Genomic DNA, 131,160 nt, shown 5'->3' with positions numbered 1-131,160 from the left:
TTTTATGGCATGTCCCACTTCTTAGATTTGTGTGTTTTCTTCTTTATAGTATTAGTACCTTGACTCTCTGTCCTCCAGTATTTGCTGTAAGCAAAGCTTGAAAACTTAATTAGTTTGTGGGTTTGGGTAGAAATCGTCCCTGAGTTGTTGTGTTCTTCATACTGAACCATGTTAGGATGCAGGGTCACTGTCTATAAGTGATACTAAATTAGATTGTTTGATTCATTTGTTGCCTACCAGATCTCATATTGTAAAAGTACTTTTTTTTATTCAGTTGTGCTCATTCTTTTTGATACTCTATATACTCCTTGCTACATCCCTGATAGTTACTCTTGTTCATAGCCAGTCTCCTTTAAAAAATAGCCACTGTCAACTTTCACACCATTCACTGCTGCAATCTCTCTTTCCACCTCCAATGGCTATAGTGTCAATGGTTTTTTAACCCTGAAATCCAATGGATTAGTCATTTCTTATGTATTTGATCTCTTTGCATTTCTTCCTTTTCTAAGTCACTATTCCCATGGTTTCTGCTTTTGCCTAGTTTCTGCCCCTCTTTGTTCAGGGCTGCCTACAGGGCAGATATTTTTTTGCAAGGCCTTTGTCTATATAACAATCTGATTTTAAAATGGATTACAGAATTCATGGGCCCATGTAAGTAGAGTGTTTCATCAATAAAGATTTAGAATAATGGATAGAGAAAGAGTATATGTTTATTGCTCAGTCAGTGCATGTGAAGATTCTTTGTAGTATATAGACCCCATCTCTTCATCTTCTTTATTGCCAGGTGCGCCATTCCTGGCTAATTTCATATCTCCCACTGCAATGAAAGAATGGTAGTGCAGTTATTCACAATGCTATGACCCTTGAGAAAGTGTTTGTATTGAACTATATGGGTCTTGCCTCTATAGTTCCCCAATACCATCTATTTAATGCTGATTACGTCATTACTCATAATGTTGCATCCGTTGTGTCACTGAATACTGGCTTCCAGTGACTACCAGAGGTCTTTACTGTGCCTCATTGATGATTACCAAAAATACACACCTCACCCAGAATATGCAGGAAAATGAATAATAATTCATTTTCTGGTCATATTTGTCATTTGGACTTCCATAATGTAAACACAGAATACATATTCTAACCATGTCTTCTCTTGAACTTTTAAGGCTGTAATTACCACATTCCTAGGCTGTGATCTCTTGATCACACCCAGGAATAATAGGCAAGAGGCCCAGGGGTAGACCAAGAAGAGTGGTTTCATTTGTGCAAGGAACGTCCATTCCTTCATCAGCATGGCTTAAGTCCAGACCTGGAGAGCATAGTGTCATTATCAACTGAAACAAGAGAGGACACTGATTAGAAGGGATGATTGGCATTGTGGAGCAACAGTCTTAAAAGGCCTCGGATGAGAAGGGCCTGGCCTGGCACAAGGTGCAGAACCTGCAAAGGGATAAGGTGATCTCCCTAGTGCAGTGGCAGGAGGTAAACAGGGTAAAGAACAACTGCCACCAGCCTCACAAGCCTGGGGTCTACAGAACAGAGACAGCACCAGTTGAAACAGATAAGACCCCATGCATGCGTGCATGCGTGCACGTGCGCGTGCGCACACACACACACACACACACACACACCTCTCAATCCCAAGGGTCATTGGTGACATTTAGTAGCCCAGAACCTGTATTTCATTTGTCCCAATAGGAATCACCTAAACAAAGCACCATTCTTGCAGCCCAGTCACATACTATCATGGGAAAGAAATACTGCTCAGTCAGCAGGAATGGGCTTCTGTTCAGACCCAGGGCAGTTCCATAGGTATAATAAGACCTAGAGCTCTTCTGGGCATGTGCTGCACACCCAGCCTGAGTTAGAGGATCGGAGCATACCTCAAAGGGAGAAATGGTACCTATGCCAGGCACCAAAGTGAAACTTAGAAAATTTTAAGAGGTACGTCCTGCAACGAGATCTCATGTGGGACCAGATCTGGGCTCAGGGTGCCTTGCTTGTTAGTCCCAGAAATGGAGAACTTAGAAAATCTTGAGGAATGCTCTCTAAAGTATCAATCACCCTGAAGCATGGGTGCTGGGGTAGGATCCCTGTTTACTGGAGTCTCAGAAATATTGTCTGATCATCTCCCCTAAAAAAGTCTTTTTGCCTTTTTATTTGCCTACACTTTAAAAGATGGTGCCTGTTAGTGTTCTTTTATTGGCACTTCTGCATGTACTCTGTGGTTGAATTCATCCACTTACCTACAGTTATCACCCATAGGGTGTTTAATCTGAAGTCTGTCTATCTAGACTTTCTCCTGAGATCACACTAATATGTTAGTGTTTTTGTTACTCAGTTCAAAATGTTTAATACTTTCCATGTGGTTTCTTTGACCTATGAGTTATTTACAAATGTGTTTCTTAGTTTTTAAGCATAAGGCTTTTATTTTAGTTATCTCTATGAATGACTTCTACCTAAATTACATTGTGGTCAGAAGACTTACACTATATTATTTCAGTCCTTTGAAATTTGTTAAGAGTTGTTTTGTGGCCTCATGTATGGTCAGTTTTTTGGTTTTTTTGTTTGTTTTTTTAAGAATTTATTTACTTGACAGATCACAAGCAGGCAGAGAGGCAGGCAGAGAGAGAGAGAGGGAAGCAGGCTCCCCGCTGAGCAGAGAGCCCAATGCGGGGCTCGATCCCAGAGCCCTGAGATCATGACCCGAGCCGAAGGCAGAGGCTTAAACCACTGAGCCACCCAGGTGCCTCTGTATCGTCAGTTTTTGTGAAGGTTCCATGTATGGTTGAGAAGAACATGTATTGTGCAGTTATTGGATACAGTATTTTGTGTCTATATATTAGATATGTTAATCATGTTCAAATTATTTGCACTGATTTTTCCCCATTCTATCAATTATTGAAGGAGGTATTTTTATTTTTAATTTTTTTTAAGATTTTATTCATTTGACACAGAGATCACAACTAGGCAGAGAGAGAGGGAGAAGCAGGCTCCCGGCTGAGCAGAGAGCCTGATGCGGGGCTCAATCCCAGGACGCTGAGACCATGACCTGAGCTGAAGGCAGAGGGTTAACCCTCTGAGCCACTCATGTGCCCCAAAGGAGGTATTTTTAAATCTCCCTCTATGATTGTGAATGTTTTCTGCATTTTAGCCAGGTTTTGGTTTTTGTTTCTTTTTGAGACTGCATTTTTAGGCACAAATTCAATTCTGTATCTTCCTGATAGATTGAAAAGTCCATCTTGGAAAGCTCATCTCATCATCATGAATGCTTTTTTTTTTTTTTTTTAAGTAAGCCTTAGGGGCACCTGGGTGGCTTAGTCATTGGACGTCTGCCTTCGGCTCAGGTGGTGATGCAGGGATCGAGCCCTGCATCAGGCAGGAAGCTTGGTTATCCCTCTCCTACTCCCTCTGTTTGTGTTCCCTCTCTCACTGTGTCTCTGTCAAATAAAGTCTATAAAATAAATAATCTCTACAGCCAACATGGGACTTGAACCCACTGCCCCAAAGATCACCAGTTGCATGCTCTTTGGACAGCCAGCCAGGCACCCCACCATGAATGCTTTTATGGGCTAATAACTTGTTATAACTATACTACATTAGCTTTGTTTTGGTTAGTATTTGCAAGAGGTTGGGGGTTTTGTTTGTTTTGTTTTCCATTTCTTTTTTGATCTTTCAGTATCTTTATGTCTTCGATGTGTTTCCTATAAAACTCCTGGTTGGATTTGTGCTGTTGTCCAATCTGAGAATCTTTGTCCTCTAACTGAACATTTAGTCCATTAGCAATGTAACTAAAATATGTTTGGGTTTATCTTCTTTCATACTTCCTGTGCTGGTTCATTGTTTGTTTCCTTCTCCTTTCTTTTCTGGTTGTTGTGGGGTTTTTGTTGTTGTTGTTGTTTTGTTTTGTTTTTTTTATCATTCCTGTTTTTCCCCTAGGTTTGGAAATTAAATGCTATTTCTTTCTGGTTTTACACTAGGAATTATACCATGCACCCTTAGTTTATCAAAGTATAAAGTATATCAAAGTATATCAAAGTATAAAGCTAATCAGTGCTTATAATCCTTTCCCAAAGACCTTAAGTCATTTTCAATCCATTTACCCTTCTCTTAAATTTTTCATGAATTTGAATTCATTTTTTACTCTATCAGGTACTAACTTCTACAGTTCTTTATTTGTGTTTTGTTTTTGGGTTTACCTATATATTTACCTTTCTCTTTGCTCTTTATCTTATATCTTGCACTGTCACTCTTCTTTGGTCTGAAATCTATCCCTCAGAATTTCTTTAGTTGAAATTCTGTTGGTGGAAAACTTCAGTTTGTGTTTATTTGCTTGCTTGCTAAAGCCATTTTCACACACTCATACTAGGTTGAGTTTAGTGATATCCAAGATAGCTAGAAAAGAGATCCAAAAATGAATGGCTGGAGAAGCATTTTCCCACTCTGGAGATCTAAATATGAGGTACGTGTGTTTGGCAAAATAGTCCTATTTTTGCAGGTCTTAACCAGGTTATATATATCAGGATTTGCAGTTTGGCTGTACCAGATGAAGAGATTAAGAAAGCATTTGAATAGATATTAATGTGAACAAACTGAATAGATATGATAAAGTTAACTGGATTCAACAAATGCCTTTGACAGTGTGTTCCAACTCTCCTTGAAGTTGATCCAGTTCCTCTAACATTAGACCTGTAATAGCAGCCAATCAACCTGAACTCTACAATATCTGCTGTAGTTGAATTAGGTTTCTTTTTTTTTAAATTCATGTGATATTTTTATTTTTTTTAATTATGTTGTTAGCCAGCATTAGTTTTTGATGTAGTGTTAAACAATTCATTAGTTGCATGTAATTCCCAGTGCTCATCACAACAGGTGTCCTTAATACTCAATTCATATGTTGAAACCTAATCCCTAATGTGATGGTATTTGGAGGTGGGGATTTGGGGAAGTGATGAGGTCAGGAGAGTAGAGACCTCATAAATGGAATTAGCAATCTTATAAAAGAGATCACAGAGAACTCCTTCACTCCTGTCATGCTGCAGTAAAAAGACAGCAGGTCTATGAACCAGGAAACAGCCTCACCAGACATTGTATCTCCAGGCATCTACAGGCACTTCCCAGCCTCCAGAACTGTGAGAAATAAATTTCTGGTGTTGAGGCACCTGGCTGGCTCGGTTGCCAGATCATGTGACTCTTGATCTTGGGGTTGTGGGTTCGAGCCCCATGTTAGCTGCAGAGATTACTTAAAAATAAAATCTTTAATTCTTGATGTTTATACACCAGTCTGTGGTATTTTGTTAAAGTGGCCTGAAAAGACTAAGACTGTATCTCTTAGAGGCCTGCTAGTTGGCTAACTTTTTATTTCATGGTAGTATCATTTATTATATGCCAAACACTGTGGCACATTACTTGAATTATTCATTTAATCTTCAGAATAGCATGTAATGGGTGGTATTGGCTCAGTTTTAGAGGAGAGAAAACTGAGGCACAGGGATAAAACAACTTGTTCAAGGTCATAATCAGTATATGGTAGAGCTAGAGTTTAAACAGGAGTTTTATCTATAAAACCATGCTCTTCCCACAAGTGCTCAGGTCTACCCCAATATCAGTTCTCTGCTTGCTCCTTTGTAATAAAACTCATGTTTTACTAAGGGAGCAGTATGCTCTGTTGAAAGACTGTGTCTCAGCCTTCCTTGTAGGCCAAGTTCTGGACAGAGAGCTATAAATAGAAGTGTTGCGTGGAACTTCCAAGAAGTCTCCATGGAATGAAGAGATCAAGCCCTTCTTCCTTCTTTCCCATTGCTGGCACAAGGACATGAAGATGAAGGCTTTAGCAACCATCTTGCACTATACGTTGTCTTAAAATTAGAGGCCAGAGTTGAGAGATACTCCACTGACAACACCATGAAACCACAGTACTAGTCCCAGGCTGCTGATCTTTAGACTCCTTTCACATGAGAAAAGGAAACCCTGTCTTCTTTATTCTTTCTTTCTTATTTTAATTATATATAGCCAAGTAATCCTTACCAAGGTGCCACCTGTATGAGTATTCCACGTACATTTTGCCTTTCCCAGTTTTCTAAAGCTACCCGATTCTGTTCTCCGTGACCCATTAATTAGTAAAAATAGCTGTCTGTGGCTCTAGGATGTTAGCATTAACTCTTTAAAAAAAAGAAAAAGAAAGAAAGAAAAGAAAAGGTACCTGGGGGGCTCAGTTGGTTAAGTATCTGCCTTCAGTTCAGGTCATGATCCCAGGGTCCTGGGATTAGGGGCCCGCATTGGGCTACCTGCTCAGCAGAGTCTGCGTCTCCTTCTTCCTCTGTCACTCCCTCTGGTTGTATGCACTCTCTCTCTGTGTGTCAAATAAATAAAATCTTAAAAAAAAAAAAATCCCCAAGTGAAGAGAACTAACATTTGTATGCCTTCTACGTGTTATCTCACATTCTGTCTCACTTATACACCTAGGTGCCCAGAGACCCTGCATTCCCTCCTACTCTTTTTTATGAAGCGTCTTGTGATAACTCAAAGTCAGTTCTTCCCCTTGTGCACTCAGGGACATCACTCCAGGTGTTAACTCTCCTGTATCATGAATCATTCCATGATCATTTCCATCAGCACTTATACATCATGCTTTAAAAATAAAATTTTTTGGCCTCACATTCCTCAACACCTCTTATCAGCAAAAACTCCTTAAAAGTTTATTCCATAGTCACTCTCCTTTTCCTCTATTCTATTTCTCTTGAACTCATGCACGGCATTCTTTCATCCCCATCACTCCACTAAAATAATAGTGTCACCGATGAATTTCATGTTACTCAATCCGTGGTCATCTCTTACTCTTCATCTTTCTAATTGATCAGCAGCATTTGACACAGTTGATCACAGCTCCTCGGAATATTTTCAGAACTCTACTATTCATTTTCTTCCTATTTTACTGGTCATACATTTTGTCTCCCTTTCTGGTTCTTTCCTATCCCTAACTAAATGTTGGAGTGCCCCAGGGTTCAGTCCTAAGGTATCTTCACTTACACTAACTTCTTTGATGATGCCAGTTTAAGGCCTTTTATTCTATCTCCGTGTTACTGACTCCCAAATTTCTATCTCCAGCCTAATCTCTCCCCAAATCTCAGGCACATATCTCCAACTACCACCTTAAGATCTCTTATTTGGATATCTAATAGACATCTCAAACTCAGCACATGCTGAACCAAAAACTCCTGCTTCACCCTACCCACCCAAACTGCTCCTCCTGCAGTGTTTTTCATATGAACAAATGTCAATGAAACACTACCAGCTGCTTCAGCCAAAAACTTTACAGTCCTGCTTGACTCCTCTTTCTTTACATTTAAACCATAAGCAAGACCTGTAGGCTCGAACTTTAAAATTCATACAGAATCCATTTTTAAGTATTTTTAAAAACTATTTAAAACTTTGTAGACTAGGTGGCCCAGTCAGTTGAGGCTCAGACTCTTGGTTTTAGCTGAGGTCATGATCTCAGGGTTGTGAGGTCAAGCTCATATGGAAATATTTCTAGATGAAGATATATAATGTATGGGCCCTGCCTCAAAATAATACAGAATGGAGAAAATGAGTGGGAATATAGAAGAGACAAGATTGACCATGAGCTGATGATTGTTGAAGGTGGGTGATGTGTATATACATGGAGGTTCATTATACGCTTCTACTTTATGTTTGATATTTTCTATAATAAAAATTTACGTAGTTCTTATCACCGCCAAAAAAATTGTTATCCATGTATTTAAGTATTAACTAGACTTATTGTGGCATTCATTTCACAATGTATACATATATCAAATAATATGTTGTATACCTGAAACTAATGTTATATGTCAGTTATACCTCAATTAAAGAAAACAGCCAAATAGAATATAACCAGAATATGAACCTTCCCACAATCTCCATACCTACTCCTATGGTCCAGGTCACCTTCTTTTACCTGATTTATACCAGTTATCTTCCAAGTAGTTTTCCTTGCTTCTGTCTTTACCCTTTTATAAGCTACTGTTAACACAGCAGCACTGTGGTCCTGTTAAAATATAAGTCAAATCACTATTCTACTCAGCCTTCGGAGGGCTGCTATGATCCATATCACACTCCCCTCAAACCTCATCTCCCCTTGGCCCTCACTCATTCGTTGTGTTTTAGCCATACTGGAATTCTCTCACCTTGAGGCCTTTATACATTCTGTTCCCTCTACCTACAACACTTGCACCAAAATAAACACACCATTCCCTCTTCCTAAGCTCTATTTTCAAATGACATTATTGATGAGGCCTCTCCTTAACCACTTTGTATAAAAGAGTGACCCTCCACCATTACTGCTTCTCTCCTTTGCCCTGGTTTATTCTCTTCACGGTAATTATCACCATTTGATATTACTATATATTTCTTTATTTTCTATTCTTTTCGTGCTATAATTTCCATTAAAGTAAGCTTTTTATTTTGTTCACTGCTCTAGTTTCAGTGACTAGAACACTTCTTGGCACATAGCAGGTGCTTGTAAAATGATTGAAGACCGGCATGGAGATGCTCATTTTATAGTGAGGAAAACAAGATAAAAAGAGGCTAAGTAACTTGCTCCGAGTAATACAGATACTTTGACCTAAAGCTTTTGTATTTTTCATTCCTTTTGTTTGGAATGCTTCCTATGTTCAAACCGGGGTCTTAACCTTTGTCTTCCATCCAAACTTGTATACTTTCTACTTCAGCTGCAGAAAGTACTTCACAAGCTTAACATGAGGATTAAATGTGAATATGAGCATCACTAAACTTTGTAGAATGTAAGACCACATATAGTTCTTGCGGTTTCATCTCTAAGATCAAAGTCACACTAGCCTGTTTCTTTAAGCTTATTTTTATCTAGATGTGAAAATATAACTATTTTCTAGGAAACCGGAATAAATTCCAAGTATGAAAATTTAGATAGGGTGTCTTATGTTAATAACATTTGGTTTCCTGCAAGTAAGTAAAGGAAATAAGATATTTCAGTTATAGAAATATTCAGAGGTGAGCACCTGGCCAAAAGCACAGACACATGACTGGTTTAAACATAGCTCCCAGTTTCATCTCTCGGCTGCAGATGTGTTTTGGGGGTATATAGATAGTTTATATGAGGTCTAGTCTGCCTGTTAGCAGATGTGGAATAATTGAGTCAACTAAGGATAGTTACCCCCATAAAATACATACATACGTATTTTAAAATCTTATTCAAGTTTGCAGTTATCCCATTTAATGGAAAAAAACAGTGTTCAAGGTGAAATCATTTGTCCAAATTTCCTTAGTGGGGAAAAGACAAAATGGAATGAAAACACATAATAGTCAAAGTTTCTCCACTAGCTAATAGTATTTGCCTCTCAAGCAAGCTTTGCAGCTTACGGCATAGTAGGTCATATTAGAATGATGGGAGATTGTCATATCTGACTGGTTTTAACCTACAAAAACAAATTTCATGCAATTTAAATTAATATTAATAACAGAACACTTAAAATCACAGCATGTATATTTGGGAGAGAAATTCAACAAAACATCTTTTTAATGAAGGTGCTAAAATAGTAAAAATAAGAGTCTCATAGCAACTGTAGAAAAGCTGTAATTAGAGAATAACATAAAATTATGGTAAGTGATTTTGTAAAGCCCAATACTTTATAAACACTAAAGGGTAATGTCAAGTAAGGCTATATAGATAGCCTATGTTCAGAACACTTGTCAGGGAGCCCAAAATCAGGTTTGATTCTTCTATCATCCTCTTAACTCTACCATGTTCCATGACTCATAATCTAAGGCGCTCATTTCTCAAGTGCATATCCCAACACAGAGGATGAGAGGAAAGGATTGGAGAGGAGATGAATTTCAAGAAAAAGAACAAGTCTATGACTCCTGCCGTACAGGTGGGAGACAGATTCCTGTACCTGCCCTATAGCATATGCTAGTAAATTGTGAATAAATGAATGGGTGAATGAACAAATGCCTTATTGGTCATGAGTAAGTAGTTTCATTCCTAATCGTGAAAGATAAGATCTTAAGTGATGTCTCTAAAGAATATAGAACAATATAATGTGTTTTAGATGACGGGACCTTAAAGATATCTAATCTGCTGTGTATTTTGTAGTTGAGAAAATTAAGGCTTGAAATTAAATGATTAGCCCAAAGTCACACAGCTTGTCCATGTCAGAACTGGGACTAGAATTTGTCTTCTCCTTCTCAGTGTAATACTCCTTCCACTACATCTTCAGATAAAGCATCTTTCTCACCATTAGAAATAATGAGCATGTAACTTTCACATTCTGAATATAGCAGAGTAGTCTTATTTAGTATTATAATCAGAAGGCCTTAAAATTATTTAATCTAGTCCCTTGTTTTACAAAGGAGAAATTTTATGGTGCAAAATGTTAAATGACTCGTCCAAGTTTAGCCAATTAGAGAATAAACAAACTCAGGTGCCCAAATTCAGAGCACATTCCACCTCATGCTAAAGGACATTCATGTACTTAAAGCTTATTTGCTTCTATGTACTTTGATAGCATATGATACTCCACATGTGGGCAACAGGAAATGTTTATTTATATACAAGTACATGAGAAAGCAATTTCCATTCATCTTTTTAAAAAAACTTTACAAATAAAAAGTTATTAATACATTCATCCTTTGCACACAAAATACATTCTTTTTACTTTTACTCTCAGTATGAATTATCTCTTAATTAAAACTTAAGCTACAATGGACAGGTGGTTTGGTGATTTGACAATCTTTTTTTCAAGATGGAAAAATCCCCCCTGGGGCAAATAATACAATATGTGTTAATAAAAATAATTAATAAAAAAAGATGGAAAAATCCAAACTTTAAAGACAGTCAGTATGTAAAGGAAAGTATATATTAAAAGTGCTCCTTCATTGAATCCTAGAAGATGGAATGAGTACTTTCCAACATGGTTTGTAGCTATCCCTTGAAATAATGCAGAGGACTTTAGAAATTCTCTATGCGATGACAACTCAATTTCAACAAGACTGAAGCAGTCTTCATGAAATTGATTATCATATATAGATGGTAGGTTCATAGAAAGATTCCTACGGACATATTGAGATGTTAGCCATTATTCAGGGGTCTCCTAATTGACCAATCGACCTAAGATTGTAAATTGCATTCTCCAAGTGGGATTTTAAGAGGTTCTGCTTAAGTGAACACAAGGGATTTGTTAGACTAATCGCTTTTAAGAGAGATGTGAAAGTATACAAATGTCCATAGCAGCATTATTTATAACAACCCCCAAATAGAAACAACCCAAGTGTTCATCAACCGATGAATGGACAAGTTAATTGTGGAATATACATACAATGGAATATATTTAGCCATAAAAAGAATATTGATTTGTGGTACAACATAAAACTGAAAACATTATGCTAAGTGAAAGAAGTCAGACACAAAAAAACCCCATATATTGTATAATTATATAAAGTGTCCAAGATAGGCAAATCCATAGAAACAGAAAGTAGGTTAGTGGTTACCAGATGCTGGGGGAGGAGGGTGGAGACGTAATTGCTAATGAGTACAGAGTTTCTTTTTGGGATACTGAAAATGTTCTAGAGTTAGATTGTGGTGAGTGTTGTTCAACTTTTTAAAAATACTAAAAACACCAAATTGAACACATTAAAGGGGTGAATTATGTCTTTATTCTAAAAAGAGGGATGCAACTTCATTAAAGACTTTTTTTGTTCACATTTCTGTTTCTGATCCCACCTTTTTAATGCAGATTGAAGTTTTCATATAATCACCTTTTATAGAAGGTTTTCAGCTAAGTGCACTCAAGTCATTATGGGCTTATATTCCTAACAGGCTTTTTGTTAAACAAACTAAATACATGAACACATAGGACAATACAGTGTACTATATATTAACATTTAAAACCAAGTATTACGCCTGTATTGAAGCAGATAGTTAAGATTTTATATACTGGTGTATTCAGATATTACTGAGAGCCTATGCTTAAAACCAGCCAGATATTAATAACTGAGTTTGTAAGATTTGATGATTAACATGTTTGTTAAAACTATGTGTATGTTAAACGTCCATGTTTTAAAGGAAAGAGATAGGAAAGGGGGGAAATTCAAGGGTTCTCTAAGTCTTTATAAAACAGCTTCTCTAAATATTTTAACTAGCTGCTGAGAAGACTTCCAGAATGATATATTTTGCATTTTATTTCATCCCTACACTAAAAGTCATGCATTAAAGTATTGTAACAATATATGTGGGGCACAACTTTTTCCCTTTAGATGATCAGAAATCTCTTCTTAATCCTTTATTATTTGAAATTTTAAGCAGAGTTTTTTTTGGAGGGGGTGTGTGTGTGTTGCTGAAAACAGCAACTTTACTCACACACTTACATTTATGTAAGTGTATTTACATAAATACATTTATGTAGCTCCCTTACATATCATCAAAGGAGCTCCAACCATCTGGTATGTCTAGAGGACACTTCAGTGAGCAGAAATTAGAAGCCAGCATTCCAGTCATTTGAAATTTTCCACAAAACGGACATGAAAGCCCCAACACGCCTTAAAGGAATAAGAGGATTAAAAAATGTTTTAAATCAATTGACATTCAATGTCAAATAGCCTACAAGAAAGTTCCACTAGCATTCTGCAATTGTATAGAATGAGAGAGTATTTCTAATGATTACATTCCAGAAAGCAATACGTTTAGCAGCTGTTTTTCAGAGGGCTTATCAAGTTTTGCTATTGTTATTTAATCCAGGCATAACTGTATAACCTTAAACAAAGCTGTGGACCATTCAACTAACTAAGGATAAATTACCCTAACAGACCAGATTCTTTTGTTATTCTGTACATGAGTTTTTGCTTTATTAGGCATTTGGTACTCCAATTTTTATTTCAGAATACAGTGCACATGTAGAAAGGGAAAGAAACCCTGCTAAATTTGGGTGTTGGTAATTATGTCCATCAAATATACGTCATCTATGAAATGAAATTCTAAAAGCAGATGACAAAACTAGGATTCATGACTCTATTTTTGCCAAGAGGAGAAAACAAGAACCACACAACCAGAATAATTCTTCAGAAGCACACTTTGTTATCAAGTATATAAGGAAGAAAAATAAATGGATAATTGAAGAGTTAATCAACAGTGAAATTATGATCTAAATCTGATACTAATAAGAAACTTAAGAATTTATAAATACCTAGCCTGACACTACCCAAGAGAATAATGATTATCACCATAATGAGCTTTTTCTGGCTGTCATTAAAGGGAAAAAAATGAGGCAAAGGGCAATAATAAATGGAAAACATGGTCCCTTACGAAGATAGGATCAACCCATTTTTCTTCCAATGGAGAATGGGCTCAAGAAGAAAGAGGTTCAAATTGCACTGTGAGGTATTTCAGTAATAAAGTTAAGTTTCCTGATAATGAGGAGTTTGCAACCCTGGAATTGTCCATTGGTAAAGAGTGTAAGATTACCTTTCCTGAAATATGTAAAGAAATAAAGAGACTCTTGGGTGACAGTAATGCCCAAAGGCAGAAAGATGGAGCAAATAAGTGACTTCTTTTTAAGGCCCTTTCAGAAATGGTGCTCTTTTCTTCGAAGTTGAAAGGGATTCTTTGTTTTGACCTAAGGATCTATATTGTATCAGACCATCCAAAGTCTGCCCTTAAGTAAAGAGAAAAGAACTAATGTTTGACTGCATACTGCCTACTGAGCACTGTCCTAACTTTCAATTTATCTTACCTAATTTCCACAATAATCCTGACAGGTATTATGAGTCTGTCTCATAGATGAGGAAACTGATCCTCAAGAGATTGTGCTTTGCATAAAGATACAGGTAATTCATGGCAGTACTATGACTCCTCATATCTAACCTGGTGTTCCCCCTCACACACCTCCCCCCTTCACACACTCCTTGAAGTGTTAAAGTTATAACCCATCAAGGATTCCATTAGGAACTAGAACACAACATCTCCAAAAATTCTGCTCTAATTCAGTGGAAATTAAGAATTTGTCTCATGTACCTAAGTAACTCAATTAAAGAGGTAGCGAGCTTTTGTGCTCTAACCTCTTATTTAAAGGAGTCAAAGAAAGTCTTACCCAAACTCAAGTGTTTCTCACCATACTGATGCAAGACCAATGACTTATAAAGACTAACGAAAACCCATCTATCAGCCTAACAGGGATGCAACTTATTTTGCAGGTGGAATCATTTGGTCATGGGCTTTATTAGTAAGTGTTGCTTATAGCTGTCTCTGATTTCTGAAAACTCATGTTTTGTTACTTTTTCTACTGAAGAAATTTGGCCTTCATTCTATTAAAATAATTTGCAGATCATGTTTTTTCAAGAGAATCAACCCAACTAACCAAATGTCATTTGAGATTCTTCCAAGACAGATCTTAAGATCTCCTTTATGCCATGAACACACCAGCCCATCTCTATTGGAAGCCGCAAAACTTCATATAAGTCTATTTATGGGATCTTTAACTGAAGATTCTGTTCTGCAAAAAAGGCCTGGTCTGAAATCCTGGATACCAGTTATTCACTAAACTGAGCATGGCCTATGTTTGCCACATGACAAAAACATAATTTCCATGATTCTACATAACTGCTATTAAAACAATACTTTTTAGCTCAAGAACCAGTTTGTGATTTCAACTGGACATCAGTGAGTGGACTGATGAAGCAGTCCCAGCCTAGGGCATAATGACAAGCCAGTCTCTTAGCCAAACAACATGTAACCAATCTCCTTCCAGGAAGACTGGCAGAAAAGCAGTCTTTAAAAAAAAAAAAAATCATTAGCTGTAAGTTAACAGATACTTAACTGAACATGTTATGAGAGGCAAAGTGCTACAACGTAAATTAATAGGTCATCTAGTCGAACCTCCAACCAATGCTAAGATCCTTTCCTCATCATCTAGCATCTGCTTGATGCATACTGTCACCTAAGGCAGCTCCTTCCATGGTGACCCACCTTTTTGAGAGAGTTCTCCCTGACTTAGATCCCAAATCTGTGGCCCTATGGCCTCAGTGGACCTCATTCCATCCCTTTGAACCAAAGTCTTGCTCTAATTCACTAATTGTATCCCTCTCTCTTTCCCAGGCTAAATCTCCCCCAAATCCTTCAAATATTCTTCAAATGTCATAAATTTTAAATTCTTCACCATCTTTATTATGCTTCAGTTTCTTTTTAATTTCAAAGTATAGTTCCCAGAGATGACTATAACCTTCCAACATCATAGGCTTAGGAAAGAAGATGAAGTGTCATCTCTCTTGTTCCAAGATTACTATATTAATTAGCTGTTTGAAGATAGGATAATTTCTTAATTCAGTATGATTTCTACCTAGTGTGATAAATGTAAGGGAAGGCAGCTTTCCTTTTAAACAAATACACTCATGGGACAGAAATGAAATTTGAAAAGAAGAAAAGAGAGCACATCCCCCTCTTATCCCAAAATTAGTGCTCAACCAGATTGCTTGTGTGGAGTAATGTTTGTCTGAACCAGGAGATACACATCTTATTCACTGTCTTTGAATTTCTAGCTAAGTCTCAAAAGTATTATAGTTGCTTTAAAATGCATCTGTCAGCACCGTGGTTGGGGAAAGTAAGTAACCAGTTGCAGTTGGAAAAAAAAAAAAAAAAATCCAGAGACAACAAAGGGCAAACCCTAAAAGAGCTAATGGGGCACTATTCCCTAAAGAACAGAAGGCTATGAAATGTACAGAGTTCTGCAGGCTTAAGAAATAGAAAACGTATATTTTTAGAGCCATTGTTTTGATATGTGGGGAACAAAATGAAAGTTTTTTTCTGGTTGTGAGATATTTTATGTGGCTTAGTTTATAAAAAAAGATGTTTTCATTTAGAAGAGCAATTCAAAATCACTTGCAACTGTTATCTATTCAAGATGATTCATTAACTGAAATTTGATGCTGAATCTGGAAGAATTTTGGAATAGCCGAGAAGTTAAATGAGGCAAATCATTGACCTTACACTGGAACTCACCAGTGTCCTCCAAAGGTATGCAGTCATGAATAGACCCACTCCTCTGTTAAATTCTGCCTCCTCTCTCCAACAAATCTAAGTTGCTTAATATAAATAATCCTAAACCAAATATATTATATTGACCAGTGGTTTTTACCCTTTTTCAGAAACTGACACATTACCAAATCAATCCCTTTGACTTTCATTTCTAGTTACACTTGCCACTTTACTCAGGAAGAGATGGTAACATGAAACGATTAGAAAAGACAGGGAAAGAAAGACCAGGAACCCTAAAGGCCTAATCTAATCTGCGGAAAGGCCAATTGGCTCTGCATAATCAAAATTAAATATTAATACAACAGGAATAATAAAAACATAAAAAGCCTTATATAGGTAAAGGAAAAAGCACGAAATCCTATGAGGATACAGACTACCCAAAGCCATAATAAAATATCATTAATGTCAGTGAGCTATATGATTTCACAGGTTCTCCCACGCCTGATTCTAGGACATAAATATGATGCGTTTTCATTGGAAAGGGAAAAGTTTTGCCGAATATTTTGTAACTTTATTAAAAGAAAAAAATGGAAGCAGACACAGACTCTGATAGTGTGAGGCAGATCGAGCCAAGCTGAATTATAAGAAAGCAATTCTCTTTTTCATCCACCATGAAGTAAGATTTCATTTTTATTTAAGAAGGGTCATCTTAGCAAATGTTGCCATGGCAATAACCACCAGTAAGCAAACCAATGAGTTTAGTTTCCGGTCTAGGTTAAGAAGACCACATTTAATCAGTATCCTTTCTCAAGTTCAATTAGAGAAATTTCTATGTAACTGGCCAACCTCAACTTGGCACTAAGTCATTTATTCAACTAATATTTATTGAGCACCAACAATATGGTCAGGGATTGTTCTGAAACTAGAGATGTACCAGTGAACCATAAGCCATTGCCATAAGGCCTAATCTGGAATTCACACAACTAAGGCAGGGAGAAAAGTTCTAAATTCCTATGTATCTCTACCTATGGGCCATGGATGGGTGACTGTACATTATGGAAAGGCTGCAAGGAGTAACAGAAAAGGAAGGAGCCAAGAGCAGAACTTTCTAATCCCCTTATGAGTATGACCAAGGGTAGACTGAAGCAGCTGAGCCCTAGGGAAAAGGAGTTTCAGAGTGCAAGAGTAATCCTAGAAGCCGTTGTTCTACAACTAAATTTGTCTAACCTAATAGTCTGTCTGCGTTCACAAAGCAGTTTTAGTTTCAACACACTTGCTGCTGTGGAGATAGAGTTCAGTTATGATTTGGGAATTGGATTTTTGCCCTAAAGACAAGACAATAAATCTAAACCTTTAGACATTTCCTCACAGTTTTAAAAAGAGAAGTTACTCTGCCCACCTTGATCAACTTGTTTTCTGAGTACTTTCATAGTTGCTGGCTTGTGCTCGCTTCGGCAGCACATATACATAGTTGCTGGCTTAGCAGAGAAACGGGGAGGGAAAAGCAACGATTATTAGAAATTATTTTGGTTGGTATTTATTAAAATGACTTTTCTTTCCTGGAGAAACAGATTCAGTGTGAAAGCAATTCAAACTTCTGGGATCTCTTTCTCTCACCCATAGGAGAGGATCAGAACAAACACAGTGAAGCCAACCAAAAGTATCAATCCCTTATACAATATGTATAATCTGTATACGAGAGATGAGTCAGTTTGAAATCCGCTAGAGGAATACTGTTAATGCTTTATCAATATCGTGTCTCTGTGCACCTCATTTCTCTCAAATTAAACAGCTTTCAAACATCAACATATCAGGACCGAGATTGCCACCATCTACAACAACAGAAATTGCATATCCTGCCCTTATTCCATTATTCATCCCTCAGCGATGCCAAGTGGCAAGCTACAGAAACATCTGACGGCATCAACAGCATACAGGTTTAATTATTTCCCCAATTTGCATTTATATCAGTGAACAAACTGGAAGGCATCAAAGTATGGCACTAAAGAAATTAGTAACAAATATCCAGCAGCACATCTTCCATCTTGAGTCATGTTTTAAAATTGGCTAATTAAAGGCATATACACCTCCGTTTGAATTGGAGATGTGCAGTAACACATGCATGTAAAGGGAGGGAGTTAAAAAAAAGAATGGGGATATCAGGAGAGAAAGGAAAAGAAAAATAGGAAAGAATGTATGGTCGTGAGTCTGAGAGTAACTTTACAACATGAAGGAGGCAACTAATGACAGCTCCGCCTGCTTCCACAAGCAGAATTTTTCTAAGGTTACTGAAGATACAAAAATGGTTCATGAGACTTTTCCTCTGTTGCTATTGTCACTTAACATACTAAAAACATGTACAAAATTCTAAGCCTTGGTCTGTCCAAGATGGATAGTACCAGGAAGTAAAAGATGTCACCTGCTTATCAAGGACTGTGCTCTGCTTAGAACTCTGCATCGCAGTCCATTAATCCACAGTATTTTGGTCAGATCAGGTCTGTTTTCTTGTATTACTCATGATGTCTTAGAGCTAGTCTTTTACATTAGAATATCACCAGCCATTTTTTTTTCTCAATTTTCTAATGTTTTCATTTACTTAAAGGTCTAGAAAGATGAGAGAATAGAAGAAGAAAATGGTAGAGATTTAGAGGGGAAAGAACATGAAAATATTTTATTTTCCAACAAATCCACCCTAGAGAAGGTAGTAATGAGACTTTGAGAAAGAGTGCTGATTCATGGACTTCCCTTTTTTTTTTTTTTATTTCAATGTAATACATTAAGGACATCGATGTACTAAATTGTTTGGTCTGTGAAAGAGCGGATTCATTAGCACCAAAAGGAGTCATGGAGCTTATATATAATATTAAACCAATGATTGTTAACTGTTGGTCATGGGAAAAGGTTTCATTTCATTTTTACATCCCAAAGTTCTTGAAAGTGCCTGTGGACAAGAGAAGTAACACTTTTCAAAGTCTCCATGGAGTCATCAACACACACCACAGAGGCAGTACTTGGCCTTCCCAGTTTTGGTTTATCTGGTAGACAAGAAAACCAGGGCCCCCAGAAGCCCTAAAGCACAGCCCCTACATGCACCCACTGACGTGCAGGAGGGATCTCCCTACAGTACATTTCCCCCAGGGCTGTGTTCAGGAATGCGCTTTTACTTGCTTTTTTTTTTTTTTTTTTTTTTTTAAAGAACAAAAGCAACATGCTCTGCAGATCACGGAGCGCCTAGTGCAATTTTCTCCTTGCTCCAACTCCTGACTGCAAAAGGGTGAAACCGTTATATGTTCTGCTAATGCTGGCCTGTGGACAAAGCCTTCGGCCTGCCATGCTCTGTAAGCTCTGGATCCCACGGGAGTCAGAAGGTCTGAGAGCAGGAGCCACAGTCATCACCAGATCTCCCCCAGCAATTTGGGGCCCATCGGGGCAGCTGCTGATTCCTCTTGCTTCTCCTTGCCTCAGCCTTTAGTTGAAATTACAACAAGTCAAATAGCTGATGCTTTTCCCTTCTCCGGGTAAGGGCGAGGATACATTGTTTACAAGTGTGTTCTGCCTGGCTTCACTGATGAGGCGGCACGCTAAGTCAAGGAAGAGTTTCTCCACGTTATCGGATTCCTTGGCTGAGGTCTCCAGGTAATACATGTCCTGAGCTTCTGAGAATTCTTCAGCTCTCTGCTGGGAGACCTCTCTCCTTTCAGCCAGATCAATCTTGTTGCCTGGAACAGGGATAAATCAAAGAAGGAAACATCACTGGACTTTTTACAGACTCGGAAGCATCAAAATTCTATTTCATATCTGAAGTCAAATCAGATAGATGGGCAAATAAAGCAAAGCAAATGTGGCTGTGATTACTGCAATGTGTAAGATATCAATGCCATTTGTAATGGCAAAGACCTGGACACAACCCAGATGCCCCTCAGTTGCGCACTGGCTTGAATGAAATTTGGTCCATCTATCTGCACAATGAAGTTCTTTGCCTCTGTAAAAAGCAGTGAGGAATGTCTGCATACTGCCATGGAATGAGACACAAGGGTATACTGTTAAGCGAATAAAGCCAACTAGATGCTGACCTGCAATGAAGCCATATTTTCTGTCCTGTATCCACCTAAGTGAACATCATGCCAAGGGTAGCCTATCATAGTCTTGTGAGTCAGAGCATTTGGTGGAGCCTAATAGACAACCCCTCTGGGCACTACAGAATTCACCACACACACACACACACACACACACACACACACACACTCTAGGTCTGTCCACTGAAAAGCCTAAAAGCAATGACCACCCACTAATAAGGAAGAATCCTAACAATTTGGTTGTGGCCTCTAAATATAGCTTCACATTAATAATAATCAGTGCTTCTTGAAGAAATGGGTAATTCCTGGTCTGGGGCAGGAAATGCACAAGTTGTGCCTGGAATGCTTACACCAGAGAGGTGTAAGCCAAAAGGTCGTATCTAAGGAACTCAGGAGACCATGTGAAGCAGCTCCACTCAGAGCTGGAACAGTTGGACCCTCAATGATAAGAACTGCAAGGGCCTAGAAAATGTTGAATATACTTAAATCTATAATAATAATCAAAATAGAAACAAATTTTAGTAGTTAACTTCTTGAAAATACTAGGGAAAGAACTCATTATTTTAAAAAGTGGGAAATTTTAAAAAGGGGAATCAAGCATTTTTCTTGGCTGTACTATGAGAACTGTACCTCAGAATATCAACTGGGAAGTAGATTCGCTAAAAAGAAAAACACAAACTGCATCTGACCAGGCCTCTAAATTTACCTACAACTCTCTAAGAAATACAGGTAATGGAGGAACTTGTCAAAGTATACTACAGTGGTCTGAAATAACAAAATTCAGACTTGAAAACTCTGAAGGATAAACATGTGATTTAACAAATAAATTCCAGGGGAGAAAAAAACGGAGGGATAACCTACAGGCAAAAAGAGAATTAAAAGACACAAAAATCAATGAGAACATATGAGCCTTTAGATCTTTGATGTGAACAAATTTTTTTAAAATGTCTGAGTCAATCAAGGAACTCAACATTGTCTAAACTTTTGATGCTATTAAGAACTTAATTTTTTTTAGGTGTGAAAATGGATTTGTGCTTAGGTTCTCTTTCTTTAAAAATCCTATTTTGAAGTTATACACTGAATTATTGAAAAATGAATTAATACAGCATCTGGGATTTGCTTCAAAATAATCTGAAGGCAAGAGGAGACAACATAAAGGGGGAGCAGATTAAATACGACTGGCCATGAGTTGATGATTGTCAAAGCTGAGAGATGTGTACATGTGGGTTCCTGATACCGTTTCTTCTACTTTTGCTTGTGTTTGAAATTTTTCGTAATAAAAAGGCTTTTTTTTTTTTTTAAAGCCAGTGCCTCTTTCATACTGAATGGACTAATTATCTCCCATCAAATCTCCATTTAACTTCCTTAGACAGAATCCCAAGGAATATGCTTTGACTCAAGTTCTGAAGGGCTTTTTGTGGAATCGAAAGAAAGCCCAAGTCCTGAGATGGGTGCTTTCAAGCGCTTCATGACAAACATTCTCCAGTGTGCAAGAGGATTTTCAGGAGTGGGCACAGAGCACTAGCTCATAGAGAGGCAGATACTTAACCCAGCCGCCTGAAAGAAAAGTCCAGCAACTTATTACAAAGCAGCACATTGCAGTTGGACAGATACAAGGTTTGGAGTTGATCTTAACATGCTATGCAACCTTGGGCAAAGAACTTCAACTCTCTGGGCCACGGTTTCTTCATGCGTAAATTAGGAATCATTACATATAAATTTCCTAACATGATTCCTGGCACATGAGTGCTAGCTATAATGCTTACTGTTTAAGTGTTTACTTAGCTTACTGTTAACCATAATTTGTGTCTTAACAATGCTGAGATTCTCTACCTGGATTTCCAAATTCAAGTCTTGCTAGAATATACAGCAATATTCCTTTTTAGGAAGAAAACAGCCATATATTATTAACATTTTTCATCACCGGGAGAAGAGTTTTTAACAACCCAATCCATGTCACTACAATCCCATTGTTAATGGGCATATTTGTCACCACAGAAACTCATGGGTTGTTTTCTGTTTTTCTGCCGTACTAAACAGAGGTTCTACCCTCCCACAAAATGAAACAAACTGCAGAATTTCCCTTAATGGATTCTCCCTGAAGTTAGAATTTCTCAAGTCAGCACAAATATAAGAAGAGAGAAAAAAAAAAAAAGTCCATTTCTTTAGGCAATAAGCAATTACTTTAAGAATAAATTCTTTATTAACTTCTGAGATAAGGTTTACATCTAGATCAGCAGTTTCCAGGATTTTGTAACTAGATTTTTTGGGTAATGCTTAGCAGTCCACATAACTTCCATGACAGCCCACCTTCTTTTTTTTTTTTTTTTTTGATTTATATATTTATTTAGAGTATTTATTTTAATTTAAATTCAATTAATTAACGTATAATACATTACTGGTCTCAGAGATAGAGGTCAGTGATTCATCAGCCTTATAAAGCACCCAGTGCTCATTACATCATGTGCCCTCCTTAATGTCCATCACCCAGTGATCCCATCCCCCATCTCCTTCCCCTCCAGCAACCTTCAATTTGTTTCCTATGATTAAGAGTCTCTTATAGTTTGTCTCCCTCTTGGTTTTGTTTTATTTTTTCTTCTCTTCACCTACAACTCTCTGTTTTGTTTCTTAAATTCCACGTATTAGTGAGATCATATGATGATTTTCTTTCTCTTATTGACTTATTTTGCTTAACCTAATACCCTCTAATTCCATCCATGTCATCGCAAATGACAAGATTGCATTTTTTGATGGGCAGCCCACCTTCTTGCCTAGAGCCTTCATTGACAGAAAAATCAATCAGCAATATTTTCAACTTTACTTTTCTAAACCATCTCCTTGGGATATGACCTATTTCATTTTCTCCTCAATTTCAGAAGAACTGAATGTTGACTGCATGAATTATATAGCTGTAGACTACGTTAGTGGAAGATAGCAAGGCATAAGCATTATGTGATTATAAATTCTCTGATGGCCACAAATCAATTTCCCTCCTCATTAGTCCTTACTTACCCACTAGCACAGTGATGACCTTGTTGCTGGCATATTGTTCTATCTCCCGCAGCCACTCAGGAAGGCAACGGAAGGATTCCTCACAGGTTATGTCATAGGTGAGGATCAAGGCATTGGCGCTTCGGTAGTAACTCTGGGTAATGGACCGAAATCTTTCTTGACCTGCTGTGTCCCAGATCTGAAGCTGTAAAGGGGTAAGAGAAAGAACGGGTTGGAGAAGCAGAAAAGAGAGCAGTGCCTTGCTTTAGTTTAGAAATGGAAACACCTCACTCAATTTCATGGTTATTTTCTGCCCTAAGAAACAAACCAACAAAAAAATAAAAAACCAAACAAACCCCAAAAACAAAACACCACTTTTTTTTTTTTTTTTTTTAAATAATGTGGTAGGGGGGCGCCTGGGTGGCTCAGTGGGTTAAGCCTCTGCCTTTGGCTCAAGTCTTGATCCCAGGGTCCTGGGATCGAGCCCCGCATCGGGCTCTCTACTCAGCAGGGAGCCTGCTTCCTCCTCTCTCTCTGCCTGCCTTTCTGCCTACTTGTGATCTCTGTCTGTCAAATAAATAAATAAAATCTTTAAAAAAAAAAAAATAATGTGGCAGGTATATCTGGTTAGGGAGAGGGGCTTACTTTGTTTTTTGGGGTTTTTTTTCCCCTTTATTATGTTACCTAAGAATTTCTTTCATTCTTTAATTAAAATAAAACTTATTGTGAGGTGCCTGGGTGGCTCAGTCGGTTACGTGTCTGCCTTTGGCTCAGGTCATGATCCCAGGGTGCTGGGATCCAGTCCATCGGGCTCTCAGCTGGGAGCCTGCTTCTCCCTCTCCCGCTCACCTCCTCCCCAGTTGTGCTCTTTCTCTCTCTTGCTCACTCTCAATCTCAAATAAATAAATAAAATCTTTAAAAAAAAAAGTTATTGAGCATTTAGTATGCATCAAGCTCTAAGCATTTTACATGTAACATACTCAGTAAAGTAGGTACTATTACTCCACTTCTCACATGAGGACACTGAGGCACAGAGAGATTAATTAAGTTGCTCAGTGTCTCACAGCCAGTATGTCCCAGAGCCAGTTTAACAAGGCGATTGTGGTCCCAGAGTTCATGCTCATAGCTACAGTAATGCATTACAAACATCGGGATAGAGAGCAGGCGGTGTTCTGTGACTGCTGGCACCTCAGGCAGGAACTGGAGTGGAAGAACATCCGACCTCAACCACCTTTTCCAGATCAAAACTCAAAGGACTCTAGTAAGATATTATCTTTGTTAATGAAAATGGGAACGATGCCATGGCAGATAAAATAATTCCCCTCCACCATTTTTAAGCTCTGAGACTGTGGGCAAGTCACTTGATCTCCAGGTTTCAAGGGTTTCTTTTCTTTCTTTCTTTTTTTTTTTTTTAAGATTTTATTTATTTATTTGACCGATCACAAGTGGGCAGAGAGGCAGGCAGGGGGCAGTGGGGCTGGGGAACAGGCTGCCAACTGAGCAGAGAGCCTGATGCAGGGCTTGATCCCAGGACCCTGAGATCATGACCTGAGCCGAAGGCAGAGGCTTAACCCACTGAGCCACCCAGGCATGCCAGGGCTTTCTTTATAAAAAAGATGTTAGTAATATCCAAGCCTACTGGAAGTTTGCATTTTTCTGAAGTCACCTACCAGTTATAAGACCTAACAACTAATGGTTCTAATAATAAAGAAGAAAATAAAAAACATTTCTCCCCAGATATCCCTGCACAGAGTAGAAGACTACAAAGAGAGCCGTACTCCAGAGCCTTCTGAGTGCAGGACAATGCAGAAGGCCTTGAGAAATAACATCAAGAGTAAGAATGTTCCCTTCTAAACTGCATAAACTTCATGTCACAAAATGGATTCACCTCCATTAAGAGAATATCATTTCTTCAAGGAAAACCTTCTGGAACATTCAAATCGGGCCAGGTTCCTCATCCCCACCTCCCAACCCCCCCCCGCCATAGTCTCTTCTGCAACCACCCTGTAATTCTCCCTCGTAGCACCTGACACACTTGAATAGTTTATTTGTAATAATATGTTTGGTAACTGTCTTTTTCACTAGACTGAGAGTTTCCTGAAGGGGAAATGGTCCATTTTATTCACAGAATCCCCCACTCCAAATAAAGTGCCTGCCTGGCAGACAGTAAATGTTCACATATGTATTGCGGGTCTCATTTAATCTTTACAACAACCCAGGGAGGTAGGCGGGTTTATGCCTCTCCTCCATCTACTCACTGGCTACCCACAAGGCTGGGACTCGGACTCCAGGTTTTCTATGCCCAGTTGAGGATGCATCCCACCACCATGCTGCCTTTGCCCCCAAAGACTGATTTTGCTATACATCTGCATCCAAAGAGGATGAGTTAGTTGGTGTCACCCTCTGTTCATACCAGTGTAGCTGGGAAGACTAATGAGGGACCAGTGGTCCCTAGCCCCGAGCAGTGGCACAAGGCTCTCCTTTGATCTAAAGTTGCAGCTGCTCCTTATGATGTACATGAAAGTCTGTGTGTGCTGAAGGCAACCATACAGATGTTACGGCTTTGGCTGGGACAAAAGCTATTTCTCTGCTCTGCTTTCAACCTAGGGACATGGTTCCCTTCTGCCAGGATGTGTCTTTAGGACAACAGACTATTGTTTTCATACCACAATGAGCCTTGAAAAACACTTGTCATTGAATTTAATACTGTCAATCATCAGAAATCACTATGTTCTCATGATTGGCACATCTTGAGAACAGCTCTGAGGGTTAAAACCACTGAATTATTTTCTAGAAGATTGATTGTATGGCCTTGCCAAGATGGAGGCTGCTTTCTCCTAGGGGGCTGCCTGTTTCTAGCCTCACGGTTGAGTCTTAAGAATATCATGTTCTACTGCCTTTATCATTCCATTTGGTTTCACTATTTTCTCTGCAACTCATTCACTCATTTTCAGCACTTGTATGTCATTAATGTATGTAGAGTGCTAGGCACAGGGAGGGTAACTAGAGGAATATAACACAATTCCTGACCTCAAAGAGCTCACCATCTGCAGGGAGATCAAATATAGTAAACTAACCATAATAAAAAAGGAGATATTCTTCTACTGAAGAGTCGCCATCAGGAGAGAGTGTCTCCTAGGTTTTAATCTCATGCTGGTCAGTATGTTCTCAATACTGCAGCCATGGGCTTTCTAACCGTCCTCATCTCCGGCAGGGGTGACACTGTTCGCCTACACTCTTAGCACCATTAACTTCTCTCTCCTATCTCACTGTTGCAATCCCACACTGCAGTCCCATGTGCACTTGAGTGCCTCTGTGCCAGAGGGAGGACTTGGAGGGCAAGGGCTGCCTCTTATTGAACCTTATACCCCAGTGCCTTCCTAACAGAGTACATGGTACATGGTGGACACATGTGAATAATGGCTAGCTGCATGAAAAAAGGATGGCGGAAGGACTGGCTAATTCTGCTTAAATGACTGGTAGGATATTAAAGAGGATTTCACAGATAAAATGTTTGAGCTAGGGGACAATGAGTTCCTAGAGGGCAAAACTACGTTACCTAACACAGTGCTTTGCATGCATCATCTACTCTACTGCAGGAGGGATAGATGGATGAATGGAAGGACAGATGGTCAAATGAGTAAATATATGTGCACATGTTCAAGACGTTCTTTTTTTTTTTTAAGATTTTATTTATTTATTTGACAGAGATCACAAGTAGGCAGAGAAGCAGGCAGAGAGAGGGGAGGAAGCAGGCTCCCCACTGAGCAGAGAGCCCGATGCGGGGCTCGATCCCAGGACCCTGGGATCACAACCTGAGCCGAAAGCAGAGGCTTTAACCCACTGAGCCACCCAAGCGCCCCATGTTCAAGACGTTCTTATCTATGCAATATATACCTGCTTACAAAGACAGCCAGCAAGTCTTCTCTTTATAAGTACTCTCCTGAGGTTACAGTGTTGTAGCCTCAGCTTAAAGTTTTACTTGTTTCTTGTTTGATAGACTTCTAAAAAAATGGATAGGAGAAAATTCTACATCTCTTTTAATCGCATTGTCTACTCAAGGTCATTTCAAAAGGCAGACCACGTTAAGAGAAGGGCCTCAACTTTTGCCTTTACTGACTTGGAACTAAGGCTTCACTGCCACAAGAATGTTTCTAATACCTTCGATTCCCTACCTTCAATCCTGGAAGCCATCTGCAAAGGAACAGAACTGAAGACAGGAGGCCAAGGTGGGGAGATGAGAAGTCAGGAGAGAGGCCTGGGGTATGGGGCTGCCTTGGCTTTCACCAGGCAGGTGATCCTGTGGGATCACCTCTGTGATCACCTGTGAGTCCTCTGTGGGACTCCAAGAAACCCAGCAAACTACTTGCAAAAAGACACTTAAAATATCACTGAGAAGAGGGATTCAGTAAACATTAAAGAACCAGGACAACAATGAGACAACAACTGCATCCCTAGTGAAGCTTGGGCAGCCTAGCCTCATCCACAGAAAGACTAAAGACATTGCTCCTCACGCGTCCACGTGCTAATGAGGCCCTTGGATTAATGGAGTTGAGGAGGGTCATTCTAGATCTTGGTTCCACATAAATGGCTAGAAAGAAACTCTAGCAAATTAATTAGGACTCACTAATTTAGGAGATTAACCAACTCTTACTTTTAAAGGTGAAGGTCCAGAGACCTAAAAAGAGGTGAGATGATGGGAACTGTGCTGTGGACGGGGAGAGGAGTGAGACACAAACCTCGTTCCTGAGGAGCCTGGGGTCTCATGGTAGCATTGGAGGTTATGAAAAGATGGATTTTTAGCTGAGTGTAATACGTGCTTAACAATGAGGTTATAGTTTGCAGAAAATGGCAGAAAAGAAAAATAAGCCTGTTCTTTAACAGTGGGGACCGTTTCTTATTCACCCCTATTCATTCCCAGGGCCTGGCACATGGGAGGCATTAACATTTGTGGTCAAAGGAATGAACTCACACAGATATGTATATGACCAGGAAACCTTCTGGAAGTAAAATGCCTGCAACATTAGTTATCTTTACTCAACAGCTAGGGGTGGCAATCACCTCCAACCTGCTGCGAGGATGGTTACAAGTAGCTCTTCCTGCCAATGCTTCCTGGATGCACACTATGGTCTCCTTCCTACCCCCACTCCCTAGCTCATTCTCCCCACCTGAATGCATGATTTTTCTGAGCTTTCTGGTTGGCCCTGACGTGGATTTTACACCCTGCTTTGTTTTCCAGGGCCCCTAGCTCTCCATTCACTATTGTATTCGGTGTGGATGTCTCTGCAGAAGGAACCACTTTGAAGAGTCAGGGCTGGAAGAGACAGTGGGAGTGCTTCTGTCCCCCACTTGGGAGCCTCCCTACACACTTCTCTGTGTGTCTCTGAAATGTGGCAAGAGCATGTTGTAGCCTCTCTGCCCTTCCCCGTGGCATGTGAAGGCAGGACTGCAGGTACTGGGTTTGGGAGAAGGGTACAAAAGACGTGGTTTTAAAGCCTTGGGGTGCTTAGGTTGGGATCTAGTTGGAAAACTGATGCCACAGTTTTCATTGTGCTGCTGATGCCAGGGACACTGCTTTTTGCCCTGCGACTCAGCTCTGAAAGATCTGACCATGGAATTTCACTAACTCTGAGAGGCAGGTAGAGCACAGAGCCAAGGATAACCTCTCTCCCCTCCTTCCAAGTAACTCAGTCCTAGTCCATATTTCTTCCCATCACCTTCCTCCTGTCCTTGCTTCAGAGTGACAGGTCTACTGTGCCTTCATCCTCTTCTCTCCTGGCAGGGGAGATCCCAGGGAGGAAGAGGATGAGCTAGCTCACAAAAGTGGTTCAGATCCTGCCTACCTCCCTTCCTAACTGTGCAGCCATGGATAGGTAAGTAGCTGAATCTCTCTGAAATCTGTAAAAGGAAGATAACTTACCATTTACCTCACAGGGGTTATAGTGAGGACTAAGTTAAATAGGACAGCTCATATAAAAGCACCTAGCAGTGAGACGGACATAAGGTGCTCAATAAACACTATCTCCCTTCTCCCATTACCAGACATACCATGGTTCTTACAGGTACCAGAGGCCATGGGGGGAAAGAGAGAGATCATGGATCCTTCCTGGATCCCTCCTTTACGGTCCCTCCTTTGTCACCAATAGCATGGTATGGTATGGTGGGAGACACAATAATTCCCATAGGTGATTCATACGACCAAATGACCCAGAACAAATGTGGGAATCAGTAGGATCTCTCGTGGGGCTACTGTTCTTAAGAGGTAGCACTGCTTATTGGCCCAACTCAGGAGTTCCCAATTTTTGGGATTTGTTCCTTGTTTTTATATAACCTCTGACATGACAGGAGACAGGACCAACTTGCCTTAGACCTTATCTCTGTCTTCCCATCTTTTTTTTTTTTTAATATTTTATTTATTTATTTGACACAGAGAGAGAGATACAGCAAGACAGGGAACACAAGCAGGGGGAGAGAGAGAGGGAGAAGCAGGCTTCCCACTGAGCAGGGAGCCAGATGTGGGGCTCACTCCCAGAACTCTGGGATCATGACCTGAGCTCATTGCAGATGCTTAACATCTGAGCCACCCAGGCGCCCCTGTCTTCCCATCTTTAAATGCAACATCTACAAAGGAATAGAAGAACTCTGTTTGGAAATAAGTCACTGTGGCTGAATATATTATTTTCAATGTGGGTTTCAATTAGGAGATTTAATAAGTGTTTTGATAACACTACTTCTTCTCAGGAAATGAAAGCCTTATTGAACACTAAGCATCTTACCTTGACTTTTTCACCATTAATCTCCACCGTCTTAATCATAAAATCAACTCCAATCGTGGCTCCTTGTCCTGGGGGGAAAAGACCCTGAAGAGGACATAAAGGAAAATAATTAAGCAAATCTTTCAATTAAATGAAATTCTCTCCCCTCTCCTCCCTCACCACGCATCACCACCAGCCCCTTCCTTTGGCTGAGTTGAGAACTCTGGTTTGTGTCATGGGAGCCATGTTGAATTTAATTTTGTAGGTATGCTTTGAGGGGAGAAGGAAGGAGGGAGAAAGTTGGAGAGAGGAATGCTAAAAGAAGAAAGAGAGTGAAATGGGGAGGAAGACAGAGAGGGGGAAAGGAGAAAACTGGGAAGGGGCAAGGGAGCCCCATTCCAAAACTGAAACAGAACTCAGACACAAGAATAAGAGCATGAAGCCATAGGGATGAGATCAGGATTGTTAGAAGAGGAGCAAAATGGACAGGTACTCCCAGAGAGGTAAATCCTAGAAGATTAAAACTGGTTATCAGCCTAAGGCATGAACCACTGACATGAACAAACAAACAAGAACAAGCTACAGGAAACATGAATGAGACAGTGAAGCTTTTGAATTTTCGTCTGCTCTGAGGGTGAGAACTACTTCCCTCAGTGCAATGTAGCACACATGTAATTACATGAAACTGCGGCCCTTGACACTGGGAAAATCATGGAAGAAAATAAAATCATTCAGGGAGAGAGTAGGAACAGTACTAAACCAGGAGTCTGGAGGAGCTCTGTGTGTGGCCTCAAATTCAATGGGCATTCCAAAACAAAACAAAACAAAACAAAAGGCTCTACCTCAGACTGGCAGCTGAACTAGAAAGATAGGATTTTAGCAAAATTACATGTACAATGTATGTTGCTGGTATATAATTTTTCCTGCAGGCTTAGGCAGGGACTTGGGAGGTGGGAAGGAATTCTAATAAGGAAGAGTTCTTCACCTAGTTTCTATTCCCTCTTCACTTATAACGGGAATTGCCAGAAATTAAAGTAAAATGGACTCTATGAGCTCTGGCAGCTAAGATTGGGGCATCTTTAATTAAGTCTATTCCCTAACAAGAGAGTTCTTTAATTAAAGTTTGAACTTAAAAGACTGAGCTTCAAACCCACAGAAAATATTCCATTGCATGTTCTACAAAAGATGTAAACATAAACATTCATAACTATACTTACAAATATTGAATCAATTTTCCTCTATTTTGGTTTGGCTCAAACACAAGGCTGCCAAGTTTCGAGTTTATCGCTCCAGCTGTTTTGCAGTCTAATAAATGCCAAAAAAATAAAACAAATCCTTCCCAATGTCTCCCCCATCATTTTGTTCCCCAACTCCTCATGTCTCAAAAAATGCTGAGTCCAGTTCATTTTAACTGCATGCTAAATAACAAAACCAAACATAATACTGTCTGGGAAGTTACTTTTGGGGGGAGTTAAGGGGCTGGGGGGGTAAAAAGCAGATAAAGAAAGGGGTGGTGTGCTTATCGGCAAAAATTAGTGTTCAAAAATGGAAGCATTTTTACCTTTAATGACAAACTTTATGCTTTTAAAGAGAAAAGCCAGATTCCTGTGGTCTCAGAGGTTAGGACACCAAAAATAAAAAAGAATCAGGCTAAGAAGCAGGAGACGTGGGTTCTAGTCCTAGCCTTGCCACTAACAGGATGCATGATGCTAAGGAGTCATTTCGTCCCTGTAGACCTCAATTTCTCATCTGTAAATTGAGAGGAGGGGACTGAAAAATCTCTAAGGGATCTTTCCTTAGATAATAAGACAAGGTCAAGGGAACTTTTGATAACAAAGAGACTAAAAACTCCATGGCTCTGCAGGCTTGTCTTCCTGCCAAAAGCAGAAAAGATTACTGGTAGGTGGAAGTAAAACCAGCTGGAGTTTCCAGTATCACAGCCTGGTGGCTGACTAAGCGTGGATGCCTGGTAGCTTCTTACTTTTGATTACACCAGGCCAGGGCTTAGTAAAAAGCACGAGTTCTCTTGTGGGTTCATGTACCTTGGGAAAAACCCTGGCATTTCCCAAGGTGACTCTCTGCCCTAAAGCTGTCTGTGTTATCCTGTCCAGTTCTGTGCAGAACCACAGTCAGCGCTGGAAGTAGCTTTGCAGGTCACCAAGCCTATCCTTGTGGCAGGGAGGCACGGAGGCTGGCCAGGGGAGGGAACTGAACCCAGGCTCACGGGACGGGCCAAGGCAGAGCTGGGACCAGGACCCGAGTCTCTCCGCTCTCCAGCTGGTGCTCTTTCCACAGGACCCCACCGTCCCCTGCCCTAGCAGAGCGAGGCTCAGTGCTCCCACCTAGCACTTGATGCAAATGCAAGTTGCAGGCATGATAATTCTGAAAAGGATGCCATTCATATTTTTCCAGGAAAACACAAAAGAAGGTCAACTTCAGAATGATTTGTCACTCATTTCTGTATAAAAACAGGCATGTAATCTCTAGCAGTAATTCTCAAAAGGGCAGCCCCAAAGGGAACTTGTACTTAGATCATACGATAAGGGCTCAATCCAGAGGGAACATTTAATTTCGTTCAGAGAGTCCTTCACTCTTCTTGCTTCATTCCCATTTAATAGACTTAAAAGCATCAGCATATTTGGTTCTAAACCACAATGACTCACTCAGTTGCCTGGGAGGATGTGAGAGGGCATAGGCAGGGAGTTTGGTTTAATTTGTATTTGAGTTTTTAAAAAAATTAATACTTCGGTTTAGTCTGAAGTCCAAATTCATCTGTTAACATCTTTAGGTTATTGACTGATAATCTATTTTAATCTAATAATCTGTTTTTTATAGTATACACTGAAAGCAAAACCATTTGCTCCTTTCATAAAGGAAGCAACACAGGATGGGGGAGGACTGGTGGTGACCCCCAGAGCCAGACTCCCTGAAGATGGCTGAAAAAACTTGAGCCAGGCTATAAAGCTGGTGCACTCTCAAAGGGCATATTAAGAACCAGCAGCCCAGAGGCCAGCGCGGGGACCAGCCCTCCATTCTCTAACCTAACCCCTAACCCCTAACCCCACAGGTTAGACTGAGAAACCCAAACCCGGACTTCCAAGTTCTCTTACCTGAGTGAATCGTCGGACTAGGCACGTCTTCCCCACGCCAGCATTGCCAATTAAAACAATTTTAAACAGGAAATCATAATCTTCCATACTCATTTACACAGCTGCAAGGCAAACACAGGCAGGAGTGAGATGGGGCCTGGTCAGACTTGCCCACAGCACTCAAGCTGCGCCAGCTTGGTCTCCTCAGGAACAACAGATCTGACTCCTGGGAAGAGCAATTTAATGCCTCCCTCTAGTGATCTCGACACTGAGAGAGGAACACAGGTGTTTGGTCACAGACGAACTTTACTCCTTCCCAGTCACCTCATGCTACACAGAGTATATGACACAAATGTCCTTTCACCCGGTAACCTTTATTCTTCCAAGTCGTCAAGTCACAGGTCACTCCTGTGGTAAGATCTATTTTCTTTCAGCATGGAAAGGAGAATACAAGCCTGTGTGCAGACAAGCTAGGGGTGCAAGGGAGCAAGAACAAAGAAGAGCCCATCCAAATCTTCAAGGCAGTTTATGTGCACGTGGTGTATGCCTATGGGAAGAATGCCAAGGGATCGGGAGACTGAACAAAGGGGAAGGAGCTAGAAAGAAACCTTTCAGTCCCCTGCACATCCCAGGCGTCGTGGGGTCCTACCCGTGGGAGTTATGGCCATTTTCCCCTACCACCACTCCTTATGCTGCAGCAAGTGCCTTCTGCTCATTCCTATGGGCTGTGGCATGTGCCACGTCCTCTGCCCAGGATGCCCTCCCTCCCACTTTATGGTGCCACCAAGTCAATCCTGTAAAGCCCAATGGAAGCATCTCTTTCCCTCTGACTTTTTCACCGCTCTTCCCCGAATAAAGTGATACACTTTCATCATTCCTCTGTCCTTAAACTTCAAAGGTCTGCCTCATCCTTGAGCAAAGGGACTATATTTTTCAGCTCTATTTTCCTCGCCCACATTTGGGACAGTAATATTTAGTAAATGTGTACTCTGTAGAACTAAAGAGTTAATAGGCCTATTGCTTAAGTGTAGGCCTTAGTTTCTCCAATTGTGCTAAAAAGAATATTACACGCTCTATCTCAGAGGACAGTTGTAAGGATTTTTTTTTTTAAAGATTTTATTTATTTATTTGTCAGGGACAGAGGGAGAGAGAGTGAGCAATTACAGGCAGACAGAGAGGCAGGCAGAGGTAAGGATTTTTTTAAAAACTACAAAAGAGCCTTGGTACCCACAAAGCTCTATCCTGGTGAAACCATTATTGTCTCTTGAGTACCTACTACAGTACTGCGCTAAGCGTGGTAGGAAATACAGTGAGATGAGCCAGTCCCTGCCCCCGAGACTAATGTGAGAAAAGTTAAACAACAACCACAAAGTTAAATACAATTCAAACCAGGAGCGGAGCTCATTTCATAAGGTGTAGGCAGAACAAGCCTGTGGACTCTGGAAGAAGAGGAGAAGGACAACCCGTGAGCCCAGGAGGTGAAGGGAGAGCTGGAAGAAGCTCCCAGGGTCACTCCTACCAGCAGAGCTGAAGCTCAAGTGACTGCAGGTTCGCAGGGTCAAAAGAGAGCCCAGTGCACGGAGACTAGTCAAGTAGCTGGGGGAGAAGATCCCTATGTGCCAGATGATTTCTGTGTGGGTTTTAACTTATCCTTGGAAAGATGCCTGACAACCAAGCCAACAGGCATGTGGCAGCTCATGGGGTTCTCTCTCAGTTCGCTGGGACTGTGAAGGAAAAACAGTTCTCTGTCAAGAATCTGGGGCCATAAGCAGTGTTGAGTTCACTAATACGCCAGGCACTGCACTTGGCACCTGAGGGGTATTTCCATTTGTTTTTACAAGTCTCTGAGGCTGGTATTTATTACTCTGTTACCTATTTTACAGGTAAGTAAACTGAGGGGAACCTGAAGTCATAAAGCTAATAGCCAGAGGTCAAGGTCGAAGGCTTATGGTGTCACCAAAAGAACTCTAGCCTTGGAGCCGGAGAAACTAGATTCAAATCCTGACTCTACTATCTTCTTCTTCTTTTTTTTTTTTTTAAGATTTTATTTATTTATTTGACAGAGAGAGACACAGCAAGAGAGGGAACACAAGCAGGAGGAGTGGGAGAGGGAGAAGCAGGCTCCCCGCTGAGCAGAGAGCCCGATGCGGAGCTCGATCCCAGAACCCTGGGATCATGACCTGAGCCGAAGGCAGGTGCTTAACCAACTGAGCCACCCAGGCGCCCCTCCACTGTCTTCTCAAGTCTATGCCTCTGGGTAAGTGAAAACTTTTTGGACCCTCAACTTCCCCATCAATAAAATGGGGCTAATAACACCTTTATCACAGAGCTGTGATGCTTGAAGGGATTACTGTCCCCCAAGGATAGTACCTGGTTCTTAGTCACCCAGACTCCTCAATATGACAGCAGTTTTTCATGGTCAGTCTTCTACCTTTACTGTCGGCCCCTACCTCTCACCACTCTGCTCACACTCTGTGCTCTAGGCTCACTGGATTTCTTCAGTTCCTGAAATGCCATAGGACTGCTTTCCCCTTCAGACTTTCACAAATACTGTTCCTTCTGCCCAGAACATGGGACACAAACTCCCCTCACCACCTCCAGCCCAACTAACTTTGAGTTCTCCTTTCAGTTTCACTTAAACATCTCTCTAGTATGCTCCTTTGACCTGAGAGGAGGCCAACCCCCTGCCATAAGCTCGCATGTTACACTTCCCCATCTTACAGTCATACTCAGCATGCTTTCCTGTACTTGTTTATGTATATCTGTCTTATGCTCCAAGCCCATCCCTCAGCACCTCCACCCTACACACACACATGCACATGCACACGCACACGCACACACACGTGCATGCCTGTGAGCAGCATGGAAGCAATGATGTGTCTGTTTGGTTGAGTCCCCATTCCTAACCCCTCCCCATCACAGTCACTGTCATCCTTGCCACTATCATCATCATCATCATCATCATCATCTCATTCTATATTATTAACTCATTTAATCCTCATAACCCCCCTAACCCCCCTAACAGGTGGACACTATTTGCATCCGAATTCCGAATACTGAGGCACAGGAGAAGCTAAATAAGAAGGCACGAAGGTCCCACTTAACTGGTGGAGCCTAGGTCCAGCCCCAGTGGATGTCCTTGACACAATACCCATAGTGCTTTCTCAATGCCTGGCTTACGGCAGAAGCTTAAGAAAGATCTGATGAGCTGAATGCTAAAGGGCAAGCACTCCATAAAATGTGATTTCCTTTTTCTCTTCCCCTCTGGCTTCATATCCAAAACTCTTCCCACCACCCTGTAGTAGTTTAAATAAGAATCAAGGACAGACTCTAGATAAAGACTCCGGGATGTGGAATGTTAATTAAAATTCAAGAAAGCTGTTAAAAATGACAAGAAAATAAAACTCAGGGATAGGGACAGGGATAGCAGGAGGACAGGAGGCTCTGTGGGCCCCACATGGACCACAACTGACGGCTTCCATTAGCCAGTGAACAGGGAGCAGAAGCCTGGACAGCATCCTTCTGTGTTCAGAGGCTTGCCACACATTTACTACTCCATTTTTGGCAGAAGTCAAAGAGAAAAAGCAGAGAATTCAGAGGAGAATGTCCAAAAAGAAAGGCCTGAGAAACAGGGCTCCTAAGAGGTTTTACAGTGCCCAAATTCTGCACCTTCAGGAAAAGAAGGGGAAGAGTTAGGTGGTCTGAGTCAATGCTCAGTCAGGTCTCCTGTGGCCACCAGCTGCAGAGAAAGCCACAGAAGACAAGTTAAGGCTTCCCTCCTTTCCATAAGAAATCACTTCGATGCTCTGCTGAATGTTATGGGGTTTTTTGTCTGTGTGTGTGTGTGTGTGTGTGTGTGTGTGTGTGTGTGTGTGTAATAAACCCCTGGGGGAAGTGTTTGGTCTCTTTAAAAATCAGGCCGTCTGTGACTAAGGCTGATAAACTCTGGGTTACCTGCAGTGGTTACTGTTCTGTTTCTAATAAGAAACACACGGCTCAATGAACAGCTCACAAGATTCTCTGAAAACTATGCTCCGAGGAAGCCTTTCCGATCAGGAAGTAAGGTAACAGCTCAGGCGTCACCAGTGACCGTGGGATAAGACAGCATCCCAGGAGCAGCCATTCAGAATCAACGAGTGCCACAGAGCCCTAAATTGACAACAAAAGTTACACCTTGTCTGGGGTGCCAATCATCACTGACACTTATTCAATGCTTATAATGCACCAGGCACACTTCTGCATGTACTCATTTAATTCTCACAACAACTCTATGGGGTAGCTATTATTACCATCACCATCCCCAGCTTCCTGGGGAAACTGAGGCATGAAGAGGTTATCCTGAAATCTAATGGCTAGTTAGTCTTAGGACCAGGATTCAAATCTAGATCCTTCTGACTCCAAAATCTGGCTCCTCCTAAAGTAGGAGCTGCTGTCCCCTACCCTATGGTAGACAGCACTGCTGTACTATCATAAGAGCTGCGGCACAACTGAATGGAAACCCCACCCCTGTGAGCTGCAATATCCGAGAATCTCCCACCTCTTGAAGCAGCACACCCACATTGATAGGGCCACACAAAATTATTCCAGATCATACAAGCACTGCTCCTCATCGTGCCTTCCAGGTCCCGGTCTCTGGGGATGCTGACCTTCCCCCAAATACCACTCCCACAGTTCATTCATCCATGTAACTAAGTACTGGGCATCGGGGCAATAAACAGGAACACTACTCAGATGAACCAGCAAAACCCCAAACATCAGAATCACCACAATAGCTCAACATAAATGGGTGTATGACTAAGATTCAAAAAAGGAAAGATGAAGAAAAGAAAAGATAGGGGCACCTGGGTGGCTCAGTCAGTTAAGTGTCTGACTCTTGGTTTCAGCTCAGGTCATGATCTCAAGGTCTGGAGATCAAGCCCCATGTTGGGCTCTGCAATGGGCATGAAGCCTGCTTGGGATTCTCCTTCATCCATCTCCCTCAGCCCCTCCCTCCCCTAAAAAAAAAAAAAAGAAAGAAAGAAAGAAAAAAAGAAAAGAAAAGAAAAGAAAAAAGTGAGTTTAGAAAAGATATAGGAAACAAGATGTACTATGAAAAAAAAATCTAAAACAATGTGATTTTGGTAACATAAACCATTTATCAAAGTGACCTTTAAAAAAAAAAAACAAAACGACACTGTATTCACTGTTGCACATCAGTACATTTCTCCCCCCGCCCTTCAGGGCTCAGTGTAACAGATAAAGTCAAGGATTCTGGTGAACAGAGGCCTGATCCCTCCCCCAGCCCTGCTCCAGAAAATGGTATTTGGGGGACTTGTCCTTGTTCAAAGACCATGTGTCTCACTAAATCCTTTCCCCTTTCAGGGCCTCAACCTTGAAGAGTAGACTGAAGGGGTAGGGTGAATAGGCACCCTGGTCCTTTTGAAAGCAGCATGTGCTGCCACTCTCTCATACCAAAGAGGCAGCACGAGCACTGACCTCCGGAGATCTGGGTTGGGGGCACCTGGGTGGCACAACCAGCTGAAAGTCCATCTCTTGGTTTAGGCTCAGGTCATGGCCTCAAGGGTTGTGGGACAGAGCCCCACATTGAGCCACATAAGGCCCCCATCAGCAGGGAGTCTGCTTGAAGATTCTCTTCCTCTGTCCTTCCCCCAGTCTGTCTGTCTGTCTCTCTCTCTCTCTAAAATAAATAAATAAACCTTAAAGAAGAGAGAGAGAGACCCAAGTCTGCTGAAGAGCTGTATAAAGTTTCCTCATCCATAAAATGGGGATAATAGAATCTGTTATCATTGAACTGCTTGAGAGGCAAATAAGATAATACATGGAAAGTGACATCTAAAAAATATAACAATCAAATGAAATATTTGACAAGAGTTATATATACTGATTGCAGAAAATACAACCAAACAAAATGAAAGAGAAAATAATTTGTAATCCCTTTCCCTAAGCAAATCCCCTCCTGGTGATAATTATAGTTAACATTTTGGTATACATCCTTCTAGGTTTTTTTGTTTATATACACTCACCTGTATGTATATAGATTTTTAAATGTATGGATTTTAAAAACAAAAACAAAAATAACATTATACAGTACTGTTTTGTTTTCTATAGAGTGGTATTTTCCCCAAACCCCAAAAATTAAAACTCATGGTATACCAACAGAACTGATTACCAGAGACCCTCAGTGTTCACTCAACATTTGCTCCTATGACCCTAAATACCCAAGAAAGGGGTGGCAAGAAGATAGATAGCTTCACAGTGATATAACTAAGTCTTAAAGACTTAAAAGTTCAAAAAATTCACATTGTGAAGAAAACTGATTTTGTTTAACCTAGGATTCACCAAACATGATTTTAACTGAGAATTCTTTTCTTATATCACACCTCCTAACAAAAATTTATCTAGCTACTAGGGCTCCATGAAACATCAGTATAGTAAATGTTATTTTACAGCACTTGAAATCAGGGTTACCACGCAGGGAGGGTTGTTACATGAAAGAAAATAAAATAAAGGAAGAGAAGGAAAAGGAAAGAAAAAGGAAGGGGAAGGGAGAAAGAGGACACCCAGATAAATTTCAATTTCAGATAGCAAAAAATACATTTTGATATTATAAGTTTGTTCCAAATATTGCCTGGGACATATTTTTAGTATGTAAATATAACCCAAATATTGCATGGGACATACTTATACTAAAAAGTTATTAGTTGTTTATCTGAAATTCAAATTTACTGCGCAATCCTACCCAGAGAAAATCGGAGTAGTTTTCACTCAGATTTACTAGAAACAGAGGCCCTAAACACAATCTCACACCTACCCAGATTGTGGAGGGAGGTCGGCAGGGCATGAGAAACAAGATATGCCTGATGAATCCAAAACCACAAGAGAGGAATAAAGAAGGGCAACAAGTAACATTTGTAGAAGGCATTACTGAGCGTGGCTACTTTAGAATCTAGGCCAGACTCCAGAGGCTCAGACTGGCATAGAGCACGCTCTGCAGGAGGGTTTCTCCCTCCTGGACAGTCTCAGAGCAACTGTGGCCTTTCCTCCCAGTCCATCTCCACATGTGCACCTGCCTGGTGGAGGAGGGGGTGCTCTATGCATCTGCTTCCCCTGCTGTCCTTACTGCGAAGGACCATGCTTCAGGAAGACACTCATGTCAGCATATTCAGGGCCACGTTCAAGTACACACTGAATTCAAAGTGTTTGATCTTTCACTCTAACAAGGTTCTGTCTCAGGAAGCTCATTAGTGCTTAATTACTAGAAGGCAATTACTAAACATTACTATAATCAACTGCTACAAGCTCACTTGCTTTACATAAGCTGCTAATTTCATGTTATTGCAAGTTAATTATTCTCCTTGGCCAGGGATGTCAAACACCCACCTGGGCCATGGCTGCTCCTCATTCAGCAAGCCATAATCTCCAGCATTCTGACGCGGCCTTTTACCGTTCACAAAATGTGGTCACAGACATGATCTCATCTGCACCTGCCAACAATCTTATGAGCTGCTTCTTATCATTCATTATGCAAGTGAGGAAATTGAGAGTTGAAGGACTGAAGTGTCATGCTAAGTCCCACACTAGTGAGTGGCAACGTGGCCTCTCCATCCTAGCCACGGAGGATGTAAGGAATTTACATGCTATCATTATTTATTTATTTATTTATTTATTTGACAGAGATAGAGAGAGAGACAGTGAGAGAGAGGGAACACAAGCAGGAGGAGTGGGAGAGGAAGAAGCAGGCTTCCTGCTGAGCAGGGAGCCTGATGCAGGGCTCCATCCCAGGACTCTGGGATTATGAACTGAGCTGAAGGCAGATGCTTAACAACTGAGTCACCCAGGCACCCCTACATTCTATCATTCTCGATACCAATAATCACAGCTGAGGCTTAGTCAATGCTTGTTATGTGCCAGGCGCTCTTCATATATGTACTCATTCAAGTTTCACAACAATCCTAGGAGGAGGGTACTATAATTTTTATTATTATTCCCAGCTTACAGAAAAGGACACCGTAAGCTTCCATCAAAATCACACAGCTAGGGGAGGAGTCAAGGTGTCGGAGAAGTAGCAGGCTGAGACTACTTCAGGTAGCGGGAGATCAGCTAGATAGCTTATCTAAAGATTGCAAACACCTACAAATCCAACGGGAGATCGAAGAGAAGAAGAACAGCAATTCTAGAAACAGAAAATCAACCACTTTCTGAAAGAATAAATGAGGCAGAAGAAAGAATTAGTGATATAGAAGACCAAATGACAGAGAATAAAGAAGCTGAGCAAGAGGGACAAACAGCTATTGGACCACGAGGGGAGAATTTGAGAGATAAGTGACACCATAAGACAAAACAACATTACAATAATTGGGATTCCAGAAGAAGAAGAAAGAGAGAGGGGAGCAGAAGGTATATTGGAGAGAATTATTGGAGAGAATTTCCCCAATATGGCAAAGGGAACAAGCATCAAAATCCAGGAGGTTCAGAGAACCCCCCTCAAAATCAATAAGAATAGGTCCACACCCCGTCATCTAATAGTAAAATTTACAAGTCTTAGTGACAAAGAGAAAATCCTGAAAGCAGCCCGGGAAAAGAAGTCTGTAACATACAATGGTAAAAATATTAGATTGGCAGCAGACTTATCCACAGAGACCTGGCAGGCCAGAAAGAGCTGGCATGATATATTCAGAGCACTAAACAAGAAAAACATGCAGCCAAGAATACTATATCCAGCTAGGCTATCATTGAAAATAGAAGGAGAGATTAAAAGCTTCCAGGACAAACAAAAACTAAAAGAATTTGCAAACACCAAACCAGCTCTACAGGAAATATTGAAAGGGGTCCTCTAAGCAAAGAGAGACCCTAAAAGTAGTAGATCAGAAAGGAACAGAAACAATATACAATAACAGTCACCTTACAGGCAATACAATGGCACTAAATTCATATCTCTCAATAGTTACCCTGAATGTTAATGGGCTAAATGCCCCAACCAAAAGACACAGGGTATCAGAATGGATAAAAAAACAAAACCCATCTATATGTTGCCTACAAGAAACTCATTTTAAACCCAAAGACACCTCCAGATTTAAAGTGAGGGGGTGGAAAAGAATTTACCATGCTAATGGACATCAGAAGAAAGCAGGAGTGGCAATCCTTATATCAGATCAATTAGATTTTAAGCCAAAGACTATAATAAGAGATGAGGAAGGACCCTATATCATACTCAAAGGATCTGTCCAACAAGAAGATCTAACAATTTTAAATATCTATGCCCCTAACGTGGGAGCAGCCAACTATATAAACCAATTAATAATAAAATCAAAGAAACACATCAACAATAATACAATAATAGTAGGGGACTTTAACACTCCCCTCACTGAAATGGACAGATCATCCAAGCAAAAGATCAACAAGGAAATAAAGGCCTTAAATGACACACTGGACCAGATGGACATCACAGATATATTCAGAACATTTCATCCCAAAGCAACAGAATACACATTCTTCTCTAGTACACATGGAACATTCTCCAGAATAGATCACATCCTCAGTCCTAAATCAGGTCTCAACTGGTATCAAAAGATTGGGATCATTCCCTGCATATTTTCAGACCACAATTCTCTGAAGCTAGAACTCAATCACAAGAGGAAATTTGGAAAGAACCGAAATACATGGAAACTAAACAGCATCCTTCTAAAGAATGAATGGGTCAACCAGGAAATTAAAGAAGAATTGAAAAAATTCATGGAAACAAATGATAATGAAAACACAATGGTTCAAAATCTGTGGGACACAACAAAGGCAGTCCCGAGAGGAAAATATATAGTGGTACAAGACTTTCTCAAGAAACAAGAAAGATCTCAGGTACACAACCTAACCCTACACCTAAAGGAGCTGGAGAAAGAACAAGAAAGAAACCCTAAACCCAGCAGAAGAAGAGAAATCATAAAGATCAGAGCAGAAATCAATGAAATAGAAACCAAAAAAACAATAGAGCAAATCAACGAAACTAAGAGCTGGTTCTTTGAAAGAATTAATAAGATTGATAAACCCCTGGCCAGACTTATCAAAAAGAAAAGAGAAAGGACCCAAATAAATAAAATCATGAATGAAAGAGGAGCGATCACAACTAACACCAAAGAAATACAGACAATTATAAGAACATACTATGAGCAAGTCTACGCCAACAAATTTGACAATCTGGAAGAAATGGATGCATTCCTAGAGACATATAAACTACCACAACTGAACCAGGAAGAAACAGAAAGCCTGAACAGACCCATAACCAGTAAGGAGATTGAAACAGTCATCAAAAATCTCCAAACAAACAAAAGCCCAGGGCCAGACGGCTTCCTGAGGGAATTCTACCAAAGATTTAAAGAACTAATTCCTATTCTCCTGAAACTGTTCCAAAAAGTAGAAATGGAAGGAAAACTTCCAAACTCATTTTATGAGGCCAGCATCACCTTGATCCCAAAACCAGACAAGGATCCCATCAAAAAAGAGAACTACAGACCACTATCCTTGATGAACACAGTTGTGAAAATTCTCACCAAAATACTAGCCAATAGGATTCAACAGTACATTAAAAGGATTATTCACCATGACCAAGTGGTAATTATTCCAGGGCTGCAAGGTTGGTTCAACATCCGCAAATCAATCAATGTGATACAACACATTAATAAAAGAAAGAACAAGAACCATATGATACTCTCAATAGATGATGAAAAAGCATTTGACAAAGTACAGCATCCCTTCCTGATCAAAACTCTTCAAAGTGTAGGGATAGAGGGCACATACCTCAATATTATCAAAGCCATCTATGAAAAACCCACCGCAAATATCATTCTCAATGGAGAAAAACTGAAAGCTTTTCCGCTAAGGTCAGGAACACGGCAGGGATGTCCGTTATCACCACTGCTATTCAACATAGTACTAGAAGTCCTAGCCTCAGCAATCAGGCAACAAAAGGAAATTAAAGGCATCCAAATCGGCAAAGAAGAAGTCAAACGATCACTCTTCGCAGATGATATGATACTATATGTGGAAAACCCAAAAGACTCCACTCCAAAACTGCTAGAACTTGTACAGGAATTCAGTAAAGTGTCAGGATATAAAATCAATGCAGAAAAATTAGTTGCATTTCTCTACACCAACAATAAGACAGAAGAAAGAGAAACTAAGGAGTCCATCCCATTTACAATTGACCCAAAACTATAAGATACCTAGGAATAAACCTAACCAAAAAGATTAAGAATCTATACACAGAAAACTATAAAGTACTCATGAAAGAAATTGAGGAAGACACAAAGAAATGGAAAAATGTTCCATGCTCCTGGATTGGAAGAATAAATATTGTGAAAATGTCTATGCTACCTAAAGCAATCTACACATTTAGTGCAATTCCTATCAAAGTACCATCCATTTTTTTCAAAGAAATGGAACAAATAATCCTAAAATTTATAGGGAACCAGAAAAGACCTCGAACAGCCAAAGGAATATTGAAAAAGAAAGCCAAAGTTGGTGGCATCACAATTCCGGACTTCAAGCTCTATTACAAAGCTGTCATCATCAAGACAACATGGTACTGGCACAAAAACAGACACATAGATCAATGGAACAGTATAGAGAGCCCAGAAATAGACCCCAACTCTATGGTCAACTAATATTCGACAAAGCAGGAAAGAATGTCCAATGGAAAAAAGACAGCCTCTTCAATAAATGGTGTTGGGAAAATTGGACAGCCACATGCAGAAAAATGAAATTGGATCATTTCCTTACACCACACACGAAAATAGACTCAAAATGGATGAAGGACCTCAATGTGAGAAAGGAATCCATCAAAATCCTTGAGGAGAACACAGGCAGCAACGTCTTCGACCTCAGCTGCAGCAACATCTTCCTAGGAACATTGCCAAAGGCAAGGGAAGCAAGGGCAAAAATGAACTATCGGGATTTTATCAAGATCAAAAGCTTTTGCACAGCAAAGGAAACAGTTAACAAAACCAAAAGACAGCTGACAGAATGGGAGAAGATATTTGCAAATGACATATCAGATAAAGGGCTAGTGTCCAAAATCTATAAAGAACTTAGCAAACTCAACACCCAAAGAACAAATAATCCAATCAAGAAATGGGCAGAAGACATGAACAGACATTTCTGCAAAGAAGACATCCAGATGGCCAACAGACACATGAAAAAGTGCTCCATATCACTCGGCATCAGGGAAATACAAATCAAAACCACAATGAGATATCACCTCACACCAGTCAGAATGGCTAAAATTAACAAGTCAGGAAATGACAGATGCTGGCGAGGATGCGGAGAAAGGGGAACCCTCCTACACTGTTGGTGGGAATGCAAGCTGGTGCAACCACTCTGGAAAACAGCATGGAGGTTCCTCAAAATGTTGAAAATAGAACTACCCTATGACCCAGCAATTGCACTGCTGGGTATTTACCCTAAAGATACAAACGTAGTGATCCGAAGGGGCACGTGCATCTGAATGTTTATAGCAGCAATGTCTACAATAGCCAAACTATGGAAAGAACCTAGATGTCCATCAACAGACGTATGGATAAAGAAGATGTGGTATATATACACAATGGAATACTATGCAGCCATCAAAAGAAATGAAATCTTGCCATTTGCGACGACGTGGATGGAACTAGAGGGTATCATGCTTAGCGAAATAAGCCAATTGGAGAAAGACAACTATCATATGATCTCCCTGATATGAGGGAGAGGAGATGCAACATGGGGGGTTAAAGGGGTAGGAGAAGAGTAAATGAAACAAGATGGGATTGGGAGGGAGACAAACCATAAGTGACTCTTAATCTCACAAAACAAACTGAGGGTTAATGGGGGGAGGGGGGTTGGGGGGGTGGGGTTATGGACATTGGGGAGGGTATGTGCTATATTGAGTGCTGTGAAGTGTGTAAACCTGGCGATTCACAGACCTGTACCCCTGGGGATAAAAATATATTATATGTTTATAAAAAATAAAAAAAAAATCACACAGCTAATGAGTAAAACTGCCAGGATTCAAAACCCACGTCTTTCTGGGTAAAAATTAAGTTGGAACTCTATCTCACTCCTTATACTAAAATAAATTCCAGATGGATTAAAGATTTGGATTTTGAAAAATGAAAACATAAGAGTACTAGAATAAAGCATGGTGTATATAAAATCTTAAAGTGGGGAAGGCTTTCTAAGAATTACTCAAAATCAAGGCCATAAAACAAAGAGATTGACCAATTTGACTACAGAAGTTTTTAAAAAACTCTTCATGGCAGAACAAGAAAAGATGAACTGATCAAAATATCTGAAATAAATATATAACTAAGGACTAATTTCCTTAAATGCTTTAAGAGTTCCCACTAATCAATAAGAAAAATTGAATAAATCAATAGAAAAAAATGGACAAAGGACACAAGCAGATAGTTTATAAGACAGGGAAGAAAAATGACACTTACGTATTTTTTAAAATAACCAGCTTTACTCCTGAGAGTAAATTCAAGCTCTAATGTATAATTAATAATTATACATTTAAACAATTAAGATTATAATTATAAATATTATTTTAAACAAGATGGTAACTTGTAATGAAAACTATAATGAATTCAAAAGCAGAAGCCATTTTTCACTCCAGATTGGCAGAGTTCCCTCTGTGAAGGAGAGGGTAGGGAGAAATGGGGTACCGGTATGCCACTGGTAGGAGGTAAATCAATCCAACCTCTGTGGAGGGCAATATTGATTTACAACTAAAAAGGCTATTACAAACCCTCTGACCCAGCAATTCCACTTCTCGGAATCTATTCTACACTTACATAATATAGGCTCACAGAGACACATGTAGTAGGATATTCATTACAATGAAGTCTGTACTAGCAAATATGAAAAACAACCTAATAGTCCATCCGCAGGAAAACGGTGGTAATATTATGAAAACTATACATCAGTATACCATGCAGCCTGCCGTGGACATCTGCAAGATGCTTTAAGTCAAAGAAGCAAGGTGGAAAATGATATGCATAGTATGAAAAGGGGGCATTTAGTTATTTATCTGCATAAGCATAAAACATCTCCAGAAAAAGGCACGACAGTATTTGCTTCTGGGGAAGGTGTCATATCTAGCTGTAGGAAGGAGGGTAACTTCCAACTCTTACATTGTATTCCAACCTTCTACTCAGTCTGCAGCGCTTGCAAGGCAAGACAGTTTTCCTAACACAGTGAGAGAAGTCTTTATTTAAAAAAAAAAAAAAAAATCTGTTTGGAGTGCTCTGTTTCTATCTTTCAGTCTTTCTCGTTGCTCTGCTGCAGCCCTGCACATGACAGGGAAGGAATGTCCTCCCCGCCTATGGGGTTGCCCTTCCCCGCTCACTGTGTGTGCCACTGCTTTCTCTACTAAACCGTGTCCCAGTCCAGGAAAAGCCTATACGGTGGACTCACTTGTACCGACTTCCCTCTGGACCGAGCCTCCATCGCTCGGCAGCCAAAACCAACGACAGAACCACAGTCTGAACAACTTCACCAGTAAAAACAAAACTCTCCCACATTTTGTATCATGAATCACAGCTCAGAAATTACTGCCCTCTGACACAGAATCCTGCCGAGGAAGGAGGAGGAGGAGCCTATCATTTTCTCCCCATTTTACAGAAATGGGCTTTGAAATCAGGAGTGACTTGCCTCAGGCCACGCGGCACGTGAACAACAGAGCCAGAAGGGCACACACCCGGGTCCCCTGACTCTAACTCAGAGCTGCCACCAGGACAAACAAGCTCTGCAAATATAAATCCCTACTGGGCAAGGCCGCAGGCACAGCACGAGGGAAGGCTGTCACGGACCCACGATGGGAGGGAGATCAAAAGCAGCCCTTGGGAATATTTTTTTCAGACATGTAAAAAAATAAAAATTAAAATTAAAAAATGGGCCTGAGATCTCCACAATCAAACATTTTATTTTATCCCTTGTATATGTCACCTTTTATAGCTTCCTATTTCCCAGAAACACACAACAGATTTGGGATACTGGGCAGGTAAGGAAAATGAAAGTTAATCCATAAAACAGCATTTCAACGGCACTACCCAAAGCCAATGTCTGAATTCTCTTGTTGAAGTCATAGTGCTCTTTCCCCTTCCCTCGTGAGAAAGCATCCCTGCACTGAGCACAGATTTGATTTTCCTCAGAAGTGAGAGGAGGAGAGACAGCCACAGCGCAGCCCTAGCGGCCACCTGGGCCCCCATTCCGTTAGCTCCCCAGGCGGAACTAGTCTGTTTTGCAGCTTAGCACTGGGGTGCAGGTGCTTGACAGTGTCTCGGGTGAGCCAGGAAATACTGGCACCTTGTTTCCTGGGGTAAAAGATACCTTTCCCACTCATTAATCCCTTTCCAAGATGGGGGGGGGGGGCTTCTGTATGCAAAACATGTTTGTGGAACTGCTCTGAAAAAGGTCTTCCCAGACCCAACTTGCTGTTTCTGTCGTCTGCACAAGCAGGCCAGGCTCCCTCCCCCATCCTTCTCCAACAATAAACAATATTGCCCAATGCCCGCCCCGCTGCATTCTCTAAGTCGGGGACTGCGTCTAATCTTTCCTCTGCAGAAGCTTTCCTGCGCCTGTTTGGCTGGACAGGAAGGGCCACCTTATCGGCCACCCTCAGTCTCCTCCCTCAGGCTGAGCACACAAAGCAGCATTGCCAGGCTGCCAGGGGGGCAGGGCTGCAGCCCCCAAGAGGGCTCATGCACTTCCCTAGCCTTAGGGACCCATGGCCTTGCAAGGACAGAAGTGTCTCCTTCCTGGCCAGAAGACTGTCACTCTAGGCTGGACCCTTCCTTCAGCTATTTAAACAGATTCCCTCCTCAAGGGAAGCATGAGAAAAAGTGAAAGGGAAGCAAGTGTCCACATGGTCTGGAACTCATATGGATGAGAATAAAATACAGGAATTCTCCCAAGTCTGTCTTTCAAGTTTGTGCCAGGTCCTGTGTCACTCAAGAGAATGACTGTTTGTTTAGGGCCTATGTATTTCACACACACCAGCCATTTCATCCTTGAAACAGCCCGGTGGGGGAGGAGGGGATGTCTTTGTTACCCTTACTGTCAATAAGATTTTACATCAATAGAGCACCTCAAGTTTGCTAAGTGCTTCCCTGTAAATGATCTTACCCGCATCCTGGCAAAAGCCTATGTGAAACTCTCCTTCAACACGGCCCCCCAAACACACACACACACACACACACACACACACACACACACACAAGCCATCTGTCACCAAAGCCTGCAGAGGTTCCATCAGAAATGTAGCTGGAGGGGCGCCTGGGTGGCTCAGTGGGTTAAAGCCTCTGCCTTCAGCTCAGGTCATGATCTCAGGGTCCTGGGATCGAGCCCCGCATCGGGCTCTCTGCTCCGTGGGGAGCCTGCTTCCTCCTCTCTCTCTCTCTGCCTGCCTCTCTGCCTACTTGTGATCTCTGTCTGTCAAATAAATAAATACAATCTTAAAAAAAAGAAAAAGAAAAAGAAATGTAGCTGGAATTCCTCCCCGGCAGCACCTTTGTCCCTAGTGCACCAAGCTGGCTCAGGCCCAGCCTGAAGCTCGGCGGCCACCCAGCCAGGCTACCATGGACTTCTGAACAGATGAAGTTTATACCAAGTGGCACAATGTTCCTCAATAGCAAGTTTTCAATATTCATCAAAAGTCTTAACAATGTCCATACTCTTTGATCTAACAATTCTGCTTCTGGGAATTTTCCTAAGGCATGATGCCAAGATGAGTACGAAAGTTCATTCCCGTATTACTTAGAATTGGCCCCAGAATGGAGAGAGGAGTAAAACCTCCACACGACAAAGAAGAGGTCATATTTTTGTTTTGGTTTTTCTTTGAGCCGCATGATGTAACATTATGAAATATATACTCGGAAGGAAACACATTTTTAAAATGCCTACCTTACCTCTGAGTAGTGGGATTATGGATAGTTTATTTTCTTCTTTATGAATGTATATCCTTTCTAAATTTTCTTCAAGAAACGTGACATTTACAGATAATACACATTACTAAAATATCATAGAGGCTCGATACTACTGAGAGAAACATGGGACAGACACACATGTACACAGCTAGTGACCATCCAATTTGCTCTTCTAGGAAATAGGCTCTTACTAGGTACAAACCAAGAGCAGTAACAGAGTTCAAACATTTCATGTAGTGAGCTCACTGCTGGGAATTCACTTTAAGGAAAGAACTGAACAAACTCAAAATGCTAAATGAACAAAAATGTTCATTGCGTCTTATGTAAAAGAACTGGAAATGATCCAAATGTCCAACAAGGGATCGTTCAGCACAGAACATCAACACCATGGAATGCGGGGCAGCCATTAGAAATGCCAATTATGAAAACTATGTGGAAATATGAAATAATGTTGACAACAGGCTATAAACTAAAGAGAATACACAAAGCTGCATTTCTCAGGAATACATGTTCACATACATGCGAACAACAGCATTTCAAAAGGAAGAATGTTAGGATTATGGGATCACAGGGAGCTTTTTTTATTTTTTAAGTTTTGTCCTTTTTTGTTTCTTTTACAAGTTTTTGACATTTTGAGTGTACCACAGGCACATTTTCAAAACATGGAAAACAAAGAAAAGGGGAAAATAAATTACCAAAAGGAACACAATCACCATCAGCATTTTGATGTGTTCCTCCCTATCCCTTTTTCCTATGCACTGGGTGGTTTGGTTTGGTTTTTATCACTGTAATCATGTCAATGTTTTCTTTAAAGCAGTTACAAAATCATTTCAATTTGTTTAAAAATTCAGTGAACTTCCCCTAAGACCTGCAAGAGAACACAGCCGTGGGGTTTCTCAAGCACTATCAGGAGAGTTTACCTAACAGTGTCCATTTGTAAACAAAAAACAGACATATTGTGCCACTGCCACAACAGATGGATTGATGAAAGTTCCTCGACACTTGCAGAGACACCTTAGGGCCACCTCAGTAACCGTACGTCAGGGGCAAGAAGAAGACTGTGTTACCAAAGCAGACATCGTTGGAAACTGGAAGCAATTTTACCATACTTTGAAAACAAACAAACAAAAAAAAACAACAATGTATCAAGTTTTCACATCAGAAAAAAGCATGAAGGGAACTAATCCAGATGGCCATTAGGTCCAGAACATTTACCCTCCTTTCTCTCTCTCACATCCTCTTTCTCCTGTCTGTCCACCTGTCCTGACCTTCACAGCTGCCCCTGTTCCACATCCATGCCACGTGGACTCCTTCCACGGAGAGACACAGAGACAGGGAAAAATCACTAAGCAGTGCATGAACTCCGCTGCCCGCTAAGTGAGTGTGGGCCCTGGAAAGGGAGACGGGAGACTGAGTCGGCTGTGGCTATGGAGGGGCTCAGTCTCTGCAGGAGTGTGACGCTTTTGTGCTTTCGATCAACTGAGCCCCTCAACACAAACCCACTCTTCATCTTGTACGTGCATTGGACCCCAGGCTGGCCTTCGTCCCAAGGCTGGGGAAAAGCTGCTGCCTTGAGCTGAGTGAGACAGGTCACGCTACCGTTTGCACAGCAAGCCTCACTCAACTACTCCTCACGTCAAGGACAAAGGTAACTGCGTTTTGTGCCTTAGAGGCTTTTAGAAACTAACCCAGGTACAAGATGCTATGCCACTCCACAGCAACCTTTCCAAAGAACTCATCTGAGCATGTCATTCCCACACATGAATCTCCTCAGGGGCTCCCGGCTGCCCACACAAAGCTGCGAGAGGAAGTACAGTGCCCCGGTGAAAAGGGCAAACTTTGGAGTCCTGCCTCCGCCCTCTATGAATTGGATGGCGTTGGGCAAGTTCCCTATCTTCTTGGTGCCTGTGTTTCTTTATTTGTACACAGGGATAATTACAGTAGCTACCCCATAGGGTCATGGTGGGATTAAAGGAATCAATGAAGAACAAAGAAAAGAGTCTGGCATATAGGAAGTACTCGGTAAGAGTTACGTGTTGTTCCTGTTATTGCTATTGTTGGAGAAAGTTCAAATTCTCTAGCAGAGCATACAGAGCCAGCCATGACTCAGGCCCTGCCCCTCTTTCTAGCTTTGTTTCTCATGATCTTTGAGTTATCACTGCCACTGAGATCATGCAGCCACGCCAGGCTCCCAGAGTGCAGACCCCAAGGAAGGTTCACTCCTCCACACCTTTACTCACACAGCCAGTCTCTCCTTGTTGGCTGGTGAACAACCACCGATCTCTGAAACCTTCCTTCCCCCTCCAAGTGGATTAGCCACTCCCTCCTTTGTACCTCTGCTACGTACTATTAAGACTCTCTTCATAGACACTTTATTATCTTCATTGATTTATGTATCCTACTTCCACCACTAGACCTTCAAGACGGAGGCCCCTATGAATTCTTAGCTGTATCCCCATTGCCTGGCATTCAGTCAACCCTAAATATTTATTAAATAAATGCACAAGAAATATTGATCAGAACACACAAAGCTGGAAATACTTTTCAGAGAACCTAGACACCAGGATTTAGAAATCAAATCCCAAAACACTTGGACTCTAAGGAGAGTTAATTGGAAGAGATCATATAACCAAAGAAAAGAAGAAAATTATGATTTCCCAGGAGAAAGTCAAACCTTGTTATAATGCAATGTCTGTATATTAGGGAATGGGGACAGAGGCGGAATTAACAATGGTTCTGAACTAGCTGATGCTGACTATTCACTGAATAGTACTTTTTAAACCTTTTCTTCAGAAAAATGTAGTGTCATAGCTGACTGGGGAGTACCTTTCATCTTGCCGAGAATGCAGGCTAACTCAATATAAAATACTACAGGAGACCCAGACTGTAAGAAAGAAAGAGAATTAATCTTTCTTGGGTGTCCATGATAAGCTGGATACTTTAAAAATAACATATTTTCTATTTATTAAATACAATTTGCTGGACACGGAACTATTCACTTCTTGTGCATTCTCAAGTTTGCTAGTGTAAGTCCTGAACAACTCTGAGATGTAAGTATTAGGGTCTCCATTCTACAGATGAGAAAAATATATTCCTACACCCCACATACTTGGAGTGAATGTCTACTATGCCAAATACTGATCTAGGAGGAGAGGATACAGCAATAAACAAACAGAAAAAGGTTCCCCCACTTCAGAGAATATACATTCCAGTCGGGCAACAAGCAGAGCAATGAATGAATGAGGAGATGAGCAGATACCTTAGTGAACAAGGAAAATACCAGATAATGCCAAGTTCTCACTTGTAGAGAACTAGTAGGGAACAAAAATAGGAGGAAGGGAACAGAGTGACTAGGCGGTCGGCAATTTTAGAGTGGGATGTCAGAGAAGGTCTCTCTGAGGGGGCTGTATTTAAGATGAGATTTAAACAAGAAAGATCAAGCACGTGCAGATTGGAAGAAAAGTATTTCACGCTGAAGGAAGAACTAGGGCAAAGGCCCTAAAATGAAAATGGACTTTGGCAAGTTCAAGGAACCAAAGCCAGCACTCTGAGGCTGATGCACTGTCAGTGAGAAGCAGGTTGGGTGAGTGACATGGGGCTGGTCATAGAGACCTTGGTCTGTCAGGGTAAGGAGTGTGGATTTCATTCTGAGAGCAATGGGAGGCCACTTGGGGGGAGGGGGAGAACCGGGGAGGAGTGTGGCACAAACTAACAAATGGTGTTAAAGATTTCTCTGGTCTCTGTAATGGAGGGCATTATGGTATGGATACAAGTAGAAGCAAGAAGTCTAGTTAGGAGGTCACTGCAAGTGGTCTAGGAAGAGGACGATAAGGCTTGGACTAGGGTGTGGGTGGTAGATATGGTAGGAGGTGGTTATGGTGGGAGATGGTGGGAAGGGATGGCCTACATTTGGAAATGTTTCTGAAGACAGAAAAATTAGGACTTGCTGAAGGAATGGATGACAATAAGGAAGAAAGAAAGAAATCAAAAGCAATGCCTAGATATTTTGGCTTAAACGCTTGGAGAGGGGATAGTAGCACCCCTTACTGAGGTGGGGAAGATTGAAGGAAGAACATGTTTTGGAAGGAGACAAAGTCAAGAGTTCTCTTTCAGTGGTGTGAAAAGTGCAATGCCTCTTAGGTACTAACTGGACAGGAGTCTGGAGTTCCAGAGAAAGTCTGAGGATACAGATACAAATTTGAAGATCATTAGCAAATGGATGCTACTGAAAGTCATTGGATTAGAGGAGGATACCTATGTCTCAGAGAAGAGAAGGGGGCCGTTTTAGAACACGGAGCGCATCACCATTTAGAGGGGGAGAAGAGATGGAGGAGAGCCCCAAGAGGCAGGAAGAGACCCAGGGAAGTAGAGTGTCCAAGAAAACAGCAATCAGCCTTGTCAAATGCTGCTGAGAAAAGGAGTAAGATTAAAAGAAAGCAGTGACCTTCCACTTGGTCACATGAAGGTCATTCATTGATTGACACTGACAAGAACAGTCCTCATGAACAATGGGAAGAAATTAGAGCGAAGGAAAGGCCTCAAAACCCAAACTATGGACAGCCTGTAAGTTTTACAGAGAAAAGGAAACTGAAGACAGCTAGAGGGGGATATAATGTCAACAGAGGTGTAAACTAATTAATGAATTTATTTTGGAATATTTAAGGGATAAAATTAGAAAACATTTTGGAATATCAGATGGTGTGGAGGAGGGGGCTGTTGTTTATTTTCAGATAGGAAATACAGGGGCATGTTTATTTGCTACTGAGAATTATCCAGTGATGAGGGTAAATCTGATGATGGTAGAGAGAAGGGGCATAATTACAAGACCAAAAACCTACAAGACTTAATCTTAACAAAATTAATAATGTGCCCAAGGTAAAAGAACTCGTAGCCTGGGGAGCTGGGATGGATACTAATCCAGATCTGTTTTGACTCCTAAGGGCATCCTTTTATCGCCACTGACTATGATATAATACAGAAGCATTTACAAAAGATCCCAATTCTAGGAGTTAGAAGGAATCATAAGAGAACTTCGGAGCACCAACACAAACATACACCCCCTTCTATATAAGCAAGCTCTGTTCATCCCACAGACCGGCAAATGTCATTTCTATTTGCACACTTGGTTGTGGTTCTACTAGCTGTAGGACCTTCTGTTGTTTCCCTTATATATTCAGAGTGGGTTTGAGGAGAGGACAGGGACACTGAGATAAATCACAGTGCAGTGTAAGGGGGAACACTATTGAATAAACTCTCTAATAACTATAAGAAGGAGGAAAAATATGTTTTTAATGTCAGTTGTGTGTTTATATTCAGCAAAAGAGAAGATGGGAATTAAGGTACACGGTCATTGTTTCTCTCTTCTTTACACAGCTATCTCAGGAAGCAAGTGACTGTAATGAGGCCAAGAAGTGGCCTTTCGTCATCTGTTTCCCAGGCCCACTCCTGCCCTACCACATGGTGGCACAGCATCACCTTTACTCACACCTGGCTTCCCATTACCTGTTCTAGTTTATCTCTTCCTTCAGAGCAATATTGACACCACCTCCCGCATGAACTGCTCCCTGATCTCTCCTTCTCTGAACTTTTATAGCACTGAGAACTAGTACCACATAAATCTGGCTCTTGATCATATGAAGATTTAAAACTATTCCCTGATTCAAGTATCAGAGTGAAAGTAAGAGTACTTTTCAGTCAGAAATTCAATATAGTGTTTGGTCGTTGTTACTCTGAGAGGTAGCTTAGTAGTACAAAGATCAAGGTGGTTCTGGCTTGAAATTGTGGCTCTGTTCCAACTCTAATATGCTAAGTAATCTTGGGCAAGTCACCTTCGGAACCTCAGCTCTCCTACCTAGAAAACGGGAATAATATGACCATCTCCCACCACCTGGGTTTGTATCTGAAACATGCTGGACAGTTTGCTCTTTGGCTGAAAACCCTACAAACCCCTGGTTTTCGAAACCAGGTCTGGAATGCTTCAACCAGCTCACAACATCTTGTCAGCTTCTCCTCAGTCCTAGCCTACCTCACATTTCTTGCTGATGATTATAAAGTCATCATTGTATCTCTCACCCCATGCTTTGTCTTCTGGTCCCTTCAGTTCCTCTACCCTCACTCCACCTTGCTCAGGTAGGTTCTCCCATATTACCCCAATCATAGCTTCATCACCACATTCACCCACTTGCTTAATTATTTACAGGATCACCTATGCCATAAAACAAGGGTTCTCTGAAGGAAAAGACTGAATTTTATTCATCTTTGTATCCCCAGCAGCACAGTGCCTGGTGCATATAGGTACTTAGTTCTTTAAAGATTTAATGTATTTACTTGAGAGAGGGCAACAGAGAGTGCATGAGTAGGGGGGACGGGCGGAGGGAGAGGGAGAAGCAGATTCCCCACCGAGCAGGGAGCCAGACATGGGTCTCAATCCCAGGACCCCGGGATCATGACCTGATACGAAGGCACCGCTTAACTGAGCCACCCAGGTGCCCCAGTACTTACGTCTACTTCACCATTCTGATGACCATTTCTTCATCTATGAAATAGGAAGAATATCACCTACTTGAAGGGATGGAATTAAGTCTAAATATTCAAAGTTGACCAGAGGTGGCTGTCATATATAACCAGCCATCAGCATATTTGATTTATATTCTCAGCATCTCCTGGTTTTGCTTTCCTATTCTGTCCTTTAGATCAAGCTCTTACATTGGCCCTGTGTCCTTGCTGTGAGCCCTCTCCCCCACCCATATCCTTGATCAGCGAGGGCCCCAAGCTCCAGACCTGTCTAGAGTTCCCACCCGTGACAGTGTCCTCTGAACTGGGAGGATGACTTAGCTGAGGCACCAGTGCAGAACCACATACATTTCTTAAGTACCTTTGTGCCAGGTAATGTCCCAGACGCAGAAGTAACACAAGATGCACAGGGAATTTAGGTTCTGCTGAGGGTAAGGGAAGAGACAGGGAGACAGATGAAGGCAAGAACAATTCAAAGAAAAAGGCTGTATACCTCTGGGGAAATTCAGGAAAGCCTTAGAGGAAGTGGCATTTCAACTGGACCTTAAAGAGCTGAGGGGCTATTTCCAGGGTCTTGTGTTTTCCTCAAAACATAGCACCAAAATTCTCCTGCTCCTCTGATGGAAAGTAAGATAAACTGAGGAAACGCAGCCTCCTGCATGTCCCTCTATGAGAGTCACACTGCACAGCAGGGAGGCTGACAAATCCTGAAGTACAGAACCCTATTTAAGTGTGTTTAATCCAGCACCCCAAATTTGTCTGCACACTAGTTCTCTGTTTCTTTCCCCCTGGAGGCTCTATGTGGCATTCTGAGAAAGGTACTGGAAACAAACGAGAGGTTACTGTTAACCTTTTAAAGTTGTATGTTTGAATTTTAACAGGACCTCTCCTAGATACTATTTTAACATCAGATGCTTTTAAATAATGTAATCAGCAATTTAAAAAATTCTCCTGGGGCACCTGGGTGGCTCAGTGGGTTAAGCCTCTGCCTTCGGCTCAGGTCATGATCCCAGGGTCCTGGGATCGAGCCCAGCATCGGGCTCTCTGCTCGGCAGGGAGCCTGCTTCCCCCACCCACCCCGCCGCCCACCTCTGCCTCTCTGCCTACTTGTGATCTCTGTCTGTCAAATAAATAAATAAAATCTTAAAAAAAAAAATTCTCCTGGCACTTGGTCCAAAACGAAAAAGCAATGGGAGACTTTGCAGAATGAAGTAGCTGTCAAGAAAGAACAAACTGACTCCTTTACTGCGAAGCGGTGTACAGACCACAAGCCTTTCTATCCAGGGAGGGAGGGAATGAAGCATCTCTGCTGGGGAGTCCATTCCTTCTATGGAAGGATGTTTACACTCTCTTACGGCGCCCCCCTCCCTCTCCAACATGCTGACTGGGTAAAAAAAACCCAGACTTAAAAGAAAGGGAATGGCATTGCATAACAAGCCAGCTAGGCATGTTTCCCTCCTTAATATTTACCAAACAGTAGTGCCTGCAAGGGACAAGAAGGAAGGGGGCATTGAATGCCCATCTGTCCCCACTCTGGAGATGCAGTGCTCAATTCTCCAGCCTGTCAGTTAACAAATGTTTACTGGGAGCGAGGCACTGGGCTCCAGATACAGAGAGAAACAAGACAGAGTCCTGGTCCTGAGTCTGGTCTCACAGCCCAACAGGGAGGACAGGCAGGGAAACAAACTGCAATGCAGCATTCAAAGTGCAAGCAAACAATTCTGTAAGAGGTGAGTGCAAAATGCCAGTGAGGCACAAAGGCAGGCACTCCTTAACTCTACCTGGGCTTCAGGTCAGAAGAGAAGCATGTTAAAATAAGAGGATTCCCAGAAGACTGGAAAGGGGCTTTCCTGGCAAATCTCTCTCTCTACCTATCTATCTATCTACCAATAGGGTTCTAGGTACATTTGAGTAGAATCGGGTAGGATAGGGCAAAACTGGGGCGGGGGTGGGGGGGAGCAGCTGATCTTCCCGTGAAAGTAGCATGCTGAACAGCTGCATCTAATTTCACTTGCTCCCCAAACCCTACAAAAATCCACTAGAGACTTCTTGGTCTTAATAACAAAACTGTAAGTTCAGGGAAAGAGAAGATAATGGTGTCAAATTTTGGAAGCTTGGGAAACAGATGAACACATAGTAACTGACAGCAGATGCAAGAAATCTGAATCCTAAACCAGAGGCAGGGAAAGCTGAGTGTGCAGCTGATGGGAACCACAGGGTTCTCACCAGGCCCAGGACTGGCAGTCATCGCGCTCCTAGAGCAGCGGGGCAGAAGCTGAAGCTGAAGAAAACAGCTTCAAGCAGCTAAATCCCTAGATCCTTCTCCTCACTGACAGAATTCTGGAAGCTTAGATGCTAGAGAGCATAAAACAGAAATGTCCAGTATTTGTTTTAAAATAATCTGGGGAGAGGGGGTGGGAGGGACACAGATGAAACGACTGCTGGTGAACCTGGGTGACAGGAACATGAGGATTCATTGCACTGTCCTCTCTACTTTGTAATCTTTGGAATTTTCCATAATAAAAAGTAAGAGTGGCTCTGGTCCAGGAGTACCCAGTATGGTTAACGGGGAACATTGGTTAACGGGGAACATAAAAAACCCAAGGGCACTATGTCTGCTGAAGGTGAAGTACAACAGTTTCCTAGTCCCTCTCCTCTAGAGACTTCCCTCTTGCCCCGCCCAGCAAAGAGATGGGAAAACGTGAAGATGCTGCCTCAGGGGTTTCCAACAGCCCACCCCCACCACACTTCAGTGAGTCCCACGGTTAATGATCTCCAGCCCATAGTCAGTTTCCTGACAGCTTTTTGGTTTTTTTGGACAGCCTCATAAAGATATTAACTCCCATACTCAATTCACCCTTTTAAAGTGTACAATTAAGTGATTTTTTTAAAAAGATTCTATTTATTTATTTGACAGATCACAAGCAGGCAGAGAGGCAGGCAGAGAGAGAAGGGGAAGCAGGCTCCCTTGTGAGAGGGGATAGCCCGATGTGGGGCTTGATCCCAGGATCCTAGGATCATGATCTGAGCCAAAGTCAGAGACTTTAACCCACTGGGCCACCCAGGTGCCTCAATTCAGTGATTTTTAGTATATTCACAGAGCTGTAAAACCATCACCACTGGGGTGGTTTATTAAGATATAACATTAAACTTCATTAAGATAAACTCTCAATTCACTCTTTTAAAGTGTACAATTCAGTGGTGTTTAGTATAGTCACAGAGTTCTAAACCATCACCATGATCAATTTTACAACATTTTCATCACCCCAAAGAAAGCATTACCCATTAGCAATCACTCCATCCATATACCACACCCCCACCCACACTGCAGCCCCAGGCAACCACTAATCTATTTTCTGTCTTTACAGATTTGCCTATTCTGGAAATTTCATATAAATGAAATAATATACTCTGTGGTCTTTTGTGAGTGGCTTCCTTCATTTACCACTCAAGGTCTCAACAGTTGTTTTGTTTCCTATTTTTTTAAGCTACCGTCTCCCTACCCCCCACCCTTAATTAGACCACACAGCCAAGGATCACATTCAAAGACATCTTGGGAATGCCTCTAATGAAGATACAGACCAGAGCAAACACACACACACACACACACACACACACACACACACACACGGAGCTTGAAGGAAATAGATACTATATATGAGGCAGGGAGCAGGGTGGGAGGGAAATACCATTAATATCCTCACAAAAATGAAATAAAATTATAGCCATAAAATGCAAATAGGATATATATAAAGGAAACACCAAGAATACAAAAAAGAGCTCTTGGAAATTGACAACTTAGTAGCAGAAATTTAAAAACAAAAACAGAAACAACAACAAAAAACCTCAATAAAAGGATTAAAAAATGAAGTAGAGAAAATCTGGAGAGTAGAATCACGAGACAAAGATTGGAAAACAGAAGAAGTTAAGAATATTCTAGAGGACTAGTAGAGAAAGTTCAATATCTGAATAAAAGAAATCCCCAAGGGGCACCTCGGTGACACAGTCAGTTAAGCGGCAACTCTTGGTTTTGGCTCAGGTCATGATTTCATGGGTAATGACATGGAGGCCCGCATTAGGCTCCATGCTCAGTGCGGGGGTCTGCTTGAAGATTCTCTCCCTTTACCCCTCCCCCCATTCTCACATGGGCTTGCACTCTCCAAAAATAAATAAATCTTTTTAAAAAGTAAAAGAAATTCCCAAGAAGAAATAGAAAAAAAGAAAAATGATAATATAATTTGATAAAACTTTGAAGAACTAAGGCATGCAGGCTGCCTGATTCAAAGCATCCCGCACACAAAACACAGCGTGGAATTTCAGGAAACAGCAAAGAAAAGATTGCATAAGCTTTCAGAAAGGAGAAAAATCAAACAGGCTACATATAAAGAGTAAGAAATTAAAACATTTCTCAACACCAACTTCTCAACAGCATCAATAAAAACAAGGCAATGAAGCAATACTTTCAAAATCCTGAAGGAAAATGATTTCTAACCAAACTATGTATCAAGTATGAGAACAGAACAAAAATATTTTCAAATATACAAGATCTTAGAAATTCAAATTCCATTCACCTAAGAAGTTCCCGAAGGATATCCTTCACCAAGTGGTATACAAGGAACAGAGGGACTGAGTAGAGACAGTCAGTGGAGGACCCTAAAATGACCACCACATGAAGAAACTAACCAGACTGCAGAAGTAGAGCTCAAGGGACAGACATATTGAAGTTGTTCATCACCAAAAACCCTACTGCCATTAAACCCTCCTTGGTGTTGTTGATCTAAATATTTTAAATATATGATTAGAAAATTTTCAAACATACTGAAAAGTAGCCCTTGATACTCATCACCAATTCAATATATGAACATTTTGGCCTGTTAACTTAATCTACTCCCTTTTCTCTATTTTTCTTTGTTTAAATGTTTTATAACAAATTCCATATCATACCATTTCATTTCAGCGTACTTCAGAACCCACCTCTATACTACCCATTCTCTAACATCACAATATTATTACCATACCTAGAAAAATTAACAGCAACCCCCTGATATCAGGCCATAATAAAACTTCCCCAACATCTCTAAACATTTTTTTAAATATTTTATTTATTTATTTGACGGAGAGAAACCACAAGTAGGCAGAGAGGCAGGCAGAGAGAGGAGGAAGCAGGCTCCCTCCTGAGCAGAGAGCCCAATGCGGGGCTCGATCCCAGGACCCTGGGATCATGACCTGGGCCGAAAGCAGAGGCTTTAACCCATTGAGCCACCCAGGCGCCCCTGAAATGCTTTTTTATAATCAGACTGTTATGGGCTGAATTGTGTCTCCCCTGGCCCCCAAATTTATATGTTGAAGCCCCCCCCCCCAGTACTCAGAATGTGACTATAATTGGAGATAGGGCCTTTTAAAAAGTAACTAAGTTAAAATGAGGCCTTCAGGGCGGTCCCTAATCCCACATGACTAATATCCTTATAAGAAGAAAACAGATTAGAACATATAGAGAGACACTGGGGCCACAAGTATACAGAGGACAACCATGTGAGGAGGGAGGAAGAAGGCAGCGACCGTCTCTAAGCCAAAGAGAGAGACCTCGGGGAAAATCTACCCACTAGCACCTTGATCTTAGACTTCCAATCCTCCAGCACAGTGAGAAAAATAATTTCTGAGGCACCTGGGCAGTTCACTTGGTTAAACTTGGTCCAACTCTTGATTTCAGCTCAAGTCATAATCTCAGGGTCATGAGATTGAGCCCTAAATTGAGCTACGTGATGAGTGTGGAAAGCGCTTAAGATTCTCTCTCTCCCTCCTCCCTCCTCTCTGCTCTCTCCCCAACTCGTGTTCTTTCTCTCTAATCTCTCTCTCCCAAAATAAATAAATTAATTAATTAATTGATTAATTAAAAATTTTTTAAAAATTAAAATAAGTTTCTGTTGCTTAAGCTACCCAGTATGTGGTATTTTGTTATGGCAGCCTTAGCAGACTAACACATAGACTACCTGAACCAAAAAGATTCATACGTTACACTGATTATAATTTTTAAGTTACATTATCTTTTTCATGCCACTGACTTGTTGCAAAAGCCAAATCAGTTGTCCAATAATCTGCATTTATCTGTTCGCTTCCTTAGAGTGTAGTTTAATTTCTTCCATCTTTCCAATAAATCAAAGTTAGCTATAGGGGCTTGATTAGATTTAGGGGTCCATTTTTAGGTAAAAAAAATTCCACAGATAGTAACTGCATACTCTCTTTTTAACCTGCCCAAGAATGATAGGCAAAGTTGATCCAGACTCTTTTCTGACTCTCTTTGTCTCGACCTTGTGCTAATAAAGCACCTGCTCGGCCCCTCCAGGCTGACTGTGTGGGTTAGCTGATGGCATTCACTTCACCCCACAAGGAAGTTTTTGCTCTGATCTACCCTGACAGCTGGAGAAATGAGAGGTAGAGAAGACAGAAGAGTCCATTTTCTATGACCACACCCTACCAGATGTTCAGTGCCTGACCCACACTATGGCCATCAGATGCCCTAATAATGGTGGGCTTTAAATTTCCTAGGATCCACTTACAGCCTTGCCCACTGACTGCCCCATTAGGACTTTTGTAACCTCTAGGGAAGCTAAAGTCACAATATGAACCCAAATCAGCTTATTTTTAAACCCAGAAGTGGCACTGTTGCCCTTTTCTTACAAAGCTTGCTAGATTTGTACTTGCTCCTTGTTTTAAAAAACTAACCAATATACAGTTCAGTAATATCAATATGAGTGGCTAAATCATTAAAGAAAAAGGTAAGGGAATGATCAACACAGAAGTCAGGATAATCACTGACTCTGGTGAGGAGAGAAGAGGACGTGATTTCAGGGCAGAAGATACAAAAGCAGCTTCTAAGGCACCAGTAACATTCCATTTTATAAGTTGAATGGTGGATGCCCAATTTTCTTTTTATTGTTCTTCTTCAAGCTGTAAATCCATTTTAGAACACTTTTTGGTATACCTAATAGTTTCCACGGTGATTATTTTTTGTGAGTAGTCCACTCTGGCTAGAACACAGGGTTTGAAGAGTAGAGTAAAAGGAGAAAAGATGGGAAATGGAGTTTACACTGAAGGCAAATGGCAGCCTGAGTGATGCTCTCTTGGGAGTCAAGGGACATTTATACCCAAGATCAATTAAAATGGCCTTCTCACAACCTATCCATCAAGAATGACAGAAAAAATCCTTCCTTTTCCCTACTAAGTTACCTAGGGATGACATATCCAACGTTGTAAGCGTCTCACTGGGAAACATAATAATATGGTTTTGATGTATTTCTCCAGTGAAAGAAGAACCTTAGGGAACACATCTGCCTCAAATTCTTAAATGACACAAAGCTGGGAGGGATGCTGAACAAATGTTTTAGATGACAGAACTGGGATATAGCTCGGTGAGCTGGAGTGACAGGTCAAATCTAACGTACTTTATCGCAACATCTAGCCCTTACTGAGAACATATGATATGTCACTAGCTTTACATAATTTATCCCACGGAAGTAAGTTGCCTGAGATCACAAAGCAAGTCAATAGCAGAGTCATCATATGAAGCCAGATTTTCAGATTCAAATTCTAATCTCAAGTGAGATTTCAACTACCAGCAATTAACTCTTAAAAAACCGAATCTTCTGTCACTCTCCGAGAACTGCCACTCAACCCCCGCCCCTTGGGCATAAGCACCTAAGGAAAAATGATTAGATCAGACTCATTGCAGTCACTGATGTCACAACTGGGGACCCTCTGACAGCTGCCAGGAAACTTCTATCTGCCCTGAAGAACAAGTCTGTCATCAAGAGTAAGCTGTGAGAGGATTCTTTCGGCAACCCGTTCCCAGCTCGGCTATGTCTGCTTCCCCATCTGTATTGAAGAGTTTGTAAAACTCATGGTATACAGCTGCAGACAGGGGCCCCTTATCACACAGACTGCTGAGCTATAACCCTTAGCCAGCCTGTTGTCCATGTTCAGTTCTCTCTCGTCCTCAGGGCCACTGTGATTTGCTGGGTGTGTGTAGCCAAGAGAACGGCACAACCACCTCCAATGCACAGTCATATCCAATGAGCAATCCCGAAAGACAGCCAGAGAATTTTAATGAAAACCAGAAAACTCTTGGCCACTAAGTCCAACTGAAGTCCAGGCCCGACAGCCCCTCCCCACTGCGGCCTAGAATCCCTGAGCCAGTTTCATCCCAAAGAGCCAAAGAGCAGGGAGGAAAATCCATTCTGCATTCAGCAACATCTCCCAGGGCAGCCACTTTCCAGGGTCGTTTAGGTGAGAGGCAAGGTACATGCTGATTACAGGAGGACCCAGGGACCCTGAGAAGCACACGGTGCAGCAGCAACAGATCTGAGCCAAAAGATTATGAAACAGTCTATTTAAAAAAAAAAAAAAAAAAGCTTTTCCTTCTGCCAAAGCTGTCTGAACACAGCTGCATACAAGGCTAGTGAGGAATCTTAACAAGCTTAAAGGGACCGTATTTCAGATACTCAACAACCAAAGGTGGAAGAAACGAGGATTTTGAGCACTTACTATGTGGCAGGCACCCTGATCTCATTTCACCTTCACTAGAAGGTGGCAATTATAAACTTCATGTGACAGATAAAAACACTGACGTGGAGAGGTTAAATAAGTTGTCCCAAGTGACCTAGCTGGCAAACAGTCAAGGCCCAAAGTTCAATACGGGTGAGGCTCATCAGGAATAAACTCAAAATTCCAACCTGTCCTGCCTGATAAAGAGAACACTCGTTTCTGAACATCAGCTATGCCTGGAACTCAACTAACATTTCTGTGTGTACTCTATCATCTAAACCTCACAGCGATCACGTAAGACAGGGAGTCCTTATTATCCCCATTTTAGATGAGGAAGCTAAGGCAAGAGGTCAAGTAACTCAGCCAAGGTCATGACACTGCCAAGATATGAACCAGGTCTACCTAATTCTAGAGCCCCATGTTAGAACACTCACTCTTGACAACCGAAAGGAGAGTCACGCAGGTCATCCTACTGACCAGACAAGCGGCATGAAGACTTCAGCCCCCCTCCCCAGCAGGCTGTCCCCGTTCCAGGGTTACCTTTCAAGTCATCCAAGCACTCCTCAGTGGGGGCACAGAGTCGCTGGCTCTGAGAAGGCTGACAGTGACATCTGTACCTTGCTATGGACAGGGAGCTCTGTTAACACAGCACGGGTGAAGAAGAAGGCTCCCAGCAATGATCCCCAGATGCCTGTGAGTGCAGAAGCTGACAGCTCCTTTCTGCAGGCTCGGCTGCACCGGCCCACCCACCTCACAGCAACTCCTCCCCTCCCCAACAGCTCACAGGCCTATTTTGTATTCTTAACGGTAGACCATGTGCCTCCTCTTAGAGCAACCGTGATTTCCCAAAGGAGACGACTGTCTAGACAGAGCATCCCAATCCATCTTGACAAGAAATGGGCCACACAATGTCAGGTTTGATGGTGTTTTGGGGGTCTGTGTTCAGCACCCCAACGAAGGCTCTGGGCCTGGTACCTCTGGGTTATCAGACTGTAGCATCACGCAGCACAACAGTTGATATCCAGGGTTAGAACTGGCTTCCCAGGGGTGCCTGGGTGGCTCAGTGGGTTAAGCCTCTGCCTTCAGCTCTGGTCATGATCTCAGGGTCCTGGGATTGAACCCCGCATCGGGCTCTCTGCTTGGCAGGGAGCCTGCTTCCCCCTCTCTCTCTGCCTGCCTCTCTGCCTACTTGTGATCTCTCTGTCAAATAAATAAATAAAATCTTAAAAAAAAAAAAAAAATAGCTTCCCAGCCAGGCAAGTGATACTCGAGAGAAGATGCAGGCATGTCACCCCAGGCTTATGGGTCGGGCACTCCCAGGCACACCACAGGAACCATTCCAGTAATTAGGTTCAGACTTGACAGAGCTCTTCTACACGTTTAGAATGAAGTGCCAGGCTTGGAGGGAGACCAAACACTAATATGTGACAGGTACTACGGCAGGTACACTCACAGCCAGTATCCTAATTCATATTCACAACATCCAAAGAAAATATTCACAACATTTCATGAGGTAGATAGGACTGCCTTTTTTTTTTTTTTTTTGGTCTAGGATTGCTTTTATTTATTTTTTTTTTTTAAAGATTTTATTTATTTATTTGACAGACAGAAATCACAAGCAGGCAGAGAGGCAGGCAGAGAGAGAGGAAGGGAAGCAGACCCCCTGCCGAGCAGAGAGCCCGATGTGGGGCTCGATCCCAGGACCCTGAGATCATGACCTGAGCCGAAGGCAGCGGCTTAACCCACTGAGCCACCCAGGCGCCCCGCTTTTATTTTTTTTTTAACTTTTTTTTTCTTTTTTAGTGATTAAACCTAACTTACTGAGGTCATAGACTTTTTATTTCAAGATTTTATTTATTTATTTGACAAAGATCACAAGGAGGCAGAGAGGCAGGCAGAGACAGAGAGCAGAGAGCCCGATGTGGGGCTCGACCACAGGACCCTGAGACCATGACCCTAGTTGAAGGCAGAGGCTTACCCCACTGAACCACCCAGGCGCCCGTAGGATTGCTTTTATATAGATAAGGCAACCGAAGCCCAGAGAGGTAACATAATTTGCCCCAAATCACACAGGGAATGGCAACTTCAGAATCAAATTCATTTTTTTAATATGATCCCAACACCCTTACACCCAGTCACTCACAAGCTATTTATTTATTCTGCAAATATTTATCAAGTATCTTCCAAGGGCACCTACTATGCCACTTAGAGAAAACATGGTTGCTAACATGATAGACTATGTCCAGTCACCAAAGAACTTACGTTCTCAAGAAAAGCAGTGCAGATCTGAAAGGAAGGTACAAAATAATGAGATTAGGGCCTTTGATGAGTGATCAGAGCAGGCTTCTCTAAGGAAGTGGTATTTGAGCTGAGACCTGAGGGATGAGAATGAGCCAGCCATTTGCAAAGCTATGCAAAGAGTGCAGGCAGAAGTTATAAGAAGTGTGAGGGCTGGCTGCCAGAGAAGGCTAGTCATGTCTAGAGAACATAAAGGCCACCAGGGACCAAGGCTGAATGAATAACATGGAAGAATATTTGAGATGACGCAGGGCCTTGCTGACCACAGAAGAGTCTCAATTTTGTTGTAAGGGCAATGAGAAATCGGAGAATAGTTTTAGTTACGGGACTGACATGATCTGATTTGTGCTTTTGATTTTGTTTTTGTTTTTAAGTAGGCTCCATGCCCAATGTAGAGCCCAAGGCAGGGCTTGAACTCACAACCCTGAGATCAAGATCTGAACTGAGGGGCGCCTGGGTGGCTCAGGGGGTTAAAGCCTCTGCCTTCAGCTCAGGTCATGATCCCAGGGTCCTGGGATCGAGCCCCGCATCGGGCTCTCTCCTTGGTGGGGAGCCTGCTTCCTCCTCTCTCTCTCCGCCTGCCTCTCTGCCTACTTGTGATCTCTCTCTGTTGAATAAATAAATAAAATCTTAAAAAAAAAAAAAAAAAGATCTGAACTGAGATCAAGACTCAGACACTTAACCCACAGAGCTACCCAAACCCCATGAATTTGTGCTTTAAAGAGATAACTCTACTTGTCGTGGGCAAGGAGGGGGCTGGAGTTAGGAATCAGGGGAGGGATCTGGTGACTAGACCAGGGTGATGGTGGAAGAGATGGATTTTATATTTGGAGATAGGACCAAAAAGAGTAGCTGATAGACTGTTATGTGAATAGTAAAGAAACAAACTCCTAGGTTCCTAGCTTGACCAACTGGGTAGAAGTACCAAGCATAATGAGAAAGACTGAAGGAAAAGCCAAGTGTTCACGAGATAGTCATGGATTTTATTCTTTTTTACACTAAGAAGAAAAAAAGAGTAGATCTAGTTGTGTTTTTTTCTGGGGAAGCTGTAAATGAAAGGCTTGAAGCTGCTCAATCTGGTGAGGAGCTGCTGGGAATGAAAAATGGAGAATAAACATCAAGAACCTAAAAAGTTGACCTAGGAAATAGTGTACTTCATGTGGCCATCCACTACTAAGCTGGGATCCACAGGTGGAAGGCAGACACAGAAGTTCAGATGGATGTTGGATGGAGAAGGACAGTCTTGTGGTCAGAGCTGTGGAAAGGGGAAAGAGCTGTGCCCAGGTGACAATGACTTCCCTGTCGTTGGAAGTGTTAAAGAATAAATCAAATGACCCATTGGCTGGACAGTTAGCAAGAAAATTCAATAATTGGGTGGGCAAATCCTTCTAAGCCTAAAATCCTTCTTACCCCTAAGATCCTGTGGTTTTAAGATACAATCTTTGTTAATCTGACCATTAGGGCTGGAGTTTTCCCAATCAGGCAGAACTTCCTTGATATGTCCTACCTTTTAGAAAGCAAATGAGAACAGCATTAGCTTATTTCAGCCACTATAAAGTGACTTCTAGTTTACTTCTAAGTGTCCTATAAGATGCTGAAAGCATAGGATATACTAGTGTACATTTATGTAGTTTTGTAAAAGACACAAGCTATCAATCAGATATCCAAGATCTGCAATTTATTAGCTCTGTGACCTGTGGCAAGTTATTTAAATCCTCTTGAGTCTCCGTTACTTTCTTGGAAAAATGGGGAGACTAAAAAAAAAAAAAAAAAAAAAAAAAAGAAAAGAAAGAAAAATGGGAAGACTAATGCTTAATTTGCTGTGAGGACCAAAGTTCACTACTGAACCATTACAGCAAGAATAATAATGATGGGGCACCTGGGTGGCTCAGTGGGTTAAGCCTCTGCCTTCAACTCAGGTGACGATCTCAGGGTCCTGGGATGGAGCCCCACATCGGGCTCTCTATTCAGCAGGGAGCCTGCTTCTCCCTCTCTCACTGCCTGTTGCTCTGCCTACTTGTGATCTCTCTCTCTCTGTCAAATAAATAAATGAAATCTTTTTTTTTTAAAAGAATAATAATGATAACTAATATCTAACGAGTCATTGCTATATGTGCTATGTGCTCTCTGTGCATTTTTTTCCACTTAATCTTTACAACAACCCAGGAGGCAGATACCACTGTTATCCCTGTTTTAAACAGTAAAGATTTCTAGAGGTTAAATAACTTCTCTAAGAGTCATATAGTTAGTAATTGCTCAATTGAGGGTGGGGGGAAACAAGCAAACATCAACAAAAATGAAAAGAAGACAAAGAATACATATTTAGATAGAAGTTTAGATATTTTAAAAATGTAACCTACTGTGGAACTTAACAATCAATTCACTGACTAGACATTTAGTAAATAGTTATTGAACGTATAAATGAATAATTGAATGATTAAATGATTCTAACAAACACATATTGAGTTCTTACCAGGTACAGCATTGAGAAACTAGGGTTACACCGAATTTACATTAATTTCATTGAGAGGTTGCCATTAAAAACATTATCTTCCAATCACAGATAAATTCAGATATTTATCTATTACCCATGAAGAAAGATCCTAAGAAATGTCATTCTCGGACATACCGACAGAAGCCAGAATTACTGCTCTTCTTTCTTTGGGAAGTTCAATGTTAGAGGGGTGCTCAGAGTAGTAGCTGAAAACTAAGAGCACACAAACAGAAGCCAAGGGAGGAGACAGTCTCATAGAAAATAAGAAAAAGACTTCAACAGGAAGCAGAAATATCTAAGAAAACAAAGGCTTTAGAAAAGGCTGATTAACACCTAGGAGTTTGCTTATGAACTTCCCTAGAATGGTGGGGAAAGAAACCACGTCTCAAAGGGCATTGGGATGAACGGGTTAAAGAGAAAGAGGAGGTTATCTTTTATAAGAAGTTTGGTGACAAAAAAGAGGGAGAATAGCAGCCTGGTGCGGAGAACCAGGAGGACGACTGCTAAGGAACCTAAGGAAAAGGAGAAACCAAAGACCAAGGATACATGGAGGAGACACAAGGAAGAAAGAGAAGGACCAGACCCAGGAAAGTCAAGAGAGGCAGGGTGGAATGCACAGGGAAGAGGCTATCCATGGGAAAGGAGAGGTCATCTTCTGTTCTGAGACAGGAATGAATAAGGAGAGACTATCTTGCATCCACACTGTGAAAATTACTCTGAATCAAGCTGGATGGATCCCCAAACCAATCAAGTTAGGGAACACCATTTTAGGCTTAAGATGATATTGGTTTCTTTGGGCACTCATAAATAAGTTGGTATGGAAAAAGTCAACCATCATTTGGATATAAGTTCCACACAAAAATCAGACTCATGGATGGGCTCCTGGGTGGTTCAGTTGGTTCAGCGTCTGCCTTTGGCTCAGGTCATGATATCAGGGTCCTCAGATGAGTCCTAAATAGGGCTCCCTGCTCAGCAGGAGGTCTGCTTCTCCCTCTCCCTCTGCCCATCCCCTATGCCATGCTCTCTCTCTCTCAAAAGAAATAAATAAAAATCTTTTTAAAAATCAGACTTACTGAGATGTGCTTATATTCCATTTCTTTGGGGAGGGAGGGGCAAAGGGAGAGGGAGATGGAGAACCTTAAGCAAACTCCACGCCCAGCATGGAGCCTGACATGGGACTAGATCTTAAGATTCTGAGATCATGACCTGAGCTGAAATCAAGAGTTGAATGCATAAACGGACTGAGCCACCCAGGTGCCCCTAAATTCTGTTTCTTAATCTGGGTGTTGGGTACATTGGTGTGCTCAGTTTGATAACATCATCAAGCTATTACACTTACAAGTGTACTTTTCTCTATGTATATTATACATCAATAAAAAATTTTTATAAACTAGTTGTTAACTTAAGAATCACCACTCCTATACTTGTTAGTTTTTTAAAAAATAACTTACCCTAAAGAAACCGACATATTCCTTCAGATAGATTCTTTTTTATCTAATTCTTTTAGATTCATCACAGTACTAAACACAAGGCTAGATGCGCAATAGGTATCTAATAAATAAATATTGATAGGGGCGCCTAGGTGGCTCAGTTGGTTGAGCACTAGCTCTTGGTTTCAGCTCAGGTCATGATCTCAGGGTTGTGAGATCGAGGCCCCCATCGGGCTCTGCACTAGGTGTGGAGTCTCCTTGGGATTGGATCTTTGAAGACAGATCATTAATTATATTATTAGCATTTTCAAATTAATGTTATTTTTAATATTATTTGGACAACAGGGAGATGATAGATTGCAAAAGTGTCTGCAATTGTTCACTCCCCACATCCATGCCCCTGAGTAATACAACTTTGCAGTTCCTCCCATCAAGAACTTGTTGATTTGCTTCGGCCAAAGACTGACACAAAAGTTATGCTGTGCTAGCTCCAAGTCTAGGCCTCAAAACATTTCGCACATTTCCACTCTCTCTTGGAATCTGCCCCTATGCCATGGAAGCAAGCAAGTGTGGGCTATCTTGCGGCAGGATGAGAGATCCTCTAAGGAGGAGACAAGTCATTCAAACTGAGGCCAACTTAGACCAGCCAGCCCCTAGTGGATCCAGCAGCTGGGCACAGATACTGAAGAGGCCCAGCCAAAGATCAGCTGAGTCTGATCCCCATTAGAAGAACCAACCAGCTGACCCATAGAATTATGAGCATTAATAAATGGTGGTTGTTTTAAACCACAAAGTTTTGGTACAGTTTGTTACACAGCAAAAAGGCAACTGACTGAAGGTGAGATTTAAATAGAGACTGTGTATTAGATAATATTATAGAATCAATGTTAAGTTTCCAGGGCATGATAATGCTATTGTGGTTATGGAGAAGAACGTCCTTATACGTTGGAGAGAAATATGAATATATTTAGAAACCAAGTATGGTGATGTCTTGTCCCCCGCCCTTCCCCAACTTCCTCCAAGTGTAAATCTGCATACAGAGAGGAAAAGAAAGCCTATGTGGCAAAATGTTAACAACTAATAGATCTAAGAGTCTTTGAATGTTCTTTTTACTCATCTGCTTGTTTGAAATTTTTCAAAATAAAAAGAAAGAAAAAATGCACACCTATCTCCAAAACATGGTGATACTGAATATTTATCTGGTAACACAGCACACTACCATGTAGTGAACAAATCCTTTCCATTCTTTTAGCCATCCTCTACCTCCTACTTCTTTTTCTGAAGGTGATCACTGGTGCTCAAGGGGGAACTGGAGTAGATACAAGCTGTAGTAAACCAGGGATATGCCCTGGTATAGTTAAAAGAAACAATCATTAATAGATATTAACAGGGGTGCCTGGATGGCTCAGTCAGTTAAGTGTCTGCCTTCGGCTCAGGTCATGATCTCAGGGTCCTGGAATGAGGTCCTGCATCAGGCTCCTTGCTCTGAGGGGAGCCTGCTTATCTCTCTGCCCCTCCCCTCCTCCACTTGTATACTCTCTCTCTCAAATAAATAAAAATCTTTAAAAAAAAAAAATAAAGCAGGTATTAACAGCACGCAATCACTAAGTGAGATTTCTCCCTGATATAATCAGGAAAAAAAATTTCTGGTGGGTTGGCTGAAGCTTGAAAAGAAAAAAAGCTTTGGCAAGACACATGGGCAGGTCTTTGAATTATTTTCTGTTAGAAAACAAATATTCATGTGTTTCTCTATTTTAAGGGATTTCTCAAACGCCTACAAATGAGAAGACTATCTTGCATTACATCTCTTCCCTCTGCAAAATCCCTCAAGATTCTTACCAAGAGAGCCTAAATCTGTTTTTTCATGACCTAATGAAAGTCTTCTTTATTTAATTTGGATCTTCCTCCAAGTGATATGCAGCAATTATTAATGCTGTGTATTGACTTATATATCCCAACCCAGGGGCCTAGGTTCAAAGGATATAGCTTTCTGAGCTGAAATCTAAGAACGCAGGCTTTCCTCTGCCATATAGAGAAACCTGCTTACAACAAATGAATGGCAAACAAAGCCCATAATGCTCCTTATAAACAAAACAGTAATCTAGGTAGAGGGTTTTCTTAGAATAACCTCTACAAATCTGTAAAAATGTGTTTGGCTAAAAAAAAACAAAAAACAAAAAACCTCCAACCAAATCCATGTATTACCATTGTCAGGTGAGAAAAACATTCAACTTCTGCAAGAATGGAAAGAAAACATCACAAGCATCACAGGTACTGTACATCTAATGAGTTGGTTGTTCTCATCCATCAGAACTAAAAAATTAATGCAGCAAAAGATGTTTGTTTTAGACATCATTTGGATCAAAGCCAAATCCATGCCCAATTTTTCCTACAGACTCCCTCAGTTCTTTAGCCCACACACCCCAGGATGCCTCAGACTACAGTTTGAAACTACAATTTTTTTTTTAAGATTTTATTTATTTATTTGACAGAGAGAAATCACAAGTAGGCAGAGAGGCAGGCAGAGAGAGAGGAGGAAGCAGGCTCCCTGCTGGGCAGAGAGCCCGATGCAGCACTGGATCCCAGGACCCTGATATCACGACCTGAGCCGAAGGCAGAGGCTTAACCGGCTGAGCCACCCAGGCACCCCTGGAACTATGATTTTAAACCTAAATGCTTGAGCAACAGGAAGAAGGTAACACATGCAGAAAGAGTCTTCCGCTTGCCCCCACAAACTTTGGCAGAATCAGGGAAACCAATTACCAACCAGGCTCTCATGTCTTCAAGGGAACTTTGATGTTGAAATAGAATTCTACTGCGCACATTAATTCTCAGAACTGTTCTGGGGCACTATTAAGACAGCTGCAGAGCAACAGGCTTTCCTGGCCCACATCTGCATATTAGCATATACATCTGGCCAAAAGATGAGACATCCGCAGACCTGGCACGGGTCTCCTCAGCCACTGAGCTCCCATTCAGTTGTCGCAGTTAAGTGGGAGTAAAGTGCTCTGAGCAGGTTAAGCCCTTGAGCTTGGTACTTGAATCCTGGCTCTACTACTTAATGACTGGGTGACTTCGGACACATTTTACTTAATCTCTTCCAGCTTAGTTTCCTCAGCTGTAAAACGGGGATGGTAATCTTACCTCAATTACATTGAGTTATCGTCAGAATTAAATGAGGTTAATATGTATTACTAGGCATGTCAATAAACTTTCAAGAATGTTGGCTCTGATTATTATTCTTTATTGTTATTTGGAGAGTTCTATTCCATCTGTTATGGGCCTTTAGAACTCTTGAGATTCTATGAATTAGCCGCGTGACCCACAGTAAGAAATCTGACATCTCTGGGCCTCGTGCTCATTATCTGTTAAATGAAAGGGTACTTGCCAAGTGACCTATAAAATCCCTTCCAGCTCGAAAATATTAAAAGGCTCTCTGATTGATCTTTTATGTTTTCATCTGTGTCTCAGTGCCACTGTCTGGATAAACTGGTGCAACAAAGCCAGTGCCAGATAAACTGTCTTTATCCTTTTTCACCTTAGTTCCTTTAATCTCATAACCCACCCATGCATACATAGGATGTACATAAGGTACTGGTCCCCACAGAAAAAAATAAGCAAGTATGGAGGAAGCCAAGCCTCTTTCCCCTTCTAATAGGCTGGGTAGTGGCTTCCAAAACATAAGGTGGGAGGTGCCATGAATGAGTGGATTCATTTATACACCCACGGAAGCATCCCACATACTGAGGGAGGAGTGCCTTCCTCTGCTCCAAAGACATCCACTCCTGGTCTCCACAGGCTACCTGTCATTTGGCCATCATATCTGCCTGAACTGATGGAAGGTTGGGATTTTGTCCTGCTAATTTTACATCCCCAGTTCCAAACACAGTGCCTGGAATATGGCAGGCACCTAATGACTTACTGAATAATTAAATTCATTCTTCCCTCAGGACCAAAACTATGTATTTGCCAAGTAAGTAGGCAATTTGAGGTGTGGGCCTGAACCTCTGGGGATCCTTTATTAAAGGCCAACAATCAAGCAGTGTCAAGAACTAGATGTGTTCTTGCTGGTGATGGTGGGAAGGGATGTACAGAGAACCCCGGGGTTCTCAGTTTCTTCTTTGATTAAAAAAGGGGAGGGGGAGATGGGTTAGATCAGGGGTGGGAAAACTATGGCTCATGGGCCAAATCCAGCTTATGTCTCTCACCTCAGTTTAGAATGATCTTTACATTTTTAAATGATAGTAAAAAAAATAAATAAATAAAAAAGAATAATCTGCATCAGAGATCATATATGGCCCCCTAAATCGAATACATTTACTTTCTGGTCCTTTACAGAAAAAGCTTGCTGATCCTGGATTAGATTGTCTCTAAGGTCCCTTCAAACCCAGAAATTTTAGCACTCTAACTGTACTGGGTTTCCCCGAGCAGTCTGATTCTGGTTCCTCACGCAGAGTATTTTTAAGACCGAAACAATACCCAAGGAACAGCAAGACCTCAGTTGTTATTTGCTTAATTGAATAAATGGATCTGTAGCAGCAACCTTAGGAACTGAATTCCTTACCATCAGGAGGGTAAGTTGGGTCAGTGTGTATCAAATCATGGCCTAACGAATGCCCCCAGCGTCAACTCACCACAGGGGAACACGCAGTTCCATTGGCCCTTTGGGTAACAGCGACACCTGTGATGGCCCGAAGCTCAGATAACTCGCATTAAGACTCACCTTGTTCCACCAAATACAAAATACATTTAGCCATCCCCTGAACAAACCACTTCAGACAAACAAGTTATAAAGCTGTCTAGATGTACTTATCAGAAACACAGATCAACTAATCAGATAATCTAAATGGTCTCAAGAGAATAAATCCCATCCAAAATAAGGTATATAGAATAATTTAGCTTTCAGCATTCTGTTCCTCTTTCCCTTTTGCTGCTCGTATACAATACCAAAACAAGAAATTCAAACATTCATATGAGTGCAGCAAGCCAAGTAAAGTCTAGAATATATGATCCTATTAACACTAATGGAAGTTGGAGGAAGGTAAAAGAGAAAATAAAGCTCCCTGGGTCTGCTCTCAGTACACATACTTTTCCAAAATAAACAGCCAACAATTATTCCTTTAATGTTCCTTCTCTGTGCACCCATAAATCACCCCTGGGCATATACTTTGTGCGGATTTCAAAGGATGGGTTTCTGGTTTTGTGCTTTTTTTTTTTTTAAAGATTTTATTTATTTATTTGACAGATAAAGATCACAAGTAGGCAGAGAGGCAGGTAGAGAAAGAGGAGAAAGCAGGCTCCCGCTGAGCAGAGAGCCTGACTCGGGGCTCGATCTCAGACCCCGGGATCATGACCTCAGCCGAAGGCAGAGGCTTTAACCCACTGAGCCACCCAGGCACCCCTCATTTACCAATTCAAAGAGCTCTGAGAAACATAGCCAAGAAGAATGAAATACAACCATCTGAAATGGCAAGAATAATAGTAAGCAACAATCCCCAAGTGTCTGAGGAATACCTAGAAAATTTCTCACAACAGAGTAATAATCCGAACAAATTTATGACAATACACAAGACTTGTCAGTTTCCAAGGGCTTCTAGCTCTAAACTCAAACGACTTACAGTAAGGCACTCTTCTCATCTCATTACCAGAAACATACAAGATGTTATAATAGTCCTGCCTTGCGGTTTACCTACTCTCAAGTACCCTTAGGAGTTCTCAACCATCCGAATCCTAGCAAGCAAGACAAACTTCATTTATCATACACACCAGCTCTGCTGTCCCAGGATTTCTTGGGAAATGGATCCACATACAGCTCTGAGAATCCAAATAATTACTCTGGGGCAACTAGCTCCGGGTATGAGCGTACAACCCTGACCAGAGTTTTCAGAGATAAATACTCAAGAATCACCAAAGCTTCTAGGAGTGTTTATGACTATAAATGAAAAGATTACAAAAATAAACATGAGAATGATACCATGCATGCCTACTTGAGCAATGAAAAGATTTGCCAGGAACTGGGGCCAGAGAGTTTCCAGAAATGTCTCTCATTGAGCCAAATTTGTTTTATAACAACAAGCACTGACATCTGTTATACATTCTATGGGCTTGTTATACACTACATCAATACTATACATTGAGATATTTGCCTCTCACAACAACAGTACGAAGCTAGGGTTGTCATCAGTCCCTCATTTGGAGCTAAGAACACAGGCTCAAACAGGTCAATTCTCACAGCCCCAATATTTATGCCTTGAGCCAAGACTTGAGCTCCAGTCTCTTTACACCACATCCTCTGTCCATGTCACTATAGCCCAAACTGTGGAATACCAGGGCAGAGAAAGAGCCACTACCATAATTCATCAACCCATTTGGAGGACAGTTTGCTGTTCATGCAGCCACATGCAGGAACTTTCTAGGGGGGTAAAGGCCCAGAGCCAAATGCCTGCCCTGCTTCCGAAATAAGCTGGGGAAACACTCCCTGAGAAGACACTATAGCTTATGCCCATGGGGAAACCTTTTGAGAGAGGAAGAAGCCAGAAATGTAAGGGGTTAATAGTGGAGACCTCTATATGATCCTGTCAGAACCTCAGAGCTGGAGGCCTCTGAGAGCTTGGCAACAAGCTCTCTCAGGACCCCAAAGACAGAATCTGGGGCAAATGATGTGAAGTGAACCTTTGTTGGGGAAGAAGGGATTAAATACACAAACTGAGCTGGCTTCAAACAGCATTTTCTCAGATGACTTTTATGAGCCACTTCTAAGAGACAAATTGCCATTCATAAATTACCAGGGAAAGGCAAAAAAGGGGTGGGGAGGGGGAATCAGTATTTTAGTAAGAGCCATTCATCTCGAGCTGGTGACCCACCACTTCAGAAGGAAGATACAGAAAGCTGCGGGAGCTGTCCTTGGGTATGTTGGATATTTTTAAGAGCTGGTCGACCCTAAATATCACTACTTTCTAGGCTCCAAGGATGAGAGGGAAGCATTGTACCCTGGTGCTATTTTTCCAGAAGTACAAAAACCTTTTTTGGGATGCCTGGGTGGCTCAGGGTTTAAGCCTCTGCTTTCGGCTCAGGTCATGATCTCAGGGTCCTGGGATCGAGCCCTCCATTGCTCAGCAGGGAGCCTGCTTCCTCCTCTCTCTCTGCCTGCCTCTCTGCCTACCTGTGATCTCTGTCTGTCAAATAAATAAATAAAATCTTTAAAAAAAAAAAAAAAGAAGTACAAAAACCAGAAACCTGAAGAAGCTTGTGTAGAAAAGGCAAAGGCCTTGATTTTAACAAACTTGGGTTTGAGTCCCTGCTGTCTCCTGTTAGCTATGACAAGCAAGTCAAACCTCCTTGAGCCTCAGTTTCCACATTTGTGAAGGATAAGAACACCTACCTTATAAGACTGTGGGGAGAATAAAACAAAATTATAAACGTAAAGGGCATAGCACAATGCCTTTACATATTAGCTGTGCAATAAATGTTAGCTCTTTTAACTTCCCCCACCCAACCCTCATTTCAATTCCTTGGTACTGGAGTTCTAATACTTAATCATTCTAATACTTAGCAATTCACCAGTCCTTGATTCAGTCTTGAAAGAATCACATGTGTTATACAATGTTAGCCATTTCACTCACCTCTTTGAAATAAAATCATCTATGACTTTAGCTGTGAACACCTCAAATAACCCTGGGCCCTTGGGTCTCTTACGAGGTTACCCCATGCTTCCTAAATTCCCTTTTAAAAAAATTAACTCCTAGGTCTCTCTTCAACTTTATAATCTTTCTCCAATCCGAAAGAGAATCTGAACTATAGCAATATTTGGCTGCACTTAACTGTTAAATTCAACTAAACTTTCCACAAGGCTTAAAATCAAAAGGACCTTTAAAGTCAACAAAGCTTAACTAAATGTAATAAATATGTACTGTGCTTATAACCACTGGAACAACAGGATGGATGAGATTCTTACAGTCTTCCTCACTACCTTCCTGGTCTTTGGGATGATTTCCTCTCCTCTTGACAACCTCTTATCCGAGGCAGGGACAAATGCCCCTTCTCTATGCTCCAGCCTTCTGTATACACCCTTACCAGTGCTATGGCCATACTGTACAATAACCATTCATTTCATCTCCTTCCCTGGCCCACAGTCTCCTTTCAGGCAAGAACAGTGTTTTGTCAAATCTCAATTACCAGTCCCAGCACCCACCAGCTTGTACCCATTATATAGTAGATACCAGACTGTTGTTGGATCGATGGATAGATAGATAAAAATGAATGAATAAATAGGGTTTTTTGATCTGGGAGAAGGCTTAGAAATAATCTAGTTCAATACAAGGTTTTCATTTCACAGATAAGGAAGCAGAGGCTCAGAGTTGTCAAGGTAGTTTCAAAAGCAGCAAGAAGATGACAAGGGGTAGCAGTCACATGCCACTTCTACTGTGAGTTCAGAGGCAGACATCACTTCACACTCACCCCAAGAGGAGATAGTGTAGCTTAGTGGACACAGACAGCATGGGCTACACAGGCAAAGTCTTGCTTCGACTACCTATCAGTCATGTGACTTTGGGCAAGTTACCTCGTCTCTCTGAGTCACAGTTTCTACATCTGTTAATTAGGGCTATTAATAACTTCAGAGTTGTTGGGACTATTACATCTGCCAGCATACATAAAGTGACTAGCATAGCATGGGCACCGTGTGCTAAATATATGTTGACTGAATGAATCATGAATGAGTCCTTGTCCAGCATACCACAACTTCATGGACCTTGTTTAGACTTTGCATTTAAGTCTCTGCCCACATGGAAGGTGGCTGGGACACCCATAATTACAGAGCCATTTGGAGATTTGTTCCTTGCCAGAATTGGATCTTTAAGCAGGACCAAGTCTCTATAACTTTGCTCACTGTTCCCTTCACCTGGGTTGCCCTTTCTACCTTCCTCATTGCTACATAAATCTGACCCATCTTCCATTGCCTCACCTGATCTACCCTGTCTAGAAAGAATCTCTAAGTCCTGTGACTTCATCAGTCCTTCTTGTTGCACTAATTAATGTTTCATCACACAATGTTGGGGGGGGATATCTGTCTGCATTTTTAAAATTGTGATAAAATATACATAATATAAAATTTACAATCTCAACCATTTTAAGTGTACAGTTCAGTAGTGTTAAGTATATCCACAGTGCTGTGCAACCAATCTTCAGAATTTATTCATTTTTCAAAACTGAAACTCTATACACATTAAATAACAACTCCCCAATTTCTCCCTCCCTCTAGCCCCTGGCAACCACCATTCTTTCTGTCTTTGTAAGTTTGAGTATTCCAGGAACCGCATATAAGTGGAATCATAAAATATTCATCCATTTGTGTCTGCTTTATTTCTCTTAGCATATTGTCCTCAAAATTCATCCATGTTGTAGCATGTGTTAGAATCTTCTTCCTTTTCAAGGCTGAGTAATATACTACCATATATGTACATACCACATTTGACTTATCCATGCACCTGCCAATGGACATTTCGGTTCCTTCTACCCTTTGGCTATTGTGAATAATTCTGTTATGAACATGCACATATAGGGAGAAACCTGTTTTATCTCCTCTACTTGAATGTGAACTTTTTTCTTAAAGATTTTCTTTATTTATTTTACACAGAGAGAGTGAGGGCGAGAGACAAACAGAGCAAGCACAGCAGGGGGAATGGCAGGCAGGAGATAAGCAGGCTCCCTGCTGAGCAAGGAGCTGGACATGGGGCTCAATCCCAGGACCCTAAGATCATGACCTGAGCGAAAGGCAGAGGCTTAACCCACTGAGCCACCCAGGCTTCCCAAATGTGAACTTCTTAATGACAAAGTCTGGGTTTCAATCTTCTGTAGGTGACTAACATGTGATGGGCACTCAATAAATACCCATCAAGTAAGTAAGACAGGATTCTTCTCCACAGATGAAGTGAAAAAGTAATCATCTTCCACACCAATCTGCAAAATGGCATTCCACACAGCAGAAAAGCACAAGCTCTGCAGTCAGACAGCTCTGATTTCTGGCTCTGGATCTGCTTCTTACTAGTCATATAATCTTAGGCATGTTACTTCAGCTCTCAGAGCTTTGGATCTCTCATGTGGTTTCGCCACAACTAAATGCTGTAACTTATGGAAAGCAGTTAGCACACCACTTGGCACATCATAAAAAATGTTTGCTATTATTATTATCATTATTAAGTTCTATAATAAAAGTAACTTGGTGGCACCTGGTTGGCTCAGTCAGTAGAAGATGTGACTCTTGATCTCAGGATCATGAGTTTGAGCCCCACAATGGGCATAGAGACTACTTACAAAAAAAAAAAAAAAAAAAAAAAAAAGCTTGCATATACCAACATGCCATTTAGTTTCCTGGCCATGGTAACTTTAAAAGCAAAGAACATGAAAAATTCTGAGACCAGACAATTTATAGCAGGTTAACAGTCAACACAGAAAGACACTACCACAGCAGGAACAATGACTCTGGATTGGTATCACTTAATGTGGAGTCTTGAGCTATACAATTGCAGCTCATGAGCTGGAAATTCTATCACATCAAAGGGGCCAACTTAAACGTTATAGTAAGGATCATGTCATTCAGCAAAGCAGCCTGTCCAAGTTTTTATAAATGTTTTTTAATCAGGATTAGTTGAGGGTTTTTTTGGTGCCTGGGCTAAATCTATTTTGAACTTAATCATAATTCATGTTTTGAAGCTTTTAGTAAAAAGATGAAGGAAATAAATAGATCTTTATTACTATTTCAGAAAGAACTATTTATTTCAATTTGTCTCAAAGGAAATTGAGCTCCCCACCCCACTCCCAATTCCTCTAGGGCATGAATTCCTTTTGAGGTTGCTATCCAAATTTTCCAGACCAGTAACATTCCTTCCAAAGTTAGCTCTTAGAAATGTAAGTTTTTGAGTCTTAGAAGGAAAAGCTTATCCAAGATTCTTTTTCTCTGCCAGAACAATTAACATTTGACATGGCTAATTCAAATGACTCTCACAGATAAAATTGGAAACTTGATTGTGTAGTTGGGGGAAGAGGGAAGAGGAAAAAAAAGAGAAGGTAAGAAGAGGAAGACGCCCAAATGCTAATATTGGCCCAAAAATAGCCTAAAGGGACCATAACCCCTAGCTTTCCTAAGATAATCATGACTTCTGATAAATTTAACACTATAATGAGGTAATGTATTAAATGGGTAACCAAATATTTTATTTCTCTCTCTCTCTCTCTCTCTCTCTCCCTCTCTCTATATATATATTTCATCCTTTCTTCCTTTTTTGGTAAGACTTTGCAATTAAATCAATAAATTCTTTCTCAGACCATGAATCCCAATTTTGGATTCAGAACAATACTGTCACCATATGCCACATGTCAATTTTAGTTTGGCTCCCCAATAACAGCTAAGAGCTACCGGCTGCCTTGCCCATCCCAGGATGTCCCCATGTACTTGAAGGCTACCAGGCAATAAGCACCACACTGAGACTTGACATACAGGGCCTTGTTTAATCCTCACAGCAACCCTATGCCATAAGTACTGGCATTTTCCTTCCCTCCTTTCTTATCTCTTTATTTTTAATTAATTTCAGACTTCAACTAAAAAAGGAAAAAACTTTAAGAAAACTACTAATAATTCATATGTACCCTTCACCCAGATTATCCAAATGTTAATTTTTTACCACTTTGCTTTACCATTCTTTCTGATATAGATATTACTTTATTCCTAAACATTGTATGTCCTAAAATTCAGGACATACTCTTCTATCTTCACAATATGATGATCAAAATCAGAAAATAAATCTTAATACTTATATAATCTAATCTCAGCCCTTATTCAAATTTTACCAATTGACTAAACAAAATAATGTCCTTTATGGCAAAATTAAAAAATTTGGGGGGCATCTGGGTGGCTCAGTCAGTTAAGTGGCTGCCTTTGGCTCAGGTCATAATCTTAGGGTCCTGGAATGGATCCCTACATAGGGCTCACTGCTCAGCAGGGAATCCGCTTCTCCCTCTCCCTCTGCCTCGTTCCCTACCCCCTGCTCATGTGCTTGTGCTCTCTCTCTCTCACAAATAAATAAATAGAATCTTTAAAAAAAAAAAGAGAGAGAGAGAGAGAGAAAGGAAAAAAAAAAACTTCTCTGATCCAATCAATCCAGGATCATATATTGTATTTAGTTTCTATGTGACTTTAGTCTCCTTTAATCTAGAACTATTCTTCAGTCTTTGTCTTTCATGACCTTGGCATTTTTTAAAAAATACAGTCCAATTGACTTGTAGAATGTTTCTTAATTTATATTTATCTGATATTTCCTTGTGATTAGATTCAAGCTATGCATTTTGGGCAGGAATGCCACACTAGTGGTGTGTCCTTCTCATATGATGATTTGTCCCAACACTGTATTAACTTTAATCGTCTAGTAAAAGTGGTATCTGCCATGTTTCTCCACTGTAAAGTCACTCTTGCCTGCTTTCTAACTATTAAGTACCTTGTGAAGAGATAGTTTAGACTAGGTAATTTCCTCTACTATTGATGAAAAAACTGAGGCTCAGAGAAGTTATGAGTTGTCTAAGATCACACAGCTTAAATGCACCAGAACACAAATTCAAACTGCATTTTGTAGGCTTCAAAATTCTTCAAAAGCATCCACTGCTTCCTAGACCAGTCACCAATAGCTAAAAGCATCTCATTCTAATGCCCTTACCATGAGCACTGGGGAAAGAGTATGAGGACATCATGACCCAGAGAATCCTGATACTTCTCTGCTCTTAAGAACTGACATCGTCCTAGCTGCTGAGTCCATAGAGCTGCTTCTAAAGTGCTAGAAATCCTGAGGGCAGTGCAGTACTTTATACCCAAGCCTCCTCTCGGGACAATGAATCTGGGAGAGCACTGGAGGAGAAGTCAGCTGGTACTAAAAAGCAGAAGATGGAAATATATATGCATCAGCACATCTGGCTGAACAAGGAAAACCTAAGATCATCCCTATCCTAAGGCGATCTCATTACAAACTGACCTCTGGCTGGCCATCTGAAACTTTTCGAGCTGCCATTTCTTTCCACATTTTTTTGTTTTATTTTGAAATACATTGGTATTACATTCCCATGGGTCAAAACTCAATGTGGCACACCTACTAGGATGGTCATAATGAAAAAGAAATAATAACAAGTGTTCACAAGGATGTGGAGAAATAGAACCCGCATATACTGCTGGAAGGAATGTAAAATGGTAACAGCTGCTTTGGAAAACAAATTGTCAGTTCCTTAAAAGTTCACACATAGAGTTAGCATGTGACCCACTCCTGGTACAGATGCAAACTAAATAAAAACAAATGGACATTTAAAACCTTATATGTACATGTTGATAGCATTATTCCTAACAGTCAAAAAGTAGAAACAAGGGGCGCCTGGGTGGCTCAGTGGGTTAAGCCTCTGCCTTCGGCTCAGGTCATGGTCTCAGGGTCCTGGGATCGAGTCCCACATCAGGCTCTCTGCTCGGCGGGGAGCCTGCTTCCCTTCCTCTCTCTCTCTGCCTGCCTCTCTGCCTACTTGTGATCTCTTTCTGTCAAATAAATAAATAAAATCTTTAAAAAAAAAAAAAAAGTAGAAACAAGCCACGGAACCTGGCTGGCTCATTCAGAGGAGCATGTGACTCTTGATCTTGGGGTCCTGAGCTGAAGCCCCATGTTGGTTGTAGAGATTACTTAAAATTTTTTTTTTTTTTTTTTTTTAAGTTGATGGGGTGCCTGGCTGGCTCACTTGGTTAAGCATCCAACTTTTGATTTTGGTTCAGGTCATGATCTCAGAGTTGTGAGATCAAGTCCTGCATCAGGTTCCATGCTTGGTGTGGAGCCTGCTTAAGATTCTCTCTCTCCCTCTCCCTCTGCCTCTCCCCTCCTCTATAAAATAAAATAAAATAAAATAAAATAAAATAAAATAAAATAGGGAAACAACCCAAATGTCCATCAGCTGGTGTGGTATATCAATACAAAGGAATATTATTTGGTAATAAAACTAGAACCGATCCATACTACAACACAGATAAACCTTGAAAAGATCATGCTGATGAAAGAAACCAGTCAGAAAAGACAACATATTACCTGATGCCATTTACATGAAATGTCCAGAATAGGCAAATCTATAGAGACAGAAAGTAAAGACAAGAAAGTGGTTGCCTGGGGCAGTTTGGGAAGGCAAGGCACAGGAGCAGGGGAGATGACAAATGAATGGTAATGAGTAAAAGGTTTCCTGTTAGAAAAATGGAAATGTTCTAAATTGTGGTGATGCACAACTCTATGAACATACTAAAAACCACTGAATTGTACAGTTTAAATGTGTGAATTTTGTGATGTGTGGATTATATCTCAATAAAGCTATCTTGTAAATTAACCTTATAAAATAGTAAATCTTAAGAAATCTCACAACACACACCCCACTCACTTTCACAGCCCCATTCCAGTAACTACTTTGTTATTTTATATCCTTCCAGGGTTTCTTTGTGCAAATTCAAATGCACTTTCTTATCCCCACTTCTTTCACAGAATATGTACTCTTCTGCACCTTCCTTCTTTCATTTAATATAGCCTTTGAGAGATTTCCATATCAGTACTTAAAGAACACCCCAATTCTTTTTTTTTTTTTAAGATTTTATTTACTTATTTGACAGAGATCACAAGTAGGCAGAGAGGCAGGCAGAGAGAGAGGAAGGGAAGCAGGCTCCCAGCTGAGCAGAGAGCCCGATGCGGGGCTCGATCCCAGGACCCTGAGATCATGACCTGAGCCAAAGGCAGAGGCTTTAACCCACTGAGCCACCCAGGCGCCCCAAGAACACCCCAATTCTTGTGTGCGGTTTAATAGTTTTCCCTTGTGTGAACTTAGCCATTTATTTAACCTGTTTCCCCTGACACGCTTAGGGTTGTTTCCAATCATTTGCTATAAGTAATGATAATGCAATGCTTGTTCTTTCCAACTTGATTTCCTCACATAATCTTTTGTACCTGGACTGCCTCAAGGCAAAAAAGAACAGAAACCACCTCAGAGTTAATCAAAATCGGCTCTGCGTCTGGCCTCCTCTGCTAACTAGCTGTGACTCTCAGAAAGTTACTTATATTTTCTGAGTCTTAATTTCCTCACTTGTAAAGTGGGCAAAATTCCTGAGGAACCAGGCAGAAGGTTGGTAATGGATTATAATACCTTGAGGGTAAAAAATAATCCAGGAATCCAGATGATGCTTAAAGAAAGGGGGATCAGGAAGAAGAGGGGGAGGAGGAAGAGAAGAAGCTGAAAGCTGATCTATCAGAAAACGCCTGGTAATACATACAGAAAGAGGGGCGCCTGGGTGGCTCAGCAGGTTAAAGCCTCTGCTTTCAGCTCAGGTCATGATCCCAGGGTCCTGGGATTGAGCCCCTCATCGGGCTCTCTGCTCTGCAGAGAGCCTGCTTCCTCCTCTCTCTCCCTGCCTGCCTCTCTTGCCTACTTGTAATCTCTGTTTGTCAAAAAAAAAAAAAAAAAAAAAAAAAAAAAAACATACAGAAAGAGAGAATTAGAAAATCATCCTTTCATAGATACCAACTGACCTAGGCCATGATTATCAAGAGATGTTAAAACCAGTGGATAAAAATTATGGAGGAACAGGATATTCAAACAATCTCAAAGTATCACCCCACAGACTATTGTATTAATTAGAAAGAGAAATAAGTACCTTTACAATGAAGAGATCAGGCAATACCACTTCATCCAAATGACCAAATCTTACATCACTAGTGATGTTACAAACTGACATTATTTGTCAACCTAATGTGATACAAAGAAAAGGACGCAATGCTGTCTATGCAGAATTCCTACAAGTGTTTAACCTGAGTCTGATAAAGAAAAAACAATCAGGCCAATCCAATTTAGCAAGGCAACAGATTTGGAAACTTCAAAATTTCAATGTTTCAATGTAACGATATTGCAGTTACATGGGAGAACTTCCTATTTCTTCAGAGATACATGCTCCAGTGGGCAGAGATAAAGTGTTGTAATGTTTGCAACTCACTTTTAAGTGATTTTTTGGGAAAAAGTGCGTGTGTATGTGTGTGTGTGCACAGATGCAGTAAAAGAAAGCAAATTAAGTTAGATGAAGGGTATATGAAATGTTCACTGTAAGATTTTTGCAATTTTTCTACATATCTGAAACTTTTCAAAATGATTTGGGGAAAAAAATCAAATAAAACATGTAAACCATTTGGCACCTGCTAGATGCTATAAAAATTTATATCGTGGCTTCAACTAACTCAACAGATGGAAGGAAAGCTCCTCCCTGTGTGCCTGAAGGTAAAATGAGCCATCAAAGTAAATGTCACCAGCCAGTCCTACCTTCATGAAGCTTACACTTTTGATCAGAAGGCAAGGCAAAAATAGGAAGCAGCCAGAGATGCTTTTGGTTTTGGTTCCAGAATACCTACCTAGGGCCATCTGCAACCTTTTTTTAAACTAGGTAACTAAAAAGAAAAAAAAAAAAAAAAGTTACTCAACCTCACTAAGAATTATTTCCTCATTTATATGGAAAAAAGTGGAACTAAAATCTACCACCTAAGTTTGAGATTATAAAACAACATACATAATACACCTTTGGAAAACATCTTTTATTAAAGACTCCCATTAAAAGATATTAGTCTCCTAGAATAAAAGTGGGGAAGAAGGAAGGCTCCTGATGGTTTCATCTTTATTGACTTACCAGAAAACCCAGCACAGAATCTCACATTTAGTTTATGTTCACAGATATTGAAGAAGTAACAATGAGACATTAGGAGATAGAATGACTTAAAAAGTCTTTTGGAATACAAATGCCAATGGAATTAAAGGAAAGAGTGATATGAGGTGGCCCAGTCAGAGATAGCAGCACCTTAACAACAGCAAGTATTTATGTACATATGAATTTGCCAAAGTCCTTTCATACACATCATCTCATTTTGGTCTCACAATAACCCCCATTTTATAGAAGAAGAAACTGAGACTTGAAAAGATAAATTTCCACACAACACAGAGCTCAGATCTGTGTTGGCTCCACCCAGCCCCATAAGAAGTAATTCATAGCTTGTGATTCTCATAGTCTTTCCCCCAGGGTCTCTACTGGGGCACAGTGAGTCTTTGATGGCCAGTCCTAAATTCATAACTTTTCTACAGAAAAATGCCAAAATCTGCTCTGGGACTGCTTCTATCAATATTCAGAAAGATGAACCATCAGGCCTTTTGCCCACCTAGTTCAGATATTTAAAAAGTGGAGCTTAAATTCCCCTTTCTAGTGTGGTGGTATGACTGACATGGAGAGGAAGTGAGCAGAGGGGGTTATTTTCATCCCAAGGTTGATGCTGTCCACATTTTAGTGAAGCTAACCATAACTCAAAAATAAAAATTTTCTGCAGAATTTTCTGGGGAAAACTCTTGGCTGCTTTATTGTTTCAGTTCACTTTTTAAATATCACATTGTGTTGTAGGCAGAGATGATGTATTTTTATTTCTTTCTTCCAGAGGTTTCCGTATTATTTACATACTAACCTTATTATACCCTTCACAAAAACTAGCAGGAACTCTGTGATTCCATTTTTGCCCACTTTCTGCTCACCCATCACAACTTTTTTCCTTTATTAAGAGTTCAGCGCAAGTGGCTAATGGACTTGGCAAAGGTATGTAGAAATGGCATTGTCAACGACTATTGATAAGAATTTAAATCAGAGGGCAATTAAAGAGATGCCCTCTGACCCAGCATTTCTACCCCCAGAAATGTATCCTACAGAAATATTCCCACAAATTCATCACAAAAGAATGTGTTCTCAAATGCTCATTGCAGTGGTGCCTAACAGCCATGAAAATAGGTAAGTTAGAGTGACATGCAAATATGTGGGACAACTGCTCAAAATATATTACAAGACAGCAAGCAAAATTATAGATAATATCATTAGTATATGTATGAAGGAAAAATGACAGAGGAGCATATATCAAAATCTGAAAAGTGATTATTTTTGTGAGGTGGAATTAAGGGGAATTTCCACTATCCAATTCATTGTGTATTTCTATATTAAATTTTGATTAATCCTATGTTATGTCTAGACTCAAAAAAAAATTTAAGATAAATATTTGTGTGCCTCTTGCCATCCTTTCCTCTTCACTTTGGAAGCAGCTAGTGCTCCACCTGTATTTCTACTACCTCTAGTAATATCAAAGGTAAGAGTATCAGCTCTAGAAGTTTGCATTCTTAAAGAATAACAGTATAGTGTTTAGACAGGACACTTTTTTAAAAAGATTGATTTTTTTTTTTTGATGGGCAGAAAATAAGTTTATTGAGTTACAGCAAACTGACAGTCCAAAACTCCCAAGGAGGGAAGGGACCCAAAGGGGTTGGCCAATTTATTTGAGAGACAATGTGAGCATCTCTACACTGAGTGCGGAGCCCAATGTGGGGCTCGATCTCAGGACCCTGAGATACAGCCTGAGCTGAAATCAAGAGTCGAACACTTAAGCAACTGAGCCACACAGGCACCCCTAGAAAGGACATTTAAAAATCCCTTACAACATCCCCAGTAATTGGTATTATAGCCTGTCGGCTAATTAAATACCTGCAGGGACCAAGAAAATCACTACCTTCTGAAGCAGCCCTTGATGTCTTCTAGCTTTGGTGTGACATTCTTAATGATGATATTCAGGAATGGCAACTGATCTAGACATCAATATCCACAGCATGTCAGGCTAAGCAGATGGAATCATTATCACATCCAAGAAAACTAACATTGTTACTGATTACCTAATATGCAACTCCCATTCAAATTTCCCCACTTGTCCCCAAAATGTCCCTTATAGCTTTTTTTTTTTTTTTAAGTCCAGAATCCAATCAAGGGTTACTTGTGGCATTTGGTTGTCATACTTCCGGTCTTCTTTAATCTAGATTGGTCCCCAATATATTTTGCTTTATTTTGTTTTGTTTGTCTTTAACGACATTGACATTTTAGAAGATCGCAGGCCAGCTGTTTTACAGTATGTCCCACAATCTGGCTTTGCCTGATTATTTCCTCATGATTAGATTTAGGTTAAACATTTCTGGCAAGAATTCTACTTCAGTGATATATACTTCTCATTGCCTCCAGTTGTCTGGTTATACTGTTATCTTTTTCTTTGTGTTACCACTATGGATACTAAGAAAGGATCAACCAGTAAATAAAATATTTAAACCAATAAATAAATATAATGTTAAAAACAGTTACTATGAGCATCAGTTATACCAGGCATAGTACCAGACACTTAAAACATATTATCTCATTTAAACCTCATAACAATCTTGCAAAAAAACTGAGGTTTAAAGAAGTTAAATAACTTGCCCAAGGACACACATATAGTGATAGAAAAATATGTGAATGTGAACTCTCTCTCTCATACACACACACTTTAAAATATACTCTCAGGGATGAGGGGCTTCATGAGGATCCTCCAGGAACAAGTAAGAACTGTGACCTTAGATACATCTTGAAGAGACCCATCTAGTTTTCAGTGATTGGATTACTATAAAGAAGGAACTGAAAATAAATTATCTATGGTCTATACAAAATCCTTCCATACTTGGAAGTGTTCTTATTTGGAGATGGGCCACATTTCCACCACAGCCAAGAAAATAGGGCATTGGTTCCATAAATTATTATAACATTCTGGTGTTTTGTTCATTTTTTTTTTTTACTATTCTGCAAGAAAATGAGAAAAATAAAGACAAAGTAGAGAATTTTCATAAAGCTCAATATATTGTTAATTTTGAAAGTATTGTCTAAAAGTGAAAGGGTCATTTTTTAAAAATCTATCTCTACTATAGAAAAGTAACCATTGTCAAAATAGCTCAGGCAATTTTACCTTATTTTTTGGAATTTTGCTTACCTATACAATTCAAAAGTGTGAGACCCATTGATTTAAGGAACTCTATACAATTTTAAAATAATTTTTTGAGAAACTAACTTGAATAAAGGAAGTTCAGCCCAAAGAGAAACCAGATCTGAAATATTTCTGAATTTCCCTACAAGTCATCTATATAACACCTCAAAGGGTGCAGGTCTCAGGAATACATTTTAATGAATTTGTTAAAAGCATTTCACATTTGACACTTGCATTACTAAATACCCTCTTCCAGTGCATTGATACTTCCTTTGAATGGACACTCAGTGACTTAAGTTAATATATTCAATCAACAAATATTCGGAGTCCCTAATGGGACTTTTTTTTTTTTTTAAGATTTTATTTATTTATTTGTCAGAGAGAGAGAGCGAGCACACCCGGGGGAGTAGCAGGCTCTCCAATGAGCAGGGAGCTCAATGTGGGACTTGATCCCAGGGCCCTGGGATCATGACCTGAGCAGAAGGCAGACACTTAACTGACTGAGCCACCTAGGTGCCCCATACTCCATATAAGTTGCATAAGATGTCTGTCTGGAATTTCAAACTGAACATGGCTAAAAGTCCCTCCTTCTTAAGCAAACAAACAAAAATCTGGTCTCTTCTCCAGTGTTCTCTTTTGCATTCCCAGTTGCTCAAGGAAAGACTCAAGTCATCTTTACTCCCCCTTCTCCCTATCCCCACATCCAATCAATCAGTAATCTTATCAATTATATTCTTCAAGTTTTGCATCTCTCTAATCTCTTTCCTTCTCTCCAAGCCCTCTGCCACCACCCTAGATCCAAGCCACCATTATTCCTCACATAGACTACAAGAATTACTTGCTACTTGTCCTCCACACATTGCCTTTGGCCAATCCTCTCCTCCAATCTCTTCCTCACTTAACAGCCAAGATGATGTTTTTCATATCATTCTACATAAATAATTCACCTAGCTATTCAAAGCCCTTTATTAGGTTCTTATTGCTCTTAGGATAAAGACCAAAATTCACATGAGGCTCAGAAACCTGCCCACTCTCTAGACTCTGCTCACCGCTCCAGCCCAGTCTGGTCTCTCTCCCCCAGCTCTGCTCCCATATACTGACTAACTTCCTTTCAAATCTTCAATTTACTACTCTTCCCTTTGTACTTTGAACATGCAGTTTCCCTTGTCAGAAATCCTCTTTGTCTCCCTGCAAGCACCTCTCATTCCTAACCTGAACTACTTCCACTCACTCTTCAAGTTTCTTGAAGTGCCACCTCCCACAGGAAACCTTTCTTGATTTCCCGAGACAAGGTGAAAGCACCAATGAGGCAGTCCTATTCCCCGATATAGTACATCCCCTTTTGATAGTAACATTCATCACACTATGATTACTTGTCCAATGATTGTCTCTCTATCAGAATAGAAACTCCATGAGGGCTGGGAAAGCTTCTCTTTCTTTCTCCTCTTTTTTCTAAGATTTTATTTATTTATTTATTTATTTAGAGTACACACGTGCATGAACAAGCAAGGAGAGGGGCAGTGGGAGAAGGAGAAAGAATATCAAGCAGGCTCCACACGGAGGGCAGATCCATCTCACAACTCTGAGATCATGACCTGAGCCAACATCAAGAGTCAGGCATTTAACCGACTGAGTCACCCAGTAACCCTGGGAAGCTTCTCTTCCAACTGATGTATCCATAGTTCTTAAAACACACTAGCTGCTCAATTAATATTTGTCATCAAGTTTATGGGCTGGGAGCAAACTGTAGCAGGTTATGCCATGAGAACAATTAAACCAAGAGGCAAGGATCATTATCCATTTGCAAATATGTAAACAGAGGCAGAAAAGAAATGCATATTTATTCAAGGTCACAGACATAGTGATGGGACAAATCTAACCCATCATTCAGCTCAGTTGTCCCCACAAAACACTAAACAGCTTGGGTAGGGGACAGAGCATTTTAGAATAAGAAAAATGGGAATGAGAAGGCGGTGAGAGAGAGGCTTCGGAAGACAACTTCTCAATCTGCCTGTCACAGTAGTTGCCTCCATACCATAAACAGTTAGACTCTCTATGCCTGGAAAAGCATTAAATGCGTTAAACATAACCACCACCACACCCTTCTCCTCTAGAGAACAAATAAAATTTTTTTCAGCCACAAAGAAGACATCACAGGAGGGAACACCATTGCCACTCCAAGTGTCTTCAAAAAAAGCAAATGGGCAGTTTGGCCACCTGGATTGCTCCTCAGCAATCAACAGAAAAGATGGCCTTCCCACCACCTACTGGAGCAGGAATCAGGGAAGGAAAAAGTATTAAATGAGAAAGAAGCCCTTCAAAGTCTTCTTTTTCTTTAGGAATTAAGAGAACAGTTCATGTAAAGCACTTGCTTTTTTTGAGTTTTTACATATTTAAGTAATCTCTATACACCCAACGTGGGGCTCAAACTCACAACCCCAAGATCAAGAATCACATGCTCTTTCTCCTGAGCCAGCCAGGTACCCCTCAAAGAAAGCATTTTAAAACATTGCTAATGCACTGGCAGTTTTTGTTTGTTTGTTTGTTTGTTTTGTTTTAAGCATTTTTAAATTTTTTTCTTTATTTTTTTAATTTCTTTTCAGTGTTCCAGAGTTCATTGTGTATGCACCCACCCAGTGCTCCATGCAATACCTGCCCTCCATAATACCCATCACTAGGCTCACCCAACCTCCCACCCCCACAAACCCCTCAGTTTGTTTCTTAGAGTCCACAGTCTCTCATAGTTTGTCTCCCCCTCTGATTTCCCCCAACTCCCTTCTCTTCTCCATCTCCCCATGTCCTCCGTGTTATTCCTTATGCTCCACAAATAAGCGCAATCATATGATAATTGACTCTCTCTGCTTGACTTATTTCCATTCTTTTTTTTTTTTAAGATTTTATTTATTTATTTGACAGACAGGGATCACAAGTAGGCAGAGAGTCAGGCAGAGAGAGAGGAGGGGAAGCAGGCTCCCTGCCGAGCAGAGAGTCCGATGATGCGGGGCTCAATCCCAGGACCCTGGGATCATGACCTGAGCCGAAGGCAGAGGCTTTAACGCAATGAGCCACCCAGGCGCCCCGACTTATTTCCATTCTTAATACAGGTACCAGTGCAAAACTACAGTGACATGGGCTCAACTGCAACACTGCATTGCCCACAAGCTGCTGAGGCCAAATTATGTCTGTTACAGAAACGACAAAGCAGGTCAAAGGATCAGGCTCGTTGCTGCTCACCCTGCCTAGCACCCACTGCAAGAAAAAGAAAAAAAAAAAGTCAAAGCTTCTAAGAGGACTCTCTGGAATAAATACACAGTCCACCTTTACTCTGGAGTTTCTGGGTGAGGTAGAGAAGGGGCAGGGAAGGTATTCAGAGGTTGGAAAAAGACTTAGAGTGACTTGACATATTGGTGAGAAGAGGGAAATTTTGAAACACAGAGGAAAAGTGAGAATTGTAAATGGAGAAACAGGGAAAGAAACTGAAAGAACTTCAACAGACATAGAGGGGTGGGGCAGGGAAGGTACAGGCAAAAACGGTAAGGTGCCCAGGGGAATTGATAGTAAGCATCAGGGAAGTAGAAAGAAGCAAAGCCAGGCAGTCTTTTCCCAAATCCCAAAGCTGCTCATTGCATCTCAATAAATCACTCTACTACAAAGCCCATACAATAGACTGTCCTTTGCATTCAGTAACAAGCAGCATTTAACGAAGCATCACCCAGCTGCAACTTTGGAGACCTAAGGGTCTGAACTGAAAATGAAAAAAATGTGTTCAGCAGCCGAAGGCAACCAGGAATGACTTTCACCCAATTTCTGACCTGGCTATAAAGAGGGTTGGCATTTTAGAGTTAAGCATAAAATGCTTTGGCATTTCTCCTTCTTTTGACATTCCAGGAGGGGGTGTGGTTGACCCCAAGTCCATTCATTTCCAAGGTTGTAGATCTCTCGGCTAAGACTGGCCCCATCTGTTCTGGAGTTAGCCAGCTGTTTATCCCAAAGTAACATTTATTGCACTTATCATCCTAATAACTCTTACAAGAGCCAAGATCACACAAGCCAGAATGCTTTCTGTCCTATTAAATGTGTCAGTTCGCTTAAAAACAAAACCCCCAAAAACAAAACCAAAAACCCCTCACTTCTATGCTCCTTGGTTTCCCTAGCCAGGATCGTTCTTCCTTTCAGAAGATACCTTTCGGGTACCTTTCAGTAACGGCAAATGAAGGTTAACAGTGCTTCTAACTTTTCCTTTCCCTAATGCGTGAAAACGAACCAGGGTTTCCCTAATCCGTTCTCCAAACCGTTAGTTGTGACTGGTGATTGTGCCTCACGAAAAGGCAGCTCATTATGGTACCATTGTCAGTGGCAAGGAGCCTACTGCAACATCATTTAAAACAGTCACAAGAGCACACATCTGTCGGCTCCACTTCCAAACAATCCTGCAGTAGGAAGAAGAAAAACACTTAACAAAAATGCTCCTTCCAGCAGCCTAAGAGAAGCTTCCCCAGACACGTGAAATGTTTCTGACTAGCAGGGAGTGCACCAGTAAAGGACACTGTCACCTCAAATCAGCAGAAAAGGCGAGACAAATGACACAGACACACACACACATAAAATAGAGCCCCACAAAACTTAACCTACTCAGAAGCACGCTCATCTTAAAAATAAATAGCGTGTGCTTGCCCAAGCGACACAGGAATGTTCTAAAGTAGTGCAGCCACATTAAATCACTGTCTCCATTTCTCCCCACGCATCACCCCTTCCCACTCAAACCTCAGCACTCGGGGCCGTATGTGACAGGACTGCAGTCCCCCACCTCTGCCTTTTTCTGATTTTTCAAGAGCGCTTCCCAACATCTTTCCCAGCCCAGCCCCCCTCTCTAATCCTCAAAAAGGTTGAGGGGAGTTGCGACTAGGGAATCGGCAGCAATCGGTCCTCCCGCGGGGGAAGGTTGCTAGAGTTGTTCTTTGCAGTGACCCAAATTGCACAGAGCTTTTTCACTTAGCAGCACTTTCGAACACCTCTCCAGTCCTCCCGCCCCCATCGCCCCAAAAGAAAGCCTTGAGAATTAAGCGGGAGGAATAACTTGGTAGAACCATTTGAATAAATCACTTCAACTCACCTGGTTTGGGATATTTCTCCCCACCCCAGGCATAAACAGAAATGATGTGCGAATGAGTCACGCAGGCAAATGAACGTGTTGCGATGTCCTAAGTCCAAGGGCTGGAGTCAGTCCCTGCCCTGGTGCTGCTGTTACTCTTAGCTCAGCTGGAGCAAGCGGCAATCGCAAGCCCAGCAGCAGCAGGGGGGTGGATAGACCGTAGCACAATGAATGCAGTGGGGTTTTTGCAATGACATCATCCCTCTGTCCGAAAGGCCCCAATAGCCATGCTCAGGAGCGGTGCATTCTGGGAATCGTAGTCTTCTAAAGGCCTGGTGGGACACCGAGGCTACCGCGGGAACTACAATGCCCAAAATGCGCCAAGATCGGACGCGCCCAGAGTGGGCCAAAGAAGCGAAGGGGTCTCGGCCGCCATGTTAGGAGTACCGGGAACAGTCCGTGGAGCCTGGCCGAGGTTTTAGGCAGCGCGCGAGCCGAATGGTGGTGCGGTGGGCACGGTGAGGTGGAGCATAAACGGGTTGGAGAGCCTAGGGCCCAAACCTGGAGACCCGGGAGCGGACGCGGCAACTGGGGACAAATTGTAGGGTGGGTCCGGCTGGAGGCAGTATCAAGAGGCCCACTGGGCCTCGGCCTTAAGGTCCATCAGGTTGTATAGGCACCCTATCCGTTCTCGTCCTTTTTCTTATTAAGGGATTGAGGGAGTCTGTTTACTTCTGGGCCCAGAGCATCACTTAGGCCGACTAATAGGATCCTCGGAGCCTTTGGCGTCTTGTTTGGGCTGCGGGGACCCTGGACGGCGACCCTTCTCACTTTGGTCGGAAAAGCCAGCTTCCACCCACGGAGTTGGGTTATTCCCCCTGATTTTTTTTTTTTTTAATCTTTTTGTCACTTATATTCCAACCTTCCTTACCCCTCCGCAAGGTTTCGTACCCTCACTGGTTTTTCATAAAGGAATGATTTGCCAGAAGGGTCCAAAGAAATCAATGTTGACACGAGTAACCAAGCTGGAAGGGGACGGTGCTGTGGCGCCCCAGTTAGGAAAAGATTAAGAGAGGTCTAAGGGAGTAACACCCGGTTTAAAATGCCAGGGATATTATTGACGATAACCCTATGGACAGCTGGCGGTCGGTTTCGAAGTAACGTGGGTTTTTGGATAAACTTAAAGAGTGTATGCTAAAATATTGAGAAGACAGGATGTTCATTAGCATGGACCACCAACTTACTTTAAAAATAGAGTTAGTGTTAATTTGTGGTACTCCATATATACGATTACCTTAAGTAATTTTTTTTTTTAACTAACTGAAACCAAAGTCACTGGTCTTTAAGTTACCTTGCAGAGTATCAAATGAACTGTATTTTTTTTTTCCAATTGTGTTACTAAAACAATGCTGTGTATTTGTTCTTTTTCAGAGTCTGTCTACACTATGAAAGATGGAAAATTTCTTCCTGAGGGTGTCTGAAGGGTTAAAAATACGATATATATTTTGTGTTTTTCTCCACAGTTATTCGGAAAACAAAATTATTAACTTGTTACTTTGGGTCATTAAGGATATGCCTTTCGTCTCTCTGTTAGTAGTTAGTAATATTACAGCTGATGGATGTATTCTCCTATCCGGAGAAGCTAGGCAGAGTGATTAAAAATAATAAAACATGGTAGAAATAGTCTTTCAGATGTATACAGATGATAACTACAAAAACTTTGAAGAATCATCTTCTGTCCTGTTTCTGGGAACAAGTCACAAGATGAAAGGCTTTGTTTCATTTTTAACAGAGGTAACGTGTTGGTCTCATTTATCTGTGCAGTACAACAATGGGAAAGGCACATACAAATATTTCTGTTATTCAGAGCCACCTTCTTTTCAAGTAATTGTGGTAAGTATAGGAAAGGGAATGAAATGTTTTGCTGTTTTCTTTCAGACCTTCAGTATAACTGTAGAAGTGTTTTACATTTAACAGAGAGAAAACTGGACAGCTTTGCATTTAGCTTAGTTTCAAATTCTTTAATTATTTTTAGGGATTGGTGGTTCACTGGTATGTCTTACTTTACAAACCTGTAGTGAATCTTGTTCGTGGTGTAAAATATTTCTTTATATAAGCAGTAACCTGCATCTGATTTCCTATGGAAGACAGATTTTTGGGAGTGGGGGCAGATTGCTTACAAATCTCATAGGTGAGAAACTAGACCTATATAATGCAGTGATTTCTATAATTTATATTTGTCATATGTTTGGGTAGTTTGGAGTTATTCCAGGCTTATATCCAGTGGACATCTAATTAATGAAATGAAACATCTAATTTTTTTTTTTTTTAAAGTTCAGTGATTTAACCTTTAACTTTTAGGGCAGAAATTCTGCATTCTTCCTTAGAAGGAAGGAGGAGTTGGTGACACCAGCTTCTAAAAGAATAACCTTAGTGTCCCTGAGAAAACACTGGGTTAGGAAAACTGAAAAGTGGGATTAAGAATGCCTTTGGGGGATAAAGCAATTTACATTCTTTTCATCTAAGAAAAGAATTAGGGTGTTGATTTGTATTACAATTATAGATAGCTCATTAAAGTGTATTGAGTCATTTGCTCTTACAGCAGTTTTTTCAACAGTGTTGTGTTAGGATCACCTCTAAAAATATTTAACTATCCTTCACTCATCCCTGTTGAATTATTCTGCCAGGTTGGAACAATTTATTCTCTATTTTTAAAACTGAGTGAGTGTACAGGGGTAGGGTACAATTGTCCTCTACATCCTGTATTTGTGTTTATTGTGGTGCATTACACTAATAACAAAAGTTTAGGCGAAGATTTTAGTTTCACAACTAATTGTACCCTCAAATGAATTCTGAAAACGTGTAGATAAGGAAATGATTTGGACATCAGTTTGTACATTGGTGAGGAGGTGGGAGAGATTTCAGTTTAGCCTTATGAGTATCCTGACTTACCTAGATATTTCTGAGACTGAGAGTTTAGCATGATACCAAGAAAGTAGTGATAAGAGACACCTACCCAAGTAAGAGCTCATGCTATCACAAGATTATGGTAAAGCTATTCAAAAATGTAAAAGAAGTACCTGGAAGCAATAAGATACTAGGATTTTCTGAAAATAATTACTCTCTTTTTTTTCAATAACTCCTCTCCTTGCCCTGAATCCTAAATTTTTAAAATTATTGATGTTATCTTAGTATTCTTGATATTTAGGTAAATGATATGCAGTGGAGCATCTTTTTAGCCCCAAATCCTTTGATTCAGTGCTGAATTTGTCTGTGGTCTCTGCTTTGAAAATCCTTTAACATTATGTCATGTATGTCTGCTAAAGAAAAAATACAAGATCCAAGAGGACAAGCATTTGAAATGATTAAAGCAGCCCTATCATTCAGGCACTTAATGGATCCATCTTTAGAGGACAGGAGCCTTCTTGGATGTGGAATATGAAGACTGACTTTAGTATCTTGAGGAATGTTGGCCTGGATTCTGCTGCTTCGGTTTGAAATCTAAAGAGGCTTGCTCAGTATGACAGCCATTATTAATCTTCTAAGCCTCATTGATAATAGCAGCCTCTGTAAGGATGTTAGTAAAGATTAAACAAAATAATCTATGTAAAGCACTTAGCAAAGGACTTTGAAACATGTAAATTGTGGATTTTTTTTTTAACAGTTGGGTAAACTACTTTTTTATCGGGTGTTTTTAAAAATTAGCCACAGAGTAGTTAGAGCCCCAAGGACAAGGATTAATTCAGATATATTCTTCCAACAGTTGGTTAAGTTAAATTTGTGTGACCAAGTTCCTAGCAAAATACAGTTCCATTTCTTCCTTTCATATAGTGATACAGGGCTACAATCTTTTTCAGCCCATACTTCTAAAGTTAATGTAAAATGCCTGTTACTGAGTTATGTTCCTAAGAGATAATAGTTGTGCTTGAGTGACTAAAAAGTTTAAAAAATTTAAAGTTTAAATTAAAAGTTTAAAAAATTACATAGTAACAATTTCATTGTTAAACACTTGTGTACATATGTAGCTTGAAAAAGCTCCAAGTCAATTATGAAAATCAGGCTCTGTCTTCGTTGAGAATCACTGTATTGTATTCCCTTAAAGAAAATGATCTGCTAAATTATGAAAAATGTTAGAATTGTTTCGTATCTTAAAGTTCTAAAGTAATGCTTTTTCTATTCCAGGCTATGAAATTTGAGAGAACAGCTCTATTGTCTGCCCTTTTATATCTCTTTTCCAAAATAGAATTAATTTTTTTACCTATCAGAAATGAAATGTCAGTAACCCAAAGGTGATATAGACCCAGTAGTTAAATTAAAAATTACTCTAACCTGATCAGAGTTGAGACAAGCAAACTTAAAGGGGAAGAAAACATTTTTACCAAAAGGTATCTTTTCAGACTCACCTTAGATTAAGTTAGATATTTTCTAGTGTACATTCTTAGTAGTGAAAACAAATAAGCATGACGTGCAGAGTTTAGCAATTGGACTTTCTCTAGGGTAGATCTTAACTCATTCTGGAAACTTTAATCCATATTTTACACTTTGACTTAATATTCAGGAAACTAAAATGTATGTTTTCTAGTCTTAGTTGATGCATTGTGTTTGTAACAAATTGGCATAATTTTAGCTGCTGGATTTTATAGGCCACTGAAGGTAAATGCAGTAAATATCCCCGGGTCAGTATTTAAAATCAAATGTCCATAATTAATGATTAACCAAAAAAATGAGCCCTATTTATCCTATGATTCTATTTTTTAATTTTTAATAGGTTTGGGTAATTGTAGCACTAGAAGGTATTTCTTTGCAAGAGTTTAAGTATGTGGGGCGCCTGGGTGGCTCAGTGGGTTAAGCCGCTGCCTTCGGCTCAGGTCATGATCTCAGAGTCCTGGGATCAAGCCCCGCATCGGGCTCTCTGCTCAGCGGGGAGCCTGCTTCCTCCTCTCTCTCTGCCTGCCTCTCTGTCTGCTTGTGATCTCTGTCTGTCAAATAAATAAAAATAAAATCTTTAAAAAAAAAAAAAGTTTAAGTATGTGAGGTTGAATTTAATCAAATATAAATGTTTACGAATATAAAGCCTTTTAAGGAAACTACAGAGATGTGCTGTTGTAAGCAGTTATGCAAGTGGGCACATACTTAAAATTCTTAACTTGATAGAGAGGCTTTTGAGGATGCTGTGTGGATTTGAACTTGATAAAAAGGTTAATCCTCAGTGAGTTGTATCTTAAAACCTTTTAGGAAATGTTCATCAGTTACCCCCTTAACACCTTAACAGTCCTGATTTGATGAATTTAGCACATAGGTGTTTATCAAATTGAGTAGCTTGGGGACTTGTTTGAGCTACTTCACCACCAGAAGATAAAAATTAGCAGCTATAATATTTGATATAACCTAAGTGACAATTATTTTAAACACTTAGAGCAAAAAAAAAAAAAAAAAAAAAACACCTCAGATTTCCTCCTTCCCTATCCTCTTGCTGTAGACTTTTAGTCATTAGTATGGTATCAAGTGGGATCTTAACAGTTTCTTAGTAATTGTCCCCATCGAACTGGCTGGTGTTTATTCTCTTAGTCAATGTCAGTATATTTACAGCCACTTTGTGTCTCATAGTAATTTATATACAAGACAAAAATAGAGAAAAGCTTTAATTTTTTAAAGTTTTGACACGGTGAAATATAGCAGTTGCAGAAGTGGTAACATAAAAGTAAACTGCAAATAACATTGACATACTTAGTAGAGCACTTACATTGCAATTGCTGTATTGAAACTAAATAGCATCTTACATAAGTGTAGTGATAAATAACCTTTACCAGTCTTCTGCTATTTCTGTGGAATACTTGAGTAATAATAGTATGGTGCATTTACTCTGTTTCAACAATTGTGAATGTGGTGAAAGTTAAGTGCTAATTTTTGGTAATGAATTTTACGTTTATCACCTTCTTTTGCATTTGACAGTCTCAATGCAAGAATGTTCATTCCAAGTCTGCTTTGTTTACTCTTTGTGTATTTAATGCTGGGCATTATGCTTGTTTCAAGTTTCAGTTCCATGACACGTTTTCAATATTCATGTTTGTGTGTCTTTCCAAAATTGTTTGCTTCTTTGTTTCCTGCTGGTCCTGAGATAATTTATGAGCAGTTTTTGTTGCTTTTCATGTTGCTATGTATTTGCCTAAAATGGGTTGCTGGATTTTCTCATTTTCCATATAAACTCTTCTCTTCTCTTTCACATTGCTGGGACCTGTTTGGCATTTGTTGGAGTTCTGGATTGCTTGTAATGGAAAAGTTGAAAAATTGAGTACTAAGATGCCAGATTTCAGGGGCTTGGGAGTGAATGAATGGGAGTGGGGCAAAAAGTAGGTACTGAATTTAGATAACTTACTTTTATGAAGTTTGGCTGTGGAAGAGGCAAGAAATAATGGGAAATAACAAGAGGGTACATGGGAACAAAAAAGGGTTTTTACTTAAATCTTCCTATTTAGAGGCCAAAATCACACTCTTACTTCAGAGCAGTTTGATCATTTCCCAGCAGAATTAGGACTTAGAATTCTGTGATGCCCCAAATTAGGCAAGGGGAAAAGTAGAAGAGCTCTGAACTACTTAGGTAATTTTATCTATGAATATTCCATACTTTACATTTGATTATATTTCCTTTCCATTCTGATCCTGTTTCTGTTTGTGTTCCTTCTAGGCTTTTGTGGCTGCCTATTTAACCAAACTTCTGCTGGAAGAATAGTGCATTTTTATGACCATTCCAGAAAAGCATAGCAATGACCTAGGTTTCTTTTGAGAAATTACTGGTCCTAAAAGGGTGGTGTTTGCCCTTTATACCAATATCATCAGTAGTTACCAACCAAACCTGCCTGGGATCCTCACAACCACTATTAGAGAAAACTACTCATTTGACCAGGAGATTAAACTTGAACAAAACTTGTCTGTTCTTGCCTGGCTATGATTACCAAGACACATTACCTGGAGGAGAAGTCTGAGAGGGATTCTTTTAATTACTTCTATGAGAAAGGTATGATTGTAGAAACATTCAAAAATGCGTAAGAGAAAAGTAACATCTTACAGCAATAGAACCTTCAACAAAAAGTGGAAAATCCAGTTCTGAGAATTACGAACTAAATTTTCCATTGCTTGAATTCACTGTCATTACCTAACAATTTAAATGAGTTGCTGTTTCCCTCCAGAGGTTTAACTGGCAAAATAAATCGAAAGACATCAGCAAAAGAAGGGAATAGCTAAGACAGGTAAGGATTCAGTATAATAAAAAATATCAAAGGAAATTGGTTATTACTAGGTCCTGACACTAACTCACTGTGTCTAAATCTGATTTTATTTACTTTGATGAGCTAGGCACCAGAAGAAATAAGGTATTTCAAAGAAAAGACACTTGTGGCTACCAATTGAATTACTCTCTGTTACAAGTTACATTTTGAACTGCAATGCATTGTGCAAGGCTCTACACCCAACATGACTCCCCAAGTTAGCTAACACTTGATACAGCAAGCTAATAACCTATTTCTGACAAATGTAAGCCTATGCAGCCCCTTCTACCACTTCCAACTGAAGGGAGAGAAAGGCAAGAAAACAAATATTTACCGTAATTATTTATGGGACCAAAGTTATATCGAGATTCAGAAACCTCTAGTACTCCTGCTTACTACCAAGTTAATGCAAGTAATTATTATTAATATTAAGAATACCTACCTGCTCAGTAGTCTAAGATAGAAGGTAGACATTACATAGGCTGTTCATTTATGTGCCTGAGTCCATTCTGGTTTTCAGTATTCTAAGTAGCAACTTGAAAGTTATATATAACCCCATTGTAACTTGAGATAACCCTAAACTTCTGAAATACACCTTGGTATATGTTCAATTCACTTAAAATGCACTTAATAGGGCACTTGAGTGGTTCAGTTGGTTAAACATTTGCCTTTGGCATGGGTTGTGATCCCAGGGTACTGGGAGCAAGTCCCACGTTGGGTTCCCTGCTCAGGGAGCCTGCTTCTCCTTGTCCTCCCTACTGGTGCTCTCTCTCACTATCACTGTCGCTCTCAAATAAGTTCTTAACCTAAAAAAAAAAAAAAAAAGATGCATTTAATAGTTCACAGGTAACTGAAGAGTAATTTTTCCAGTAATACTGGCCAGAACATGCTGTTAAAATACTTGTGAACTAGTTGAGGTCAAAGTAGAACTACAGCCTATTTGTGTATATAAAGATTACATAAATATATATAATGTATAATATGAGTTGACCATATGTATAAAAAATTAATACCATTTATATATATATGTGTGTATATGGAGCCTGATGCAAGACTTGATCCCAGCCTGTGCTGTAGTGTGTGTGTCTTGCATCAGGCTCCCTGCTAGGCAGGGAGTCTGCTTCTCCCTCTACCCCTCCCTGCCTGCTCAAGACCTCTCTTGAGCTCTTGCCCTCTCAAATTAAAAAAACCTTAAAAAAGATTGACAAGGAAGTATTATCTAAAAACCATTTTCAGAGTTTGGTCTGCCAATACCTGAAGTGACTTCAGGCTTTATGTCCCACTTGAATGTCAGTCAAAAAAATTCCAAAGGCATAGCTTGAAATACTGTGAAGTCAGGCCTGAGTTCTGGATTCTGGTCTGATAATTAGTAACTAAGGTGTCAGCCTAGGCAAATTAACTTTGAATCTGTGGGGTTTGGGTTTTGGTGTTTTGGTTTTTTTTTAAAGATTTTATTTATTTGAGAGCACAAGGTCCAGAAGAGGGAAAAGCAGACTCACTGCTGAGAGGGAACCCCCCCCCCCACAAACCTCAGGGCTGGATCCCAGGACCCCAGGGTTATGACCTGAGCCAAAGGCAGACACTTAACTGATCCACCCAGGCGCTCCACGAATCTGTTTATGTTTAAAAATGTGGTAGCATTTAACAACATCAAATACATAGTTTTCTGTGATGTTCTATGGTTTGATGTACAGGTTTCCAGCATCAGAATCTGAGATACAAAAAATGCAGATTCTGGTGTCCCACCTAGATATACTGCTTAAAAATCTGAGTATGAGATCGGGGATCTTCATTTCTTTTTAAAGAATATTTATTTTAGAACGTGTGTAGTGCATGAGTGTATGAGGGGAGGGGCAGAGGGAGAAGGAGAGAGTCTTAAGCAGACCCCTGAGATCAAGACCTGAGCTAATACCAAGAGCTGGATGCATAACTGATTGTGCCGCTTAGGTGTCCCTGGGGACCTGCATTTTAAATATATAAATTCACCAGATGAATTTCTCTACCTGATCTTACTTGAAAGCACAAAGTGAAATAATTTGCCAAAGTTACTTCTAAGGGTTGGTCCCTCTTTTTTTTTTTTTTTTTTTTTTAAAGACTTTGTTTGACAGAGATCACAAGCAGGCAGTGAGGAGGAAAGCAGGCTCCCCACTGAGCAGAGAACCTGATGCAGGGCTTGATCCCAGGACCCTGACATGACCTGAGCCAAAGGCAGAGCCTCAACCCACTGAGCTACCCAGCAGCCCCAGGCCCCCTCTTTTTTTGTGTTCCTAACTCCTCTTTCCTTCGTGCTCAATAGCTCTTATTCCTGCTGTTATTCCAAGACACAGATGCCAAGATTTTAAAAGTACTTCTGCATACATATATTAAGTGAAAAATCAAACTCAACTGCTTGGACAAGTATTGCTTAATTAAGGTGTGTAATAAGTTTTGTTTTGTTTTTTTTTAAGAGAAATGAACAAATTATATCTTCATCTAAAGCATTTGACAAATTAAGCCCTACAGTACTTTATTATAGACATTCAAAGTATCAATATTTGGGGGCACAGTTTCAATCCTAAATCAGTTTCTTGGATTCTGTAAGTATGTATTAATTACGAAGTTAAATGCCCTAGAGATACAAAGATGACTACAACCCTCTAAACATTAGAGTCTTCATGTTTTTAGTGTCATGGACCCCTTGTCAAGGTAGTTAAATCCATGGGCCACTTTTCCAAAAAAAGGTGTTTTAAGGTATAAAGTATAGTATATCTGATTGCAAAAGGAGCCGGTGATAATGAAATAGTTACCAAAAATTTTATAGAGAAATTTATATGTTTTATTAACTCATTAACAAGATTTAACAGTAGCTCTCATCTGTAATTTAAACAGTGGTGAACATAAATGATATTTCAAGTTGTTTGCAAGAATTATATGAAAACATAGTTCAACTGAACTGTAAAAAATTATCTCTTACTACTGTGATCTGTTGCCTGTGTTCAAATTTTATTAGGAGTTACTGAAAATAGAGATGCAGTTTTTCCCATCTAAATTCATGGACACATTGAATTCTATTAAGAACCCTGGTTAGGGGCACCTGGGTGGCTCAGTGGGTTAGAGCCTCTGCCTTTGGCTCAGGTCATGATCCCAGGGTCCTGGGATCGAGCCCCACATCAGGCTCTCTGTTAGGCAGGGAGCCTGCTTCCCTTCCTCTCTCTGCCTCTCTCTGCCTACTTGTGATCTCTCTCTGTCAAATAAATAAATAAATAAAATCTTTAAAAAAAAAAATCTCCCTCATCTTAAAAACTAAAACAAATAATAAAAGAACCCTGGTTAAACTGCTTAATAATAGGAACTTTTTCATGTATCCAGGGCCTAAGTAAGATCTATGTAGGCACTGAAAAACTTGTGGTGCCTCCTTCCCTCATAAAATTCAAAATAAAAATACTTACACCATAAAGTAGATTTAAGGAAGTTCTGTTTTTCCTGGTAAAGACTCTCATGCTTTTTAGGAAGTCCTAAGTTATATCTGAAGAAGTACTAAAGTACTCCATTTGTTTCATGGTGGATGAACAGGAGAGGCTGCAGTTGTGTGAAAGTATGGGTTTAGTATCTAAGATTGTATCTACTACACTTGGTATATAGTAAGGGCTCAATAGCAGTAAAATAAAGTGAAAGATCTTTTCCTTAAGGGGTTCACAGTTTGAGAGAACATTAAGGTATAACAAGTGTGGAATACTGTAATAGGGACCAGATAGATGCTCATTTCTCTATAAATGAACAGCTTAGAGGGGTTGTTTGTAACCCAAGTGATATCACTTGTAGATAAATTGAGTTGGGCTACTATCCTCAACTGATCCTACTAGTGTGTAAGCTCCATGAGGGTAGGATTTTTGTTTTCATTGTATCTGGTGTATTCCAAAAATTTAGGAAATTGCCTGCCACACTCAACTAATCTGCTCACCGGATCAGCCTCAGATTTGTGTACCTCCATTTGTCTAGATGCTGCTGAAACATTTAAGCATTAACCTACCACAAACTAGAAATTAAAAATAGCTCTTCCTTAGACATTCAGTAAGTGAATAAAGAGGGATATTTTTATTTTCTCAGCAAAAAGCTAATAAATGCTGTGGTAAGTACAAGTTTACCTACCATTTCCATTCTGCACTCCAAGAGGATAGGAATTGCCATTTTATAATTAAAGACACTGCCCAGAGTTATTCATTAACTAGTAGTAGAAGAATTGGAAAACAATATGCAGTTTCCCAGACCGGAAGTATCTTATCTCCCACTTGGCCAAGACACAAAGGTGGTCTTTCCCCCACATTTCACAAAGAGGTAAAATCTTGTGAAACAGACTGGGTAGCAAAACAAGTTCCTTGGCTATTTAAGCACATCTTTAAAAGTTCTTATTTAGAAATATACTTTTTAAACATTAAATACAGATTGTATACTCTATGCTGAAGTCATTTTTCTACCCTTCAAGAAAAGCATTTGAACGTTTCAGAGGTTTGTGTTGGTACTTTATAGGTAACGGAGTTTTTCAAATTCCTATTCTTCCCACCTACCATGGGTGGGTATGTTTTCACATAGCTTGTTTAGAAGGCAGTAAAGCAGTTTGGACAAAAGCATCATTGTTTGGACTAAGAGAAAGTGAAGAGTGACTCCAAAGTCCTTTTGAGTCACACAGGGAGAACAAGACCAATATCTAAATTAGCATATGGTACAGAAGCAGCCATGTTGGTCAATCCATAACTTGAAGAAGTTAAACAGAACTTCATGTTATAGATGAATTAATGTGAAGCCATTTATAGGTTTTACCAATGTTACTAGGAGTGAACATTTATTGACTTCACTGCAGCAATACTGACTATAGTGTGCTGCCCTGGACCCTGCTGCAGACGTTTCATAACATGCTGTATGGACCTTATTGCCATTCTATTTTTTTTAATTTATTAAAAAGATTTTATTTATTCAACAGATCACAAGTAGGCAGAAGGAGAGGGAGAAACAGGCTCCCCACTGAGCAGAGAGCCTGATGTGGGACTTGATCCCAAGACCCTGGGATCATGACCTGAGCTGGAGGCAGATGCTTAACCGACTGAGCCACCCAGGTGCCCTCAAGCATCCTTTTAAACTTGTAGTACTTGTACAGGTCATGTGACAGTTTATATCTTGAAAATAATTATAAATAACTGCATCGTTTATTGACTTGGAAAGGGTAAAAACCAGTGACTAATTGTAGGCCAATGGGGAATTAGAAACTCACCTTTAATATTCACAGTGCTCCTTCAAAGCTGATTAAAATGTCTAGGAAACAGCTTGATTTTATCTTCTAACTTTCCTTCCCTTTTTTTTTTTTTTTTTTTTTTTAGCAACTTCAACAACCTTAGTTTCTTTCATGCAAATAAGCATTGTCTCCTTTCCTTTTAACACAACACTGTAAAAATGACTAGCTCATAAACCATTCAGACATTATTGCTGTTAGTAGATAACATGCTATTCTGCCTGGTACCTACACAGTTGGCATGCAACAATTGTTTAATGGATAAGAAAGTTGTTAAAATTTTGACAGATTGCTTAGTCCTGTGAGTAAGCACTGACTTACATCACCCCTTATCACCTGGTGTTTTTGTGACAGATTTTCTACAAGTGAACTGTTTCAGACAATGAAGGAAATAAAACATTCATTAATTGATAACTCCCCCCCCACCCCCACCTGGACACAAGACTGAATTTGGGAGTCCTTGATTCCCAGTATGTCATAATATAACTAGCCTGAAAGAAAGAGGCAGAGAGGGCCATGGTATTTGAGAATAAAATCTTACTTATTTATAGCTGAGCTTTATGTCATGATGCTTAATGCCATGACCATTAAGCCATTCCTATAACACTTAAGTGTATCTTCTAAAGGAAGCCTGTGAAATGTCTCCAGAATGACTTGGGTTGGGGGTGGGGGGTTGTTTGTTTAAGTAAGCTCTAGGCCCAATGTGGGGCTTTAACTTATGACCCTGAGATCAAGAGTCTCACACTCCACTAACAGCCAGCCAGTTACCCCAGAATGACTTGGTTTTTAGTGGCATTAATTATTGTTTTCTTTTGGGACCTGATTCTTTCTAGTGAAACAGATTCCAAAATGATGTAATTTGTCAAAGACTGTTTCATCTTCAGTATCTTTTTAAAAAATACAATTAGGTAAAGCATTTTTAAATAGACTGCCTCCATCTGATCCATTTTCTTGTTACCCGGTAATGTTTTTCATCAGCAGCCACAGCTCTGAAAGGACGTTAAAGAGTCTCCTGTTACACACTATAGCACTTATGTTCATAATAGAACATTAAGATAGATTGAAGGCTCCCATAATTAGCCTACACTCAGTCTTTTCATACCTTCTGCCCTCTGATTTCCTACTTATATTTTTGTAGTAACTGTGTTGAGGGTACATGACCACTAAATTGTATGTTTCTTTGAGAGCAGGAGCTATACCATATTTATTTTCACATTTCTTTGTGTGCTTAAAACGGGACTTTTATTTCTTCAGCAAATATTCACTGAGTATCCACTAGGTGTCACATATACTAGGTAGATTCTAGGGACATCAAGATAACTAAGTACAGACATGCTCTTGGCAATCTGTCTTAAGCGGGAGAGGTGGCAAAAGATATTTGTAAGCCAAACAAAAGCAAAACCCCCTGCAGTGTAATATGATGTTATAGTGGAATAGGCTATTTCCTCATTTAAGTAGACTAAAAAATTATTTCTAAAAATGTCTCCCCAATAAGCTTGCCTCAGTGACTAAATTTCCACCATTATTGCATTGTGATTGCCTCTGGGCAGGAAAACTAAGGGGCATCAATGGCTGTGGAATTAATTTTTCCTCATTTTAAAAGCTTTTTGTTACTTTTACATACAGTAAGATTCATTTTTATATATAATTTCTTGAGTTTTGACAAATACGTGGAAGTCCTGTAATCACCACCACAATCAAGATACAGAACAGTTCCATCACCTCAAAAAGTTCTTTTGTACTACCTCTTTTTAAATTTTATGTATTTCATAATTTTGGTAAAATGGTTTTTCATAAGGTAAGGTTTGGCTGTTTCATGTACATCTTTTCCTTATCAAAAATATATGTCTTTGGGTTAAGACAGTACCATTTCTAATAAGCCTCTGGAGAAATATAGATACCCAAAGAAGGATATCCAAAACATTACACCATTGTAAGTCATCTACACTTTAGTTGGTAGATCATGCTGCTGAAAAGAATTAGGATTCAGAAAAGGTAAACAATGTATGTGGTGTGTGTATGTTGATTAGAAAGAGGATAGTAGTTGGGGTAGAGGAGGGGATTAGGGCCTGACAGTGGAACAGCATACATCGAAGGATAACAGTAGCATGTTTTTGAATAGTGTAAGGTCCCTGGGTTCTCAAAGATACAAGGGACACAAAAGAAGAGATGAGTCCTGAAGAGGGGTGGACTTCATGTAAAGATTGGTCAGTCTGTTGTTATCTGGACCTACTGTCCTGGGATTCTAGAGCTGGTTCTGCCAGTAATTCATTCTTAAAAAGTCACTTTCCTTTTTCTGGGACCCAATTTCATCATCTATAAAAAATAAATAAATAAATAAAATGTTGGAATAAGTATACTCTCAAGTCTATTTGAGTATATTCTCAAGTTTATTCCAACCCAGGTGAAACTTTTGGGTATGTGTGTCTGAGGAGAGTGGTGAGTTTCTGTCCCATTTTAACTGGAGAGGCATATCTGTAGATAACGATAACCAAACTTTAACAATTATTAAGATCCCTTAAAATGTCATGTAGTTGATATCAGAAGCTGCAAAGCAAAGTTAATACTGATCTCATTTGGGCTCCAGTGATCTAGCTTTCTGGCCCTTAGTCTTCTCATTTGTAGAATAACTAGATAAAGGTTCCTTGCAGTTTCACATTTTATGAAAGTGAAACCTATTAAAACTTACCATTGTTATTTCTATTCTCATTTCCTCTGTACCTATTCTGATTTTGCTTTTTTAAGTTATTAGTCACTATTCATTCAATACTTCTGTGTGCCAGAATTTGTAATGTAGTGTATTTCACCTATGTTATTTAAGAAATTTTACAGTGCTGCTGTCCTTTATAAGTGTACAAGTATGGGAAAATCACACCATGCCTCCTACCCCCATCCAGGATAACATATTCCTATAGCAAGATCTCATTTTAGTGAATATTAAAACTAGCATTAGAGAGGGGAAGAAGGAAGGAAGATGTGTGTGGCTTTCAATTGGTAAGTGAAGGGAAAAGAACTAAGAGTTGAGGATGTACTGTGTGCTAGGTACCTTATATGTGCCTATCTTCTTTTTTTTTTTAAAGATTTTATTTATTTATTTGACAGGCAGAGATCACAAGTAGGGAGAGAGGCAGGCAGAGAGAGAGGGGAGAAGCAGGATCCCTGCTGAGCAGAGACCCCGACGTGGGGCTCGATCCCAGGACGTTGGGATCATGACCTGAGCGGAAGGCAGAGGCTTTAACCCACTGAGCCACCCAGGCACCCCTGTGCCTATCTTCTTTAGGTCATTGTTAAATGCAGACAGGAAGGGAGCCTATTTATCTTGGTAACAAAAGGGAAAAAATTCTTTCATCCCACAAGTCATTGGAATTATTCAGAATATAAATTTTTTCATGTCATTCTCTCCTATGAGGGCACAGACAACATAATCCTACATAATGTTTGGCAAATATTTATGAAGTGAATAGGCATTTTTTCTCCTGTCCTTAGAGTAGAGGTCCTTTGGGTCCATGGACCTCTAAGAATTTTATAAAAGCTATGGACCCACCAAGTATGTCTCCTCTCCTACTACATAAACACAACAAAATAAAAAATAGTCAACTCCCTCTCCTTGCCCTAAGTCACTCCACATATGTATTTGTGCAAAATCCATAATTTTGGAATGTTTTCCACCTTTCTGTGATTTATTCATGTGTCCCAGGTTAAGAACTCAGTTCTAGAAACATCTCTGGATATCTAGACAGCCTAGGAGCTTAATTCCATTAACTTGTAATGCTTATAGAGCTGTCATCCTTTATTGGTCCTTTACAGGTTTGAGAAAATTGCACCATGCCTCCTGACTGTTCAGTTTGTTTTGTTTTATTTTTTATGAGCAGAAATTATATCCAACTTGCTCTTTGGTTCATTAATATGTGCTACAACCAAAGAACAGCATTTTATTTTTAAGGTTTTTGAAGTAGGAATTGTTTAATTTTACAGATGACGAAATTAAGGTTTGTCCCAAGTTTATTTTATGTGAGTATCATATCTCTGGCTTTCTAAATGGAATGATTCCCCTTCCTCCTTCCCTCCCTTCCTTCTTCCCTCCCTCCCTCCTTCCTTCTTCCCCTTCCTTCCTTCCTTCCTTCCTTCCTTCTCATTCAGAAACCCACTTAAAGTATTGTTAGGCCAGTGTCCTCATCTGTGAAATTTTATCTGGGTAGAGAAAGATGTTGAAAAAAAAAATGACCTTGTTTCATAATGGAACACGATGACCTATAAAACAAATATTCTAAGTAATTCCAAATACGGTATGAGAACCCCCCCCCCATAAAGCTGTGAGAATCAAATTGGTTAAAGGAAAACAATGTTGTGTAAACTTTACACTTTTCCAAACACAAGGCCCTTAATTTGTTATAAAATCCAGGGCCTAGTACGGAGAAGTTATTTGGATGCTTATCTAATCTCCAGTATCTCCCGTGCTCGCTCTTGACAGCAAGACGGCATCTCATCCAGGCTTATGATGGAGGAAAATTGAGTTGTTGATCATTATTATTATTATTATTAAAGGGGGAAAAATAGAGAGTTTGTCAATCAGACGGATTAATATTTTAAGCACTTATTATGAGCCAGGAGCTTTTTAATTTCTGGGTGAAGAGTAACAGAGTCTCCATTGTACACTTACCCCAGGGTACATACACAGTTACAGTTAACATTTGACTGCTTACTGTAAGCAAAAGCATTGCTCCAGCTGCATTTGCATTAATTTCATTCACAGGTTTCTCAGTCTTTGTAATAACTCAGTAAAATACTGTTAACCTTCTCATCACTAACAAGAAAACTGTAGTTTAAAGAGATTAGAAATTTACCCAACAATGTTGCAAAGCTGAGACTTTGAACCCTGGCTGATTTGACTCTGAAGTCTGTACTCCATTCCAGAACACTACCAAAGCCTCTAATATATAACCATTAATCTTTGCTGTCATTTGCTGTCCATAGTGGGGGAGACCATAAAGGTGGGATTAAGGGGGAGTTAACCGGGCCTTTTCTGAGAGAAGTGGTGCCTTCCCCCCGCAAACAAGTTTGATGTGGTGAAATCAGGTTGGAAAGATAAAAAAGGTTAAAGAAGTTGGAGGTGGCATGGTTGAACCTGTTCAGGAACTGATTACATCTGAGCCTCTGGCCCTTTTACCTGCCAGCTGACTCAGAGCTGGCCTATGGGCCAAAGCCCAGGCAGGTTAATTTCATTGGCTGTATACTTCAAAGGATCTGATTCCTGGCACTGCTGTGCACGTTGCTTTTCAGAGGGCAGAGTCTTGTGGAGGAGGGAATAGGATGGCTTCCAGGAAGTGTTTGCAAAAGACCGAGGCAGTGTTTGCTCTAAATCCAAATATATGCAGCTTGTTCTAGGGCTGGCAATAAAAATAAAATAAAAAAATAAAATAAAAAAAGATTGGCCCTAAGCATGGCTTAAAATTGGGTATTTAAATCTTAAGTATTCCCCTGCAGTAAATATAGCAATTAAGAATATGAATCCTATGAATACCCAGCCTTTGTATCAACATGGACGGGACTGGAGGAGATTATCTGAGTGAAATAAGTCAAGCAGAGAGAGTCAATTATCATATGGTTTCACTTACTTGAGGAGCATAAGGAATAACATGGAGGACATTAGGAGAAGGAAAGGAAAAATGAGTTGTGGGAAATCGGAGGGGGAGGCCAACCATGAGAGACTGTGGACTCTGGGAAACAAACCGAGGGTTTTGAATGGGAGGGTAGTGGTGGGATAGGTGAGCCTGGTGGTAGGTATTAAGGAGTACACATAATGCATGGAGCACTGGGTGTGATGTATAAACAATGAATTTTGGAACACTGAAAAAAATAAAAATTTTTTTAAAAAGAATGTAAAAAAAAAATATATGAACCCTAGAGTTAGACCTGGATTCCAATATTGGTTCTACCACTAAACTGTGAATAAATTGATTACTATGCCTCAGTTTTCTCATGTGCGAAATGGGGATTAAGTACCTGCTTCATAGATGTGTTGTGAAGGTTAAAGTGAGTACAAAGTGTTGAGTATAAAGTATATATCACAGTACCTGAGACATAGTAAATTCTCTTGAAAAACAATCATTCAGAGAAAATTCATATTTTATAAGAGAATCTCCGGGCTTAAATTAATTCATTTTTCTTTTACTTAAAATAAATTTTAAAAGCATTTATTATTGTATTCCATGGCAGGGATAGGGAAAACAGGAACTTTTGTTGAACATGTAAAATGAGCCAAATATATTTTAAAATATATTGTCTCATTTAATGTTCACAGCAACCCTACAAAGTATTTTCCTACCTTATTAATGAGACCCTAAGTTGAGAGAAGTTCAGTAGCATGCCTAAGATTGAATAGTGAGCACTCTGTAACTCCAAAACCTGTGAATAAAATACCCTTTATCCCCACTAGAACATATTATTCAGCAAGCAGTCAGACACATAAACAAATACTTACATTCAAAGTGCTGTTATTGAGGTTTATACTATGTGCCTGGGAGCAGAGAGCAGGGAAGATGAACTGAGCGGGGATGTGCCTGGGTGGAGTAAAGTTCATCTTCTTGACAGAAATAAATAATAGTGGGGCTTTTGCTAGTGGAGAAGGAGTTAAGAGAGGTCTTTCTGGGTCTCCTCAAGTCACATTAAAAGAGGGATTAGCATTATGACAAGCATTATAATTGCAGCAAATATAATTGCAGGCAAAAGAACGGTCTCCAGAAAGACCAGATTATGTTATTTACTTGATGTAAAATGGTGGTGGTTATATACAAATAATTTCTGTTAGCATCAGAAGTATCCGTACCTCCTTGGGCTTTGTAATTAACAATAATAGCAACTAACTCCTATTGCATGATTATTAGATACTGGTCACTACTGTGTTCACAGGCCAGAACTTTTTTTTTTTTTTTTTTTTAAGAGAGGAAGAGAGAAGAGAGAGAAGGGGCAGAGGGAGAGAGACTCTTAAGTAGTCTCCATGCAGCATGGAGACCAACTCAGTCTCACAACCCTGAGATCATAACCAGAGCCAAAAATCAAGAGTTGGGTGCTTGCCAAACTGAGCCACTCAGGTGCCCCTCACAGACCAGAGCTCTTATCTAGAGAAAGGTGGAAAAGGTTTGTCTAAGCCACTAATCTCAAATTAAATACACGTAATTGGAGCAAATAAGCTAAACTATTTATTTACAAGAATTATTTTAATCTTCATGACATACTAGGGTGGTAGAGGCTAACAAATTTTTCACTAAAACATTTTCCTTTTTTCTCCTGGGTACACAAAAGGACTACATTTCCTGGACTTCCTTGCAGCCACATTTTGTTCTGGCCAATGAAAAATGACCAGAAGTGATGAACATCATCTTCAGGTCTGACCCATGAAACTCACGCTTTTAATTCTCCAGGCTCTCTTCCCTCATCTGGGAGAGGATCCACCAAAACCAGTAGTACAAGAGCCTGTCTTTTCCTCCCCCCTACCTCCAGCCTTTACCGGATTGTGATATGAACCAGAAATAAACTCAGACTGTGTTAGGTCATTGAGATGTGGGGGTTGTTTGTTATAGCAGTTCATGTATGCTAATACAACAATATCTGACAAGAACCCAGATAAGGGAGAGAGAAATTGTTTACAGTGTCTGGCACATGATATACAATAAAAAAGGTGATTAACCTCATTAATTTAAGAAACATGAATGTTACTTTTTTTTTAAAAGATTTTATTTATTTATTTGAGAGAGATCACAAGCAGAGAGGCAGGCAGAGAGAGAGGAGGAAGCAGGCTCCCCGCTGAGCAGAGAGCCCGATGCGGGGCTCGATCCCAGGACACTGGGATCATGACCTGAGCCGAAGGCAGAGGCTTTAACCCACTGAGCCACCCAGGTGCCCCTGAATGTTACTTTTATGAGAGAGCTTATGAGCAACTATCTAAAACTCCTCTGGGTAAAGTGTGAGAAAATGTCGGGAATCACTGACAATACACTTTGGTTTCCAAAGCTTTTCACATATACAACTGGGCATACCTTAAGGAATGGACATACCACCCCTGCAGTACCTCATACTCTGTAGCCTGCTAAATCAGTAAAGCACATTTCTCTAAGTTTTATAAAAATGTGTAACAAGTACAAATACAATTTTTATCCATACTGGGAATTCTTCCTCCTTTTTAAATTTTTTTTTAGGATTGTATTTATTTATTTAGAGAGTGAGAGATCAGGGAGGGTCAGGGGGAGAAACCCAGAGTCTGATGGTCTCAGGACCATGAGGTCATCACCTGAGCTGAAATTAAGAGTGAGGTGCTCAACCGACTGAGCCACCCAGGCACCTCTCCTTCCTCCATCTTGATGAGTTTTTCCTCATTTATTCAGATCTAAGGACTAAAATGTGTGTTTTAGATTTCTCAAGTTATTTTTCTCTCAGTAGTTTCCTTTGCTCTAACATGGTTTCTGGACGTTATAGTACTTAGCTGGAATTGTATTTTTAATCTTGAGAAATTGAATTCTTATAATTTGGCCTTGATCACTGAGTGATCTCAAATTTTTGATGTAGTAACTACTACTGTATTTTCTTCTTCCTCCTTCATACTTACTTGCAAAGTTGATTCCTGTGGAATTGCATGGATCGCTACTTAGGCTCCTGGCTTCACATTTTCTCCTCAAGTGCAGATAAATTATTTCTTCTTGCCTTGGGTGAATCAGAATATTAGCATAGCCTTCTGAGACATTTTGTTGCTATTACCCTTATCATGTTCCTCCCCTCAGTCTTACATTTTCAAAACATTCAGGAGGTAGAGGATTGGTTTTGAAGCCTTAATAAATGTTCAAAGAAGCTATGTGGCTTAGAGGAAGCAAACAGGATTTGCATACAGACAGACTTGATTTCCATCCCTGACATAGCCGCCAACCAGCTCTATATGACATTGGTCAGTTATTCAACTTTTTAAGAGACACAGCTAAAACAGAGATGGTAAAACCCACTTTGCAAAGATGAGTGAGATATGTAAGCTAATTTCACTTTTGAATATGGATACAAAAATCTTAAAATACTGGCAAACCAAACCCAAAATATACCCCATAGCCATTTATTAATATCAAGAATATATGTTTGGTTTAATATTTTTAAAAACAAATGTAGGGGCACCTGGGTAGCTCAGTGGGTTAAGCCTCTGCCTTCGACTCAGGTCATGGTCCCATGGTCCTGGGATTGAACCTCGCATGGGGCTCTCTGTTCAGCAGGGAGCCTCCTTCCCCCTCTCTCTCTGCCTGCCTCTCTGCCTACGTGTGATCTCTCCCTCTCTCTCTGTCAAATAAATAAATAAAATCTTTTGCAATAAGTAAATAAATAAAAACAAATGTAGTTTATACCTTACCTGATTGATGGGATAAATATAAATGGTCATAACAATAGATGCAGAAAATTTTTTGATAAAATTTAACCTCCATTCATAAAAACAAAACTCTTGCCAAACTAGGAGCAGAAGAGAACTTCTTACATTGACAAAGGATATCTATTTTAAAAATGTGCTTAAAGAAGCAAAAGGTTTCTTAAATTGATAAAGGACAACTTTAAAAAAGTATATCACACTTAATGGTTAAAAGATAATAACTGAGGCGCCTGAGTGGCTCCGTCAATTAAGTGTTTGACTTGTGATTTCAGCTCAGGTCATGATCTCGTAGGTTATGAAATTCAACCCTGCATCAGGCTCCGTGCTCAGTGGGGAGTCTGCTTGAGATTCTCTTTCCCTCTTTCTGCTCCTCTCCCCCACTCTCTCTCTCTCAAATAAATAATTAAAGCAATATGGAAAAAAATCTCACTTTGAGGTCAAGAATAAGAGACTTCTTAGATGCTTGTCTGGCTTAGTTGGTAGGGCATGTGATTCATCATCTTGGAGTTGTGAGTCAAGCCCCATGTTGCATGTAGAGATTGCTTTTCTTCATTTATTTTAAGATTTTAATTTTAAGTAATCTCTACACCCAACGTGGGGCTCAAACTCACAACCCTGAGATCAAGAGTCACACACTCTACCAACTGAGCTAGCCAGGGACCCCAGAGATTACTTTAAAATAAATAAATAAATAAATAAATAAATAAATAACATAATTTAAAGAAAAAGAGACTTCCTTTACTTATCATTGTCCTGGAGGTCCTAGCCAGCAAAAGGGAAAAAAATTAGATTATAGATAGATAATTCAGGAAGAAGAATAAAAAAAAACAATTATATATACATTATTAAGACAAAAAAAAGCTTGGAAAGTTTATTGTATGCAATAAATTGAACTTTTGTATACCACAAATAATTTTTTAAATATCTGAAATAGACGACTTAACAATTAAGCACTAAAAATACCAAGAGCCCAGGAATAATCTTACAAAAGATGTGTCTATCTCTAAAGAGAAGAATGAAACTTTGTTCACAGACATTAGAGAAGACAAAAAGAAATGGAGGAGTGTACCATGTTCAGAATGCCTTCTTCAACCCTGCTGCTTTTTTAAATAAATGTATGCCATTTATTTACTTATTTATTTATTTATTTATTTATTTTTATTATTTTTAATGTAAGCTCTATGCCCAACGTGGGGTTTGAACTCACAACCTTGAAATGGAGTCACATTCTCTACCAACTAAGCCAACCAAGCACCCCTTTACTTTGCTTCTTAGTGCTCCAAATACAGTACCCTACTTGGAACCTAAGCCCTGATGCCTCAGAGACCTACCTGCCTTCATTTCTTTTTTGCTGTAAACAAACACTTGCATTAGAAAGAAAAACTAAAGAAACAGCTCCTGATATTATTAGCACTGTTGTGTGCAATCCTGGCTCCAAGCTCACTGTCACCAGGTCTAGCAAGGACTCTAATTGCAGCTTCATGGTGGACCGGGATTTTTGAAAGTTCTGGGAAAGTCCAGTTCATCTCCAAGCAGGAGAAGAATAGTCAACATTTATAGTCACATTCCTTTTTTTGACCTTTAGTACAAGCCCAAGAGGAAAGGATTTATATTATCCTATTTGCTATGTGAGAATACTGAGGCTCTTCAATGTTACTGGCAACCAAAGACCCACAGTCAGTCATGAAGTTGAAACTCAAATCCAGGACCTTTGATACCAAATTTGATGGATTATCATCTATAAAAACATTGCATTTTTTTAGCATAACCCTGTCGTACTATCCTCATAGTATATTCATTGGGGCAAATTCAAGGTCTTGAGTCTTTCGACTGAATAAATCTTTTCCTTATGCCTCTATTCTCAAACAATTGAGTTTCTCTACAGAAACTCATTATACTTTTATATCTTAAGAAGGGAAGAGAGGGTGGTGCGCTTGGGTGGCTCAGTGGTTTAAGCCTCTGCCTTCAGCTCAGATCATGGTCTCAGGGTCCTGGGATCGAGCCCCGCATCAAGCTCTCTGCTTAGCAGGTAGCCTGCTTCCCTGTCTCTCTCTGCCTGCTTGTGCTCTCTCTCTCTCTCTGTGTCAAATAAATAAAATCTTTTAAAAAATTATTTTAAAAAAGGGAAGAGAGGGAGAGAAAGGAGAGCAAAAAGTAGGGACTTTACATTATTTGCCTCACAAATTGACAATGTTTTTATAGTCAAGCCAAAACCTCCCTTCTCTTACCTGTGAAGAGAGATAATAAATTCTCTCTTTCTCAGTCTTTTTAGGATTAAAGTGAAACATGAAAAAGGCTTAGCACAGTGCCTAACACATAGTATATGCTCAATAAATACTCGCTATTGCTATGAGCATCTACGACGCCATTAGAAGATAATCCCACAGGTTTTACAACCAGAGTATTTCCCAGATCAGAGTAGAGGAAGCACAATGCTAAACTGACTGCAGTTTTGTTTTGGTTTGCTTTGGATTTTTTGGCCAGGTCTTTTGTATGGTATTTATTTATTTTTTAAGATTTTATTTATTTATTTAAGAGAGAATGAGAATAAGAGAGTGAGTGAGCATGAGAAGGGAGAGGGTCAGTGAGAGAAGCAGACTCCCCGCTGAGCAGGCAGCCCGTTGAGGGACTATATCCAGGGACTCCAGGATCATGATTTGAGCCAAAGGCACCCAACCAACTGAGCCACCCAGGTGCTCCCTTTTGTACAGTATTTAAAGAGCTATCCTTTCTCTGGAGAGCTGTAGTGGGAAAGAAGAACCCCCCCTCCCCAAACGAAGTGTTTTTGTTCTCAGCATGTGATTTACAAAGGAAACCATATTGTCCAAGACATCTCCTTTGTTCATTCTTTTATTCGTTTATTTACTTTGTAATAAAATTGCTGAGGAGCCAGCAATGTAGTAGGCATTATCTTAGTCATTGGGAATGGAGAGAATTCTCTCATGAGTTAGCACTACAAAAGGAACTCTCCGGCAGTCTTCTCAGGCATTACAGTTCTGAGGGTCCAGGACTGTTCATTTGGAGGAAGAGGAGGCACACTGCCAAATATGGTGAGAAATGCACAAGCTTGACATCAGAGGAATGGAGGTTTAAAGCAAGGTGCTGCTTACTTTATGTTTAAACTTGAACAAATCCTTCATATCTCTAGACCTCCTTTTCTTCACCTGCTCAATGGGGGCTAAATACTTACCATGAAGAATTATAATGAGGATTCAGTGGTGTCAGGTAAATGAAGTGTCTGGCCCTTAGTGGCTCCTGCTTCTCATGAAATTGATGGGCTTTCTGTCTCTCTAACTTCTCCATGCCAAGTTGCATTTTTCTTTGCGGTTTCTTTTTCCCTTTAAGGCTGATCTTAATTTGCTGTAAAACCTGCTCTCAAACATGTAATAATAATAATAAAATAAGTAAAGAAGTGGGTGGGACACACAGTGTACTTTGCCCTCCACCAGGAAGCCACCCTCCCACTCCTCTTCCCACACAGCCATCATTGTCTCCAGCACAAACTCCTGTTCCTCAAAGGCCGGTCATTCCTTAATGATCCATAACCAAGTATTTCAAGCCATCTCTGTTTGGTACATCAAACGGTGATGCAGGTGGACTGTTTTTACATTTGCTCTTTATCCTTTAGTAACTGGTCAGACTATTCAGAGGGAAAAAGGATCTTGTAGGGAAGCTGACACTAAAAGAATGCTGAATATGTCCTTCTTGGACTCTTGATGCATCAGGACAAATGTCCTTTGTCCTCTGAATAGTGATGGCCCAGCTTCTTTGTGTCTATTTGAACCCCGCTTTAAACACTGAGAAAGTTGTTTTCTTCATTTATTTACTCAATTGTTTATTCATTTACTCACTAGACATTTATTGACCACCAACTATGTACCAAACCTGTGCTAGAGTTGGGGGATGTATCAATGAAAACCAGACTGGATCCCTACCCTCATGAAGCTTACATTCTACCAGGGTAGACAAATGACAACAAAAAAGTCATCAAATAAATGAACCAGAAAATTGTGATAGATGAGTCCTATGAAGGAACTAAACAGGGAAATGTATAAAAGAGTAATTGCATAGAATGGAAGGTGAAGAGTGGCCAGAGTGAGACTTTCTGAAGAGGGAGTATTTAAATTGAGCCCTGAGATGCCAGTTTTGTGAGTAGCCAGGAAAAACTTTCTCAGCAGAGGGAACAGTAGGGCTTGGCATGTGTAGAGAAATTAAAGGGGTACGAATAAGAGGGGAGAGGCTGGCAGATGACTAATCAGGGTTTTATAAGCTAGGACTATGGATTTTACTTTAAGTTCAATTCATTAAATGTTCAGTAAATGCTGATTGAAGGCCTAATATATACCAGGCACTGTTCTAGGCTCTGGACATGCAGCAATAACATTGGAAGTAACTTTGTTTTTTTAAGTAGTTGACACACTGTTTTGCATTAGTTTCGCCTGTACTGAAAGTAACTTTTGGAAATTACATTATAGAGCAGAAGGCAGGCAGTAAATAAACAAGTAAAAGAGCACTTTTAGATAGTGCTAGGAAGACTATTTTATTTAAAAGATCTTACTTCTTTTTTTTAAAGATTTGTTTCTCTTATTTGAGAGAGAGCACTTGCACATGAGTGTGTGGTGTGGGGGAAGGGACAGAGGGAGGGAAGAGAGAGACTCTTAAGTAGGTTCCATGACCAGCACCAAGCCTGATGCAGAGCTCAATCTCATAACCCTGAGATCATGACCCAAGCTGAAACCAAAAGTCACACGCTTAATTGAGCCACTTAGGCACTCCTTAAATATTTTATTTAAGTAATCTCTACACCCAGCATGGAGCTTGAAGTCACAATCCCAAGATTAAGAGTCTGAGGCTCGACAGACTGAGCCAACCTGGCACTCCAGGGAGAATATTTTAACAAACTAAGAAAAGGAGTTAAAAAGTATAGGGTTGCATAATACTCCATTGTATATATACTCCATAAGAAAGGATTAATACCCAACTTTTGTATCAACATGGATGGGACTGGAGGAGATTATGCTGAGTGAAGTAAGTCAAGCAGAGAGAGTCAATTATCATATGGTTTCACTTACTTGTGGAGCATAAGGAATAACACGGACATTGGGAGATGGAGAGGAGAAGTGAGTTGGGGGAAATCAGAGGGGGAGACCAACCATGAGAGACTGTGGACTCTGAGAAACAAACTGAGGGTTTTGGAGGGGAAGGGAGGGGAGTGTTGGGTGAGCCTGGTGGTGGGTATTAAGGAGGGCACGTATTGCATGGAGCACTGGGTGTGGTGTATAAACAATAAATCTTGGAACACTGAAAAAATAAAATAAAATTACCAAAGAAGAAGAAGAAGAAGAAGGAGAAGGAGAAGGAGAAGGAGAAGGAGGAGAAGAAGAAGAAGAAGAAGAAGAAGAAGAAGAAGAAGAAGAAGAAGAAGAAGAAGAAGAAGTAGTAGTAGTAGTATAGGGTTGTGTATAGATTAAGTGGCCAGACAAGTCCTCACTTAAAAAAATTACACTTTTAAAAAAGATTTTATTTATTTATATGAGCGAGAGAGTGCAAGGGTGGTGGGATGGGGCGTGTGGAGGAGCAGAGGGAGAGGGACAAGCAGACTCCTTGCCAAGCATTGAGCTCAATGACCCCAAGACCATGACCTGAGCCCAAGTCAGACACTTAACCGACTGAGCCACCTAGGCGCCCCTGAAAAAATATTACACTTAACTAAAGATTTGAAGTGTCTCTATGCTGTCCATGAACAAAACGCTGCAATATTTAGAGGTCAGGGAAAATGAAGAGGGAAGGAAAGCAGAATGACAAGAAGCATGTGGAATAGTAAAATAAAAGTTAGGCAAGTGTTCTGGAAGCCGGAAAATGTTTCAGGGAAGAGAGATATCAATGGCGTAAAATGCTGGAGACAGCATATAAAGAGGAGGACTGAGATGTAATTGTTGGATTTAGCGACGGGGAGCATATTGGTAACCTTGAGAAGAGCAGTTTCATTGCTGTTGTGGGAGCAAAACCCTGTAGGAGTATGTTCAGGAGATGGTTGGAGGCAGGGGACTGGAGAACTAACTCTGGATACTTCCAAGGAGTTTTGTCATTAGGTAAGAGAATAAAATGGGACAGTGGCCACAGGAGAACTTAGGTCAAAAGAGATTTTTCCTCCAACTGTTTTTACTTTTATTTTTTTTTCCTCCAACTGTTTTTAAATGTTCAAACCTACAGAAAAATTGGAAGAATAGTACCATACCCATACACCCTTCACCTAGTTGCTGTGACTGTTGGCATTTTGCCACATTTGCTTTCCTTTAGAGAGAGGAGGTTTTTTTTAAAACATTCTTACAAATTGTGAAATACAAACATGTACAGAATTGTCTGCAAAACAATATGTATAACTCAAGGAATGATCACAAAGCAAACATGCATGTAATCACCACCAGTATCAACAAAATAGAACACTGCTAACATCCCCAAAGCCTCTTTACGCCCCCTTCCACCCATCAAGATGTAACCACGATCCTGAATTTTCATAGTGATAACTTCTTGCTTTTCTTTAGAGTTTTGTATATTCCTTTTCCTTTTTTTGCATATGGATATCTAATGACCCAACCCACCAATTATTGAAACACTGTCCTTTTCCCACTGTTTTGAAGTGCCATCTTTGTTATAAATCAGGTATTTATTTGGCAGTTCCATTCTAGGGTTTGTGTTCTATTCTATTGGTCTATTTTCTTTCCTAGCACCATTAACATACTGGCTTAATTATTGTAGCTTTATAATAAGTCTTGCTATCTGCCAGAGCAATTACTTCCATCTTGTTCTTTTTAAAAAATGTCTTGGCCGTTATTGGTCCTTTCTCGTCTCTATAAATTTTAGGATCAGCTTATAGAGTTTATAAATAAAACAAAACTCTTCTTGGGATTGGAATTGCATTGAATCTTCAGACAATAAGGGGCAAATTCACATCTTTAAAATCATTGAGTCTTCCAATCCATGAACATAGTAAAGCCTTCCCTTCACTTAGTTTTTCAACTTCTCTCAATAAAGTTTATGGTTTTCTATGTAGAGATCTTGCAGATTTGTGTGTATGTGAATTTATTCCTAAGTATTTATAATTTCTAAATGTTATCTTTTTATAAAATTTCATTCCTGTTTTTAACATATAGAAAATACAATTGATTTGTTCATTGGCTCTTTATCCAGTGACCTTCCTAAACTCACTTTTTAATTCTAGTAAATTATCTGTAGATTATTTTAGATTTTCTCTATATATAACCATATTATGTATGAATAATGATAACTTTTTTATTGCTTTTCTTCACTCTGAAATTATAAGATACTTTCTCATTCTCTCTTTTAGTATTTTTAGAATAACTTTAAATCTTCAATTTATCTGGAATTTATTTTTAGTATACAGTATGAGGTATGCCTTAACCTAATTTTTTTTCCAGATGGATATCCTGATTTCTATGGAACAGTTATTGAATAAGCCATCTTTCTCCGATGATTTGAAAGGAGACCTCTCTCCATATTAAATTCTCACGTATATTTGATTGTATTTTCTTATTTGATTGTATCTTTAATAGTTTTTCTTCTGGTCACTGATTTATTTCTGTTTTAGTTATTGTAACTTTAAAATGTTTTAATATCTGGTAGTACTTTAAATTTATTTTTAAAATATTGCTATTATTTTTAGAGTATTGCTATTCTTATTTATTTTATTCATAGGAATTTGAAATCAGTTTACCTATTTCCAAAAGAAAATTCTGTTAGAATTTTTATTAGGTGAGCTTTATTTATTTATTTGCTTATTATTATTTTTTATAATTCTAGTGGGTTTTGTTCTCCATTTCTTTTTTTTTTTTAAAGATTTTTGTTTGTTTCTTTGACAGAGAGATAGAGAATGCAAGTGGGCAGAATGGCAGGCAGAGGAAGAAGGAGAAGCAGACTCCCCACTGAACAGGGAGCCTGACAGGGGGCTTGATCCCAGGACCCGAAGGCAGCTGCTTAACTGACTGAGCCACCCAGGCGCCCCTGTTTATTTATTTATTTTTTAAGTAATCTTTAGGTCCAATACGGGGCTCAGACTCAGGACTCTGAGATCAAGAGTCGCATGCCCTACCCACTGAGCCAGCCAAGCACACCAGATGAGATTTAAATTACAGATTCTGTTTCTGATCTTGAGTTTTCTTATCCATGAATAAGGGCTGCTTTTCTAATTGTTCAAATCTTTAGGGTTTCTTAACATTTTAATATAGACTTTGTGCATTTCTTAACAGTTTCTCCCTAGACATCTGTTCTTTTTATTGATCTGCTAATGACAATTTTTACTCCATTATATTTTCTAACTGGTCTTTATTTGTTTGCTTGAAGGTTGCATATTAGTTTTTCTTTTCTTTTCTTTTTAAGATTTTATTTATCTATTTGACAGAAAGAGAGGGAATACAAGCAGGGACAGTGGGAGAGAGAGAATCAGGCTCCCTGCTGAACAGGGAGCCCAATGCAGGACTTGATCCCAAGACCCTGGGCCATGACCTGAGCCGAAGTCGGACACTTAACAACTGAGCCACCCAGGCACCCCGCATATTAGGTTTTCTGTGGGTTAATTTTATAACCCAACCACCAAACTAAATACTCTTCTCTATAATAGTTACTCAGTTGATTCTCTTGTCTTTCCTTTGGTAAGCAGTTAAATCATCTATAAACAACATACAATTTACTTCCTCTTTTCTACTTTCTATTTCTCTTAGTTTTTTCCATTTAGGAGTTTTAAGCCAGGAGGGCTGTATAATCAGTCTAATCTTTGTTATTTTGTCTATATTATAATCTATATTATGTCTAATCTTTATTATTTGCAATAATAAAGACTACATTGGCTGCAAAAATGGAGCTAAGAAACCATCTTAGGAGTCAATTACAGTAGTGCAGATACCAAAGGATGGTGCCCCAGCTAAGAGAGTGGCAACAGAGATGGACAGAAATGGATAGACTGGAAATATATTTTGAAGCATGGCAGAAAACAGGCTGATTATATCATGCTAGTAATTTGCCAACTTCTTGGGAACCTTAGAACATGAGAATCACAGTTAGAATGGACCATAAATATATTCAAGTGTGTCCCCTAACCCTATGTTTTCTTGGATTCATTCCAAATTCTGAACCACCTCCAGTGATGGAGAACTCAGTATCTTCTATCGTGCCCATTCCTTTTACTCATATCACTCCACAAACCCTGCTTTTTTTCAGGTACTATATGGGGCTCTAGGAAATATGAATAACCAACCCTCACTGCCCTCCCTGAGAAAGCTCAGAGAGAGGAACAACTCTCTTCGAAGGCCTCTTTCCTGGCAGACCCTGCCCTCTAGTTTCCTGTCTGAATCCTCCTTCTGAACAAGGCTGACCTCTCTCTATGGGTAGCTTACTTCTCAGGTGTTTGCAAAGGTGATCATCACTTTTTGGGGTTTCTCATCTTCTCTTCCTTATTTTTTAAAGATTTTATTTCTTTATATGAGAGAGAGAGAACATGTGGGGGACAGGGCAAAGGGAGGGGGAGAAGCAGACTCCCCAGTGAGCAAAGAGCCGAAAGCAGGATTCCATCCCAGGACCCTGAGAACATGATATGAGCTGAAGGCAGACGCTTAACTGACTGAGCCACAGCACCGCACCCCCCTCTTTTTGTTAGCTTGATCTGACATCAGATTCCCTCTTTATCGTGATCCAAATTTGGGAAACTTGAAACTTGTGGTTTAGTGTTATTTTTCTGAAGAGTTATTATGTCATTTCTTTACCTTACTTTATAATTCTATACCTGGGAAGTTAATGTTCATTTGTTATATGTCTTTGTCCGTATTTTTTGTTTGGCTTAGTGCTTATCTTTTTTAAAGGACTGTCTTTATTAAGGACTTAGTGTATCAATTGTATAATTAGCTTTAGGAACAAAAAAACTAAATAGCCATGCAGTCAGTTACATTGCTAGGCTCAATAAACACTAGTGGTTACAAGGCTGAAGGCATTTTTTCAATGAAAAGACTGAGAATAAATAATAATGCACATGGAAGGAAGCTAGCAAGCTGATTAGTGTTAAGAGTAAAATATAAATATATGATTTCAAGACAGGCAGTGATAGAGTCTACTTCTGCACATACTACATAATATCCAGTTCCAAATAATCAGGCTTTCCCCCCCCCAACAACCCATTACTCTTCCAAAGTAGTTATGTTAATTATGTGTTCACGATCCCCATCCAATTTAACGGTTAATATATTTAATGAACATGTTATCTTCTTGGTGAGGCATTCTTGTGTACCATTTGAGTATGACTATATTTGCAGTGTCAAAAGACGTAATACAATTTGACAGGTTTTCCCAAATGAATTGCAGAGAAGTGACAGGTGGGAAGAAAGAGGGTTTTTTTTCTGTAGAGAGGGTGACCTTGGTCAATCCAGAGTGGAGACAGCTGTGAATTATAATAGGTTCCTCTGAGAATTGTCAGATTTAAACTAAACTGATGATACAATAGCTCGGGGAATAATTCCTTGTGCTTTGCAAGTATTGTGGGCTTCTTTATATGATGTAAGATAATTTTCTCTCCCTAAATCTTTTCTCTAAGCCCAGGTAACTCGGATGAGCATAAAGAGCAGTCAGATATGTCTGACTTTGAATTCTGATGTGAGTCAGGGGAATCTGACAGTTTTTCTTTTTTTTAATTTTGCATGTTACTTAACTTTCCTAATTTGGTTTTTCAATATTTAAATGGATTACAATGTTTTCTCTAATAAGGTGAAATTGAATAAATGTAATGTGTGTGTATTCTTTTTAAAGATTTTATTTTTAGCAATTTCTACACTCAATGGGGACTCAAACCTACAACCCTGAGATCAAGAGTCACATGCTCTACCAACTGAGCCAGCCAGGAGCCCCACTTGTTTGATTTTCGTGTAAATATAAATGTATATACACTCAACAAAACCCTTACTTAATATTTAGTAATATTCAAGGTCAGTTTCTTTTTTTCCTATCTTTATTTTTATTATTTATTTATTTTTATTAACATATAGTGTATTATTTGCTTCAGATGTACAAGTTTGTGAATCATCAATCTTACACAATTCACAGCACTTGCCATAGCACATACCCTCCCCAATATCCATAACCCAACCACCCTCTCTCTACCCCCTACCCCCCAGCAACCCTCAGTTTGTTTCCTGAGATTAAGAGTCTCTTATGGTTTGTCTCCCTCCCCAGGCCCATCTTGTTTCATTTTTTCCCTCCGTACCCCCCACGACCCCCTTCCCTGCCTCGCAAATTCCTCATATTAGAGAGATCATATTATAATTGTCTTTCTCTGATCAACTTATTTCACTTAGCACAGTACCCTCTAGTTCCGTCCATGTCATTGCAAATGGCAAGATTTCGGGTTTTTTGATGGCTGCATAGTATTCCATTATATATATACCCCACATCTTCTTTGTCCATTCATCTGTTGATGGCCATCTAGCTTCTTTCCATAATTTGCTATTGTGGACATTGCTGCTATAAACATTCAGGTGCACGTGCCCCTTCGGACCACTACATTTGTATCTTTAGGGTAAATATTCAGTAGTGTGATTGCTGGGTTGTAGGGTAGCTCTATTTTCAACTTTTTGAGGAAACTCCATGCTGTTTTCCAGAGTGGCTGCCCAGCTTACATCCCCAGAAAGAGTGTAGGAGGGTTCCCCTTTCTCTGCATCCTCACCATGTTTGTCATTTCCTGACTTGTTAATTTTAGCCATTCTGACTGGTGTAAGGAGGTATCTCACTGTAGTTTTGATTTGTATTTCCCTGATTAGAGGTCAGATTCTTTACCATGTACTTTCTTTTTTAAAAAATCCATTCTTTCAGGTGCCTGAGTGGCTCAGTGGGTTAAGCCGCTGCCTTCAGCTCAGGTCATGATCTCAGGGTCATGGGATCAAGTCCCACATCTGGCTCTCTGCTCAGCGAGGAGCCTGCTTCCCTCTCTCTCTCTCTGCCTGCCTCTCCATCTACTTGTGATCTCTCTCTGTCAAATAAATAAATAAATAAAATCTTAAAAAAAGAATCCATTCTTTCACCTAAATTACTTCTTTCTTTCATATCTGACATTTTCTGGGTCATTCTGCTTCCAAAAGCCTTTTCAAATTGGATTCATCATCTCCATTCTTTCTGGCAATGCCTTAGTTCAGGATCTATTTTCTCTTGCTTAGATTATTGCAACAACTTTTTAATTTATACACTTCTCTCCAAGTCTTGCTGCCTTTTATTCCCCCAGTCGTGCTACTTCTAATCCATCTTCCACACTGTGCAGAGCTTCTCAAATCACAGTTCTGATTATGAGTCAACTCTTCTGGCCTAAATACTTTTGTGTTTTAGAGAGACATTTTTTTAAGGTTTTATTTTTTAAAGTAATCTTTACCCTCAACATGGGACTCGAACTCAAGAGCCTGAGATCAAGAGTGGTCTGCTCCACCAACTGAGCCAGCCAGGCACCCCTTGCCTAAATACTTTTGATGTCCAATTTTTATTGCACAGATCTTGTCTCCTTCAACTTTTGTCTTTGATGTCAAACACGGTTCAGTGGGGTTTTTTGGTTTTGTTTTGTTTGTTTTAGATCTATTTATTTGAGAGAGAGAGTGAGAGGGCATGAGTGGGAGGGGCAGAAGGAGAGGAAGAGAGACCCTCAAGCAGCCTCTGCACTGAGTGTGGAACCTGATGCAGGGCTTGATCCCATGACCCTGAGATCACAACCTGAGCCAAAACCAAGAGTTGGATGCTTAATGACTGTACCACCCAGGTGCCCCAAACAGGGTTCTATGTTAACCACCGCCTTCTATTAGCTTCTTCAATTGTCTGTTATTGGATTAGGTTATGTCTGAACAAAAAGATCTACTGGTGGCTTTTAAACCTATAATTTTTAAAAAGATTTAAAAATATGATAAAAATGTGCCGGGTGCCTGGGTGGCTCAGTTGGTTGAGCGATAGACTCTTAATTTCAGCTCAGGTCATGATCTCAGAGTCCTGGGATCCAGCCTGTACTGGATCAGTACAGAGTTTACTTATAACTTCCCTCCCCTCTACTTCTTCCCCTGCTCACTCTCTCTCTCTCAAATAAAAAAAAA

General features: G+C 40.2%; 1 protein-coding gene and 1 long non-coding RNA gene across 5 annotated transcripts; one reads left to right on the top strand and one right to left on the bottom strand.

Moving 5' to 3' along the window:
• Positions 1–17,518: 17,518 nt before the first annotated feature.
• Positions 17,519–96,356, bottom strand: RAB30 (RAB30, member RAS oncogene family). Of its 4 annotated transcripts, none has more exons than XM_032852958.1 (5): positions 96,136–96,356; positions 32,930–33,030; positions 29,841–29,924; positions 23,086–23,269; positions 17,519–19,716 (listed from the first exon to the last, which is right to left on the bottom strand). In XM_032852958.1, exons 2-5 carry the CDS (start codon positions 33,020–33,022, stop codon positions 19,466–19,468), a joined length of 612 nt encoding a protein of 203 aa, XP_032708849.1. In that variant the 5' UTR covers positions 33,023–33,030; positions 96,136–96,356; the 3' UTR covers positions 17,519–19,465. The 4 variants fall into 4 exon arrangements, with proteins under 4 accessions (XP_032708849.1, XP_032708852.1, XP_032708853.1 ...); XM_032852961.1 differs by lacking the exon at positions 96,136–96,356 and adding an exon at positions 76,882–76,903; XM_032852962.1 differs by lacking the exon at positions 96,136–96,356 and adding an exon at positions 65,452–65,648.
• Positions 96,357–96,457: 101 nt separating this feature from the next.
• Positions 96,458–97,948, top strand: LOC116865006. Its single transcript, XR_004382142.1, has 2 exons — positions 96,458–96,632; positions 97,546–97,948. It is a non-coding gene; the product is annotated as an uncharacterized LOC116865006 (long non-coding RNA).
• Positions 97,949–131,160: the final 33,212 nt, after the last annotated feature.

The sequence above is a fragment of the Lontra canadensis genome, unplaced genomic scaffold (assembly GCF_010015895.1).
Source record: "Lontra canadensis isolate GAN:19392208 unplaced genomic scaffold, GSC_riverotter_1.0 scaffold7, whole genome shotgun sequence".
Classification (NCBI taxonomy): domain Eukaryota; kingdom Metazoa; phylum Chordata; class Mammalia; order Carnivora; family Mustelidae; genus Lontra; species Lontra canadensis.
This window is presented reverse-complemented; position numbering and strand designations above follow the sequence as displayed.

What these genes read in the sequence shown, in the direction of transcription:
- RAB30 (XM_032852958.1), bottom strand. Translation starts at nt 33,022, where the DNA reads ATGAGTATGGAAGATTATGATTTCCTGTTTAAAATTGTTTTAATTGGC. An exon ending in TTAATGGTGAAAAAGTCAAG is followed by an intron (nt 23,270 to 29,840) that starts GTAAGATGCTTA and finishes ACCCCTTTACAG; the next exon opens with CTTCAGATCTGGGACACAGC. An exon ending in GGTCATCACTGTGCTAGTGG is followed by an intron (nt 19,717 to 23,085) that starts GTAAGTAAGGAC and finishes TCCCTGTTCCAG; the next exon opens with GCAACAAGATTGATCTGGCT.